Source organism: Conger conger, chromosome 7, assembly GCF_963514075.1.
Source record: "Conger conger chromosome 7, fConCon1.1, whole genome shotgun sequence".
Taxonomy (NCBI): domain Eukaryota; kingdom Metazoa; phylum Chordata; class Actinopteri; order Anguilliformes; family Congridae; genus Conger; species Conger conger.
In genome coordinates, this window is record NC_083766.1 from 38,734,553 (window position 1) to 38,855,518 (window position 120,966).

Consider the following 120,966-nt stretch of genomic DNA (forward strand, 5'->3'; position numbering starts at 1 on the left):
GCCATATTACACATATCTTAACAAATAATAATTTTGTTTATTTTCTTGGATGCCAGTGTATCACATCTGCTGCAAATTTGTTTGTACCAAGGTTATATAATCTTATTTCAGTAGCAACATTAGAACATAATACAGATGGCACAAAACAACATTTTGTGCCATCTGTATTTTTTATTTTTACTAAAGCCCATTGATTGAAGAAATATTCGCAGATATTGTAGGTTATTCATTTAACTATGGACATCGTAAAGATCCCCCCAGTTCATTAGAATGAATTGTTTTTTTATAATATCCTTAGCAGAGGTAATATTTGGATGACATTTTTGGATTTTCTCACACACTTGCTTCTCCTCTTACTTATGAACTATTAGTGAATTCCTACAAATCTTTCAAAAGTAAAAGAAAAACACCAGAATGCCAAAATAATTTTGGAAAGGTTAAAACAAAAAACCTCTGAGGAACTTAACTGTAGGCACAACCTTATTTATGAAAGCACGTCCTTTGGCGAAAGAGACTTATGTGTAACATGCAGAGTCAGAACGCGATGGGAATAAGTACTTAAATAAAAAAACGAACTGATCCTAATCAATACCCTGACCGCTTCGCTGACATGCCGACCCTTTTGAAAGCTGACCTCACTAGTATAGAATAAAGGAAACATTGTTTGTGAACGGCCTTCAAACCCCAGTAGGCGAAACCTGCCATTGATTATGCTAATAGCATTTGTAGTCCAGTTCTGCTGCCTGGATAGGGGAGTGCCTGGGCCTTGTCAGGCACCGAGCTCCTTTTCCTCGCCAACGAATGCGGCGAGACGATACCGACAGGGCCATATGTTTCTCATATTCAGTCTTCGTTTACAACCCACTTAAGATTGCCCACCAGGGGAGTCTTCAGCATAATTCATTGTTATTATTATCTAATCGGTTTGCAAAAGGCTTAATCTTCCAGCAGGAATTAACATGGGGGAAGAAGGTAGAGGATTTGAATAACTAAGGCTGAGGGAAAGACGCGACTCCTGCGCGACTCCCTGCCTGAAACCTGGCAGCACCTCGGGCTTCTCTCTTGGGGTGAGCAGAGCACCCTGGTAATGAGAAATCAGTCATGGCAGCCAACTCATTGTTGTTTATCTGAAACAGACGCCATTCCCGCACACTCTCAAAACCTTTTGATGCCTTAACAGCCTGCTTGAGAAACACAGCGGGCTGCTCCAATGCAGGCGGGAGTGGGGGTGTGGGGATACCTCGAAAGTGAATCATTTGAAAAAATGATATATTATATTGAGCATGGTAGTGTCAGCTTTTCTAGGCATGACAGTAGCTAACCTATAGTTAGGCTTTTAAAAGTAGGCTAGTTTGGGTCTACCTCGCTAGCTAGGTGATTGGCTGATATGGGTTTATGGAAATATCGCACTACATGTTCTCTCATTCCATGTGTAATCTACCTAGCAAGATAATATGCAAATACCGTGTTGATGGCAGTTGATGGCGTCTCCTTAGGATCTGACTGAAGAAATGCGTTCCAGGCAGCAGAATTATCGTCGAAATGGAAAACAATGGCGGAAACCATACTTTTAAATCATGCATCGTTATGCATGCTAGCTATGAAAACAAAACCTTTGGTTCAGAGTGAGAATCAATTCAACCAAACTTTATCATCAATGAATGACAGAAATGGGGAGAATGGGATTTTCTTTAGACTAGTTTAGTTAGCTAGTGGACCGAATAGATAGATTAAGTTCTCAGCCAAGGATTTTAAAAACCAAGGAAATGAATCACAAAAAAACTGTGTTTTAAGTGAGATGTTTTCATGTAATGCTAACATCAGCCTGTTCTCCATCAAGGTATCAGCACAGATATTTGACAACATGCTACAGCCCTGTAGTTTATTCAGTTTGCCAAGACTTTCTCATTTATACATATTGACATTATTATTTACATAAATTCAATAGATACAAAATGAATTGAATATATTACATACAACAGTATAACATTTATCCCTACAGTGAGAATAAAAGTGATTTGTGGGTGACACTATCATTGAGTGACTGTGAATGCACAGTAGTTAGCCAAGACTTTGGTTAATTGGTCAGTTATTAATAATTATGTATAAACCCATATACACTAACCAAGCACTTGAGGTATTTATTAGACTTATTTTTTAGGCTTCTACTGCTGTAGCCTGTCTACTTAGAGTTATAATGCGTTGTTGGTTCAGAGATGCTCTTCTGCATACCACTGTTACAATGTGTGGTTATTTGCCTTACTGTCACCTTCCTGTCAGCTTTGACCAGTCTGGCCATTCTCCTCTGACATCTCTCTGTAACAAGGCATTTCTGTCTGCAGAACTGCTGCTCACTTTTTTGGTTTTTGCACCATTCTTTGCATACTCATAGTGTGTGTGAAAGTCCCAGGAGATCAGCAGTTTCTGAGATACTCAAACCAGCCTGTCTGCCACCAACAATCATTCCAAGTCACTTAGATACATTTTTTCTCCCATTCTGATGGTTGATGTGAACATTAACTGAAGCTCCTGACCTGTATCTACACGATTGTATGCATTGCACTGCTGCCACACAATTGGCTGTGATAATCACATTAATAAGTAGGTGTAATAAAGTAACTTATTATTTTATATAAGTAAATAATAAATAATAAAGTGCTCGGTGAGTGTACATACTGTAGGCTATATCCAGAATTGTACACAGTACGCCTATATGAGTGAGATCATAGCAATATACACTTTATATGCTAAAATATACACTTTAATGCAGGATCTATCAATTCAAACATGGACATGTTGGAAATAAAGCATGCTTTAGAAAAGTGCAAAATAAGTATATTGCCTCTAACTTCAATATACAACAACATTGCCAATACACTTTACAATGTTCTACTTGAAGATTGTTTAAGATTCAAACCTCTAAAAGAATGAACAATCTCCCCAGTGGTGAGCACCTGTTGTCTGACACAGTAGGTATTATACAGTTACAGTTTACTGTTACAGTTGTCAGAGATCTGTGCTGATACCTTGATGGAGAGCAGGGTAATGTTAGTGTTAGAGCTGATCAATTTAAATTGAAACTGAGGTTTTGTGATTAATATATACAGTATATTACATGGGTGTGGTGGTAATCAGTGCAGTCAGACGGTTGAGTTGCATCGGGAACTTTTTCCCCCCACACTTCCTGTCAATAGCACTCAGAGCATGGCTATATGAATAATATATCTTGTGGCATTTGCTGTTTTGGGCTTTAGGAGGGAGGAAGGGAGCGCGGTGTCATCCGGGTGCACAGCGTGACAATTGTTCTTCCTCAGTTGTCATGGGGACTCGTATTTATTTATTCGCTCTTCCATTCTATCGGGGGTTCGTTTGAAGGAGCGGGTCGTCTGAAAAACGGGGTATTAAAACGTACTCATTTCACCCCCCCTCCCTGCCCGCATTCTCCTACTGATCGTCATGCTCTCCTGGATTTACTACTTTCACGCCTCTTACTGTCTAATTCCGTATACACCTGGGCCTCCCTACATCTGAGCCTCTCCATATGCCTCCCACTCTCCTTGCTTCTAGCGTTTCAGTCACACGCAGACACACACACACACACACACACACACACACACACCAGTCATATTTTACACTTTATAATTTGCTGAAGACTATGCTGTCATGATGCTAATGAGTGAGTAGATAAATTATTTCATAGCAATTTACACACATAGCCATGCTTGGGAGAATACATGTAATCAGTACTGCACATTTGCTATGCAAGACGCTAAGGAAACACGAGAGCAGGTTGGCTTCAGCAGGGGTGCTCAGTATTCAGGTTTCTTTCTAAATATGTGAGTGCCATTTTGGTGGCCTTGTTTGTCCGTGGTGTCGCTCTCCTCCAAATTTGTTACAATAAACTTCTCTGGATACTCATAACCTACAGTCAGTGGAAAAGCCTAAATGCAATGACTTTGGGGGAGACATTTTAAAGTAGGAAGGATGCTGTAAAAAAGTGGCCACCGTTCTGTTTGACACGGAAGACGACGGCCCGCCGAACTGTGCAGCTTGCACTTGAGCAGACGGAGGGTGCTTAGGGCCATTGATGGAAAGCAGCGATGTAGCCCCACCCAGTGGTGGGAGAGGGAAGTGTTCCCTCCAAACTGTGAAATTCTCATGGCTCCAGGCTATTATTCAACAATGACATTTCCCAACCAATCAATATCTCATCATTGGTAGTCAACACAGCCTGATCTGAGTCCCTGGAAACAGCATGAGTGCTGCACTGAGGCGTGTATGTGTGCATGTGGGGGTGTGTGTGCATGTGCATTTCTGTCTGTGTGTGCACGTGTATGTGTGGTGTGTGCAGCGTGTGCATGTGTGTAGTGTGTGCGAGTGCATGTGTGTGTGCACATGTGTGCACGCATGTATGCCTGTTTGTGTGGTGTGTGTGTGTTTGTGGATATACACTCACTGAGCACTTCATTAGGAACACCTACTTATTCATGAGATTATCTAATCAGCCAATTGTGTGGCATCAGTGCAATGCATAAAATCATGCAGATACAGGTCAGGAGCTTCAGTTAATGTTCACATCAAACCATCAGAATGGGGGAAAAATATGATCTCAGTGATTTTGACCGTGGCATGATTGTTGGTGCTGGGCTGGGCCAGGGTTGCTTTGAGTATTTCTGTAACTGCTGATCTACTGGGATTTTCATGCACAAGAGTCTCAAGAGTTTACTCATGGTGCGAGTTCTGTGGACGAAAACGCCTCGTAGATGAGAGAGGTCAACGGAGAATGGCCAGACACAAAGCCAACACAAAGGTGACAGCAACGCATTACAACAGAACACACAATGTGTAAAACCTCTAAGTGGATAGGCTACAGTAGCAGAATAGCAATAAGCAAAAAAAAAAAAAAAGTATTAAATACCTAATAAAGTGCTCATTGTGTGGTCATATGTTTATGTACAGACAAGTGCAAACATGTGCATGTCTGTACATGTTTCCATGTCTATACACGCTTATATTACATCAAGCTCAGAGCCAGCTCAGTGTGGCCATTATAAATTGCATACTTACCTCTTTTGTATCCTCTTAATTATCATTCATTTTTGACAGTTATCAGGGATTATTTACAACATTTGCAATTCATATATTGAAATATAAATGATGGGATACAGAGGAGAATAAAATCTTTATCTGTGCCTAAAAACACAGTGGATGCACAATGGATTTTTACAGACAGGCTTATTCTCGGTCTCCTTACAAATAACTCCAAGCAATACATAAACACTGGAAACAAAATGCACATCAGCCTGAAATGGGGAAATGTCAGTCACAGTTCATAAGCTAATCAGTCCTGGGAGCCCGGGAGAGCCGCTATTTTTCATTCCTGCTTCCCCTTATCGGCAGACAAAGCTATTGAAGACAGGAGAAGATGGAGGAAGATGTGGAGATAAAAACAGACTTTATGGTAAATATTAGGAGCAGGATATAAGATGCCAGATGAAACAAGTCTCTCAAAGCCATCTCACTTCTCTTTCTTACGCAGTCATATTTGAAAGCTGTCCGTCAGAATGATGGGCAGGTTATTCCTTATCATGAACAATAGGCAGGCGGTACAATTAAAGATCCAGAACCTTCATGTCTCTTTGTTTCTCATGCTTTGTCGCACATGAGGCGATACAGAAACGCGCAGATTACGACATAAATTAGAATAATATTTGATACTTAAAAAAGGGGGCTTCATATTTTGAAGTGTATACTACCAGCTTGATAAACAGGAAAGGATTAAGATGAAAGTACATGATGTACAGTTATGATGTCAATCTGTCATTTCTCACATCAAATCACCAAAGGTGTGAATTCTGCTCTAATTAATGTATGCTTACTGGTGCTAGAGGACAAATCAGTTTATTAGACACACCTACACACCAGTCACTGGGCTAATATCAATGAGGAATGGCATGCACGACAGCTCCCACCTGTTTCCAAACAGACAAAATGCCAGGTCCAATTTCTTGGTTAGTTTGTTTTCCTTTATCTAAAAAAAAAAGAATTAAACAATGAAGCTATTATAAACAAACAACTGGGGAGGTTCTCTGTATCACAGTGAACCTCCCCTCAACACACACACACAAAATAAAATGCCATCACTGATCATTCTTTGCCAAAGAATGTCAACGCTCAGACAGTTTAAGACCCCTTTGCATATTCAGATGGCTTGATTCTGAGGGTATGATTCAGAAATTCACGGATGAAAAAAAAATGACAGTGGAATATTTTTAAACTGATTCTCAACCTAGCATGGCTAATAAATATGAAAAATGCATGATGGAAATGCAGATACTCACTCCTGACACAGGATGATTAAATGCGCAGTAGCTGCCACGGAAGTCCATATGACATGACAAGGGTGAATAAGCACGCATACATCCCTGTTTTTTTAAGTACGCATGAATTTTTATTATATGCCTTCCTCTTTGTTGTGTTCCGGTTATCAGGAAAGTGCTGCTTGTCAGAGAATTCCCAGTGTTTTCTGGGTGAACCGGGAGAGGCCCAGAGCTCTTCTCATGAGAAGACAACTTCGAATTTGTACCGAGGTAACCCTTACCATGGATACTCGCGCATGTGAGGAAGGTGTGGCTCGGGAGGAGGCGGAGGAGGTCGCAGCAGGGTCGGGACGGCAGGGAGCGGTAACGAGGTCGGCCTTAGGGGCAGTCCCGCGGAATCTCTCGGGTACCTGTCATCTGCCTACTGCATTTCCGAGGCCTTTCCACCCCGCACCGCCTGCCGCTCATGGCAGACTGATGTTTAATGGAGGCATCCCGTCAGCGAGTGAGTAATCTGCCAATTGATCTCGGTGAGGAGGCGGGACTGCATCATTGGAGACACTGTTCGCCAGTCCGACTGCATTATTCGGCAAACGCACAAGTTGGGGTGGGGGGGCTTGAGGCCGCTTGTGATATTAATTGGCGGTTTTAACACGGGGAGCCCATCCACCCTAACATTCTCTGCTGCTTGGCATCGTTTCCTCGGATGCCATGCCAGGCAGTCTAAACTTGCACCCTCAGTCCACTTGAGTGACAGAGTGGATGGCTTATTGATCAATTACATTCAGGTCCATGCTCAATTGAAATCATTTATACCCTGAGATCCTTGCCAGGAGTCAAACCGAAAACTTAATTACCTGCCTGGGAAGACGTTTTTCAAAAGGAAATATTGAGAGAATCCTGGTTTCGAGCCAGGGAGTGATGCAACTGAGCACCACCTCATCATAGCCTGTTGTGCCTGCATTTCCACACTTCCACAGGGTCTTTGACTTTTCTCTTCAGTCACAAATCTTCCACATGGTCTATTATGCTCTTCAGCCAGTGACCTTCTACAGGGCTTCTTACTGTGCTCTTCAGTCACAAATCTTCCACATGGTCTATTCTGCTCTTCAGCCAGTGACCTTCTACAGGGCTTCTTACTGTGCCCTTCAGACACAAACCTTCTACAGGGCCTCTTACTGTGCCCTTCAGTCACAAACATTCTACAGGGCTTCTTACTGTGTCCTTCAGTCACAAACATTCTACAGGGCCTCTTACTGTGCTCTTCAGTCTCAAACATTTTACAGGGCCTCTTACTGTGCTCTTCAGTCACAAACATTCTACAGGGCCTCTTACTGTGCTCTTCAGTCACAAACATTCTACAGGGCCTCTTACTGTGCTCTTCAGTCACAAACCTTCTACAGGGCCTCTTACCGCATCCTTCAGTCACAAACATTCTACAGGGCCTCTTACTGTGCTCTTCAGTCACAAACCTTCTACAGGGCCTCTTACTGCGTCCTTCAGTCACAAACCTTCTACAGGGCCTCTTACTGTTCTCTTCAGTTACAAACCTTCTACAGGGCCTCTTACTGTATTCTTCAGTTACAAACCTTCTACAGGGCCTCTTACTGCGCCCTTCAGTCACAAACCTTCTACCGGGCCTCTTACTGTTCTCTTCAGTCACAAACCTTCTACAGGGCCTCTTACTGTATTCTTCAGTTACAAACCTTCTACAGGGCCTCTTACTGTGTCCTTCAGTCACAAACCTTTTGTGGTTGGTTAATGCTAGTCAAGCAGACCAGTGCCTCAATTTTTCCTATGTAGTTCGTGTGGTTGGCAATATGAAGCCACCTTTCTACTGAATACAATACTATGGGCCTCATTTATCAAACGTGTGACAAACTAATGTGAAATTATTATTCTAATAAGCCAATTGAATATTAAAATAATTCATATAACATAAAAAAACACAACTGGATTCAACATTAAAATGGGGGATGTTTCATTTGGGTAATCCTGATTAATTAATGCTTAATTTGAGTTGAATATAAATTCCATAAAATATGTAAACAAGGGGGCGGCACGGATGGTGCAGTGGGTAGCACTGCCGCCTCACAGCAAGGAGGTCCTGGGTTCGAATCCCCGTCGGCCGGGGCCTCTCTGTGCGGAGTTTGCATGTTCTCCCCGTGTCTGCGTGGGTTTCCTCCGGGTACTCCGGTTTCCTCCCACAGTCCAAAGACATGCACGTTAGGCTGATTGGAGAGTCTAAATTGCCCGTAGGTATGAGTGTGTGAGTGAATGGTGTGTGTGCCCTGCGATAGACTGGCGACCTGTCCAGGGTGTATTCCTGCCTTTCGCCCAATGTATGCTGGGATAGGCTCCAGCCCCCTGCGACCCTGATCAGGATAAGCGGGTTCAGATAATGGATGGATGGATGGATGTAAACAAGGTCTGCTATAAATAGGGCGTACAAGTCATAGCTTAGACCTTCGTTCCTACAGATAACCTCTCTTTAGATTACATTTACATTCATTGTTCTATTAGAAGACTTGGTGCATGGGGTAGCCTACTTCAGAGAGTGTGTATCTTCAAAGACCGAGCTGATTTCTACCACCTGTTCCGACTGCCCAGATACATCCTTCTAAGTTTGTGCAACACACTGGAGCCAGAACTCAGAAGATCCACACACTGTTCCTGTCCAATTCCAGAACATGTTCAGGTGGTTTCCGTCTTGGGGACTGGCACAGGACAGGGAAGACATATCACTGTCGCCCTGTAATATTATAACCTTGCTGTCAATTTTTGTTTTACCTGTTCCATAGTACATGGAAATTGAGGCAGAGTTTACAACAACAGCAATATCTTCCCAGGCTTTAGTCTTCCCTGACCCTGATATTCCACTGCCTACCCCCATTTTACACCACATGCCACACGGTTGCCGTACCACATTTTACACCAACTTTGTTAGTTTCTATTCCAGTGATATGCTGTGTCTTCACAGTATAGTATATATTTACTGACAAGTACATATATAGGGCATAGACTGAGATACATTTATAGTGCTAGAACATGCCAGTAGTGAAGTGCCATTTTGGAGGCTACATTTGGGTTACGAGAGGCAAATCACAATGTTGAGTGTTCCAACAGCTCAGTCCTGAGCCACCTGATGATCATCAAGTCAAGATTCTCAAATCACATTTCCTCTTTATCTTTGGTTGCATATTTGATTTTCTGGTGTACACACGCAAACACACACACACACACACACACACACACACACACACACACACACAAGCATAACATGGTATCATTGATCATTCATTGCCCAAGAAGCTTAAGTAGAGGAACAAGCCTTTATTGGCTTCACAGTGGTTTCAACAGCCAGTGGGTCTGACAGCCGATTGTTTTCTTTTCTTTTCAGTTTTTTTTTGCTGTTTTATATCAATCTTTTTCATCGCTGTGTTTATAACCCATCTCCACAGAAAGCCAGTCCTCTTATCAGCAGGATTGCTTTCCAGTTGATTGTGTGCGAACAATCACGGCTTCCATTATCATGGGGATATTTCTTCCAGTAACGCAGGGTGAGAGAGGGAGAGAAAGAGAAAGAGAGAGAGAGCATCAAGATGAGCATTTTCTTTTTCAGTGTATAAAAAAACAAGGTTAATAATAAGAAACAGCACCAAGGTCATTGCTTTCAAATGACTGTTAACCCAATCTCCAATGTGTCTTTTGTTGGTGGGAAGGAGAGAAAAGGCCATGGTGAAAAGCTCCAGGTTTTTTTTTTATTACTGAGAGCAAACACCACAAAAAGCTCTGTTCATTTAACCCCTCGGCTTTGTAAGCTTTCATTCGATGATTTCTTTTTAAACGGATGCTGAACTGAACTGTAGAGCTGCCTGGTGAAGCACAGGATCAATCTCTCTACAGGTGGCATGACATGAAGGAGCAGGATTGTTCCTGTCGAGATCAGGCGGAGTGGTATCCTAGTAGCTCCAGGCCAATCGCATTGACTTCCATGGATTTCTCGGAGCTGCTTTGATACAGAGGGCTTCTTTTACGGCCTTTCATGAGGGCCAAATTGAGGAGAGCATCCTATATTAATTATTACAGTCAACACATTACATTTAAATTCCTTTTCCTTTTGTGCCAGCTTTATGTGACGTAGCCTATGATGTAGATTAATGAAGCCATTTTACACATCCCATACAAAACTGTCAAAACACATACTTATTTCCACAAATGTTTCCTAGAAAGTGAGAGGCTTTCACATTGTGCTTGCTGTTCAATAAAAGCGTATTCAGGATTGACATTACTGGTTAAGCTTAAAATAACATGCTAGTCTATGCCATACTTGTCCACACAAATGAAATAATGGCTGTATTTAACAGCTGTTATCAGCTTCCCCATGTTCCCATGTTCACAGCATAACAATGACGTAGCATCTGGGCTATTGTTGTCCATTGCAAAAACTCCTAAAGCACAGGGAAGTGCAGTCCCATTATAAAATGGTGCAAATAAAAAAGAGAAATGGGAGTAATAAAACACCTTACCTGCATCGACAGCTGTTGTTTAACTGTAACACATTCCTAATGGGGTCGGAAGCTTCGCGTTCTGGACCAAGGTGGGAGTGAGGGTGGAGGTGATGGAGGTCCCCGGAATTGCTTTCCCTTGTCACACCCTTCGCACGCCCTTCTCTTGTCATAGTCCCCCGTCTTGTCCCCCGTTTGTCACCCTAGCGGCTATAATGGGAGGCGCTGTGACACTCGTCTCAGTCAACAAAAGAGAACAGAAAAGACTGACGATAAAAGCAGCGCGGGACAAGAGATACTGTCAATGCGCTGCTAAGGAGACAGACCTGGGGGTGGAGGGAGGGAAGAGCGACAGACAGGGAGCACTGTAAATGAAAAGAGAAAGGACTGCGTGCACGAGGTGGCGGGGTCCACAAGGCAAAGAAGGTCTTCGATTTGAGCCAAAAGGATCATTTTCATTGCAGATCATTTTCATTGTGAGCAGAGCGCTGTCATTTCATGCACCAGCGTCAATTTAAGCCTAACACTACGCACTTAGAGATGTCAACAGAGGACAAGTGCCAATGCTATTATAATAAGAAAAAAATATGGTGGTTGCTAGGGTGTCCTCCCGTACATGTTGTACGTTTCCAAATTGCTCACACCAAAGAATTGAACTGGGTGTGTTATTAAAAACTCAATGCTATCATGGCATTTTTGATGGGGCTGCCATCTAGCTTCAGCACTTGTCTTTTCTGCTGCTTATTAGTCTGCTCCTGAGGCCGGGAGCTCAACTCCATTTCACTCTGAATCACTAGCATTAGTATCTCCATTTCACCAGAATTGCTCAAGCATTTGAGAAATACTCAGATAAACGTAATGGCTGCACCATATCGACGTTCCCTCCTTGATCGCTCCGCGGCCCTAAAAAATGACTGAGGTATTGGGGAAAACCAAATTAGGCACAGACTGTATGCACATTACTCTATAGACATTTTAGTGCACAGTTCTGGTGGCAAGTGCCACGCATCATTTCAGTTTATGATTGCTGTCAGATGTTTGTTTATATGCTGACTTTGTGACAGTTAAACTCAACACTGACAGTAGTAGGTGATTATTGTTCTTGCAATAAGTAGGGTGGCCTATAGCATAGTGGTTAAGGTACATGACTGGGACCCGCAAGGTTTGGCGGTTTGATCCCCGGTATAGCCACAATAAGATCCGCACAGTCTTTGAGCCCTTGAGCAAGGCCCTTAACCTGGGGAGGATAGTCTCCTGCTTAGTCTAAATCAACTGTAAGTCACTTCGTCCGCCAAATGACATGTAATGTAATATCTACAAGTGACAGCTGTATATTATTCTACAATATAAATTTAACTGTTAATAGAGGAGGTTTGAAAAAAGTGTTCAAACATGGAGTAACATTGATGAAATACCACAAAATGACCTAAGGTAATCAAAGTTTACAAGATGAGCTGAAAATATTTGAGGTCAGTGAAGGCCATCTCCAGGCAACAGATAACCTAGAGCTGTAAAAAAAGAGCTCAACTATAGATACTTACAGAAGCACCCTTCACAAGAGGCATGACAACTTGTGAGGCATACATCTGAAAAATGGATCTGAAGAGATTAAAGGCTTAAGCTGTATTGGAGTCATATGGAATAACCATGTCAATTAGGCTATCCCCAGTGTCTCCAGTTACAATAAAACAATGAAAAATTGGCAACAGAAAATTATGACATGCTTTTTTCAAACTTTTAACATCCATCCATCCATCCATTATCTGAACCCGCTTATCCTGAACAGGGTCGCAGGGGGGCTGGAGCCTATCCCAGCATACATTGGGCGAAAGGCAGGAATACACCCTGGACAGGTCGCCAGTCCATCGCAGGGCACACACACCATTCACTCACACACTCATACCTATGGGCAATTTAGACTCTCCAATCAGCCTAACCTGCATGTCTTTGGACTGTGGGAGGAAACCGGAGTACCCGGAGGAAACCCACGCAGACACGGGGAGAACATGCAAACTCCACACAGAGAGGCCCCGGCCGACGGGGATTCGAACCCAGGACCTCCTTGCTGTGAGGCGGCAGTGCTACAAACTTTTAACAGGTGTAGTCAAATTTGTCTTCATATGAAATTAAATTAAATGAATTCAATTACATTATAAATTGAGTTCATGAATGTACATTCCCACCAAAAATGTATTCAACTGTCAAAAACAAATTTATGAGGATGCATGAGACAGTGGAACTTTTTCTTGGTTATAAATACTGGAATACTTGAATGATAGCACCACCTGCAGGTTATTCAGATGAACTAGATACCTGAATCCATTTTGAATCTCATCATCTTGTCTGCAACCATTGCTCATATTGCTGCTCTCAGTCAACTTGAATGGTTAGTGAACTTTATGGTTAGTCATTACAGATTCATTTTACACCTTGCTCTCATCCAAGTGTGATAGAAACAAAGTTTTATTATTCACATAATATTTTCTGTTCAAACTTGTCAGAACTAATTATGGAATAGTGAACATAACAGTGTTACGAGGAAATTGAGTATTTGTTGGCACAATGCTACATATCATGTTTGTCACAAGTTATAATATGTCATAATATGTAATGTCATGGTAACATACATGTGGAGTCACATGATAATGGTAGCACTGGTACAAAAAATGTAATGGTAGGTGATCCTGCACACTAATATACCTCTAGCAGATGGCAGCCCTGCTGGGAAAAAAAACAACTCAAGCTAGGTTTTGAAACAGCTGGTAGCTCATTGCTCAGTTAGACCAGCTCTATACTAAACATGGTTTGACCAGCTCAGCTGGTAGCTAGTATTTCAAGCTGGTCATAGCTGGATTTTACACCAAGGTGGTCTACCTTTCAACTGAAGAAAATAATAGTTTTAGACTGAAGGAAGCTAGTGTTAAAACAATGTTATGCATTTGCAATATCAACCGTGGTGCAAAGTTTTAGGACAAAGACCACCAATTTCCTTCTGTAATTTTCCTCCAGTGTTTGAATCCAGAGGATATCTCTTATGACCAAATTTAAGAGACAATTCAATTCCAATTTTAAACAGACAATCAAATCTACAGTGTTGAATAGAGGGCAATTTATTCAAACATGATTATGTCAATACTGGGTCGCACAACAGAGGATAAAAAATGAAAGGGCACAAACTTGATAGAATCCCCTGAGCAGGAGATTGTGGGCGTGACCTCTTCTTGATGGGTTTTTCACAGAGGCTTCCTGTTGCAGAGTAAATGCATTGTTTACTTGGTTTAGGCCAGTGCTGAAAATTGCCCACAGAGAAACCATCACCATGATTATCTCCGTATTTGTGGGAACGAGGGGAGTGGGGGAAGGCTCAAGTCTTTCAAGAGCCTCATTGCACTTGCTATTATATCATTACATTACTCTGGGGTAGAAGGCACACCGTCCAGTGAATTTACAGATTAGTTGGACATACACTATATGTATACAGCTCAGAGAGTTGTGGTACCCTTAAAAGGGTTTCCAAAATGTCTCCATGTAAACTGTCCCCGTGTATTTTTCACCTACAAAAATATTGTGTTCAAAGTGTGATGTATTTCCATTGAGCTTTAAACAATAGAAGATTGCTGAAGATGAAGTGCAATCATGTCAAAACTAAGAATTGAACAATCCAAGTTTTTATTAAGTTTGTTTACTTTCAAGAGTAAGAGTTACATACAGTTGGTCTAAATTATTGCATGCTCTGAATCATCCCAACTGAAGGAAAGATATTTTTTCAGACATTATAATTAGAAATATATTGGATGTACAGATCTTTCACTAAAATGTGAGTTCTCTCAGGCATTTCCAGGAGAGAAGAAAGTCTACAGTACAGTACAGTATGGCCAAGGTACAGGCTGGCACACTACACCTGGTAGGATGAAACCAACTGTGTTCTGTCGCTACAGACTCCCAGTCATACCTAGCTGATTCATAGCATGAACCCACATCTACATATACAGCCATGAACCACCGGGCCAATCCTGTGTTCCTCCACCAACTGAGCCACTCAGGAGCCCATCCTTGATTTGTGAATCTTGTTTCTTCACATAAAAGGCCACAACTACTTCAGTGTCACAGTGGCTGAATTAATTACTAAAACACCAACCCCAAACACAAGTATTCTGTGCATCAGTTACATACTGTATGGTAAGATTAAGTCAGTTTAATCTGAAAATGAACTAAATTGAATGCCCTTGGTGAGTGTTTTTAGGCAAAGAATTTATTCTTGAATAGAAGATCCTGGCCCTTCAACAGTTTGTGTGTGTGCTTAATAGCCCAGATACAACATGAGAACTATTATATCGCGTTATTCTTTAGATAATATTTAGCAATTCTCAGCAAATCTTCTGAAAAGTGAAACAAGAAAATTACTATTACTGCTGACCTCTGCTGACTGCTGATAAGCCACAAGCCTATGCTTACTATAATAATATCACTGTATAAATACAAAGATGGAAAATGCCAGTCATCTCACAATAAGATAATAGTTCAGATCTTATTATGAGTGAACAAGCTTCAATTTTATCTGTTAAAATACATGAATTATAATACATTGTTCAGAATAAATGACAAAATTAAATACAGTATTTCCTTTAATTTCATTTGTTGAACTGATGATGTTACTAAGGTGTCCCAGGTGCTTGCTAGGATTTTGCTAGGTGGTTGCTAAGGTGTCCAAGCTTGTTGATAGGGTGTTTCTAAATGGTTGCTAAGGGATCCCAGGTGGTTGCTAGGGGGTTACTTGGTGATTTCTAAGGCGCTACTAGGTGGTTGCTAGGCTCTTAATAGGCAGTTCTAGGTATTCATAACACCAAATCAAAGAGGGGAGGTAAGGTGTGAGCATGCTATAAATGCCTAATGGAACCATTTGAAGCATACAAGCATACATTATACAAATTTTTCATGAAGTATAGCTGTTGCTAGGGCATTACTAGAAAGGGAGAAAAAGTATCAAATGAACATTCTGATGTAAAATATGTGTACATATTCAAAAAATTGAGAGAGTAATGGCAGTTTAAATTAATATAACTTAACCCCTGTAGGGTTTTTTTTTTTGCATTCATTCCTTTTTTGTCACGGTGCAATTTTCAATCAATATGGTTGCAGGAGATACCATTTGAAAATGTTAAAACTCACGGTTCTCTGTATAACTTAGGTTCTTTCCTGAGCAGAAGTGATACTTTATTTTCTTACACATGGATGGGGGGGCAACGCATTTTCTCTGCAACTGCACTATCAATACTGGTCAGAGAAGCTCCAACTTGGACTCGCCATGTTCCAGGGATCCTATACAAAACAAATAAATTACCGGCAATACAGTCATAATAGGGTTCAGTCGGACAAAGACTGTGGAGAGAGCGTCAGCGATACATATTATTATTGCAGCCTGGAATGTGCTCTATCTGCTCAAGCAATGCAATTATTAATTCAGTTAGGCCAGGTTAGGCGTCACACTAAGGGCATGATAATGATCGATCAATCTTTATTAATTATTCCAACTATGGCTTCATTGTCGCAACGGAATAGCCCCACAAAAAGCATGCAACTACTATGGGATGCATTTTTCAGAAAGACAATCGATTTTTGGTTGACAGAAATTCCAACGGAGCTGCATCTATGAACAGCTGATAACAGTCTGCCTAATCTTCTGCATCATTGTTACATCCCAGTGTATTATAGAACACATTATTTATTATTATTACTGTTTTGGGTTTTGGCTGGGTACTGCCGCTTGTTTGTGTTCCCCTATACTAGAGGAGATAAACATGTAACACTTTTGCCGGGTGACCTGACCTGTACGATGCACGGACACGAGGACACCGCTATCGTCGCTTGGAGACAGGACAAGGTGCGGTCGTAGCTGGGGATGCCAGAGACCGTTGCAGAGAAATGCACGTGAAGAAGATGTGGACCTATAAAGCAGCTGGACACCGTCAGCGTGTCAGACCCGTCTTTTCATCTGCGGCTGAAAGCCATGCTTGACATCGCGCTGTTCCGAGAACTCTACCCATCCTTTAAGTTAGCAAATAGGTTTAGCTTAGTCATGCTGTTACCGGCAGTTCAGTTCCTGACCCGCAGAGGACGACAGACATCGTGGGGTCCCTGTTGTTGGACTTCTTGGAAAGGACCGGCTCCACGGAAGACTGTGCTGGCTGCTTGGTGAGGCGCTGATAGGCTAATTAGTCTTGGTGACTCGGACATTTTAGCTAGACAGTCATTGTTTCAGGAAAACATTAAGCTGTACATAATAAATCATTGTTTTCTCTTTAAAAACTTCCGCGTGTTGGTTAAGTCTTTGTATTGTGGTTGTGGTGGTTAAATATTATGATTATTTCCACCATCTTTCTGATTGTTGGGTTTTCGATCCGTAATAGTCATTATAGAAGAATGATATGCCTTTCCAGTGCTTCAAGGGTCGAGAGCCAGAACTGGAGATCCGAATGGCAACCATCATCCAATATAACTCTATCGGAAAGGGATATTACCGTTTTACTTAAATCCAGCAATATAGATATAAAGGACCAAACTTGTTATGCAAAACAAAGCAAAATTGAGCTGTCCCAGTAGTAAAAGTAACTCACGCTTATACTTCACATATGCTTTCACCATTTTAATAATGCGGTCTATGTTATTAACAAGAAGAGAAGCTTCCTAGATTAACACCCAGAAACTCAGTGGAAGTAGCCGGTCTGATAGTTTTCTCATCAGATAGGGCGACGCCTAATTCTCTAATGTGTGCTTTAGAGATTCTAGCATGGGGCTTTGATGGTTAGATGGGAAACCAATCAAACAAAAGGCCAATCAAATAGCCTCTATTAACTCCTTTTTGGATTACACCTTTGACTATGTCAGGTTCAGTTCGCGCTGACTGGAGATTTTTGCTTGCAAGAGTTTTGATTATAGGGGTAAGAACACCCACCTGAAACACTTCTCAAAGACCGGTTAGATAGACTACAACTAGCATATTTATTAGAACCAGGGACATAGCGTGCACATTAACTGGAGTAGAAGGGCACATTATTTGCCTATATGTCTGTAATCTTGCAAACTCCATAAACTTGATATTAAAGGCATGGGCACACTAATTTTGAGTGAGGATCCTTGCATATACTGCAAATATGGGAAAATGTGCAGTCAGGTCATTTCTAAATACCTTCATTGAAATTGTTACGAAGGGGCAAGTGATTCAAATAATTTAACTTCCGCCTGTGTATGTCAGTATGTGAATTCTGCGAGTTAGAAGATGGATACACTTCATTGGTACCAGACACGAGAGGGCGAGAAACTTGAACAAACTTGGGAGTGTGGTAGATACGGTGCAGCCGAATCTTTGATGGAGACAAACGGCTCCAGGCTACTTATAGTGTTAGAACACACACTGCAAACCAACGACTGGCAGTCTCCACTCTAGCAAAGGCTCTCTGGGCTTCTTTCAGTGCATAGAACTGAAATGTCAAAATGTCTGCCGATTCTGAAACAAAAGAACCCCATGCAAAATATTAAAAGAGTGTGCTGATGGAAGGACTTGCAAAATGTTTCTTCTTTTTCTGCACTGACAGATCGGGGGTGGGGCGGCACCCTATGCGCCCCGATTGACCAGTCATGCTACTGGTTGCTATAAAGAGAAGCTGAATCAAAATGTATTTATCCCTTTGTGTATATTACAATATCCTCTATATCTGCCCTCTAAAGCCTGTTGCCATTTTAATTCATTGATCTTTTCACTTGGTCCAATAAACCCTGGCTCCTAAGACTGAAACTTATGTTCCAAGAGGAAATGATGATGACAAATATTGTCATGATATTAAGTAATTTTTGCATGGAAGCATTTACGTACCACTTTAAGGGAGCGGGGTCAGAGGACCAGACGCGACCGAGAGGGGTTCTGAAAGTTACCCACAGTATGTGAGATAACCTCTGATATTTGATATTATGATATCTCATGAAAAACGACCCATAAGTCTAATCCAACTTGAGTGAGGTATTAAACAAATGACTGGGAAATTGAACCTCACGGCCTACTGACGATGGCGATAATGAACCTATGTGAGTAGGATTAGGTATCCATACAGCACCAGGGAGAGAGCAACGCAGTCCCCCAACTATGGTATATTCTACCCAGGATAGTGAAAGACAAAGTGATGACAGAAATACACAAAATACATTATGCCTCTTAATTCAACTGATGAAGCAGGATTACTTAAACTGAGGTGAGATACAAAAGTATTGGAACAGCAAGGTAAATTGTTTTGTTTTTGCTATACACTGAAGACAATTGAGTTTGTCGTCAAAAGATGTACATCAGCTTTTGTTTCCTGGTACTTTTATCATGATAAATCGAGAGAACTTAGAGCATATCACCTTTTGTATCAGACCACCCAATTAAATAATAAAATACAATTAACACCAGCCAAAAAGGGCAGTTTTGACTCTGAGGGCAAAAGGGCAGCCCCCCTTGGGCCCTGTCTGTGCACGTGCCTGCAGGAGCAAGATAAATACGCAAACAGCCATGAGGGCATCAGACATAGATCCTGGGGCTATCGGGAGTTCGCAAAGCTTTGTGAAATACATAATGTGACCTGGCATAACACCACCTGATAATGCCACCTTGGGAATTATGCCCAAAGAAATAGTTTGTAAGATTTGTGATCAATCCCCACATAGGTACGCAGAGACATGGATTCAATAATAAAAACATAGAGTTTATTCGTTACAATCCTAAAAACACAATAGAAAAGCCCACACCAAACCCACAGGATCCCCAAAAATACAAAATTAGCTGGTAGGTCTTCCCCGCCGCTAGGGGCGCTACTGAGTGCATGCGGGTACAGGTCCGTGGAGGGTGGAGGACTTACCGAAGTGGAACCGAAAGGTCACTCACTCGTGAAGGTGCCAGCAGACATATACACACACGCACTGTAAAGCGGTGAGATACGAACACAGTGAATATCAAAATATAAAAATATTCTACTTCTACAGACACGCTATAATGCAGTGACTTCCACGCCAACCCAGATCCCAAACCACGCACTGCAACGTAAACAGTAAGCAGCCCCAAAGCCCCAACTCAATCAACAGTTGGTTTGTCAGTAGTATATTAATATTAAAAATACAAATAAATATGGAACCCCAGGGAAAACGCGGGTACAACACAGTTTAAACCACAAACGGTCGGAGCTCCACATAGCCAGTTATTACTAGAACTGGAGCCCCACTATCCACGTTCCTTAGCTCTTTAATGAGACTACGTGATAAACACGAATTACAAATGTCAGCAAAACAGCAGCAATATCCTATAATGGCAGAAAATATTTGTTAGTGGACATGCAGTGTGGCGTTCTTGTAAACGCAATATTGTAGGGAATTTGAACCAAGACAGTACCTCGGAAGCTAAATGCTTTCCTACTCATACAATTAACAAGATACGGATTAAAAGAAATACCTCAATAGGCTATACACATGCAGAGTCTATGGCGACCTACACTATAAATTCTCATCAGGTTTACATCGAACATTACGTGGCTGCAAGTAACAGAGCTAACTGCAACATACCTTGAAGTCAGACAGGAACAGGGAGGAACAAGAACCCAAAACAGGTAAGGCATTTCCTTGTACCTAGTTACTGCAGCCTATTTATAGGCCTCCAGAAATGATTGATATGTGTGTCAGCAAACCAGATACCTGAATGCCTGTTAACCCAGCCCATTCGCTAGTTAGGGTGTTTTTAGTAATCAGTAACTTGTAACCTGTTACAATAAAATAATAACAGACAATAACAAAAAAACCCTTGCTGAAATAAAACAAACATAAAGGGGCTGTCAACCCTGGAAACAGCACGCCATGGCGAAAACGAGCCACTTCTACTCAACTTTCTTCTTTCTTTTCTAACAACAACCTGCTAGACCCCCATCAGTCTGGCTTCAGATCAGGCCACTCGACAGAGACCGCGCTCCTCTCCATCAGTGAATCACTCCATGCCGCACGAGCAGCCTCCCTCTCCTCTGTCCTCATTCTTCTAGATCTCTCTGCTGCCTTCGACACTGTGGATCACTCCATCCTCCTGTCCACCCTGTCAGCAACAGGCATCTGTGGTACAACCCTGGACTGGATTGAGTACTACCTCTCTGGTCACTCCTTCCAGGTTGCCTGGGCTGGTACGGCATCGACACCTCGGCCCCTTGCCACAGCAGGTAGGTAAGTAGCGCCAGTAGCACACCTAATGTTTGTGCACAAATGAAACTGAAGAGTAAAATGTGAAATGGGGAAATATAGGGGCTGAAATGGTAAATGGTGGGCCCGCTTCTTTTTTTCTCTTTACACTCGTTCCCTTGGCCCTGTGATCACTGCACATGGGCTATCCTACCACTGCTATGCGGACGATACCCAACTCTTCATCTCGTTCCCACCATCTGATACACAGGTTTCAGCCCGAATCTCTGCTTGCCTGAGTGACATCCAGAGCTGGATGGACAACCACCATCTAAAGCTCAACCCAGGTAAGACTGAAATGATATTCATCCCTGCTAATACCTCTCCCCATCTGGATCTCTCCATGTTCCCAGAACATTGCAGCGGTGACCCAGTCATGCAGGTTCTTCTTATACAACATACGGAGAATCCACCCCTTTCTCACCCCCTACTCAACCCAGCTCTTGGTCCAAGCGATGGTTCTGTCCCGCCTGGACTATTGCAATTCCCTCTTGGCTGGCCTCCCAGCGTCCGCCATCAGACCCCTCCAACTTATCCAGAATGTAGCAGCTCGTCTGGTCTTCAACCTTCCCAAATACTCACACGTCACCCCCCTGCTTACTTCCCTCCACTGGCTGCCTGTCATGGCTCGCATCAAATTCAAAACATTGGTGCAAGCCTCCAACTTACCTACAAAAAATCATCAGACCCTACACCCCTGCCAGACCTCTTCGTTCAGCCTCCACAGGCCGCTTGGCACCCCCCCCTCTCCGAAACTCCACCTCACGCTCACGACTACTGTCTGTTCTGGCTCCACGGTGGTGGAACGAACTCCCCGTTGAGGTCAGAGCTGTAGAATCTCTCCCCACCTTCAAGCGCAAACTGAAGACGTACCTCTTCAAGCAGCACCTCTCCCCGTCCCTCCCTACCTCCCTGTGAACCTTAATTGTTGTCTTTGTGATTTACTTTGCGTATCTGTATTTTTAGTTGGCCAGGTAAGCAGTGTTTGGATAGTTAAGTTTGGTCACTTTTGCTTTGTTGTTTGTTTATTTGTTCGTTTAAAAAAAAAAAAAAATTTTAAATAGGCCCTGGTCCTTATCTTTGTTGTACAGGTAGCAGTGAAATTGTACTTATCCCTGGTTATGGGTATGCACTTTGTTGTATGTCGCTCTGGATAAGAGCGTCTGCCAAATGCCATTAATGTAATGTAATGTAATGTAATGGAAAGGGGAGGCTGTCTCCAGTTTGCCTTCATACAGTCAGGTCCATAAATATTGGGACATCGACACAATTCTCATCTTTTTGGCTCTATACACCACCACAATGGATTTGAAATGAAACAAACTTTCAGCTTTAATTTGAGGGTATTTACATCCACATCAGGTGAACGGTGTAGGAATTACAACAGTTTCTATATGTGCCTCCCACCTTTTAAGGGACCAAAAGTAATGGGACTAACAATCTTAAATCAAACTTTCACTTTTTAATACTTGGTTGCAAATCCTTTGCAGTCAATTACAGCCTGAAGTCTGGAACGCATAGACATCACCAGACGCTGGGTTTTATCCATGGTGATGCTCTGCCAGGCCTCTACTGCAACTGTCTTCAGTTCCTGCTTGTTCTTGGGGCATTTTCCCTTCAGTTTTGTCTTCAGCAAGTGAAATGCATGTTCAATCAGATTCAGGTCAGGTGATTGACTTGGCCATTGTATAACATTATACAATTATACTGAAGCAATATATATATACAATCCCCAAAAGTATTAAAACAGCAAGGCCAATTCCTGTGGTAATACACAGGAATAGATAAACATTAGCTAGGACTGTTCTCAACATGAATTAACTGAAAATTGATTTACTGTCAGAAGTCTACGGGTGCAATATGCCATGATACATTAAGTGTAAATTTGCATCCTCCTTAGAACAACAAGGAGGGAATCCAAGCATTCCCTGTCTAACAGTGAGTGTCAGTAAGTGAAACCAAACAGATCAAGTATAACAATTTATTTTACCAGGTAGGTCACTTAGTTATTCACAATTCAGTAAATATAAATACAAGTATTACAAGAGAAACCGTAATCTTAAAATTACCTGGCAAATAAGGTTACATGCACTATGTGCATGGGAGTCTGACAACATTCTCCCAGATTGCTTGGTTTGCTCTCCTTAAAAGCACAAACCAGGCCTTTAATCCGATCATAAAAATGGGTCAACAATGAACCATTTTGCATTCATAACCATTTGGGATTTAGAGCCAGGCCTCCCCAGGTGGTGGGATTTGGTCAGAGGGGTCAAAGCAAATTGCTTTCACTGGGACAGATTTCCACACAGTTTTGCCTAGGTTCCTGGAGGGCTATGATGTCTTAGGTATACTGTTGTGGAAATTACACCAGTCGCACTGAAACAATCAGAATAATACCAAACATTAATATGTTCTGATCTGGGATTGTCATGAAACATATATATATACCTATTATACACTGTCATATACACAATTTCAGTGCTATATACAAACCTTTTCCTGAAAGGAATCTGTGGTGACATTGGCTCAGGCAATAAGAGCAGTTGTCTGGCAGTCGGAGGGTTGCTGGTTCGATCCCCCGGCCAGGGTGTGTTGAAGTGTCCCTGAGCAAGACACCCAAATTCTCCTGATGGTTGGTACCTTAAATAACCTTGCTATTTAATTCACACATAAGCTAAGTTAATCATGTGCAGAAATCCTATCAATTGCCTGTCACTACATTGGAAAAAATAGGTCATATTGGCCTAATTAGCCTACAGTATGTTTGGGCATGTATCACTAACAAATAACATTACACATTTAAATTACATATCATGAGTGCATCATGTCTAATGACATGGAAAGACAAAAACGAATGGTAGATTATGTGTTTTATGCAGGGGTGCACAATTCTGGTCAGCTGGTTTTTGTTACTGTACTGCACTGCAAGCTAATCGGTAAAGCCCAGAAACAACAGTGTTGCAAGCTTGTCCCTGAAGCTTATAGACAAAATTTTTGTAAGCATACCAAAACTCATAATCAAACATTTGTTGAGTTCGCTCGTGAGAAGTCTGTCCTGTTTGATAAGTGGTGTTCAGCTTATGACACTACAACTTTTGAACAGCTGAAACTGTTTGTTGTTACTTGAAAAGTTTAAGAACTGTGCTCTGGAGAAAATAGTTGTACATTTAAATGAGCGAAAGGTTTCCTCATTAAGTCAGGCAGCTGTGGTGGCTGAAAAGTTTGTATTGACTCTTAAAAGCGTTTTCTCACTGCTTGTCTCTGTACAAGATGCAGCAGTGGCAACAAAACCCTTCGGCGTTTCAAACGAGAGATTCAATTGTGAATGTTTTTATTGTCATGAAATCAGACACTAGATTGCTGTATATCCAGCTTTAAGACGTAAAAACCAAGTCTCAAACTGTTATTAGAAGTATTGGAACGATTAATGCTATCAATTTGGATAGAAATTAAATGTTTTCTGTGGACTGTGCATTTGCACCATTTAAGTGTTCCCCCTACCCGAGATCAAAACTAATCTCGTTCAGACATTTCCATCAGTTTGCTCTACACGTGCGGTGATGCTTGCACAGACTAGGAAATGTCAAGATGTTTTCTCGCCTGATGATCCAGTGGCTGAATGTATTGCGGTGCGTTCTGTCTGTTGGCAAAGATCCTGCAGTCTGTGATACTGGCATGCTCTCGTAAGGGTGGGGGTGTAATGACCACTGTTGTAAGCATTTGTATTTGTAGTTGTGCATCTTTGCTGGATGCAGAAGTATCTTAGATTTACTTCTGGTTTGCCAAAGATTGGTAATTTCCGCTTCCTTCATTAAAGGCCACCACTCCTACTGCTCTGGGCAGGCTAGCTCTGTGTTTGGGACTTTGGATTATTGATTGCGTCTTTGACTTGGGTATGACCTTACGACACTCGCCTAGCCCTTTTACTTTCTTTGCTGTTTGGATCTTGTGTATGACCATTGCCTCATTTGTTTTCCACTCTGACTCTCGCCTAGCTCATTTTGATTTGTTTGCTGATTGGATTTCGACCCTTGCATTCCTTATAACTCTGATTCCTGGCCAGCCCTTTTTGATCTGTTCACCCCAGTGCCTCACTCGTGCTCGACCCTGTTCGCCCACCCTGACTGTACTCTTCTCGCTGTATAGTGGCTCCGGTAAATGTAAATTGTTTCCAGCTGGATTGCATCCTTCCAACGGGACACTGTTAATTTGCTTTCCGATCTTCATTGGGGGTTGGCTACACGCCACTTCAAGCCCAGTAAGCTTTCGAAGACTAGCTGTGGTTTATTTTGATTAGTTTAGGCTGACTGGACTGAAGTTACTCGTCGGTCTGCAGAGTTTGTTTTCGTCCCCATTCTACACTCCATCTCCCAATCATTTACCCTGTCATGGCCTGACCCTAGACTGGGTCGTAACACATACCCACAGATGGCCGACTTAGTTAATCTTAGCCTCTGATGGAAGACTGGCAATGTCAGATATTTCGGGTCAAAATCCTGCAATGTGGCAGCTGCCATGACCACAGATAATGAACGTCCAATATGGAGCATCACAATACATGACTGACTGTAAACGGTACATGTTGCATTCTAACCACAATAAAAACATTGTTTTAACATTAATTAGGCCAGGTATGTGTCTACTGTGTGTCATGATACTCAGACTGCTCTGCCTCCTTCCCACAAATCGAGCCCCACCTGCCACACATCACTGGTGTTGGTGTCCTTCTTTCAGTGCAGCCACTGGGCATGATCCGAATAGAGAACAAAGTGTATCCCCAGGAGGTAATACCGGAAAGTACAGGCATTCTTTCTCAATGGTACTGTACTGACTCTCCCTGGGGCTGAGCTTACGGCTGATGTAGAGTACCAGCCGCTCCTCACCCCCCACCTCTTGGGACAACACCGCTACCAGTACTCTATCTGAGGCATTGGTCTGCAGGAGGAAAGGTTTAGAGAAATGAGGGCTAATCAACAGAGGACCGCCACACAAGCATGTTTTAATTCTCTGAAATGCCACCTGGCAGTGCTCCGTCCACTGGAACGGATCTGAGGCTCCCTTTCAAGTGAAATCAGTCAAGGGGCTAGCAAGACTATAAAAATCCAGAATGAACCAGCAAAAGTAGTTCGCTAGCCCAAGGAATGATCTCACTTGTTTTTTTGAGGTGGAGACTGACCAAAATGGTTGCGGTTTTGTCGACCAGGGAACTGACCTGTCCCCGTCCCAAGAGGTACCCTAATTCCCTCCACCCAATTGCACACTGCATCTTTCGGTAATCCATGCAGAATGAAACACCCATAGCCAAATTCTTCCTGAGCTACTTTTTTTCTTGTGCTCAGGTGATCGGTACAGGTGACTTCTAACTACAGTGCCTGGAAGGGTGTGTATGTGGTGCTCTATAGGCTTTGTTTTGTTCTTTTTTTCTTTTGTTACTTTTTTAGCATTATACGCATCGCTTCTATCCTATGAATATAGCTACTATTCAACATCATCGCGGCAGGAAAAACTTAATTTACTCGAGGGAACAACTGCTTTCACTGAGGACAACAGGACACGCCGGTACAGTCCATCATATACCGGAGGAAGTAAAGCGGCTACATTACTGAGGAAGCAGAGCTGGAGCCAAGATCAAGGCTAGGCACATGGAGAGGAGGTGGAGGTTCAAGCCGTCCATTCCTTCATTTGTGATGGGGAACGTAAACTTACTGGCAAACAAGACTGACGAACTGGCTGCCCTGGTGAAGAATGTTAAGTTGTACAAGGAATGTAGCTTGATGTGCTTCACAGAGACCTGGCTTACTAGCAACATTCCGGACACTAACGTGGAGCTAGCTGGCTTTACACACATGAGAGCGGACAGGGACTCAAAACAAAGTGGCAAACGTAAAGGCGGGGGGCTTGCACTTTTCATCAACATCAAATGGTATAACCCAGGACATGTAACGGTGAAGGAGACTGTCTGCTGCCCAGACATTGAACTGTTAGCGGTGAGTCTACATCTGTACTACATGCCTCGGGAGTTTTCACATCCCATCATAGTCTGTGTTTACATTCCACCACGAGCCGTGGCTGATACTGCGTGTGACGCCATCCACTCAACTATCGCGAGGCTTCAGTCTCAGCACCCTGATGCCTTTATTGCAATCACTGGAGACTTCAATCATGTAACACTGGACTCAACACTCTCTGCCTTTCATCAGTTTTGTAAAATGCCCAACACGAAAGAACAGGACAATTGACCTCTTGTATGCTAATGTCAAGGATGCATACACTGCCACCCCACTTCCACCGCTAGGGAGATCAGATCATAACCTGGTCTTCCTTCAACCACAGTACACTCCACTAGTCCGCAGACAGCCAACCACCATGCGTTGCTTCAGGAAATGGTCTTCCGAAGCAGAGGAGACTCTGAGGGACTGCTTTGAGTCGACGGACTGGAGTGTGTTACAGGATTCATATGGTGAAGATTTGGAGGGGGTCACAAACTGCACCACTGACTACCTGAATTTCTGTATGGACATTGTTGTTCCCACTAGAACTGTACGTTGCTTTCCAAACAACAAGCCTTGGATTACCAGCGATGTCAAAGGCCTCCTCAATAGAAAGAAGAGGGCTTTCAAAGAGGGGGACCAGACAGAGCCGAAGAGCGTACAGGGGGAACTTAAGGTCAGGCTGAAAGAGGCAAAGGAGGAATACAGAAAGAAGGTGGAACAGAAGTTGCAGGAGAACAGCATGAAGGAAGTCTGGGATGGCATGAAAACCATCACAGGCTGCAGGAGGAGCAACAGTACAGTGGATGGGGATTTGGATAGAGCCAACAAACTCAACCATTTTTACAACCGTTTTGACTGCTCTGATGTCGTGTCTAGGAAACGACAGAGTCCAAATCTTCAATTTGTCGAAAAACATCTTCGTGAGGGAAAAGACGACACCAGGCAGCAAGATCTTCAGGAAAATCAGACTTTATTAGCACACGTGCATAAAGCCGGATCAGCTCTCCAGAACTGAACCCCGACTGGCATTTGTACACCCATTTTATACACAGTTACTCCACCTACAACTCCTCCTCAAACCTCATTCTGGCAAATCACCCACACTTTTCTTATCGTAACTCCTCCCAACGCTCCTCCCACAACGTCATTGTGGCAAATTGCCAACGGTCCTTATGCTCTGCCAACTCTGTACAAAGTTCAGGGTATTCTGCCAACTACGTGTCCTCACTTCACCCCGTTTGAAACTATACAGGGTACATATCATACTTTAATACAGATATATTGATAAACTTTTAGCACACATCGTCGAGAGTTTTGGAGGAACCAGCCTGTTCACTAAGGCGGAGTCTAATTTTGACTTGTGATTGGTTATCATGCTTTTAGGAGGGAGATCTTTCATTCTGTGAATTTTCCCCTACACTCTGCTACTATCTCCTGTTCACCACATGCCCCCTCCCCCTCACTCTCACCTCCACAATCAACTGCTGATGTACCCCTCCCCCAGGCTGAAGTGGCCACAGAAAGCATGGCTCCGTGCACTACAGGTAACCATGCTCCCACACCCCCACTATCACCTCCTCAGCCAGCTACTGATGTACCCCTCCCCCATGCTGCCGCCACAGACAGTGTGACTTCACCTTCCCCACTGCTCACAGATGCAACCCCTCACCGGACACACAGCGACAGGACCACCCTACCTCCCATCATCACAGCGTATCAGGTCAGTGGAGGGCTAAGGAGACTCCGCTCCTGGAAAGCAGCCGGCCCAGACCGAGTATGTCCGAGACTGCTCAAAGCCTGTGCTGTGGAACTGGGGCAGCCTCTGCAGCATGTCTTCAAGGTACCAGCAATGTGGAAGACATCATGTCTCATCCCAGTCCCAAAGAAACCATACCCCAGCCAGCTCAACGACAGGCCAGGCCAGTCGCTCTAACATCACACATGATGAAGACCATGGAGCGACTGTTACTCAACATCCTCAGACCCCAGGTCCGCCACGCACTCGACCTGCTCCAGTTTGCATACCAGAAGAAGGTGGGAGTGGAAGATGCCATCATCTACCTGCTGCACAGGACCCACTCTCATCTGGACAAGGGGAAAGGTGCTGTGAGAATCATGTTCTTTGACTTCTCCAGCATCTTCAACACCATCCAGCCTGCCAGACTGAGAGACAAGCTTGTGCAGATGGGGGTAGACACTCAACTGGTATCCTGGATTACAGACTACCTGACGGAGAGACCACAGTTCGTCAGGCTGAAGGACTGTTTCTCAGAGCAGGTGGTCAGCAGCACCGGAGCGCCACAGGGGACTGTGCTTTCACCAGTCCTGTTCACCCTGTATACGTCTGACTTCAGGTACAAGTCAGAGTTTTCAGACAACACTGCAATAGTGGGGTGTATCTGGTGGATGACTTTGTGCAGTGGTGCAATCTCAACTATATGCAGCTGAACATTTCCAAAACCAAGGAGATGATGGTGGATTTCAGGAGGACTAAGCCACCTATGCTGCCAGTCTCCATTAAAGGGGTCAATGTGGAGGTGGTCAGCACATACAAATACCTAAGGGTACACCTGGACAATAAACTGGACTGGTCAGACAACACTGATGCACTCTACAGGAAAGGGCAGTGTCGGCTCTACTTCCTCAGGAGGCTGTGGTCTTTCAATGTCTGCAGTAAGCTCCTCTGGATGTTTTACCAGTCTGTCATCGCCAGTGTCCTTTCTTATGCTGTTGTGTGCTGGGGAGGCAGCATTAAGAAGAGGAACGCTGGGCGACTGGAAAGGCTGGTAAGGAAAGCTGGCTCTGTAGTTGGAATGGAGCTGGAGTGCTTAATATCAACAGCAGAGAAAAGGACACTGAACAGGATGCTGGCAATCCTGAACAATAACCGCCACCCACTATATAACACACTTAACAGACAGAAGAGCATCTTCAGCAGCAGACTCCTGTCTCTGACATGCTCAAAAGACAGGTTAAGAAGGTCCTTTGTTCCATGGGCCATTCAGTTACACAACATCACACAAAACGCGGGGAGAGATTTTGACTTTTCAGTATGAGTCTCTTTCTGCTCCTTCCACGACATCACCTTTGTCTACCATCCTCTATCCATTATCTGTCTGACTGTCCTAACAGGCTATATTAGCCCTCTACACAATCTGGACTGTAATCCTCACTTTTACCCCTGTTGACTTTTCTACATGCTGTACCTTTATAATTTTATTTGACCTTCTTTTATGCTTAAATTATATTATTATTCTTTGTTAAGCAATTATTTTATGTTCACACTCATTGTATGCCCATAGTCATACTTAACAACAAGCACAACTTGCACTGAGTAAATCCCTGCACTGTTTACTGTCTACTTTGTACTTTTGCATTACCACCATTGCACACAATCTACCATAGCACCTTATCATGGTCAACAGGGCCAGTCCCTACTAGGCCTTTGTAATCACTTCACATGCTCTTTACTTCTTACTTTTCTGTGAGTGATTTTGATCTTTATGTGTGTGAGATATGTGTGTATATGTGTGTATGTATAAGCTACTGGATGCCTAAAATTTCCCTCGGGATGAATAAAGTATCTATCTATCTATCTATCTATCTATCTATCTATCTAGGGGTGAGAATATGCCAGCTAAATCTTGTTGCAATTGCGCTTCGTCTGCCTGCTGTCAGATGGCTGTCAAGTCTACCTCTCTCCACACTTTTAACAAATTGAGATGGTAGATCTGATGTGCACCTCCCCTATCTGAACAAATAACCTCATAATGTATACTCCCTAATCACTGTGTAACTTCAAAAGGTCCTTGCCACTTGGCAAGTAATTTGGACACTGAAAATGTGAGTAATATCAGGACTTTGTTTCCCGATTTGAATATTTGCAATTGTGCTCCTCTGTCTTCTCTGACTTTCTTGAGCCTGGAGCGAATGTTTGCGTGCAATTTGACCGAGTGAGTGCAGCTTTGCTCGCAGGTCCAATACATACAGAATTAAATTTTTAGTTTGGCTAGGACTCTTCTCCCAAGTTTCCTTTAACAGGTCCAAAATGACACAAAGCTTTCGCCCGTACAGTAATTCAAATGAGGAAAACCCTGTGGAGGCTTGGGGAACCTCTTGCATGGCAAAAAACTTACAAATGATTGTCTCCAGAGTCTTATTGAACAGCTCCACCAGCCAGTCTGTTTGGGGTGGGAGATGCTGGTTCTAACAGACTTGACGTCAAACAATTTGGAAAGCTCCTTTAGTGACCGTGACATAAACGATGTACCTTGATCGGTGAGAATATCTTTTGGGATTCCTACCCAGAAGAAAAATGACCACGTCTGGATACCGGTTCACATAGTCTACTATGACTAATACAAAGCGATATCCTTTTGTGCTCCGCTCTAATGGTCTGATGAGGTCCATTCCAATTCCTTCGAAGGGAACCTCTATTAAGGGTAATGGGTGCAAAGGTGCTTTTGGAATGGCTGCAGGATTTACTTCTTGACACTTGGGGCATGCTCTACACCACCGACTGACAGACGTTTTCCCTTATACCGGGCCAATTAAATCAGAACATTATTCAGTTCAGTGTTCTATCCTGTCCCAAATGACCGGAAGTTGTATGCTTTCGTCCCTGTGTCTTCTCTGAGGGAGAGGTGATTCTCTGCTAGTTAAATGGCCGCCCCCAGGGAGGATGGCCGGTGGCACCAGAGCCAGTCAGAGGTCCCTTTCAGGAGCCCCATCATGAACTGCTTCAGTGCTACCTGCTCCAAGATTTCGTCAAGGTTGTGGCTCTTGGGCAGTAGCCAGCTCTGGCAGGAGCTGCTGGGCGTAGGCAAAGGGCCAACTGACTGCTGTGTACAGTTCCTGAAAGTCTCTTTCAGTGGCCCTCCGACTTCAGTCCCACGTGTTCCCCGATAGTTGCCAGAAGGGTGGTGTAGTCAGCCAGGGCCCCAGCCAGTATGTTCTGGACTGCCAGTTGTACCTCCCCCGACAACAACGGTAGGAGGTGTAACGTCCACTCCTCCACTGGCCAGTTGCAGGCCCTGCCCGTCCGCTCGAACAGTTCAAGGAATGCTTCCGGGTCGTCTTCTTCAGCCTGATGTGGGCCAGGGGTGGGGTTAGGGTGGGACCCGCTGTTCTTTCTCTCAGCAGCTCCATTAGTACAGCTCGATACGCAGCCTGCGTTGCCGCAATAGCCACCTGGTGTTGATTGTCCTGCCGACTGTGGAGGGCTTGATTCTGGGACTGGAGAAGGTCTCTTCTGTCCCGGGTTTCAGCACCAAATTGTCACATGTTGCAACACACCCCTGGGTGGACAGAAGAGATTGAGACAGGGTGGTAGCGAAAGACCGGATTTCATCTGCATTTTATTCAGTCTCCGGGGAGCGGGGAAGGGAGAGAGAGTGCGAATGCAAACTATAAATAAGCAATGAGTTCTTCGCATGTCACCCTTCTGGGATCAGGGACAATAAATAAAATAAAATAATAACAACAAACAAAACCAAATTGTAGCTTTTGCTCTACAGCTTCCGTTCTGTTGTTTGTCAGGTTTTTGGCTTTCCGCACCGGCTATCCTGTACAACCGCTCAGTCATCCGTAGTTCCCCGGACTCAGACATCTACTGTGGGAAAGAGCACACATTTAACAGCCTGGACTAATGTCTGCTTAACCAGTAGGTGTGGTCCTCGAATCGCCCTGCCTCCTTCCCGCAAACTGAGCCCCACCTGCCACATTGTTACTGTAACATAATGAGATGATTAACTTCCGTGGAAATAGTTCTTATTGAGTCTAGTCTTTGTGTTTTCACTTGTACGGTTAAACTGTTAATGTGTTCAGAATGAGAACAACTTGCGATGGTTTGTGATTCTTTGTTTGTCGGGTTATTTAAATACATCTGTTTTGTTGCCTAATATTAGATCTGTTGGTGATAGTTGTATGCTTTTAATTAAGACCATTTTTCACACTGCACACGGTTTAAGGAGAGCATTCGCTATTTGAGTTGCAGACTTTCTGTTTCTCTTATCTTTTGTATTGCTTCCCTCGAGTTGAAATGTATTTATCCTTTTGTATATATTACAATATCCTCTATATCTGCCCTACAAGGCCTCTCGCCTTCAAGGGTAATTTTAATTAATTGATCTTTTTTCTCTTTGTCCAAGAAATGAATCCATTACATAAATAATAATGCCTGTAATTCAGGGTCAGATCACACAATATGGATGTAAATACTAAAATCAAAGCAGTTTGCACTGTAACCTCATATTCATTGTTTAATTTCAAATTCAATGTGTACAGGGTACAGAGACAAAACACACTGTGCCCTGGATGAAGACTGCCCCCCTCCCAAATCAGAGCAGTTTACGTAAGTTCAATTTGAGATTTATATATTACCTCTTCTTGTGAGTGCACCCATTAATAGCCCTTGTCCTTAAACATTTCTTGCACCCTTTTGGCCTAAAATAGAATATAAATTAAATCATGAATTCTCCAAAAAGCCTACAGTACTTCAGGGATTTGCATGCAGCCCCCAAGAAATTAACTAGCCTCTAATATAAACTATGTATAGATATGATCATATCCATGTCAAAGTGGGATTTTATAGATAACCACTTCGTCATTGCTTTTTGCGTAAGCCACTCTCTAAGATAGTTTAATATAAGACAATTTTATCAACAAGGCCCCTGGACTAGGTTACTTTTTAACCTTTTTAAAACATTGTGTAAGGCCCTGTTCCCCAAATCACAGTCACAAAACCACCTTCTCTGTACCTGGGAGTCAGGTATGAAAACAGTCTGGCCATAGCACTGATTATTCAGTCAATTACTAGGAAGGAATTGCATAACTGTAATGCTATGTCCAGACATGCATACTTACCATAATGTTTGTGCATTAAAAAAATTAGCCAATTAAAAATATGAAATAATAATTCCGCTTTTTCTTCTAATCCGCAGTCCAATATGCTCCTGTCACAGACCTAAGAGGTTCTGTTAAGCCAGTGATACTCAAATCAGGCCCTGAAGACCAGTAGTACTGCAGATATCCTGCATCTGGTGATACCTATCACAGGCTTCAGTCATCAAATGCAAAGGATCGGCAACCAAGTACTAAATATGTCAACTATGTCAGATTATGTTAATTTGTTCAATTACTTGTGGTCCCCTAAAACAGGGTAATATGTTTAAAACGACTTGTACATCCAATGTTATGGATGTGATGCTTTGACTTGTGGAAGAACCTATGCACTTGTAAATCGCTTTGGATTAAAAGCGTCTGCCAAATGAAAACAATGCTGGACAATTCAATGTTGAGCAGATTGACCACATGTATTGTGCACACTCTACACTAGATGGCAGCAGAAAACTGTAAATAAAAGTGCTCGAGTGAATACCTTGATTATTTTGGCGACATAAAAAATAAGAACGAGATAAGGCACACATTTTCCTTAAATATCACATTTAATTTGTTTTTTTCACCGTACTTCAAATCTACATATTTTAGAAAGACACCAGCAACAGCAAAATGAATCCAAGGAGTCGTCATTGTTTGCTGTAAAGTGTGGAAAGCAGGACTTCTCTATTTGACAAAATGTACTTAATTACCATTACCTCTGAATATAAACTTCAAATATAAAAATCTTGGAAAGCACTAGTACCAGTTAAGATTCCATCCAAAGGACTTTGCAGAATTCAAGTTAGTTTCACTCAAAACACCATTTTATTTTGGTCTGGTTTTGGTAACTTTATTCAAACGTTACTGCATTTTTGCACTTGTACTCTTGTACAAATTCAGAATTGGTAAAAGTAAATATGCCACAATCTCCACACAGCCACTTTAATCATCAGGTCCCACAGGTTAGAGGGTCATGTATCCCAAAACACAGGTAAGGATTTATGTTAACGTCTAACAGTCCAAAAACCATTTACAAAGGATTTTACTGTAAATACAGAGATTTGTTTTTTCAATCTTATGTTGTCCATACAGGTGAAAAAACTGCTTTTTTGTTTTAAATATAAAAGCTTAAGGGACATTCAAGTTTTACATCTCCACTTTAAAATGAAAAACACGTGGAGGAAAATAACCAAGTCATTAAGCTCAAGAGGTAGAGACCAATAATGTCAACCCATTATATACATATAGACACAATAATTCAGTGGGGGTTTTTTTCTAGAGCCGGAGAATTAAACAAATTAAACAATAATAATGCAATAATAAAGCAAAACAAATATAAAAAGAAATAATTTTTCAGTACTCATTTCCACATCTCAGGAGAACACACAAATACAATTAACATGATTGGTTATGCATTTCCATTTCTGCTTTTTTCTTCTCTCAATAACTTCTTATTTACACTTTCCAGTGCAGGATATTGAATAAATGAAAGAGAAATGGACTGACATTTCGACATATGAAAGGTGAAGGACAAAGTCACTATACAGTTGTACAGAGGTACATAATCGTCACACCAGAAAGGTTTTGAACATTTACGCTGAAGAACAGCAACATGCTCACACATCTGTAGATCACAGCAACATTTTTTAAAAGTTGTTGCAATTGTCTTTGTATACAAGTGTATATTGACTTCTGCTTAATCCCATAAATGCTTCTTAAAAATAAGATTAAATTCACAGCTCTAAAATTGTACAGGCTAATTAACCTTCTATACAGCAGTACTTGAGTTTTCATCGACTTCTGCCACCCCTTCCCTGTAAACTCATCCATTATTAATGTATTTACATAATATTTCATAGGCCATGAGAATGCATTTCATGAAGTTTGAAAAGAACAACAATATTAAAAATACACTGAGTAATTAAGTTCTGAGGGTGTTTCTGAGCAGTTGCAAGCAGAGTAATGGATGTATGTACATAAACGTGAACGTATCGGTCCACGGTCACACAGAGAACAAAAGCAGATGTTACTCCTCTATATAAACGAAGTCTCTCACCCAGAATACACCCAGAATACTGGCAGCATTGTACCCCAACTCCACCCCACCCTGCAGAACAGCACACTGCAGTGGCTCACTTCTGCTTGGTGGGACACAGAAGCAACAATTCGAGCACCAAGAGACACCCCTCTCCAACGGGTGACAGTCGCTGCCAGTCACAGACATCATTGGTCATACATAGAAAACTTTTCAATCCTTCAGTCGAGATCGGGAAAATAATTTACGTACTATGGTCTAGAAATGGTTCACCAACAACCTCTGCTATCTTCAGCAGGTTCTTCCTTTTGAAATTATTTTGGTTTGACTTGCGGTGCCGCTTTTGCATCCTTCTACGACCAGATTTGCGTTTACATACAGATAAGGGGCCCTTGGACTGCTAAAGAGTTGCTTGATGCTACAGAAGGGTGGAACAGTAAACAATTAAAAAAATAAATAAAACCACATGCAGGACTAGGGGTGACCATTTTGTATTAATACACTGCATATGAGTAGAGCTGATAGTGCTGTGGGGACCATGTTCTTTGTTAAGTACAGCTGCAAAAGGGCCTGGAATACAGCCTCAGACTCAGACTGTGTGTTGTACCTACAGGGTTTGAGGAAGGACAGGGAAAAACCACGTTCAAAGCCACTGGACCGGTCTCTGCTGCTCACATGAGGCAGGTGTCTGCACTCAAACCCAACCAGGTCACATGCTGCGTGGCTCCATCTTGTTACCCTCAGCTGTTGCCCCAGACATGCACCGCGCAAGCTGGGAGAGAAGGAACAAAGTGCGACGGAGAAACTAGACTGTACTGTATAACAGTAAACAACATTGAAACGCACCACCGTCCATGGATCATATGCAGGGCCGACAGGGTCACGGAAGGGAACGACGCATCTCTTGGCCAGGCGCGAAGGTGACACGGTCTTCGGACGTGGTCTTCGGACACGGTCTTCTGCCGGCGAGTCACAGGGCCAGTCCTGGCGCTTTCTGGATCTTCGTCGCCCCCTGTGGGTTCGGAGCCTCTCCTTCACATAAATCTGAATGCACAGGCCCCTCGTTACGCCTCACTGGCATCTGCGCGTTAGCGTACGTGTTTACGTGCAGATATGCATCGCACTAATACGCACCCTCAGATTCATGTAAAAGCTCACATACGCATATACCCCCCCACACCCCTCCCTCTCCATCCCTGTCATAAGTGGTTTATTCTTTTATCAACTTCATCAGTAAATATTACAGTACAAACGTGATCGACATTGCTAGTTCTAGACTCCAGTGAAATGCTACGTAGTTCTGCTATGTCTTCAGTAGTCTGCCGTGTGCTAGGGGGTGGGCTTGTGGTGTGTTCAGTTCAGTCTATTCCCACACCAGGGGAGAAGGGGGCATCTCAGATGGCTGGGCTACCGTAGAGCTGAAGCAGGGAAGGGGGAACAGAGAGGAACACAACAATGAGGAAGAGTAACTTTTACACACCTCTTACACACACAGCTCTCTTTTCATCTGCTATGCCTATGATGATACAGCCTGCAGTGCAGATCATAGCTGCATAGTGACATAAGAAGTACTTGCTTGGTAATAATTAAAAAGATGGGCTAGCAACCAAAAAAAAAAAAAAGTTTTATGTTACAATGGAAGGGTGCCGTGGAAACGGCGCAAGTTTCCGCCAAAGCACACCAGGGTTTGGTCGAAGTTGCTGCATTGTTTTGATCTTCAGTGGAAACTTGCATGTGCTTGCATGGACAGTTGACTAGTTCTAGCTTAAATCTGCATTTCTTTGAGCTCTGTTCTGTCCACGAGTACTACGTCAGTATACGTACAAGTTTTTATTATGTAAATTGTTGGCACATTGAAAAGAGCATGAAAGATGACATTATATTATGGTGAACTGTATCCAAAAACTCATCATGAAAATTATTCACATCTCAGCAAAACTATCTGGATGGTTAGATGTTGCTCTGTGTAATATTTCTGGGTGAACTGGGGTGTAGCACAGAACCAGAGGTGTACTGGGGGGTCAACGTACCTGATGAAGCTCTTGAAGGCTGCAGATTGGGGGTTGATGCACAGCGGCACCCGGCTGCCCTTCTGCTGCTCCAGGATGAACTGGTGTATGATCTCTGTGGAGCGTGAACAGCAACAGGAAGGAACGGGTTACTCAGCGCTGACCGCTACTCTGTCACTGAAGCCAGCTGCTTACTGGCCAGCCCAAATGATATTATGACCAGAGGTATGAGGGTGACATTCTCAGATTTTATTGTTATTTTGTTAATGTTATGTACAACCAAATTTGTAATAAAAAAAAATCACATGTGGTAAAAGTGCACATTGTGAGATGTGCCTTTTATTAAAATCTGACAAAGTGCACTTTAACCACGTTTTTTAAAATTTTATTACAAAGCTCAAATTGTGGACTACAGAGGCAACTAAAAAAATGATGGGTATTTGTCCTAAACATTATGGAGGGCACTGTATATAAATATACTCTATACTACTGTAGAGTGCAGTCTAAGAATTTGGACAGTGGTGCAATTTCTGTTGTTTTGGCACTGTACTCCAGCATATTGGATTTGAAATGAAATAATGAATATCATGTTAAAGTGCAGACTGTCACCCTTGTTTTGAGGGTTTTTACATCCATATCAGGTGATGCAGGTTGGAATTACAGCCCTTCTTATATATTGTCCCCAGATTTCAGGGTGCCATAACATTTGGGACAAATGGCTTCACTGGTGTTTCGGATTAGTCAAGTCTGTTCAATTAGTGAAGGTATAAGGAGCTTTCAGTATCTAGTCTTGATTCTTTGATTCTTGATTGCCTTTGGAGTCTGTTATTAGTCTTTGTCAAGATAATTCTGGCTCGATGTCTGTAGCCTTGTTTGTAGCTCCATTGCAGACTACCATGATAGCAATGAGCTAAGAAACCGTGATCAATTCGTAAAGCATCTGCTTTAGTAGTCCACACAAGCCATTTAGCATGTTACTTGTGTTTGTAGTTAGTTATAGCTGCATAGTCATATAAGTTAGTTAGCTAAACATTAGTGGTGATTGAATGAACCAACAATTGCCACTGCTGCTAACACCAGTGGATTTCGGTCTGATATAGCCTGCCTGGAAGGAAGCTTTGCGCAATTCTGTAACATAACCATGCATACTCACAAGCACATGAATTCACTGTCGCTTTTAATTTTCTAGATTTTAAGTCTTGTGAAAGTATGGGAGTCTTTTGGATTTAGGCATGAGGCCCCTGCCCAGGAGAAGAAATACACCGGTAGAATCTCACAAAAATATAGGCAGTAACATTAATACTGTGCAGTGGGACCCATCTATCATGGCCAGCCAGCTGACATATAAAACTGAATTTGGTTAGCTAATAACGTGGCAAATATCTAATGTTACAAAAAGCTGGCCAGCAACTTAGTTGGTTAGCCAACAAGGCTAATCTCTCTCAAACCCAGCTCACCACTGACTGAGTCTCCTCTTGCCCTCCTCCTTCTATTGGACCATGGAGTATATGAGTTTAGTGTATTGAACACATACTTTTCAGATACAGCACAGAAATAAAAAAGGCTCATGCCCAGAGGAGACCTGAGCAATTTTTAGAATAACAAATACAACCAGACAAGCAAAGGTATTGGGCAAAATGAACAAAATTTGTAGTGATAACTGAGCATATTTGTTTTCTAATATTTTCTAATATTTTCCTGCATAGCATGCCTTTTGGAAGAAAGAATGCCCTGGTGAGGCAGTAATGGCAAAGGGACTGGTAGCCCAAGGAAGACCTCTACAGTTGATAACCGAATAATTATCGTCATAATGAAGAAAAACCGCAAACATCTGTCCAGCAGATCAGAAACACTCTTCAGACATGAAGAGCAGATAAGATGCTTCTGTACACTTCAGAATTAATTCTTCTGCTGCTGTCCCATATGTTATATTACTATAGGATACTATAGGATGAAACCAAATACATAAAAATACCCTTTAATAAAAGCTGGGATTCTACACATTAAACACAATTACACATTAATGTTTGCTTACAAATCTAAAAATTGCAGTACAGAGCCAAAACAAGAAAAAAAAATGTTTCTGCCAAACATTATGGAGCTCACTACATATACGTATGTAAAATGTGAAAGCGTTTGTGAAACCAATTCAGTAATTATACACACTTTCCAGGAGAGGTGTTACATTAGCCGGCAGTTTCACAGAGATTTCATGAAAATATAGGAAGTGCTACTTAAAAAAATTAGAAAAGAGAGGAGCTAGTTCTGTGTCTGGTGAGGTTTCCCAGTAAGCATGGCAGCTTTGTGTCCCCATCTGCTCATTCTCTGACCTTTATAGCTGCACAGCCCACTAAGCAGTACAGCACTGCTCTAGCAGCAGGGCATTGTGGGAAGCTTTTATGTCAATGAATGGTTAACTACCTTGAAGTTGGCTAATCCCTCAGTGGAAAAACGTGCAGGGAGGGGAAGGAGCCCAGGTTTATTTTTGGCTACCTCCAGAGTAAAGCCAAGCTTAAGCCAACCGAGTCTCTAATACCTGCTGACAGAATGGGACACGGTGTATCTGGGACCCAACTGTTTAATGAAACTAATTAATAACTGGGGCCAGTGAAGGATTCCATTACCTCACGATGATCTACACATTATTATTTTGACCTCTGCCTTTCTTTAAAAAAAAAACTTTTTCCACTCTTTATTGTTCTTTTCTCCCTGAAGTTGGAATGCGCATTCATTATTGTAGCCCATCACATCGCTGGAACATCCTGCATCAGTTTGGGAAGGTGCACACCAACACAAGGTTCCGTAGGTGTTAGACTGCGGTACACTTGCCACCTGCTGGAACGCTGTACAACTGAACAGCTGGCCCTGGCCGACCATTTTATCATGCAGTATGGAATTTGGCTCTGTTCTGCCTATTGGGACAAGTATCCTGGAAGCTCCTACAGTACCTTGTACTGATCCATTGAGTGAGAGTACAGTGAGGAGAACACCAGGCCACACAGGTTTGTTTCTCTTAGTGCCAGTGTGGGTGCAGGTTTAAGCTAACACAAAGACACTGATTCTACTTATGAAGGTCTTGATTGGAGACCATGTTTAGTTAATTAACAATTAATAATAAGGTGTGCTAGCACTGGGTTAAAGCTAAAATCTGCACTACCCTTTACAATAAGATTGGACACCATATCTTAGGTTGTGCGCCGGAGGAATGTGCCGGAAACACGAGACCAGTCAAACTGACCTTTCACCTGCCGTACGGAGGTCAGGTTCTTCTCAAAGCCATCATCGAACTTGGAGCTGGTGATGGGCTCGAAGTCGCTGGTGTAGACCCGACCGGACGAGGTGGTATAGCAGCACTTGCACATGCAGGTGTGGTACCGCAGCCGTCCCTCGTCCAAGTAAGGGTGGGCCAGTGCATCCTTTGCCGAAATCCGCTTGGACTGCACAGAAACACAGCAGTCACGCACACGGTGGACACACAGCCTGAGCTTGTATCCAATATTAAAAACAGTTTAAACTCAGAGCAATGGTGCTTTACACCAACCAACCTTTCAATATTTCACACCGCTGCAGAGGCTACAAGAGCCTCTCTTAATGCTGCTTCCACTATTCTATACATTGTTACCATCAATGAAAACACTAGCGGGAGCTTTGCCAGACCTTTTCTCTGATGCACCTGCTGATTCAGGGATAATAATGGATTCTCAATGTCCATGTTGCCCTTGGCATAGTTCAGCCTATGTGTCTCATATGTGAGAAATCTATACATCTAATCAGCCACCTAAGATGTAGGTATAATAAATCTCAGCCATCAATTGTAGTTTATTAATCTAGGAAGGGCATTTCCACAGGTCTTCATGGACAGTTTCTCCTTGGAGGGTCTCTGTGTTTATGCTCTTAAGGTCTAGTGACGTGATGTCCATTGTAACAGGGAATGGGCATCGTAAATCTTGGCCATTTTTATTGGCCGGAGCCTGGTCCTCACAGCAAACAATGAACTCATCTCTGAGCAGTCCCCTATATGGATGGTCCCAGACAGAGTATAACTGCTTGCTGCAGGCTAGTGGCTGAAAATGCTTATACAGTGGATGACAGAAAATGGTTTTAGTGTTTGTGAGGTGGGTACACAATGCCACTCTTTCTTTCTTTTACAGCACTTTACATTATTTGGGTGTCTTATTGGATAAATTCTGGTTTTTACATGGTCTTACTTTTTAACCCCTTAAGTCACAGTGGGATTTTTCGCATTCGTTCCTTTTCATGGTACAGTTTTCAATCACTAAGATAACAGGATATGCTGTTTGAAAGTGCTAAAACTCACAGTTCAATCTGTATAAACAATTTTACGATTTAAAGGGTTAAAGTAAATTACTGGAAACCCAGTAAAAAGGCTCTTTGTTGTGGAAGGAACATCATTTCCTGTTGTAACTTCACCACTTGAAAGCGCAGAGTTCAGGTGCTGTTTGTGGCAGAGCAGACCTGTTATAGGGGTGTGGAAAAAAATACATGCATGCTTTGTCACTCATCCTGCCCCAAAACTCACTGGGTCGAACACCAGCATTCTGCACAGGAGGTGAATGGCTTCATGGGTGGCCTGGCTGGACAAGGTGTACAGGACAGGAAGTGATGGCTGTGGAGGCAGGAAGTGACATAGCAGTCAGTTACAAGACCTTCAGCTTTTTCTTTGAAACACCTGACACTAAATTCACACATATAACAATAAACTAAAAGGTCTGGCCAGATATCACTACCAATATAAATTAAATCTTTCTGAGGACTACAAGAATATAGCATTGTCCATTTGATTTAGATAAAGTCACTCCTTTCAGAGGACATTTTTGTTGAAAGCTCGGGAGAGAATGTGAGGTTGGGGCGCAACGTGCAAGCTATTTTTACCCTCTCTAATTACTGCCCCCTCCCTCCTCTACCTCCATCACTGTGATTGAAAAACCCAGCAGAAATCATTTGTTTTCCTTGATTAGGTTCTTGCAAGTGCACAGATGCAGGCCCTAGCTGGTGATTCACTCTTCAGATTACATACTGCCTTCAGACAAGCTATTCTTTGCACCGAGGTTCCTTCCTGTTGTTTGGAGGCAGTAAATGAGGGAGTGAGTTGCAGTATCACTTTTAAGTGGAGAGTGGGAGCCATTCACAGTTTCAATATGGTTAATGGTGGTAGAGAGGGAGCATAACTCAGCATTGTACGGTTAGTCGTGGTAGAGAGGGGGTACATCTCAACTCTTGTACCTTTTTTTTGTTTATTGCTGATCAAACAACCCTCCCCACACCCCACCCTCCGGGCCACGGAACACAATCAAAAGATAACCAAAATGAAAACACCCGAAATCATAATAAAACCCTGACAGCAGCAGCTGCTGAATGCCAGGCATATATTTCTTGTAATTTGCTCCATGAATCCAAGCGACTGATGTTTCCATGTAGATAATTTGGAGCAAGCTATTTCCCCAATGAGAGCAGAACAGGGAGTATGGTGGCTTCCACCTTGTGGTGGTGGTACAGAGGGAGCATTGTATCTCAGCTTTGTATGATTAAGGGCGGTAGAGAGGGAGTATCAGACAGGTGATGTGGTGGACAGTACCATCTAGTCTGGCTGAGGCCTGGATGGCATACCTCACCGCAGTGATTTAATGTGGTCACGGGGCTAATGAAACATTCAAAACCCAGCACGATACTCTGAAAACATACATATCTCACTGAGAGAAGCCACTGCTATCCACAGAGCCCTGTCAGTTCCAGGACTACACATTAACTCATCGACAGGGACAGCCCCCCAAGACTGGCCCCTCAGCACAAATGAGCTCACATCAGCAGTGTACAGTGTCAGAGAAAGGGTGCACTTCTGACAGACAGGCGGGCTAGAGACGAGGCCAGAGACCATCCCCCCCCCCCCTCCCCTATCCCTGGCACTCTGCTGTAGCACCCGCTCCCAGACAGAACACATGACCTCACCCACCGCCGCGCCCCGCGCTTCCCTTCACAAAGGCTGCGCTTGTCCCAGGCTGCTCTGCTGCGTCTCCCTGGTGACGGGGGTCCCAGCTGGGTGGAACGGCAGCAGGGCCCAAAGTGCCAGTGCATGCCCGGGCGTCCGAAAGAGGATGGCCAGTGCTGCGCTTCATGATTTATGATCTACTCCCACAACCGCTGCTTTGAGCGCTCAGACGTGATAAGCAAAGGAACTGATGCAGAGGGAGGCCTAAAGCTGTAGGCGTAACGTTATATAATTTATTAAAATGGTTATTCATCTCCCTGCATGTAATGAAGCATTTTAACTCCTGCTTCCCGCTGCCAAACAGACCTTGTGAAAGTCTTTTTGTTTTGCATTGAAGGGCCTGCCTACAGTTGGGCTTCTTCATAGTATCCAGTATGGACTTGCACACACACACACACACACACACACACACAAACACAAGCACACGTGCACACACATGAAGCACGCACACACATACACAAACACATACACATACAATCAAGCACACACGCACATATACAAACACACACAAGCACGCACACATGCATGCACGCACACACACACACAAACACACATTCACCCACGCACATACACTCAAACGCACACACATACATACAAACACGCACACACATGCACACACACAAACACAGCTGGATGTTAGTGACTGACACGGTCAGGAAAGGCTTTGTTTTTAATCAGTGGAAGGGCCAGGGGCTTCCCGGACACAGGGGCAGTCTTCTTGAAATCCAGCTACCCACTGATCTCACAAACATAACCCACACAGCTGCCTTCAGCAACCTTTCACACAACTGACAACCCCACCTGGGAACATGACAAGCCAAAAAGAATAACATATAAACATAACAAATGCATGAACCTGGAGGTTGGACCCCTCTTGGTTTATAGAAAGACCAGAATAGCTTCAGCAAGCAAATCAATCCACTGGACAGTAATTGCTAAACTACCCTGTAATGCAACTGAAAGTAGATCCGTTTTCAAGGGATAAAATCAGCATGTTTTGAAACCAAAAAAGACTTGATGGTCACACCACATGTCTGAACACATCCATATTTTTCAAGGGAGACCACTTGAAAAAACGCAAAAGACGACAACAGATACTGACTCATGCCTGTAGAATGAACCAGAACAGGCTTTAACAGCAGTTAGGTAAGACCATGCTTGGGACACAAGTCCTTGATCACAGCAGCCTATAAGAACAAAAGACCATATACAGTATCATGTTAAAATCATGTTACAAATTATATGATTAATTCTAGCATAATACCTTGCTTTCATTATTAACATAAAATCTGAAAGACACTAATGTTCTAAATGACTAGAAAATAAGGTTCAATCACATCCATTCAATGAGGTGAGAGAACTGCTGCAGGCTGGCCCCACCCCAAGGGAAGTAATGGCAGGTGTTGGGATTGTCCATGATTGTGCTATCAGGTCATAATGGTAATTTCTATACCATTATTATAGCTATCATAATCATCATTATGTTCAATTGAAGTGGGGCGGCTCACCCGAGAGATGGCCATAGAGGGAAAAATCACCCTTCCGGTAACTACCCGCTGACTCGAAGTAAGAACCTGATGGCTCCCTGTCCGATAGTCCTCATGGCTGTTGTACAGGATTACTCCTGTTGCTTTCTCCAGGGTAGATGGGAAATAGAAAGATAATGACTGGTACTGAGCAGAGCCAGCCCCCTGCGTTCTTTCCTAAATTTCACGGTCCAATCTCAGGTAAAAATGCGCCACTTGACAATGTTATGCCCAGACCTGGGTCAAATACATAATTGTTTTGAATTAAAATAATGTTCTACGCTTTACTGAGCTGGCCTGGTATATCGGAACCTATGAAATACTCTCATAAATTGCAAACCCTGGTCCTGCCTGCAGTCCAGGGCATACGTCCTGTTACCATCTAAGCAAAGGAGACGGGCAAAATATTATTTCATCGAGTCTGGATTTAATAATAAAAAGGGCTCCCACAAACTGAACCTCTTTGCATAAGTGTGGGATTTCATCATGGATACATAAAAAAGAAGTCTAGCAGCACCGGTTGTAAAATGTTGCATGAATTCTGAATTACAAAACATTTGCAAAGATTTGCTAAATGCTGTAGTGGAGGAGGGTGGGGCATTGACATAAGAAAAAGTGAGTAACTTAAAGACGCATGGTGCTTATTCACGAGGAGAGGAGGTGCAGTCCACTTAGGAGAGGTAGGTTGAGGAACAGTCACCTGACTCGTTTGGCCCTGGTGTCTAATCTACAGGATTTTGACTTTTTACCAGAAGCATTACTGTCCAAATTCCTTCTGAATTTCCACAGGATAGTACGTGTTGTCATAAGAACTAAAGCTTACACCACTTGGGGCTACATAGAAATAAAGAGCCACATGCCAGTCTCAATGGTAGAAACTGCATCTATGAGGCAAACTCATATTATCAATAATACATTAAGACCCTACACGTGTGCTACTGTAGCAGGGTTAGTTTGGCTAGTTTGCTAGTAAGCATAGAGAAGTGCAGGAAAGCTAAGGCTTGTAGCAGGTTACCGTGACAATGCTCCCTGATGACATTACCCTCAAATTCAAAAGAACGTTGTTGCCTTTGGCTAGGGGCAATTTCACCTTTAGCTGATGAGCAACACATTTGTCTAACAAATCTTTGGACGAGTGAGAGGCCGGGTTCAAATCCCACCTCGGGCTTTGAAATGGGGGGAACTGAAAGCAAACCAAGATGTACTGTACGGTCTGTCTGAACTGAGATGTGTGTGCAAAAGCAATGGTCAATGTCAGTCATTTTCATTCTGGTAGAAGGGGACCACACTACATTTTAATGGCCAACACCTATTACAAAAACCGATTACAACATACTGTATCTTGATACCCTTATTTGCAAAGTTGAATGTTGGATGAATCATGAGAATGATCGTTCACCAACCTATATTTATCTGGCATTATCACTGATTAAGCCAGTACAGTCCTGCAGCACAGCTAGCTATGAATCACTGTTTGCTTGAATGTTGATGAAGATGTGATCTCAAAATGCACTTGTAATATGTTTAAAGAAAACATGTTTTGGACCAGTTTTGATTGCATTATGTATGGGCATCTCTACTCTGTCACTTCTGTCACATTAAGTAACTTCTGTTTTAAAAGAGCAAAGTATAGTGAATGTAGCGGTCTATAAAACTGTTACAGCTGGTTTCAGCTATACATACTTGACACATCATTTCAGATAATTGACAGTAGTGTCAAATGAAATAAAAATAAAAACTACTCACGATTGTAGTTTGCCTAATTAATGCGATTAGCTTCAATTCTCATATTTCTAGTGCACATTAGGAAGACATTTACTGTATGCTTACGCAACAGTTTGTTGCATTTATCAGACAGTTAGAACAAGCTGCAGATTGTTAGTTATAGGCCAACCTCTCTGACACTTAGCCCCTTCAAGATGATCTTTGTGTGGTACTGGCCAGGAGTTAGGGAGCTGCCCACTCCTCAAAGGTGACAGTCCCATAATTGAACACTGTAACCCGACTACATCACTCTCCTCGGTCCCTAATTCAGGTGATTAAGAGAGCTCACCGATCATCTCCCAAGCAGAGGCCAGCTCTCTCAGACTGCTGCTAACCACGTCTCCGGCTTTAGGTTGAAGACCCCTCTTCAAAGTCAGAACATCTTAGATATTTATTTTCCCATCTCTGCTCCTTTTTTTTCCCGCCCCTCTACCATCCTTTTCTTCTTCTTCTGCCTCACGTTGGCTGGCCTCTCGAGGCCTGATCGGTCTCGGCCAGGCCTTGAACTCCCCCCTCCCTCTCCTGCTCCCATTGTGTGAAGAAGCCCTGACCAGGCTCTACAAATCCCAGCATCTCCCCCAGGAGAATCTGCTATGACCCACCCACTCCCCCACTCTCTCTCCCTCTCATCTCAGAGCACTCGTCACCTCTGCCAGAGAGAAAAGGGAAAAGGGAAAAGAGAGGGAGAGAAGCAGACAGGCACTGTCCGGGCAGCTGTGGTCTTTCATTAGAACTCTTTCATCTCAGGACTCCCCCCACACCCTTCCCGCCCTCCCTACCGGCTCGCCCATCTTTCCGCTGTGCAGCCCTTTGGCACTCTCACAGACCGTGGGACGCCACTGTGAATCACAACAAAACACAAATTTACATTTTCCTGATCCTTATCGCTTTCTCAAGAATGCATTCCAGACTTGGCTGGCGACACAAATAATGCCGGGAACATGCATGCAGTGCCGATCCTAAAGGGGATAAGCTGGCCAGTCTTCTGCAGCGAGCACTCTCCAAGACCATCTTTTGGGGGCGGAAGCACTGTGATCCATTAAATAACTACCGAGTATCTGGCACGCATCCAGCCACACGATGAGACCAGGTGCCGTTTTTCCATTCTTTATGCTGGGAAAGATGAGTGAGGGGGGAGGAGCCACAAGTGGCCATCTCCTCCACTGCATTTGTCCTCTAGCTCTCATTTTCCAGCTAATGGAAAAGTCCCACAAACCCTTTCTTTAACCCATGTTATATAATAGATATAATATTATATAATAGGTTTCTATTATATTCATATATATAAATAAAAAATATAAAGTAAATTATTTTTAAATTAAATGTGTGCACCTAGCGTGAATTTTAGTCATAGTACCATAGGACGAAACATTGGCTCAGGCGGTAAGAGCAGTTGTCTGGCAAGGGTTGCTGGTTCGATTCCGCCCTGGGTGTGTCAAAGTGTCCCTGAGCAAGACACCTAACCCTTAAATTCTTCTGACGAGCTGGTCGGTGCCTTGCATGGAAGCCAATCACCATAGGTGTGTGAGTGCGTATAAATGGGTGAATGAGAAGCATCAATTGTACAGCGCTTTGGATAAAGGTGCTATATAAATGCCAACCATTCATACAATATATTTCTAGTAAAATGAGAGGAATGTTTTTGTTGCTTTTTTGTATTTCTCTTGAATAATAATAATTATTGCTCCTGCTTGTCCCCGCAGGACTCCTGTGACAAGGTCAAGGAAGGCAGGCTGTCATTCACCAGGTGTTGCTGCAAGAAAAAGACCAAGCAAGTCACGGATGGAGGATGGCACAACATCAGCCTCATCAGTTCCCCTTCTGCCCCTGCAGGATCCCAGGGGTCTAACTGGACCTTCAGCAGGAGTATAGCCCCTTGTAGCTGTGCTGTGGCAGCAGTGCAATGCCTAAAATCATGCATATACGGGTCAGGAGCTTCAATGTACCCATCTTCTAATGGCTATTTCCAGTATGATAATGCACCATGTCACAAAGCAAAAGTCATCTCAACTGGTTTCATGAACATGACAATGAGTTCAATGTTCTTCAGTGGCCTTCCCATTCACTGGATCTGAATCCAATAGAACACCTTTGGGATGTGGTAGAACGGGAGATTCACAGCATGAATGTGCAGCTGACAAATACGCAGAAATTACGTGATGCAATCATGTCAACATGGAACATCTAGTGGAATCCATGCTACAAAGAATTGAGGCTGGTTTGAAAGCAAAGGGTGGCCCTACCCAGTTCCGAATAAAGTGCTCAGTGAGTATATATCCAACAATAATTTATTTGTAAAAATATGCCAATTATCTGATGTAATGATGCAAACATGTTCTCTATGAGCGAGAACACAATCTGTAGAAAATAACGGATTATCTCTTGATTTACTGAAATGCATATCTGGAGACACAAGGGACGCCACGATACACTGTTTACAAATTACCTTGTAGAACCTCTCTCAAATTTTGTACACATTTGGGCAGGTGGTGGGTGAACCAGGAAATGTAAAATATGACCTGCTTTACATGTTAGCCGTTCAGAGGTGTACTGTAACCTAAAAATTACCTAAGATTTTGTACAATGTACAGCCCATAGGAAATAGGCACGTAATAACTGGCTGGGACCAAGGGACCTCCAAACTCACCCTCTAGGCCACCACAAACCAGGGTCAAATATGTCATTGTTTTGGATTCAAAAACTTTTATATGCTTTACCGAGCTTGTGTATTGGAGCCTGTGAAATACTCCCAACAAGTGTAAACCCCACCTTCTGCTCCTCTTGGTTGGCTCAATTACACCAGGCAAAATCAATCAAGCACAGAAAAATATTTGAATCCAAAACAATGAAGTATTTGACCCAGGTCTGGGCCACCAGTAATCATCTAAAACTAGAGTGCTGCACACTACTGGAGTTTGACCACAGAGGTCCAGCCATCTACAATAGCTGGCCACCAACCAACATTCTTTCACCAACAGGGACGGGAATTACATGGTACTGTGCACAGCCTCTTACACTGCCTCCTCCTTATGGTGCTGCTAATATGTCTTATTAATGTCTGCTTACGTAGGCAAACTAATTAGGTCCTTCATTAAGACAGAACAGACATGTTCACACAACACAGCTCTGGAGTGTTTCCGTGTAAAGTGCTGAGTAAGTAAATATATAACCACGACTGTAAGGGCAGAATCTTGGACACTTTCCACTTTCCACTTTTGGACCATGCGGCCTGTTAATATTTCCACCCTGCTTGGGTATCCATTCAAACACTTCCATGCTTAACACTGCCTGGATCGACAGAAATAAGATCCATTCTACCATACAAAGGACAAGCTCTCTATTCGCAAATCCCAGATCTGTAGAACCATCATGCAGCCATCACCCAGCTGATAACTGACCATTAATAGCTGGCATTACAGATGCTCTCATCCAGAGCAACATCCAACAAAGTGCATAACCATAACCAGGGACAAGTATGCTGAAAGACCCTAGTGGCAGTACAGTTTCAAGTGGTAGGAATGACCACAGAGATAAGAACTTGGACCTTGTAGATTAATCTTATGAGACAAACGAAAGTAGCAATAAAAAATGCAATACACAACGCTAGTAATTAAATGAGTATGCATTCATGGGGAAACAACAATAACCCACTTACATAGCCAGGTTACAAAAGGCATGGCCTAAAAACACACCTGTTTGTGGGGACCCCTGAGGATATGGGCCCTGGCTCCTTCACACGCAGTCCTCATGGCCTCCAGAGAGGGTGTTCCGAGCAGATCAGTGATCAGATCCAGCTGTGAGACAGAGAGAACAGAGAGACTGGGCTCAGCAACACACCGGCCTAGCCTCCCAGGACACAATTATCACAGTCACGTCCTTTATTCAGTGGGAGATTGTGGGAGAGTGCTGCTGCCACACAAGTCTCACTCAGGAAATGAAATATTGCACAACATTCTGCAAGGCCCTGAAGAATACATTTATATTACATGACAATCAGCCAATATAGCTCAGTGTTACACTGAGAAGCTTGCATTCGACACATAGCTGGAGGCTACCCGCAACATACATTATGCTGCAGTCCACAAGGCAATGAAATCCAATAAGACAATAACAGGACATCCATTTAACTAGTACCACTGCAAGAATACATATATTACCTACTCAGCATCAACTCTACAGAACTTTAAAGGAGAGCATACTGAGGGAATTTCACCTGTAAACAGAAAATGAATTGTTGCTAATAGAGCAATGAGCAGTGGCACCTTCACCGTTGAGCTCCCTGAGGGGGGGAGGCGGGGTTAGGGCAAGACTTCACCAGCACAGAGCAGATATTAATAGAATGTTGGGCTACTTGTCCAAGAAAGCACTTGTATATCAAATAAACTGAAACGGCAGTGTGACAGCAAGACCACCTACCAAGGATCCTGAGGCGAAAACAGGCCCGGTATTCCTGCGAAAACTAGGCAGGTGAGGAAGTTCATGAATTTCAAACATGTACCGCCCTGCAGGGCTATATACAAAATGCAATGGCTACCTAACATTCTGCAGGGGAAACCAACAAAGGGTGGGGAATTCCATTTACAACCCAGATTCGGAGAAGCGGTGGTAAAAGCGCACCAGATCATTCCAAATTTGGTGGGAAAGACCGCATTTAGAAATGATTGGGCTGAAACAAATATTCAGCTGGATGCCAAATGCCAAACGGATAATAAGTATATTATAAGTATATTACTCCCAAAAAGTTAGTCCACGCTTTTGTTACATCCAGATTGCATTACTGTAATGCCCTCTTGTCAGGATGTGTAAATGCCTCCTTAAAGTCCATACAACTTGTTCAAAATGCCGCTGCTCATATTGTAACAAGAACAAAACGATTTGAGCACATTATCCCAGTATTAGCATCTCTCCATTGGCTACCCATACAATTTTGCAAAGTACTCCTCCTTACATTTAAGGCTTCAAATGGGCTTGGCCCTCCCTATCTTAAGGACCTCCTTCACCCTTGCATTCCTGCACAAACTCCGGGCTTTGGCCTGGAGCTGTAGCTCAAGCACACAACCAGACCCGGTTTCAGCTAACATAGCATATAGATTATAATCTGTGTTGCTTATTATATGCAGCCATTTTTTATCAAGGGCGCCAATAATTCTGGAGCTTGCACCGCACTGATGTATTGAGAATTATCTCCATGCTGCACGCAATAGGCGGTAAGAGCAATTGTCAATCAGAGGTGTCGAAGTGTCCCTGAGCAAGACACCTAACCCCAAATTGCTCCTGATGAGCAGGTCGGTGCCTTGCATGGCAGCCAATCGCCGTTGGTGCATGAGTGTGAGTGTGTGTATGAATGGGTGAATGAGAAGCATCAATTGCACAGCGCTTAAAATATAAATACATACCGTTTAAAAATGAGTGCCTTATCACAGTGGTCCTTCCCTTGACAATTTGGATTATATCATTTTTCCTCCACGCAATGAAGTACCTGTGACAGGCTGAGGTAAGGTGGCAGTGCAGAGGCGGGATGTTCTGGGAGGGTGGGAGGTTATTTTCGTACCTGTTGGATGGGGCTCTGTGCCTGAAACAGGATACGTCGGCCCAGGAGCTCGGCGAAGATGCAGCCCACAGACCAGATGTCGATGGCGTTGGAGTAGTGACGGCTTCCCATCAGGATCTCGGGGGCTCTGTAATACTGGGTCACCACCTCCTGGGTCATGTGCCGTGACTCGTCCAGCTCCTCCACTCGAGCCAGGCCAAAGTCACAGATCTGGAATAATGTGAGAGGGGAAGGACAGAGATATACCTCAACTAAATCAGACCTGGCGCAGATATGTAATTGTTTTGGATTCAAATACTTTTTCATGCTTTACTGAGCTTGTCTGGTGTTTTGGAACCTATGAAATACTTTCAAAAAGTACAAACCCCCGCTTTATGTTCTGTTCCTCTTGGTTAGCTGCATTGCACCAGGCAAGAGTAATCAAGCACATTTTTGAATCCAAAATAATTATTTCACCCAGGTCTGGATTGAACATCTCAGTTATAGCACAAAGACAGCTACAGTCATTTTAGAAGGTAAAAATAATATGAACATGAAAATGGAGGAGAGGCATACATTGCAGTTAGAAAACCGATACAGACCACTCTGCAAAAGAAAAGTAAAAAAAACATTTGGAAAAAACGCTTGAATGAACAAAATCTGCCAATGGGATGAGCAGATTTAGTTAAAAAGCTTACACAGACAGTATTTGGTAAGATAATTTATCTTTCAGAAAAATATCAGATGTATAGCCCGAATACAAGATATCATTTTTTGCAGTGCATACAGAAAGCACTGTGCAGCCTGTGTTTGGAAAATCAAGAGTTAACATCTGTTTATTTTTGAACGGCACCCAGCATGACAAAGAAGTGTGAGAAGTTTGCAAATATAGGCACACAATCATTGGCATCACTGGCCTTGCACTCAGCATGTTTCCACCAATACAGTCTTCTTCATTGGTGCCTGAAGAAGAACATATTCATTGAAATGGATCGCTGTGTTCAAATAATTAAACATCATATTCACTGTGAGTGTGTGTATGTGTGTGACCTCATAACCACCAAGCTAAAAGCAGACTCCACCCTTCAACGCGCCGTCAACATTCCACAAGCATTCCGCCAACTAAAAAAAGCTAACAAGCCGAATTTGGACAAAACTCAATTTCTAGCATAGTTGCCTGCACTAAATACCAAATAAAAGCTTGAAAGCTGAAGCTTCACAGCTCCCACGCATTTAATAGATATTAATTAGCACATTAATACAATCCAGTTGACTTTTAGGGTTTCATGCTGCATTCTCCTTTTCTCACAGCTCGAAGCAGTCTAAATCTCTGGCTGGCAGTAGTTCTCTCAGATGAGAAAGGGAGCCATTAGTGGATGCTTGCTACATTGCTGATGACAATCTGCTGGGGCATTAACCTGCAGCCTGGGAAGACCTACCCTACAAAACCTCAAATGCAAAATCTAAAAACCTGAAAACGGCTGAATACCTTTGGCTCATTTCTCGTCAATTATGTTCGACTTCATGCAGGCGAGACAGGTAATGAATCGGAGGAGATAACTGACGCAGCACACTGATAGGGTTTCCAGGCGGCTAGAACTTTTCCGATCGCTCAGAGCACGGCCCTATAGCATTAATGATGCAAAAATTCAAGGAATTCCGGTGGTGAAGCGATATTACGGTTTCAAGGACCTTTTATAATGCAAAATAAATTATGCAGTTTAGTGAGAATGAATATTGACCGGCACGAATGGAAAGCAAACCGCTATTGTGACCAGGACAGAAATTGAACTACTGCAGGCAGCGGCGGGTCTGAAAGCGTAACGAGTGAGACGACAGCTTGGGTTTCTCCTTCTGGAGTAGGAATTAAAGCCTAAGTGACTAAATGAATGCTAAGCACTCCCTCTCCGGCATCAGTGGCCCTGCCTGGTCGCTCTCCCCTCCCCTGCGCCGCTCTGGCTTCAGCCTCCAGCTGGGGCTCTGCAGCCATGGCGCAGCGGACCTGGCCAGGCCTGACATCATTTCAGCGGCGGCACCAAGATTTATGACAGGAGCTGAGCACTTTGGCGAACGCCGGGGGAGCGCGGACCGCTGAGAAGACCCAGCATGTCCGTGAAGGCAGGGCATGATATTGCTCGCTGAGGAGTGGGGAGTGGGGGTGAGAGGCCTAGTGTTTTCCTTCACAGTTTTTTTTTTTTTGCTACAGTGGCAAACCACCATACAACAGACGTGGGTCAAATACGTAATTGTCTTAGATTCTAGGCTTTGCTAAACTTGTCTGGTGTTTTGGAAGCTATGAAATACTCTCAGAAAGTGCAAACCCTACCTTCTGGAATGAAAAACAATGACTTATATCGTATATGACCCAGGTGGGCCACACAATACTAGCAACAGGGCTGCTGAAATGTGAGAATGTTATGAAAGAGTCTCAGGGAAAAAAGGAGTATTGCTGTTTATTACTGATGTGAAGAGCTGGCAGGCCTGTTAAACCTGATGGGGCCTGTGAAGAAGGTGTCTTTCCAGCATACAACACAGTGCTCACTGGCTGAAATAACAGGAGAGCTACACATATTTAGACCAGGACACCAACCTTGAGCACACAGTTGCTGTTGACCAGCAGATTTCCAGGTTTGATGTCTCGATGCAGAATGGCAGCAGAATGGAGGTACTTCAGTCCTGGAAGTGAATAGCACAGCATCAGAGCACGAATCTCCAACTGCTCCTTCATACTGCTGTTTACCCACATGCGACCATCTGAATGTAAAGACGTACGGAATCTATCTTAAACGGTCACAGCCAAATAATGTTTTTCAATATGTTCAGTCTAATATTGAAGATTATTTCGAACAGTGAGCACCATTCACAGTGTTTTTTATTTTTGGTATACTCGTATACCATACGTCACAAGCTTCTTCCCAATTGAATAAATTACAGCCTGAATAGATATATGGGCATATTGCAGTCAACAAGTCAGGTACAACTCCTGCTATGAATCCCATGTCTTTAATCGCAAATTGTACATAAATGTTAGAAAAGTGTGACATTCACAGGTCAGTGTGGGGGCACATGATGCGTTCGAATAATTTCTATACTGTATAAATTAGAGTTAGAAGGAAGGTAGTCCCATAAGAGCAGTGCAGTTTACAGTAAGTACCTTTACATTAATTCAATTTCATTCTTTCCATGAACAATGAAAACAGAGAAATTAACTGGACCATTTTCAAATTATGCTATATATTTACATTTTAATATTCACAATAAAATTAAATATCACTTATTTCAAGAATAAGAACGTTGAGGGGGCAATTTGGGACTAATTTACAGGACTAGTAAATGGTTGTGGCTTGGCTTTCAGCAATTAGGAAAATGGCTTATTAGACCAAGGCTGCATGCCACCATTTCCGAACTGGTTGTGCTACATACAGTAGCTTAAATGTAGCCATTTCAACAGTTGATTTTAAAGTTCATGGTTTCAATACTGTCTGCAGCTGACAAACTACCAGCTCAGACTAGCTACCAGCACTAGCTGGTTGACCAGCTCATACCCAACTAGACCAGCTTTATGACCAGCTTGGCCATGCTGGTTGACCAGCTCGTACCCAGCTAGACCAGCTTATGGCCAGCTCAAATTTCAAACCGCTCAAGCTGGCATAGCTGGATTTTACATAAGGGTCTGCCATCAGTTGTTTGAAACACTTCTCCAATGTCTATGTTAAGCTACCACCAGCGCAACCCAAATGAGAGTGGAAGGCCATTACCTCGCAGTATCTGGTAGAGGAACACCTTGACGTGGTCGGAGCTGAGAGGCTGTGGGGAAACGATGATCTTGTGGAGGTCGCTCTGCATCAGCTCTGTCACCACGTAGCTGAACGGAAGCAGCGGGTCAAGGAAGGAAAAGCAACGGGGCATGAGAGTGGAGGAAAGATAGATCGAATAGAGGGGGATAGAAGAGAGAGATAGAGGACCCTTCAAGAATACATCAACTTACAAACTAGCATACCACGGTTGGCAGCTAGAATACCCCGAGTACAACAATACAATGTAAGCATTGGGCAGAGATGAAAGGAGTGTCCTGATCACCCAGGGCCCAGGGAGGACTCTGATAACACCGTGCCACCGTTATTAACAAGCCCAGGGGGAGATGAGAAGGGGGTGGAGACGATGGAAACTGCACAAGACTATGGGGCTTTCTGATTGGGTCCCTCTGGACCTTACTCTTACTGATAACTGCTTATATATCGGTAGGTGATAGCCTAAAGATTTAAAGAAATTCACTCTAAATGTAGGTGCCAGATTGCCGTAACTAAGCATTAGTTTAAAAAATAATGTATACAAGCATGGTGTTAGATGCAGGCGAGTGTAGCCTTCAGACCTTGGTGCTGTGATGCTTTAGAGGAGACTAGGAGATGAGGCAGGAAGGAAAAATCACGGTTGTGGAGCAGTCATATCCTCTGGATATGGATCATGCTCAGAGGCTGAGCCTCAGATAGACTCTCTGGCGTGAGACTCCATGCTACCACAGTGATAAGTAGATGACTCAAGCAGCAGACCACAGGGGACTGCTCGAGCGTGAGTTACCTCCTTCGCTTTCTCCCCATCTGCACAGCAAACAACACTCATAATTCTACCGGCCAGGCGGTTTCTTTTTTTATTTTGCTTTGTTCTTCCTACACAAATGTTCACTGATCGTCCTTTTCCCCCTCACGTTTGCAAGACCACGCTAAAGTGTGACCTTGCGTTGGGCACCTGATCCCACACCTCATCCGAAGTGTTCCAGTTAGAAGTGCCACGTCTCACACCATCAGCAAATGCCAGCCGTTCCCGGAGAGGGGGGCTTCTGAACCTGAGCCGCGAGCCAAAGGAAGAGATCGGCAGAGCCGGATTAGTGCTGATCTGGCAGCATTACGTCATCTGCCTGTCGCTGTCCAAAGCTAACCCTTCACCCCACCCCTCGCCCAACACCACACTCTGACTAGCACACTGGGCCTATCGAGGTGGAAAGTGCATTCATCCAGGGTTTGGAGAACAGTGGGTTCTTGTACAGTCACTTTTGTCAAAGGGATTTTTGAAGACAATCCTCCCGCTGCCAAAAATGTAAATATAAGGGCCATGGTTGAATGGGGAACATATACCCATATATACACATTCGCGTTCGTGAGGTTCTGCTCCCTTTCATTGATTTCTCAACCTCTCCAACCTGATTCTCTCTGTGCGATGCATCAAGCTGATCTGGATCAAATACCTAATTGTTTTGGACTCAAATACTTTTCTTTGCTTTACTGAGCTTGTCTGGTGTATTGGAACCTATTAAAATACTCTCAAAAAGTGCAAACCCCGTAAAAACAATTATGTATTTGACCCAGGTCTGGTATCAACGGGAACCACGTGCCAGTGAAAAGCAGGTGAACCAAAGTGACCGATGGGATGTGCCAATGCTCCACTTTTTTGTGAGGGTGACTACTCTCTGCCTTCCTGTAATGAGCTGTCCTCATTACTGATATAATGCAGGAATGGGCTCCCCAGGCAATGAGAGCCCAGACTGCTCTCTTCAATCACAGACCAAGATTAGCACAGACATTTACCATTCAGCCATCAGACAAAACCTACTAGGGCTACAAATTTATGTATGCATAATCTATTAAAAAAAACCTGCTATTGTTACCAGACAAAGCAAAAGTACAGAGACATTTGGAGATAACATGCATTACAAAGAAAAAAAATCCATCACAGCTTTGCCTGGTGCTAATTAACCTGCTGCAAGGGGCCTATGAGATACACCAAACCCCCTGTCAGTGAGATTTTATTTTTAATTAAACCCTGTGCACCCTCATTTTACATCCTCTCTGACATCATACACTGTTGAGTGCAAACTAAGAACTTCTAAAACATACTTCTAATTAATCCTTCCAATTAATACACGCAAGGCTGTCTAACGTTGTTCACATCCTTGATGAATGGGGGCATGCACAATATACGATAAACGTCAAGATATTCCAAGTTGTCTATTCAATCTGTGTCAGAAAGTAAAATTAAAATGAATAAATCGGCCAAAAAAGTGACCTGTAATCAGTGTCCCTGCATCTAAAATACTGTAATTGAATTCCTTTCAACTACACATTTGGAATTCTGAATTCATTTCATATTCATTTTCAACATCTGCTAAATAATACATTTCTGCTGTTTCCAGGCAGTACACTGTAATTACATTTCACCAAGTCATCAGGCCTCCTGCCTACTCAACATCACCAGCCTGATGCCACTAATAATGTACCACTGGAGGGAAAAAAAACAGACCATATCGAACTGGCAATTCCCAGGACTGGGAACTAAGTAGAACAGTGGATGATCTACTGGCATGTTGAGGAAATTCCCAGTCTGGAAGTGAATAAATTACCACATTGCCTCCACAATACAAAAATTAGGAGTCAGAAAATGGGATGAGCTGGGACAGGACAAAGCAGCAAAAAAACAAAACAAGCTTAACCTGCTTGATGGGACAGAGGGCATCGCAGCACTGTTTTGGCAGGGGAGTGACCAGGATGGGTTCAGAGGATGGGGAGGGGCCAGAATTGTACTGTTCACCTGGCAAGGTCTCGTGTTGTGCCAGGGGGCACATTGACAGTCATAAGAGGGTGAAGCATGTACCCCTTCCCGGTCACCAGCTCTCCCGGTGCCTGCAGGACATGTTCCTAAACAGCCAGCATCATGTTCCCAGTTAATAATTAATAATAGTTATTTAGCTAATGCTTTCATCCAAAGCAACTTACAGTTGATTAGACTAAACAGGGGGCAGTCACCCCTGAAGCAATGCAGGTGTGTGGATCCTATCATGGCAACACCAGGGCTTCCCAGTCACGGATCCCCTTCCGGATCCCAGTCACGTTCGAGGCTACAGGCTGTGCCAGTTAGCCAAAACTGTTAGCCAAAAAATTGTCTTGATAATGCGCAACACAACGTTCTTGTGAACAGGTGGGCCAGGAATTTGACAAGATTCCCAGGCCTTGCCCACTCCAAACCTAATCTCACAAAGAAAGCAGCATCTAAAACCCCAATAAACATTCTCATGCAGGAAAATAAAACAAACACCTCAAAAAAAGGAAGGGGCGTTGCGATGACTCACAGCCATTTTGTTTGCCGTCTAAATATAGAGATACAGTAGTGAGTGTCATGTCATGACGGTAAGTCAACAGAATGCCGGTTCTTAATAAGAATGGCGAGTAGGAGGAATGTAAAAGAACGTAGGGGCAGAGGAGCACAGGGAACGTATAAATGTTTAATCTGAAATGAGTGGTGAATACTGTGATCCCCTGTGGTGGAAGGGGGGGTTGTGTACCTGCCAGCCGTGAGGGAATTTGGGGGGGGGGTGCTACTTGACAGAGAACCATGGAGGGAGGGGGGAGAGGGCGGTATTCGGCCTGCTGACGGAGGCCCTCTCTCCTGGTGCAGATGGCTGAGCACAGGCCCGGCATGGGAGGACATGAGCGTCACCTCCCCGCGCAATCTCCCCAGGGACGCAACAACCTGCATCAGCTACTGCCTCCTGCACAGAACAGTGTGTATGTGCATGGGGGCGCGGGTGAGCAAACAATCCATTTTGTGTCTTGTGTCTTGTCCTGCGTACCAGTGATCTTGTGAATGAGATCTTGTTGGGGGTACAGTAAACAGAACACATTACATGGAAGACTTCAGTGCTTAGAAAAAAACAACTATTGTAATCCTTGCTTGTGTGAAGAAAATAAGGCTTGCTCTAACTGAGAATCATGGACATCACAAAACCCACTGATTGTGTTTGAAAAGGTCCCCCTTCGGATCACTCAGCTGACACTGCAATGTGCAATGGCCATGTGGGAATACACAGCAGCAAAGCAATACAGAGCGGTCAAACCATCTACTTCTGGCCTGAAACCCCTTTCACACCTCTACGTCTTGTATTTGGAACAATGTCACTTAATGATTGACCCAAGCAATTTAGAATCTCAAACCCAGAGCGGTTGAAAAAAGGTCAATTAAGTCAATTTTTAACCTGTTTTCTTTCTCACTGTTCAACTGTCACACACATTAATGAACAATCCCTGCTGACCTCTGGTGAGAAAGCTGTTGAAAGAACACAGGGAGCAGGACTGACAGAAAAGCTGGCAGATAGACAGAAATTCAATTCTGGAATTCCTCATAATAGAATTTCTACTTTTTACACACAGTGTTGGCTTATGCATGTAACTGCTGTTAGACAAGTTTATTTGTATTGGAAAATTAAAATACCCCACAGCTTTACAAGGACAATTGCCATGAGACATTAGAAAAAGAACACTTGATTTTTCAAAAGATACCTACTAACTGAGGGGCGATGGCTGATTGTAGTGTGTCTCAGAGGCTTATGGGATTTACACAGAGGAAAATTTGATTAAAATGATTAAACTGTGCACCAGCTCAGAATAAATTATTCCCCATCGCGAGATCCTGCTGGTTTGTTTTTGCAATTTCAAACCACTGGGAGAAATCTGAAAAAACATAGCAAATACAAAACCAGGCTTAATGGAGCAGAGTTCTCATAAATCAGCCTTATCTCCTGTCATTGTACTTAGCCTGTTTCAAAGCGATGCAGTTACATAGATAATGCTGGTGGAAACATGTTCCTCTTTTACAAAGGATGACTTGCACCATGCCAACAATACACACAGATTCTGACTGGAAATACCAGGCAGTGGAGCTCTTTCCCAGCATCCAGTGGGAGCACCCTGTCTTCAGCCCTTTTCACACATGGACATTGTCGGTTTAAATGATCTGGATTAGGTGGTGGTTTTCACCATAACACATGACCTAACTGTTACAGCAACCGTCTGAAGCAATGCAGGACAAATGATGATGTTGCATGAGTTTGTCAAAACGGTCACATTTTTTTTTGTCAAAGAAAAAAATAAACATAACACAGTTGAAGAGATAGTTTTAAGAGAAATGTTGATAACATCTTTAGTCAATATATAGTGAGGTCCATAAATATTTGGACAAAGCCACTCTGTACTCCAGCACATTGGATTCAAAAGAAATAAATTAATATGATGTTGAAGTGCAGACTGTGACCTTTAATTTGAGGGTATTTACATCCAAATCAGGTGAACAGTTTCTATATGTGCCTCCCACTTTTTAAGGGACCAAAAGTAATGGGACAAACTAACAATCATAAATCAAACTTTCACTTTTTAATACTTGGTTACAAATCCTGCAGTCAATTACAGCCTGGAGTCTGGAACGCATAGACATCACCAGACGCTGGGTTTCATTCCTGGTGATGCTCTGCCAGGCCTCTACTGCAACTGTCTTCCTGCTTGTTCTTGGGGCATTTGCCCTTCAGTTTTGTCTTCAGCAAGTGAAATGCATGTTCAATCGGATTCAGGTCAGGTGACTGACTTGGCCATTGCATAACATTCCACTTCTTTGCCTTAAAAAACTCTTTGGTTGCTTTCGCAGTATGCTTCGGGTCATTGTCCATCTGCACTGTGAAGCGCCGTCCAATGAGTTCTGAAGCATCTGGCTGAATATGAGCAGATAATATTGCCTGAAACACTTCAGAATTCATCCTGCTGCTTTTGTCAGCAGTCACATCATCAATAAATACAAGGGAACCAGTTCCATTGGCAGCCATACATGCCCACGCCATGACACTACCACCAACATGCTTCACTGATGAGGTGGTATGTTTTGGATCATGAGCAGTTCCTTTCCTTCTCCATACTCTTCTCTTCCCATCATTCTGGTACAAGTTGATCTTTGTCTCATCTGTCCATAAGATGTTGTTCCAGAACTGTAAAGGCTTTTTTAGATGTCGTTTGGCAAACTCTAATCTGGTCTTCCTGTTTTTGAGGCTCACCAATGGTTTACATCTTGTGGTGAACCCTCTGTATTCACTCGTTGGGCATCTTCAAGTCTTCTCTTGATTGTTGACTTTGACACACATACACCTACCTCCTGGAGAGTGTTCTTGATCTGGCCAACTGTTGTGAAGGGGTTTTTCTTCACCAGGGAAGGAATTCTTCTGTCATCCACCACAGTTGTTTTCCGTGGTCTTCCGGGTCTTTTGGTGTTGCTGAGCTCACCGGTGCGTTCTTTCTTTTTAAGAATGTTCCAAACAGTTGATTTGGCCACACCTAATGTTTTTGCTATCTCTCTGATGGGTTTGTTTGATTTTTCAGCCTAATGATGGCTTGCTTCACTGATAGTGACAGCTCTTTGGATCTCATATCGAGAGTTCACACCAACAGATTCCAAATGCAAATAGCACACTTGAAATGAACTCTAGACCTTTTATCTGCTCCTTGTAAATGAGATAATGAGGGACTAACACACACCTGGCCATGGAACAGCTGAGCAGCCAATTGTCCCATTACTTTTGGTCCCTTAAAAAGTGGGAGGCACATATAGAAACTGTTGTAATTCCTACACCGTTCACCTGATTTGGATGTAAATACCCTCAAATTAAAGCTGAAAGTCTGAAAGCTGCAGTTAAAGCATATCTTGTTCGTTTCATTTCAAATCCATTGTGGTGGTGTATAGAGCCAAAAAGAGGAGAATTGTGTCGATGTCCCAATATTTATGGACCTGACTGTATATGCAAATAATTCTGTTAGTCAGGTTAAATAGCTAGCTATGTCTGCCATTGATATGTGGCACCAGTCAGCATGCTACATTGGTTATAAAAGCAACTTAAAACTCGAAGATCAGTTTACCTTATTTTTTTGTCTCCTGTTCTGCACAAGAAGGGGGGTTGGGGTTTTAACTATGGGGCACTGACTTGGTTTAGGTAATGTACAGGGAAAAGAACATTATTTGTGGACCTTTAGTCTCCCAATCTAAACTCAATGAGGCAAGACATAATTGCGTAATTTCTGGTGTGCTCTAGGGCTGGAAGTACTCCTCACCAACCACAGTACCATGAAGCAGCAGCAGCTACAGATCACAGCAGAGGCCAGTGTGCGATCTGCAATTGTAACATTTATCCAAAAGCTATGACCCCGCTTGACCCTGATACTATACGCGTATGGCGCACTTAGCAGCTAGGAAACATGCAACCCTGCCTCATGGAGACAGCCAGATAATCCTTCAGTTGGCAATGCACCCCTCAATGTAATGAATCTCTCCCTCAGCTGCTACTGCACCAAGTGTGATTACTATTAGCTAAAGTGCTTACAGACGTGCCAGGCTGATGGCACTGGGCTGTTTAGGATACATTTCCTCGAAGTAGTCAATGTGCGGCGGCTGCAGGATGTCGATGGCAGAGAGGACCTGTGGAGGGAAAACAATGTCAGGCATATGAGTACCTTGACCAAGTAAGAATATATCACCTTCTGATATCATGGAGGAATGCACATGTAAAGCAACAACGTCAAATGAACAGAAAGCATCCACCCTGCAGTACATTTCACTGTTTGTTTCTGAGATAAAAGTACATGTCCAAAGCTGAAACCCACACACATACTACCTGCTTCAACTTATGGCCAACAACTGATTGGACAGCAGCACACCGGACCACTTTATGAGCCTCTATTCCACAGAGATATCAAGTAATAGTCAAATAGTAAAGCCCAAGAATAGCTCTGGAGCAGAAAGTAGAACGCCAGGTGCAGCATTGGAATTAAAGCTCACAGCTAGGGATTGTGAGGTAGAGGCTCAAAATTGTGTAATGAGAATGGTGAGGCAAGAAAATAATGTCAAGCAGTGTTCATATGGGCATATCATATACAATAGTCCCACAAGGTCAGAATAATTATGCCCAGTCTTTAGAACAAGGAAGCCTAAAACCAGGTTTTGAATTATTACAAAACCACAATTACCTAGCAGGGTATGAATGTGCTCACATTGTATCTGAGCTGGGAGTTTCTGCCCAAAGTAGGCCCACAGGCCTCAAGCTCTTCCCACATCAGTGAGAAAAGGGGCTGAGTCACTGGGACCCTGGTAGGATGGGGGTACTCACATTGTCATGTTTACAGAAACACAACATCTTCAGCTCACGGAAGACCCTCTTGCAGGAGACGAGATTCTGGAAGACGTTGGGCATCTTTTTTAGGGCAACCCGCTTTCCGTCCCTTGGGTCCGTAACTGACCTGCAGGCAGGGTGACAGGCCAAATCACACATAATGAGGCAGTCTCATGGTTAGTTCCTCAGACATTGTTTAACGTTACTTTAATTCAAGTGAACTCCCATTGCCCAGAAGAGATAACACAGCTCAGGAAACAGCAGCAACTACCTTGAAGTCTGGAACTCACTAAACTCTGGTCGAAACCTACAGGAAGCTCAATAAAACAGGATGTGGTGTGGCTGTGCACCATATTGCTGTGTGTGAATGCTGCAGGTTACATTATCAGGTGGGTGTTCAAACAGTAACCATACAGCAAAAGAATCAAGAATCAAGAAATACTCTATAAGCTCTGTCAGTTGCCCTGGCCAGGGACGGTATAATCGTATAATGCTGCTGTAATAGCAGCAGCAGTAGTAGTAGTAGCAGTAAAATAACAACAAAAATAACATCAGCCTGTTGGTGGTTAACTCAGACACCACGAGCAAGGCTCGTCATGTATATGATCATTCATATACATTTCCTCCACACAGCATTGCCATTAAACGGTAAGGTAGGCTAAGGTATGATTTGATGGGATCTCTGGTCGATTCACTAACATTTTTTGTGGCTGTTCTTAAGGACACATTAGCAGGGAAACACACACAATCTGAATGGCCATCTTTTTAATGGAGGCAATATAGGAGCATGTGTGGGTTGGATAAATCACTTTTCAGTATTACCAGTTCTACTGCCATTTAAAAACGAAATGTCCTCGATGCAGAATGTTGTCAAGGCTGTCATACCACTGCCAATATTAACTTAAATGTTTTCATTCTTTATTTATTTATTGCTAAAAACCATTTTGGCTACCATGAACTGACTAGTGGTAGTTCAACTGAGCCTCCATTTTACAAAATAAGCATTGGGCCCTGAAATGGATGACCCATTTATTTAAGCCAGTGAGTCTGCATTGATCGGGTTTAATGATTAACCAGGTGACCACATGGCTAGGGCCACACCAGGGCAAGTGCACAGCATGTGAATCATGAGTTGGATTAAATACCATCATACTAGTGAGAGGGTAATATTTCTCTGGAAAGCGTCTTTGTGACAGTTCTCTTTCTCGATTTGAAAGAGAAAAGGAAATAAGGGGAATAAAGAGTTAAAGGGTGAGAACATATGGCTCACTGCAACCATTGTAGGTCAAAGTGCCTTACAGATGTGATGACTTTCCTTGGCTTCTCGGTTTCTACACCAGCCCGAAGGGAAATCTGACATGAGGACATCACCAGCCCTCCTGGGTGCCAGCGGACACAGTTCTTTTTGGGGGAACCCAGCAAACTCACAGGCCCGCAAACAGCCTGTTTCAGCAGTGCAAAAGAGCCTCTCCTCAATCCATCCACCAATACACACCTGCACTAATGGGTATCTTTAGAGCAAACACAAAACCAGACTGCTGGTGCTCACTGAGAATATGTGAGGAAGATGCACTCGTGCTCGTTTCGCAAAGTACATCAACCTTCGTAATTCAAACAAACCATCCATCCATCCATCCCATCCATCCATTATCTGAACCCGCTTATCCTGATCAGGGTCGCAGGGGGGCTGGAGCCTATCCCAGCATACATTGGGCGAAAGGCAGGAATACACCCTGGACAGGTCGCCAGTCCATCGCAGGGCACACACACCATTCACTCACACACTCATACCTACAGGCAATTTAGACTCTCCAATCAGCCTGACATGCATGTCTTTGGAATGTGGGAGGAAACCAGAGTACCCGGAGGAAACCCACGCAGACACGAGGAGAACATGCAAACTCCGCACAGAGAGGCCCCGGCCGACGGGGATTCAAACCCAGGACCTCCTTGCTGTGAGGCGGCAGTGCTACCCACTGCACCATCCGTGCCGCCTCAAACAAACCAATATAAGCAAATAAAACTGAAGTGAAAACTCAACTTCTTCAGGGTCCATGCTCCAATTCTCTCACCTGAAAGCCCTGCTGCCATTTTGTGAGCAAATGCCACAATTCCATCAGTTGAAGTTGGGCTTTTAAACAACTTTAGCTCTCATTTCTAGTAGTTAACATGCCAACTCCTATTACACCTAAAAATGCCAGCTCGTGGAAGCAAATTCACATTAATTTGGTTTCCAACCTCAACATTCAAATTTGGTGGCAAAGGCAGTGCACTGGTAACAAACAGAACTTTTTTAAAGAGCAAAGAAATGTAGATGAAACATGTTTGATTTTGATGTGAGAGAACTGCAGCTACTTTGAGTTTATTATAAAAGGGAATTTTTGAGGTGAGGTTGTGATTTTACAGGCCAGACATCCCAGTCCCACCTGCTTTGCCAGGAACCACGGAAGAACCAGAAGACAGAGAAGGGGTGTCTTTGATAGATGTGGGGCAGCACCGTCTTATTTGTGTGATTTAATTATCCCTTTCCCCTGACTACTTTTATTTCAGAATTTTTTCAGCACAACTACTGCGTCACACACTCCCCTGACAATCACTGTGGGACAGAGCCTGGCATGAGATGTACGGCTGTCCTACAGAAAAACTGGATTATGTACACTCACAACCCATCATGTGACAGCTGACCCAGGCTTCTCTCATCAATTTCACCACTGAAAAATGACAACTACTAATGCGCAGTTATTAATACACATACACGGCAGAAAGTAAGGCAAGCTTTGCGTTACCCAGAGATTTTCCCATTTTTTCCCAATAGCCAAACGATTGAGGTGCCTTTTTCACCTGTGTGGCAGAGATACAGCGAGCTTGCCGTCATGCCAAGGATTGAACTGGCAATGAAAGGGAGATTAAAGAGGCTTTACAATATATTGGCCAGCTGTGCTTAATCATTTAAAGGCCGCCTGCAGATTTGGGTCAACGGCCTACTTATGCTCAAATATTCCACTACATATACAGTAACTGCAATGATTTGAAGGCACACAGGACAGTGGGAGGGTAAAAAGGGGTGAAGACAAAAAAAACCCTCAAACTGCAGTACCAATTGTTAAGCAGTGAAACAAGTAAAGTAAATGCCTATATATGGCCAGGACTACTATCTATCAGGTCTTTTGTCTATGTGCGTCACGTTTCCGTGTTTTAGTACCCTCCATGCACACCTTAGTCACCCTGTCAGTTCATTCATTCAATGTTATTAGTTTCACCTGCATTTTCACTTCCTGATTGTTTCCCACACCTGATTGCCATTCCCTCTTGTTACCTGTCCTCCGTTTGTATAGTATGTCACCAGATTTTTATGTGTCAATCCATACTCTCCAGTGTTTATTCTTGATTGATTCCTGGTACGACCTGTTTTGTTTTCGACTTTCGTCTTTAGCGCATTCCTCCTGTATGGTATTGATCCGTAGTTTACCAACCTGTTGTTTTTTTTTCCGACTTCTGCCACTGGATTCCGATTATGTCTGAATCGCCTGTTTGTTTTCGATCCTTCGCCTGTGACCACGACTACGATTTGGATGATCCGTATTATACCTGTTTGACCCTGTTTCTGGACTATTGATTACGAACTGCCTATTCCCTGCTGTTCCTGTTTGCTGGCTATCGACCTCCACTTGTTTAACCTGCCGTACTGATAATAAACACTCTCAAAACAACTCCTCGTCTTCGCTACTGGATCCTGGTGTTCTACGTTCCTGATAACTAGCTCAATAGTGAGGCTCTCATCATGGTCAAATATCCCAGAGCAGTCAATTATGGTAAAGAAATGCAGGGAAGAAATTTGCATTTAGAGGAACATAAGACAGCTTGGGATGAAATCTAATTCACAAGGCTCAGTGTGCCTTTGTACAAAGCCAAAAATAAGGTGCAACTGTCATCATCACATGGAGTAGTATTTCAAATAAAAATAGTTAAGTTAAGCATTAGAGGACCCTGGAATAAGCCAGTACCACTGACTGAGTTGGTTGGTTGAGTTGCTGAGGCATCAGCAACCTAGTGCTTGAGACAGGTAAAGCTCTGTATCAGGGATCAGCAACTCAAGGGCTCAAACGGCTGGTTTTCCACCCTCCCTTTACCTGGGTGTAAAGACAGTCTGGCCAATCAATAGCAATAATTACCCTGGATGAGAAAACCAGGGCTGGGTGTGAGTGCCAGAGTTGATGATTCCTGCTCTATATAGAGGCTGCATCTGTAAATTCTGCTTAGGTGAAGGAGGAATTGGCAGCCAAAATTACTTACACAATTAAGACAAGTATTAATTATTGGTATATTCACCCAATGACAAATATCGTTTTCAAAGAGCACTTTGTGGCATACACTCTGACGTTTTCCTTTTTCCTCTGTATCAATCTGCACTGTGTAGCAGAGAGGCATGGAGGGAGTGTGCAATGGTTAGAGATGCTAACCCACAGGCTAAGACGCAGCAGACTTGCGGTTGCAGTTTGCTGCAGTTGCACACCGGGGACCGGGGTTCGATTCTCGGTCCTGCCAAAAGCCAAGTTTGACCGGCTCACGTGGGGCAGCAATAATTGGCTCGCTGCTCCAGAGGGAGGGACTTGGCAGGGTTATTAGATCGCCGCACAATAAGCACCTCGGGCGCCTCGGAATCACAGCAACGGGCACGAGACGAGACGGCTTGAAGAAGGCGCCGGGCCGCCGAGGGATGGGGTACGGGCGGTACATCTAATACGACTACCTCCAATTGAATCAGACGAGGTACAATTGGCTACCAAATTGGGAGAAAAAGGGAAAAATCTGGAAAAAAAAAAAAATTCAAAAAAAAAAAAAAAAAAAGAGATGCTAACCCTAAATATGTTAAAGTTAGAGATGTGTGCCCTGAACATCTCCACCTTGGCAGTCATCACTGAATCCTTGTCTTAACGTTACGTCTGATGTACAACGTGCACAAAGTCAGACTTAAGAAATACACGTGTTGCACCAACTGGCCGTAGCGCTAAGTCAGGGTGTAAACTGTCAATGTGAACGTGCATTGTCTAGGCTGGACGTAGCTGCGCCTAGTCATATTTTTTAATTGTGCAACAGGTGTAAATATTGAACACAATGACAAAGCAATGACCAACTTAACAGTTAAGACCAGCTTATTTACGTCCAGCTGGTGCAACCGGCCCCAGGGATATGAGGAACAGAAACTAAAGAATATACGAGAAAGGTACCCAGCCAACACGGACAACATTACTACAGCAGCATATGGGTACAGAACATTACAGCTAAAGGAAAAGCCATTTTTCCCCCTATATTGTCAGTGCAAACAGAAGTGCATTATGTGTCTCCGGAGAGCATTTTCATAAGCAGTATGAGCAGAAAAGCCCATTTTCTTATGTCAACTGTATGCTGCTTGTTTGCCTTGGATTTTCAATAAAGAGATATGAAATTGTGCAATGTCCTAAGAGGCTGCCTCTGTTTCCTGCAGTAATCCAAGGAACTGAATTTGCTGGTGCTTAGAGGTACACTTGCGGATTTAAATAATACCTCAAACACATGGGTCAAACTTCTTTGGTTTATTTTATGGTTCATTGCGTAGGTTTTGTGTCAAGTGAAACAGACAGCAAAAAGCAATTGGAAATATATTTGTATACAATGGCTTCAAAAAGTATTGGAACAGCAAGGTCAATTCCTTTGTTTCTTGTATATACAAGACATTATATGTATAAGACAATTGAGTTTGAGGTCAAAAGATGTACATAAGATGACATATCTGAATTTCAGCTTTTATTTCCTTGGACCATATCACCATTTGTATCGGACCACCCAATTTTTAGGTGAGCAAAAGTATTGGAACATTCTCAATCCAGGAATGTTTCAGTAAGTCAATTATTCTATAGCTTGATTCTTCCAGCCAGCAATACGATATAGCCCTTAACACAGATGGGTTTTAATGGGAGCTTTTGCAGCTGGTTACAGTTCAAAATCAATAAGCCTGTGCTGGCTCTGTTAGGCCAGCCTTCCACCATCATGGTAAAAACAGTGCAACCTGTGCAGCATGGCTACAGATTTTCTTTTTCTGATGGAAATGTAAGGTAACTGGGGAAGATGCTTTGTGCAGTCACTTTCCAGTTGTCAATATTAGTGAATATGTCACTTCCAGAGACCAGACCCACCAGGGACGATGAAGCATGCAGCTGCCAGGCTGCTAAGCGCTACGAAGCAAGGGGACATTCGGACAGACAGAGGACGAGAGCGACAGGCTCATGCTTGTTCCTTTCCATCGATAATTGAATACTCCCATATGACCGAGGCCTCAGACTGAGGCCCCAGGATTTGTATTATTAATGAGGGGAGAAGGCTCAGTACTGCATGGAATGTAGATACTTTCATGACTGCAGTGGCTGGGGGAGGTTAACATTTAGCACTGTTACACAAACAACAGGGTGATTTAGAGGACATAATGAGGGATCCAGGTCTTAGGCACTGAGGCTTGCCCACTGAATAACCCCAGCCTTCCTTATTCAACGGCCTGTTGTCTGTTTTTGTTTTGCTAAAATTGCGCTTTAGAGAGAAGCCATTTCAGCTGTTTCTCCGTGTTAGTCAATCGTTAGTTGCCATAATTTTCATTAAACTGTTTTGGGTAAGGAATGGCCAAAACTGTTCAGGGGGGTGTGGGTGCTTCTGAATTTGCCACAGTTTACACCAATGATCTACCCACTATAGCCAAGGAGTGCTTTGAAAAACAAAGTTGCAAAAGCAGCCACAGAGGGAACTGAATAAATAATAAAACATTATGGCCTGCATAAGAGTGCAAATCACGGAAAGGAAGCTATATGATGGGTGGTACAGTGTGGACAATTTATAATAATATAATTTGTTATTTAGCTGAAGGTTTTATTTACAGTTGATTACTTCTGCATATCACTGTTGTAATGCTTGGTTATTTGCATTACTGTCACCTTCGACCAGTCTGGCCCTTCTCCTCTGGCCTCTCTCATTAACAACGCATTTCTGCCTGCAGAACTGCTGCTCGCTGGATGTTATTTGCTTTTCACACCATTCTCTGCAAACTCTAGAGAATGTTGTGAGTGAAAATCCCAGGAGATTAGCAGATACTCAAACCACCAACACCATGGTCAAAGGCACTTAGATCACATTTCTTCCCCATTCTGACATTTGGTCTGAAAAACAGGTGAACCTCTTGACCACGTCTACATGCTTTTATGTATTTAGTTGCTGCCACATGACTGGCTGATTAAATATTTGCATTAACAAGCTGGTGTACAGGTCTACCTAATAAAGTGGTGACTGATTGTATACTTGATTTGATTTGATTTTCTAAAATCTGCTCAGTGAGATCGAATGGCACTTTCTCTACCTCTTTGCAAAGCATTTTGAGGAATGCCAGTTTGATTTTTGCCACGTGAGCAAGCAGATCCTACATTATCACTTGAGAGCAAATCAAGGCACCATTTCCCCTGTCCACATCACAACTTCATTCAATTGTAAAAACCGACACCAGATACTGCACTAATACCTTTAAACAGCCTACAACAATAACACAGAGAATAGGACACTGTAAAAGTAAATGGTTATAAATTATTTTAATAACAGATCCCTTCTTTACTAACACTTAAAATGTGTTTAATCGCTTAAAAACATTCCCAAATATTCTGCATTTTTACCAATATTTATTGATCTAGGCTAAAGCCAAGCAACTCTAGCAGAGCAACTGAAGGGTTGCAGGATTCAGAGGATAACAGCTGCTGTCATTTTGAGCAAAGCGTAAAGTAAATATCCCATAGTACAGAAAGACAAAACCAAAAATTCATAATAAAAGTCACTCTTAATAAAGAAGTTTGAGCGTGCTACTCAGGAGTAGTTTATGCAGCGGCAGAAGAGCACTGGTATGGAGAATACGGGGATACATGTGTACATTGTACAATACTGAAATATAGAGGATACCACGTGCTACTTGGATTACTATACTGCTGTAACAATTGATCAGGCTTACACTGGGGTATGGCTGTGGTGGGGGATTCTCAAGCTGTCCAAAATGAAAAACAGACAATTGGAAACCTGATGTGTTCTGTGAACTTTTGAAGACATATTGACAGTGAAGGTGAAAAAAAACCTTGACTGAAATCTTTTCCAGCTGAGGACATTGTACACTCCAGCGAGATGTTAAAAATACAATCCATGTTGAGAGATTTCCCTGAAGACAGTATGCCTCCATTTCTCTTCTGTGTTTGTGTGCGTGCGGGTGTCAATATGCCCCCGTGCTCCCTGCAAGTTTCCTGACTTTGGCTGTGTTATGCCAGAAAGAGGCACAAATGCCCTTCAAGGAGTGAGCAGCTCCACTGATTGGGACTGGTAGTACACCCACCTTTAGTCTAAATTTCTCTCCCCCTCTCACAGATCCTAAGACTGTTATCCCCAAGCTGTGACTGTATGCGATGTACAGATAAAGCCAGAAAGGGTTAAAACAATCTTGGACTCAAGGAGGGGGTAAGCTGAAGTGCAAGTGTCCTTGCTAGATGACATACACCCAAAACCCGCCTATTAATTAATTCCAGTGGTTTCATATTTCATTTGGCGCTTCTGCCTCGGGAGATCTGCCGGGTGGCGGAAAATTTGCATATATGTTTTGCCTTTACTACTTGTTGTTTGCACAACTAACGTTAGGCAACATTTTGTCATCATTCTAGGTCTATAAACGCTCCTATATTCCCAGCACAGCGTGTGGGCCACTTTTAAAATGTGATTAACAGGAGAATATATGCCATGTCAACACTTAAATCGACTACTTTCTTTGGATGAAATACATTCTTTCTGCACATGTTTGTTCGCAGGGTAAGTGACACCACCATGTTTTAACCCAGCCAGGGAAATCGTCGGATTTCTCTGAGACTTGCTTTTTTCTTTTGCAATCAACATAAAAACAAGTAAAAATAGTGAAACACTTCAATATTACATTACATTACATTACGTGGCATTTAGCAGACGCTCTTATCCAGAGCGACGTACAATAAAGTGCAAATCAATCACAAGAACAAGTGCAAAAGTAGACCTGAGAGGACAGTACAGTTCCGAGTCCTAGTGTAAACATACAGAAATTCAGAACCCTTGAAGAGTACAATCAACAATAGTGGAAAGGCTCTTATGAACTTACAGGTGAACTTATTGGAGACTGCAGTAAAGCTGCTCTTGCACTTGCCTTCTCATTTAGTTGCAAGATAATTATATTCAGAAGATGCTGCTGCCTGAAAAGTGACAGGAGAAATGCAATTATTGTACCAAATACACAACGCATCTTTGGAGATGTGCAAGAAAAGTGTATTGTGTAGCTGCGCAAGGTCATTCTGTGAATGTGAAAATGTTTTATTCTGATTAAATGCTTGGCATGTAAACGCACACCTTAATCGGATCAAATTTATTCAGCATGCATGTAAACATTCAATTTTGGTCTCATCGGACCATAGCACTCTCTTCCAGTCATAATTCCAATGACGTTTGGCAAACTCCAGCTGTCTTCATGCCACCCTTCAAAAGAGTTTGTTGGTATGGAGGTGCCATTTTATGGATCTTTTTGAGACTTGGTGAGCCCAAGATGCAACCAATATCTTTCTTGCAATCCGTGGGGATAATATGCATTTTTGTCCTCTTCCTGGTGAGTTTCCATATGTTTTACACCTTTTTATTAATGCCCATGAAGTGCTAAATGGTATGTTTAACCACTAGCTACAAGAATGTTCATGTGAATCAATATGGCCTTCAAAGTAGCAACAATAGCAAGTGATCTCAATCTGGTAATGCTCTGCAATTCTCAATAGTTGATCTTTTGTATACAACTCAAGTAATTCCTCTGAAGGATCATCAATGCATTTCTCTATTTTACCAGCAGACATCATTTTACATTACATTAATGGCATTTGGCAGACGCTCTTATCCAGAGCAATGTACAACAAAGTGCATACCCATAACCAGGGATAAGACCCTAGAGGGAAGTACAATTTCAACTGCTACCTGCACAACAACGATAACGATGAATTATTATTATTTTATTTATTTTTAAATAAAAAACAACTTAACTAGCCAAACACTGCTTACCTAGCCAAACTAAAAATACCGATACACAAAAAAGTCAATCACAGAAAGACAACAATTATCGTTCACAGGGAGGTAGGGAGGGACAGGGAGAGGTGCTGCTTGAAGAGGTGTGTCTTCAGTTTGCGCTTGAATGTGGGAAGAGATTCTACAGTTCTGGCACCTGTGGTTTTCCGAAAAAATATGATTACTATATAAAAAACATTGAAACATGCATGTAAATGTATTTAAATGAAAGTATATGGTTTTCCCATATGTCTGAACCTGACATATAAGATCATCATCCATGTTGGTGGATGATGATCTTTTTCTCCATTTTTGACAATAATTCCACTATAATAATTCCACTATATGTAAAAACAACTGCAATTTCTACAGGCAGAAACCTAAATGAATAAAAATACCATCTCAGAATCTGCACTTTAACCACAGGTGAATCTACACTTTATGTCTGAAATTGTGGGGTACAGATCCGAAATCAATTTAAAAAAAAAAGATTTGTCCCAAACATTATGGAACCCACCATTCATTTGCTATTTTATTTCCTTTGATGTGGATACTTAGTGTCGATAGATGATTCTAGCTATTGTGAATTATAACAAAAATGTAAAAATTTAAAAAAGCAAACAAACTCAGTAGTGTGCATACAACAAAAAACAGCTGACCTGCTTGATTGCCGCTACTCAAAATAAAGTCACTTTCCAACACAGCAAACCATCAATTTTGTCACGTTATCAGTTGAACCAGACCAAAGCCACACTAAGAGTGGAAGAGTTCAGAGCAGCCTGGGACATGAGACTAGATGTCCCTCCCATCCCCCACAAGACCCCTACATACAGTAATCCTACTCAAGACTGATTAAGGAGGGGAGAGGAAGGGCGGCAGCCACGTATTGGCTAAACACTGGTAATTCCGGCGATGATTTTCGCAATGCCGCTTGCAGGAGTCCAGAAAGTGCACCGTGCAACAGTAATAGCAGCCACAACATACCAATGACAGCCGCGCCGTGAAAGCTGATTCAGTTGCGGCAAGCACATTTCTGTGACGACGTTGGCTGACAGCACCAGGAAAAGTGTTTGACCATTCACTGCTCAGATCTTTTGAGTGGCCAGTAAAGAGCAGTGGCTGCTGCTTGCCCTCCACCCATCGATTGTACTCTCTGGGCGGGGGGGGGGGGGGGGGGGGGTCATCCGTTGGCAAGAGAGCTGTCAGAGAGTCATGTTATCTGTGTGCTCCAGGCAGGACATGACACAGTTGGAGCGTCCAGAGAAGAGAGACCTGGTAACTCTGCCACAGACAACTGCACTGGCAGAGTCCCACCCTGCCTCTCTGCTCCTGTCTCATAATGGCTACATCTCACCATCATTGTTTCAGCCTCCTCCCATTGACCTTTCCAAACTGTGTACATTAAGAGATAAGAACATATAAAAACTGCAAGAAGGAATTTAAATTTAAATTTTAATCATTTTTCTACTATAAAATTTTATCTGAACAATGAAATTCAGTGACCTTTCCTTTTTTGCAAACTGTTAGTTCTTTATTTTTCATAGCATTTCCTTTTTTTAATTAAAAATATTAACAAAATAACAATAATGATAAATTAACAATAATAATAGTAACACACTGACCAAAAGATCATATTAGGCATACCATATCACAGTAATAAACCCAGAGAATGTGCATAACACCCCAGGCCCCCCCTCCCCAGTGCGATAATATTTACACACAGTATCCCCTATTTACCTTTTAAGTTTTATCCTAACTTTAGGTATTCCAACAATATTTACAGATTTTGTGCTTTTGTTAATGCAATTTCATGCTTTTTGAATCAGTGATAATGACCAGGTGTAAATGCCTATGCCAGTTCTGGAATCATATCCCATTTGGATGAGTGGTCATGTTGTACTCTGGCTCTGAGTCTCTACTGTAGTCAGATCTGCACCTGCACTCGCAGGCACACAGGCCAAATGGCATTGGACTCAATCTGAAAATACCATTTAGATGTACGTACTGTTGGGGCCAACGTAAGAAGTTTTTGAAACAGGGAAACGCCTTTGTCTACGCCATTGATGACGTAATCAACGCCGCCTCCCACTGTAATTTTAATGGAAATTTAGCCAATACAGTAACAGCCGGAAATACGCAACTGCTGGACCTCACAAAAGCCTCAGGCGCGAATTTCACAGCCCCTTTCTAACCTACGGCTATCCCATGCTGTTCGTTCCAAAAGAGACTCCCATCTAATTAATTTTAAGAACACTCCCTTTGTGTCTGAACCCTTGATCACGGTTCTATTCATTGGGCCTGCTAGTTCTGAAATTATACACATCCGAATACTTGCAAGGACCCGATATTTTATCGGAGATCGCACATACATTGTGCGGTTTGAATCAACTTTGGAGCTAGAAGACGACCGGCTTCTCTTCCTCCTCCACCCACGCGTGAGACGACGACGCCTTCCCCTGGTCAGGCCAGAGACGGATTTCCCTGGTCCCGCCAGAGATGCCCTTCCCCTGGGACAACGGTACCTGGGCAGCGTTAATTCCCTGGAGCATCACAGATTCTCCAAGCAAGAAACTTTGCCTGCTGGCGACGGTCAGCTGTTTGAGACTGGTCGAATATCATCAGATATTCGCCCCCAAGTAAGGCTGCGCATCTGGGCATTAGTTTTGTTAATGTTATAATACATTGTATCTTTAGATTAACTTTGTGTAACTTTGTTAAATTGTTTTTCTCGTTTACAACTTCCACATTATCATCCAATTACATTGTTCTCTCTCTCTCTCTCTCCTCCGTACAAATAACCCTCCGGGCTTATAGTCAGTGGATTGTAAGTTTATAAATTAATTTAATCAAGCACCGCAAACTCGCGGAAACGCTTCCCAAAGCGCAAGTACTCTTGTTGCGGTGATTTCATTAATTTGTCTCCTGACCACCCAAATTTTAGCTAGGTGTACGCGCCATTACGCGCTAGAACCATAGGTCCACCATTATAAGGCCCTACCTACATTCTCCACCAATTCCTTCCCCCATCCTCTTCGCCCGCTACGTGTACTCACGTGCATGCGCTCTTTCCCTCTTCCTTTGTCTCCTCCCTCGCTTTCTCAACGCGGGCATACGTGTACGCGCATTCCTTTGTCCTCCATCTTTCTTCCCAATTCAATGCGTTACTTTTCCGTCACGCCCTTCTTATTTAGCTGTGTTTATATGTTTCTTGTGTTCAATAAATACCCTTTATTGTAACCGGTTGTCCGTCAATGTTTTTCCAACACTAAATCAAGCCAACTAGCTATTTAAGAACTACTTATAAGGCTACTTATAAAATTCGAACTCATATAAGTGGTTGTTGAATTCATAGTATTGATTCAACGGTATGATTTCGTTATTAATAACGTAGCTAAATTAAAATAATTAAATGAGACTGATTTTAAAATACGATATTACCCTTCGGAACCTACAGTACAAAGAAAAATACTTTTCACATACAAGACACGTGTGTCCAGAATTCAGTAGTTCAATTAGTACAGCACAGAGCTTATCGGGTGAATTTGTACTTGTACTGACTCAATGTTTTCTCATTAACCTAACTAAAATGCTGTAAAAAAAAATTTCATATACCAGTGAACATTCATGTGGTAAAAGGTCAGTGAAACACCGTCTTGGCATTCAGGTGAAAACCCAGCGGCATTTGGTTGAGAATTGAACGTTTCCTCGCCGACTAGGATGTAGCTAGGCTCTATCCGGATGAAACCGGAACTGTACCTGCCTTCCTTCTTTGGTTCGATATGGACGGCATGTGGTATAGGGCTGTGTCGTCTACTGCGGCGACCTGAAAATCCATCTTTGCCAGGTCTGACTTCTTATAACAGCATTGAGGGAACAGGCTTGCTGGTATCAGCTGAAGAGGATGGCGCGGGTAATTAAGGCACGAGGCCTTGGACACTTCTAATCAATGGTCTCATCAGGCACATTTCCTCTGGAGTTTCTAATCAGCACCAGCCCTCTCTCCACTCCCACGCAACCAGGGTTGGGGAGTTAACTGCTTCTGCCAGACACGCTACAGAAAAGAGCCAAAATTCACTTCTGGTATTCGGCCAGGGGATCCACTAATGGGTTACATCAACATTGTACGTGTTCTTTTTTAAACAGATTATTTTATGGTCCCTCATCAATTTTTAAGAAGGAAAGAAAGGGAAGGAACCCAGTCAATAAAATAACAGATAACTCTTCCTGCCTGCCTGAAAGTGTGACCACATCCACAGAAACATAGCGAGTCACCATTTACACAAAGAGCTGAAGAGATCCATCGAGGGCAAGCAGAGAGAAGAGGAGTTTGTGTATTCAATTTTGCCAGTCATAGGATATTTGAATACCAAATCAACTCAAAATGCATACCTCTGATGCATCATGTAGCCCTACCAATATTCCAGCCTGGACAGAGAAGGGCTAGGAGCTGAGGCCTGCAGTGTGAAAAAGGAAAAGTGGAGCCCAACACCAGTGGGAGCAGACCACAGAATGGAATACAATGGTTTGCATGTACTGTATACAGCAGCCAGATGGCAATATCCTACACAGTCAAATCTGAAATATGCCTGATAACATTTCAAGCTGAGTAGCATTCCTTATCAAAGATGAATGCAGCAGAGTTCCCATTGGCCAATACAATAATGCCACATCTGTGGAGCTTCCTGTATATAGTGGTCATTAAGCAGCATTCACAGGAGCTTTTATTTAGCTCAGCGAGCTAATGGGCATCCTGCTTTCTCTCTGAGCAACCCCATCACACCGGGGGTGAGTCGCATGGTAATCTTGGCTGATGACGGACAGGCAGTTTCAAACAGGGAGGGGACTTCCCAGTGGGAGCCGGGGAAAATGTTGCTTTGTTAAAAGAGTCTGTCAAATGTTTAAAAAGGTCAGCAAACCTGCCCCTTCCACTGCATTTGGCTCAGGGTCTGTGGACTGCAGCTACCGCGGTTTGCTGGCTGAGAATTCTTCCTGGCTCTCTAAACCATTCAGAATAGGACAAGGCTTGCTACAGACACTTGTGTGTATGTATGCCAGAGGTTGGCTTTGCATAGAAGACATCGGACAGGCCAGTATGTGATCTGGAGTAGAGGTCAATCACATTTCTGTTCCAGTGCAAACAAATTCCTGTCCGTGGATGCTGAAGTTGACTTTAAATTACACTGTCTTCCTGAGGAAATAATTTTGCCTTTCACCCATTAAATAACATTTTTGGGATTTCTGAGGGTACACTTTCAAGAGTCAAGAGTATTTTCTAATGATAATTTTACCCATTAGACATTAAACATAATTTTTTTTTATGTATTTAATTTTCTGAATGATTCTTTCTGAAAATGTTCTCTAAGCACCTACACATGAATGAATAAACAGAAAGTATTCAGACCTGTTCACTTTTCACACACTTTATTGAGTTATAGATTTAATTTTAAATGGGTAAAATTGCCAATTGTGTCCATAAATCTACTCTCAATAACCCATCATGACAAAGTAAAAACTTTTTAGAAATGTTTGCAAATGTATTAAAAATCAAATACTGAAATCTCTCATTTACATAAGTAGTCAGTTCTGTGGCACTTCTGTGGCAAATTGTAGTTAGGTGCATTCCGTTTGCTTTAATTATCCTTGAGATGTGTCTAGAACTTGATTGGAGTCCACAAGGCACACACTTGTGTACAGTGGTTTGATGTTTCATTTGGCACTTCTGCCTTGGGAGATCTGCCGGGTGGCGGAAAATTAGCATATGTTTTTTGTTTTTCCACAGTAACTTCTTGTTCGAACAACCAGGTGGCAAATGTGAGCACTTTAATCCAGAGCTGTCTGAAATACTTGCAATGTTCCGACAGTTGGGACAGCAGTGTTGCATATAGGCCAACATTTCAAAAACAGTCCACAAACTCAAAACTATAAAGATACAGTAAACTTCATTCTGTGCGATCACTGTTCATTTCACAAATAATTATATTCAGGATCAGCTTAGCATTATATTGTAGGCTGCAATGGTTAAAGTTTATATTGGGGTTTGGAAATCTGATGCTAGATCTGCACATGAGGGCAACATCACCCTGGAGCTGTGTATCAAGGCGCACCCAAAGTCATTTTTAAAAATACATTTAATCTCTCCAGCTAAACACTAGAATGCTAGAACGCTATAATGATAGATGTGATAGATGTGATTGGAGAGCAAAATGTATTTTTCCTCTGAGTGTGCAGCTAATATTTGTTCATTGATTCATTGATTGACAAGCGTGCCAACGTGAGTAATCAATCAGAAATTAATATGGCACTTCTTCGTGTTAAATGATAAATACAATTTAGAAAAATCTGTTTTAATCACAAAGCAGTGATGGAGACTTTCTGCTTTTCCTTGAGTATCAATAAAAAAAATGTATTCTAAATACTCCGTACGATCAGATATAGCCAGTTCTCCCCAATTAGGAAGTTTAGTATATGTGCCTCATGTATTTATTTTCATACATTTTAGCAACATTTGCGGACATGTTGACTTTTTTCTCAGCACACTCGGAAATTAGACTGCAGTGAAAAAGATCTGTAGATAATAGAGTGGTGAATCTTTTGAGATAACTTAATACATTTAATTAATGATTTAATATGAAGAAGCTGTGTGTTACTTTCAAATTTATTAGTCCTGCACGCTTTTCTTTCAAGAGAAATTAATGTAAAAGAGTTGAGATCAAGGATTAGTTTGAAAGAAAGTTTTCAGTTCCAGCCCATACACTGAAATTCAGAAATGTGGCCTCTCGAGGATAAGCCTGTGAATACAAATCATTTTCCCACTGTTTTGGTGTGTTTTTGCATTATGGTGATTATTATTATTAAATTAATTAAAGTCACAGACATTGCTTTATTACTGTACTGTAAGGATAAAAGGGGAGTTAGTTGCCTGTTGGTAGCTAGGCAATTGGTATTTGTTATGATTATGAGACGGAGCAATTGCTTATTTGTAATATGAACATAGACTAGACGTTCTGACAGAATGAACTTTGTATAAAACTTTGCATTGTAATGTTCCCATTAATGGATTGAAAACATTAATGTCATTAACATGTCAAGAACAGAGATAACAAAGCTGGCAAACATATTGGGCTGTTCCGTGGTCACTGAAATTTCAGAATAGGTGAGCTGTTTTTTGTAAGAATTTATTTATTTAGTTTGCTGGCTGACTGTGGGCAGATTAAGTGCATTAATCTGGCAATGGCCTGATTGGTACAGTGAGCTCTTGGGTTTCGGTCCACCTTTATCGTTTAACACTGTGGTGAAAATAATAATGAAGATTATTTTCCGGTCTGAAAATTTCAAAGTTTCAAAGTTCCAGTTCCTGCAGACATGAGTGTAGATGCAAGGGTTGGGCATCACATATACCATTATCTTAACAATAATGGGGAAAACTGTTTAAGGAATATACACCATAGTGACAGGCTTTAAATGCGGATGTGCTATTCATTTCATAGAACTTGGAAAACAGTCTAACAGTAGTCAGATTTTCAGCATAGTCTATAATGCCACGCGTTCCTTTCATTTAGCACATGCATATATGTCTGCAGTAGGTATACATTGAAATTGAATACATTTTGCATTTATTCTTCCAAGTGATTTGGGTCCCTTATTTGCGCATTTTGCTCAATCTTGGGATACAATCAAGGAAATGGATGAAAAGAGTAGGTTAGAAGCTATAGCGTACTATTGTTCTACTAATGAGCTGCAAATGTGATAATTGTCCTCCAAATGGGACTCATTTGTTACCTACAATTCTCCTTTCCTCCACTCATCTCGTCTCTTCCTATCTTGAAGTATGGGGTGGAGTGAACGATTGGAGGAAAGGAAAATAAAACAATTTCCGAGTAGTCTATTGGGACAGGCACTAATTTGTGTGCTGCCGGGTGAAGGGGAGTCGGGTAGAGGATGGGGGATTTGCTTCAGCGTTTTTGCCCTGCTGTTCTAGATATACACTGAGAAATTTACAGTGTGTTAATCCAAGGGTCAGTTCAAACAGACAGCGGTCATAACAGGGAATCCACAATCCTGCAGTCAAAAATCAAAGACGATCCAAAGTCACTATTCATGAGTGCTCTGAGCGCTCCTACCACTACTAGGGTCTGCAGTTCACTCCCTGAACCTAAAACTCCTCACATCAATCTTCACAATAATTCATATGAACATATTTTAGACACACTTGACACACAGACAAACACATTTCACAGCCGCCATTGATGTCATTTACAATGAGCAACAAGTACTTATAGTACAATAGTACGGTTATTATTTTAGTTGAATTACTTATTTTATACTGGATGGAGATATGTTGTTCCGTTTGGTCATGGGACCGAAGCTCTTTGTGTGGGCTAGTCCCAAAAACGCTTTCCCAAGCAGTAACAAGTTTGGCCGCCCTGGGTACCCATACCCAAGAGACACGGACAAAAGAGCGCACTGAACAATGACAAAGATACAACACACAAACAGCAAATTCAATGGATAAGTATCGGCAGGCACAGGGAGACTGGTCAGAATTGAGGGAATACAGCCAAATACAGAGAGGTCCTTAAAGAAAACATGCTCCAGAGTGCACCTCTGAGCACAACGATGACCTGAAGCATAGAGCCAAGACAACACAAGACAGTGCCACAGAGCCGAGCCCGGGTTCACATCGAGGTTCAAACAGTAAATATACATTCACTGAGCACTTTATTGGGGTAGGGCCTTTGCTCTCAAAACAGCCTCAATTCTTTGTGTCATGTATTCCAGAAGACGTTAAAAACATTCCTTTGAGATTCTGTTACATGTTAACATGATTGCCTCACACAATTTCTGCAGATTTGTCAGCTGCAAATTCCTGCTGTGAATCTCCCATTCTACCACATTATATTAAATTACATTACATTACATTACAGGCATTTAGCAGACACACATCCCAAACGTTTTCTATTGGATTCGGATTCAGTGACTGGGAAGACCACTGAAGAACATTGAACTCATTGTCATGCTCATGAAACCAGTTTGAGACGACTGTTGCCTTGTAACATGGTGCATTATCATGCTGGAAATAACCATTAGAAGATGGGTACATTGTGGCCATGAAGGATGCACGTGATCAAAAACAATACTCAAATAGGCTGCATTTAAATGACGATCAATTGGTATTAAGGGGCCCAAAGTGAGAAAACATTTGCCACACCAATACACCACCGTGACATTATTTGGCTGACGCTTTTATCCAAAGTGACTTACAGTTGATAAGACTAAGCAGGAGACAATCCTCCTCAGATCACGCAGTATCTACCCAGAAGTCTCTTCACACAGAATCTGGAGCAATGCAGGGTTAAGGGCCTTGCTCAAGGGGAAGCCCAACGGTTGTGCGGATCTTATTGTGGCTACACTGGGGATCGAACCACTGACCTTGCGTGTCCCAGTCATGTACCTTAACCACTACGCTACAGGCCACCATTCTGATCCTACCATCTGTATGCCTCAGCAGAAATTGAGATGAATAAGACCAGGCTACATTTTTCCAGTATTCATATGTCTAGTTTTGGTGAGCCTGTGCCCACTGCAGCCTCAGCTTTCTGTTCTTGGCTGACAGAAGTGGAACCCAACATGGTCTTCTGCTGTTGTAGCCCATCTGCCTCATGGTTCGACATGTTGTGCATTCTGAGATGCTTTTCTGCTCACTACAATTGTACAGAGTCGTTATCAGAGTAGAGTTATCATAGCCTTTCTGACAGCTGTCTGGTCATTCTCTGTTGAGCATGAAAATCCAAGGAGATCAGCAGTTACAGAACTACTCAAACCAGCCAGGTCTGGCACCAACAATCATGCCATGGTCAAAATCACTGAGATCATATTTTTTCCCCCATTCTGATGGTTGATGTGAACATTAACTGAAGCACCTGACCTGTATCTGTGTAATTATTGCACTGCTACCACACGATTGGCTGATTAGATAATCACATGAATAAGTAGGTGTTTCTAATAAAGTGCTCAGTGAGTGTACATAACAACATATTATTATTATTAAGCTTTTTTTATATAAGGTAGATTGAGCACACATGCTTTTTACAGCAACACCCCGTTAACGCCCCTCACAATTAGCCAAACCTGCATGTATTTAGACTTGACATGGTGAACTAGAAATAACCACCTTGCGATTGTATGCCTCCACCAACCAGTCAAGTTGCAGTTTACAGCACTGTCTGTCCAGCAATAACTATCTTCTAAACTTCATGAATCCAAGTACATTAAGTAGAGCTTAATGTATTTTTATAATTTTTCTACATATCATTACATAATTAATGTGCCGTTTCTTTGTGTTACCTAGAATGTAAACATTAAATGTTGAATTAAATATTTCTCATTACAAGCTGAACGCTTAGTTAAAGTAGTGGAATGATAAGACCAAGAAAAATATTTGATTATCTTTAATACGATAGCACATGTTCATTGTATGAATTCATTTGATTTGCACCATAATTATTTTCTGTCAAATCAACAACAATTGAAGAATATTCAAACAAAGGTGTTTGATACAAACTCTGAAATATAAACTTATGATTACATTCCATTATTGGCATTTGGCAGATGCTCTTATCCAGAGCGATGTACAGTTGATTAGACTAAGCAGGATACAATCCACCCCTTAAGCAATGCAGGGTTAAGGGCCTTGCTCAAGGGCCCAACGGCTGTGCGGATGTTTTTGTGGATTAGAACCACCGACCTTGCGTGTCCCAGCCATGTACCTTAACCACTACGCTACAGGCCGCCCCAACATCACCAATCAACAAACAAAATAACCCAAGATTGTGGTGAGCAAAACAACATGATGTGACAGTGAAGTTGACCTTTGGGATATAAAATGTCATCAAGTCATAATTTTATTCTATTAGACATTTGTGTGAAATTTAGTTATAATTAGCGTATGAATTCTGAAGTTGTAGCCAAAACGCCTTTTGTGAGGTCACAGCGACCTTGACCTTAGACCACCAAAATCTAATCTGTTCATCCCTGAATCCAGTGGACGTTTGAAGAAATTCCCTCAATGTGTTCCTGACATATTGCGTTCACAAGAGTTGGACCAACAGACAACTGACAGATGGGCAGACAGATGGATGGACAACCCAAAAACATAATGCCTCCAGCCATGGCTGTCGCGGAGACGTAAAAACACTACTGGTTCAGCAGGTCTCCCTGAAAACGAGGTCCTGAAAAGTGCTGTTAGTGGCAGTTGGTGAAGGGTTAATAAGACAGCTTTGGCAGTGCTCTCTCTCCTCCACTTCAAAGGTAAGTCAGGCTCCCATCTTGGGCTGTGCATCTGCCAAATACAGCCCTCTCAAAAATGTGCTTTTGAGTGCTGTGAAAGCCAGGGCTGTCTGTCTGCCTTTCATGCTAAAGGTCCAAAAAGCCCTGGAGTGCTGCTTCATTTATATTACCCTGGAAAACAAAGAGATAATAATGCACAGAACTGGGTAGTGAAGCCATTCTTTGCCTCTGTGTGTGTGTGTGCACATATGTATACAGCTTGCACATAGACATCAGCAATTCCTTTACACATAAACACTATTCAGTATCCTCAAATGTTAATACATTCTGCATTTATAAACCACAAGTCTTCAATATGTCAGCTTTTCCAAACATTTTTGCACCACTACTAAAAGGATAATGGTCCTGTAAATGGCAACTGAACTACATCCATATTACCTCGAAGGCAACAAGCAGTCAGAAAGAACCTGCTTAAACGGGACGTTTTTTCTAGAGAAAACAAAAACCCCAGGGAAAGTGCATTTATAGAATAAATAATGGATTGCGAGGCTTCCCTGGATGCCTACATTATCTTATACATTATTTTCACCTGCAGAATGTAGCTAAATTGAGATCAATCTTGTCTGAAGATAATGCTGATGTGTTGGTGCATGTCCTTGTCATTTCTGCTTAGGGAAATGCTTTGTTCTTTAATTTAGCAGACTACTCCGCTACTACTGCAGAGGCTTCAGTTGGGCCAGAATGCAGCTGGCTAAAACGCTTCCCCACACATGCAATACGGCACATAGGCCTAATTCCTGTTTTTAGTACTTGGCACTGGCGCCCAGTTACTGTATATATTCAGTTGAGCGCAAGATATGCTCACTACTAATGAAGCCGCACATCGACTTGGGCTTTTGTACTTTGTAGGATGAGACTGAACCTTATGCTCCAAGCCACACTCATTCATTTCCTGGAAATCTGTCACTTGCTTAAAACAGGTGGGGGAAGATCTCTTCGCTGCTCTACACTTTGTGTTTGGACTTCAGTTTCAAGCTATATCCAAGGTTGTGGTTCCATTCAAATCTGGTATACATACTTAGTTGTTATTGTGACTTTTCCTCTTAGTCTGGACTGGAGTTTATTTAGAGTTTACCTCTGATCCTATTGAAAAAGTGTTTTGGGTGTCTGTCAGCTCCCACAAGAAGTAGCTGAAGTGTGCACACTCCTTGCATCACCCATGAGCCACTAACTTACACACTACAGTCCACACAGGAATGCTGTCATTGATTGGAAGACAGGAGGGTCACTATGTGATGACCGCTTCCTGGCATGTCAATTCAGAGGAGCCAATGCAGCAGTGACTGAGGAACCCTGGCCAATTTAAACTTCTGATGGACCAAAGCCAACTGTATCCTGCCACTGTAGACCCCTATCCTGGCCATAATCAGCTGGCATAATCAGCTAGGTTTTTATTAAAAACTTACACTCTCTGAGCACTTTATTAGGAACATGCTGCTCTTTCTTTCCTTGATGATTTGAAGTAGCTTACAGTGTGAGTTATATGGGCCTAAGCATGTTAGCCATATCACTTCTGAACCACTTGTGGCATTGTCTAATTAACATGTAGCCTACATTTAGAAGTTTACAGTACTATGCAATGGGGATGAATGTACAGATAACTTAGTCACCAGTCAAGTTAATTTGAAGAGAAATGCAAAAAGCATGCTCTTTCTTTCCTTGATGATTTGAAGAAATTCAATACAATTCAATGACACGTTAGACAAAATAATAAAATAATTTTCAAAAACGAGGGCCATTTTTTGTCCCCTCCCTCCTTATGAAGAATTATGAAGCCATTTTTGCTCATTGCCCTCATATACACTCACCGAGCACTTTATTAGGAACATTTTTACTTTATTACACCTACTTATTCATGCAATTATCTAATCAGCCAATTGTGTGGCAGCAGTGCAATGCATACAATCATGTAGATACGGATCAGAAGCTTCAGTTAATGTCAACCATCAGAATGGAGAAAAAATTTCAGCAACTGCTGAGCTCCTGAGATCCAGTGAGCAGCAGTTCTGCAGACAGAAACGCCTTGTTAATGAGACATCAGAGGAGAATGGCCAGACTGATCAAAGCTGACAGGAAGGTGTCAGTAAAGCAAATAATCACACATTACAACAGTGCAGAGGAGCATATCTGAACACACAATGCATCATTACTAGGCAGTAGGCAGTAGAAGTCTAAAAAAAAAGTCTAATGAATACCTAATAAAGTGCTCGGTGAGTATATAGAAAGCAGCTGTTAAAAAAATTAAGTATGCAGTTCTAAGTTGCACTTATTGCAGGTTATTGTCTCTGTTTCATATTTGTGTGTGCATATTAGTTTGAAATCGGTTTTTAAAGAAAATGCATTAGATATTTTTTTATTTCTTTTGAATCGGAAATGCGATGCCAGATTATTAAAAAGACTCTCCCCCAGCGAGAAAAGCAGTTTAGATTCTTATCAGTTTCTTATTTGCAATGCAGGGCAATAAAACAACTGGGTGCCCCATGCTAGCTAACGGTTTACAACCCTGACCTAGTCACAGACTCAGATAATAAAAGGCAAACAATCCTTGATACCACTTCTCTACGTCTTGCATGAATAAACAGTTTTGTTTTTTTCTTAGCTCACTTATATTGATGCCTGTCGATACCGTTCCACATTTTGTACACAAGTTGACATCAAGTTTGTGCACACATATAGTTTTGGGTTGGTCCTTGACTTAGAAATTGAGATATTGTATGCTAAACTATAAAAACATAAGGCATTTTGTAATTTGTTTGTATTTCAGTGTAACATTTTTGTGCACTGTGTACACTGTATGCACATGCTCTGACATAAATTTGTTCTGTTTTCTAAATGGTACAAGCCTCTTCTTTCATTGAAGTCTTCAACCATGTGTGCGCAGTATATAGTTTGTGAGATATTTTTATAGGACTAGTACAAAATAGGTAGAGATGTTCCGATACTGGTCTACCTAATAAAGTGCTTAGTGATTGTATATTTAAAATGATGGACTTAAGTCTCCTATGACTCATGATTACAAAAATAATAAGCATGTTCTTGACTAATTATCAAGGTTGTACAGTACAGCTTAACTTGCAAAATTTAGGATGAAACTTTTTTTCTTGGAAAGAAGTAAACATTTTTATCAATTTTACCAATTAAACACAGTTCTTTCACAGTTCTCTGCCCAGTCTTTGACACTCATATTTTTTATTCTTGCTCTCACTATAATGAGAACAATCTGCCTTGAATATTGAGTACTGGGAATGAAACCAGGAGTATTACTGGATCAGCAGCAGAGCTCATACATCCCACTTCCCAGCAAAGATGGGAAGGCTCACTAACCAGCATATGCTAGCCCTGGAAAAGGCCTGAGCATGGAGTTCAAGGAAGGGGGAGATCAAATAGATATTCACAAGGGAATTCACTTTTTTTAGGTGCAATTTTGGCCCCCACTAACTAAAATCCAGAGACATTTTCAAAAATAAATGAGGGCAATTTACAAAATAGAACTACAAGCAGAAGATTCTGGTCTCACAAGATTTCTGATCACAAAGCGATCCATAATAGCCATGAGGTGGGTGGCATCTCAGTTCAGAACAAGCACGTGGCGGGAAATGTAATGATCACAGAATTCTTGTCCTATGAGTGTCATGATGTTGAGGCTCTGACATACTTACAAGTGTATTTCCAGCTTTGACTCAAAATATTTCTTTATTAATAATAAAATAAAATATCAATATAGTATAATATACTAATAGTACAATTATATTATACCGTGTGTTGTCACATAAGTCCGTGATTTCATTTTTTGGCAGTTCCGTGACTTTTTTTGCCAGTGTCCAATTCAGCACACTTGCCTCCTATTGAGGATACAACAATGTGTTTGGTAACTTTTTTTTTGTATGGCCAACCTTAAAGTAGCTTACAGTGTGAGTTATATGGGCCTAAGCATGTTAGCCTTATCACTTCTGAACCACTTATGGCATTGTCTAATTAACATGTAGCCTACATTTAGAAGTTTACAGTACTATGCAATGGGGATGAATGTACAGATAACTTAGTCACCAGTCAAGTTAATTTGAAGAGAAATGCAAAAAGCATGCTTTCTTTCCTTGATGATTTGAAGAAATTCAATACAATTCAATGACCCTTTGATAAATAATTTTCAAAAACGAGGGCCATTTTTTGTCGCCTCCCTCCCTCATGAAGAATTATGAAGCCATTTTTGCTCATTGCCCTCATATACACTCACCGAGCACTTTATTAGGAACATTTTTACTTTATTGCACCTACTTATTCATGCAATTATCTAATCAGCCTATTGCGTGGCAGCAGTGCAATGCGTACAATCATGTGGATACGGGTCAGGAGCTTCAGTTAATGCTCACACCAACCATCAGAATGGAGAAATAATTTGATCGAAGTGACTTTGACCGTGGAATGATTGTTAGTGGCAGATTATCAAGTATCAAGCAAGTTTGATACTCAGACACTGCTGATCTTCTGGGATTTTCACACACACAAGTCTCTGGAGTTTGAAAAGAATGGTGCAAAAAACTAAAAGAAATCCAGTGAACAGCAGTTCTGCAGACAGAAATGCCTTGTTAATGAGAGACGTCAGAGGAGAATGGCCGACTGATCAAAGCTGACAGGAAGGTGAAAGTAACACAAATATCCACACACTACAACAGTGGTATGCAAAAGAGCATCTCTGAACACACAATGAATCATAACTCTAAGTGGATAGGCTACAGCAGTAGAAGTAAAAAAAGTCAAATAAATTCCAAATAAAGTTCTTGGTGAGTGTATTTCCGATTCTGACCCTGTTCACAATGCATTTCCAAATTCGCAGCTCTGTAGGAATGGCCCAGCCCCACCAGCAGCCCAGAAAAAAAGCCATATGATGTTATTCATAACCATGCTGGTGTATTGACTTCAGATATAAAAAGCATGGTGTGTCAATTGCAAAACGCAGGCATGAACACCATGGTTTTTAAGGGCAAAAACAACCATGATTCAAGCTGGTATGCAATAGGATGCACCGCCACTCAACTGGTACTTCTCCCTGTAAAGTCAAGGGTCAGGCCCTAGCAGTTCTCCAAAAAATGTTCCTTACTGTAAGTGTTTGTAGAAGGTATTTCGCACTGGGGCAATTTCATATGCTGAGTGTGTGTTAAAATGCCATCACATGGGTTTGCCTCCAGCATTATTACTGAAGCCTCTTCAGCATGGTCAGGGAACTAGCCAGCTTCGGCTCGGACCCACCGTTAGATGCAATACTAGGGCCCTCGCAGTGCCTACAGTGACACATCACTAACTCCACAAAAATCCACATTGCCTAAATGCTCATTTAATTTCAGGCCTTCTGGTTTTTCAGTAGTTCTGTGGGAGATTTTCCATTTCACATTAGCGTACGCTTCCAGTCAACACCCCAATGGCAAACAGGGGCCCAAGAGGGCAAGGGAGGGCAGTGGAAAACAAACAACCAAGGGAGGAGAACCTCCCAAAAGTACATCAGACACCCAGAACCCACAAGGTAACGCTGGGACACAGCCAGGAATCTGCAGGCACAGCAAATAGGGAGGGTCGTAGTTAATCGATTAACCGGTTAACCGAAATGGACACTTGACCCAAAACGGCCAACGTCTTAACTGGTTAACGTTTTAACGTTTTGAAATTTATATATATATATATATATATATATATATATATATATATATATATATATATATATATATATATATAAACATTGATAAAAACATTTTTTAAGACTGTTCTATACTTTGATTGGAGTTGTGGGTAGCCTACAGCAGTGTGGTCTTAAAATTTCAGAGTAGCCAAATTAACATGACTTTGGCACCACCGACTCAGGAACGCGGAAGAGTACGCTATGGCAAGCAACATTTTGAAGAGGATAATCTGTAAGTGTAAATCAGTGTAAATATGTTGCATCAAGCAGGTTCAACAACTATGTGATGATAAATCTCCACATGAAGGAAAACGCAATCCTCTAGATCCTCTAAACACAAGTTAAACGTGAGTGTGATTCAACCAGAAAGGAGTATATTGCACAGCATGTCACTTGTATAATTATTATGGTCATGTTGCCTCTTAATTTGGTTAAACTAAAATTACAATGAAAATTTCTTGATCCCATGGATCCACATTTTAAAAATGTAAAAATTTTAAAAGTTAGAGCCACAATATACCATCACGCAAAATCTTTACAGTGCAGGCTGTGAAGGAACAGACTACAGCGAAGATAGTTGGGAAGATAATATCTGACCTTCTTGTTGTCTGTAACTTTTTCCACCAATGGCTGACCTCCCTTACAATGGCGGCATAGGGTGTGACTGTAATATGTTGATGGATGGGCAATTAAAACAGGTGTGCTGCAAGCTTACATCATAGATGAAAGGCACACAGCCAAAAATACCGCAGCTCATCTTAGATCTGATTAAATTCAGAAATGCCACTTGTATTTTTATTACCTTTGAAACAAAATTAAACAAAAAAAACTGCAAGAGATAGTTTTTTTCTGGGGAAAATGAAAAGAAACGACACTTCAAGTTCAGTTCGACAAGTGCTATCGCCAGACTTCTCGAGACAAATAAAGGACTTCATCATTAAAGTCCAAACAACTGCAGACCGTGGCTGGGAGTTGAATACCTAAATCAACTGCAAAATTAAAAGGCAATCTAGTGTCCTTGAACAATAGTAGACGAGCCATAAATATGGAAAAACTGGTTGCTTGCTACACTTCCATGCAAACGAGCAACCAGCTTTCTTAAAACCAGCCAAAATAAAGTCCTGTATTAGCGGGCAACATTCCTCAGGTAGTGTCATATATTGCAATATCTGTTTCTCAGCTAGTAGCCTATTGCTGAATGTCTTGGGACTGATGTTGAGTAGCCATTTCCATGCAATCACCCCTTGTCAGTGTCATGCCTTCAAAATATTTGGAGTTTGGAAATATTAGTGGTGATACACCACTATTAGTGGTGAAAGACGTTGTCTTTCGTGCAACCATAAATTAATCAAGTCATTTTTTGCCCAAGTTTTTTTCCTGAAATTATGCAGTTGTACAGTAACATATCTAATTAATGTGCTAATACTGACTTTTATTGTTTTGGCTGTGGTCCAGCCTATTGGAGCATGCTTGTACAGCCTATTATGGGAATTTCTAAAAATAGATTGGTTAATCGATTAAATCGATTAAATTGATTAACCAATGTCGCCAGTTAACCGAACCAGGAAAATACAGAAAATGCCCATCCCTAGAAACTTGTCTCATCATGCACCTTCCTTCTGCTGCATTCAAAACAACATGCATCACAGGTTCGTACACACACACACACACGGACAATCACAAAAAGGCACGCATGCCTATGTTCCTTTAGTCCCACATACAAGCCTGCATGCACATGCAAGACCTATACCCTCCAACCTGAGAAGATACACACAAGAATGCACATACACACACACACACACACAGAGTACATAAAGCTTTGATCATTAATGAAATGATACATTCATGTTTGTCTGCCAACTCATTATAAATGCTTATCATGCCCCATAGCACAGTACCATCATTTCCTTGATTTAATTTTGGTTTGTATACACACACACAAGCATCACACATGCAGGCCTATAGTTTTCTCATACTTAGTTTTAAACAACGCTATTACTCCCTGCGTAAGTTTATGTTCCCCAGAACTCAGTCTAATATTTGTTCAGGAAACAAAACATTTGATGCTGGCTCTCTTTCTGCTGACAGCCCCATTCATAGAGTCATTGCTATGTGTGAAATCAATATGCTAGATCTTATGTTTCAAGTGAACAAAATATGACAGAGTAGATTTATTTCCTTCTTTCAGTGTGGGTAACGACAGACCACCTGCTGGCATTGTGCTGACAGATATATTTAGCAATACACTGCTGACCTACACAGAATGCAAGATTGATATAAGAATGAAATTTTAACCTGGAAAGCTCAGTCCCACCCGGGCAGCTAAGCAAAGGACACAGTGATCTTCAAGTAAGGACAAAGTTAGTTTTCTCCCAAATTTTACAGATACTGGCATCGACAAATAGTGTCTATGCAACAGTGAACACTACGAGACCTAGCTAGATACATAACACATAGCCCAAGCATTATCCACATCAATAGATTTTTGTCCCTAATTTGTACAGCCTCACAACTTCTCCGACCTTTCATGTCTTTCACTGAGACTACAGCCCCTAGGACTCAGTCAAAGGCCTTAATAAGGGCTGACACCATTCCTACCAGAGACGAAGCCCTCTCTGTTGTGGTGCTGAGGGGGCACTGTAGGACTGAGAGAATTCTCAAAGTGCATTTCCTGACTTGCTTTCAGCAGTGGCTATAAATACGCTGGCCAGCCCTAGAGATCACTGCAAACAATGCACAACAGGAAGAGGATTTTTGAACATCTTCAGGTCAGGCTACGACTGCAGCAGCAGTGGCTGCATGCAGGAAAATGTTATCAGGGCCCTGCCCCCACAACAGCAGCAGCTCTCAACCACAGGCCCCCAAAGCACTGAAGCCACAAGGACCAGCAGTCTCTCAGTTCTCACAAAGATAATGGGCCTCATGCAAAAACATTTTTATATTCTTACCATAAATTTCTCGTACGAAGGGCTTGTACAAGTGTGCCACAACGGATTCAGAAAACACTTATAATTTCAGAAAAATGTCCTAAATGAAGATGTCCATTATAATACAGTATATATGGTACAGCAGGTGGTTTCCGTTGGATAGATGGCAAATGGGATTAACAAGAACTAGAGAAGTCTCACGTAGTAGGTACATGATTGGGTAGACTGCAGGTCATTGTTTTTTGGCAAAGCATAATATGGTAGAAATTTCGGATTTTCCACAATCAAACAATTACATTTGTGATGCCGTACCTGCCCCTAAAGCTTATAACAAGAAAATAATTGGCTCAAACCACTCTCCTGGATATGGAATAAAGGTTTGCAAAGATTCATAAGGATAGGATAGTATGACTATGTAATATTTTCCAAAATCAGGTTTTGAGAAAATTGAAATGGCGTAATCATTAAAAAGGTGGTATTATCCTTAAAGTTGAATAGTTGAGGGATGTTTTGCAGCAGTAAACAGAAAAGGGTACATTCTACAGAAATTTATTTTTTCAGTGACACAGAACCTTAACAGGGACCCCTCTACCAGAAAGACTTGCACACTCAAAGCTAACATTTGCAGTGTTCAATCCAGGATATGAAATTAATAGGATTCTGACGAAATTAATATGCATGTTTCTTAACACAAGCTTGAATATGACATACCAAAAATGAAATGGTTACTATATTTGAACCCTTTTGACAACAGGCATAATCCTGGCCTCTTCTGAAAGGTAACACTTTGTTTTCCAACAATTAAAATTACAAAAACAAAGTTACAGAAGCTCAAACACAGTGGAAGCGGTAGATTTTTTCTCACTCAAAATATGTTCTGTTTTTCAGTGGATATTGCCTTTAGTTCGCTGGACCCTTGCCATGAAAAGGACGCTGACATTCCCTTGATTTGTGTACTCTGTGGATTTCCAAAATGCAGAGAAGGTGAGGTCCCCCCACGCTTGTTTTGCCACCCACATTAAAAAATAAGGAACTGTTGTCGCTAATGCAATGGCATCTTAAAATAGATTATGGGCATGGAACCATGAGCTTTAACACTTCCAAGCGGTATATCATGCTACCATAGTGATGGAAAAAAATAATAATGCAAAAAATAAATAAATAAATAAATAAAACCCACACCAGCCACACCAGTGAGACTTAAGCAGTTAACTAGGCCAGTCATTAATTAAATGTTGCTGAATGTATATGTTGACATACAGTGCCCATCAACCAGGAACAGGCAGTATATTAAGAATCTTACTTAAAATAGGCAGTCACCTCGCCATACTCAAAGTTGCAGTGTAGTAGACTCTTTGCTAACTTTGTGGATGTTGTGGACTTTGTGTGAAAGTGTAAAATACAATGTAGACAGAGTTTGTCATATTTTGGCCGGTGGTCAAATCATGGCAAGATGGTGAGAAATGCAGCCTTGACTGACAGTCAGAGAACTTCCTTGAATTTGTGGAGCTCTTGGGAAACCTGCCATTCGCATGATCTGCTAAGTGAGTACCCAACTATTACAGATACAAAGGTTTACTAGTGAACAATCATTCAGAGCAGGTCGAATTCTGTCCATGTTATTACACCAAACCTCCAACAATTTCTGAAATAAGACAGCACATTATTGACACTAACTTAAGTGTTGTGTTTCAACTTGTGCATTAACTGCTGAAAACCCAAAATCTCATGAGTTTTTAAAGTATACTCTTCAGGCTAAATCCAAATCTTTTTAGATTTTCCTAAAATAAAATTAAAAAAGTAAAGGTCCTCCTCAGTCAACATCTCAACAGCCAACTATATAAACCCTCAGGCCCTGGCCAGCTGACATTGCAGTAATGTAAAGCTCCTTATGATATTAAAATGGAAATGAAAACTCAAAAAAGCCACAGGAGAAAGCATGGAAAGGAAGAGCGAGAAAAAAGTAAAAACAAGGATGTAAACAAAGGAAGGAAAAAGGAAAACTGGAAAGCTGAAAACATGGAGTGTGTGAGGGGAAAATGAAAAAATCTCCAGGAAAACTGATAATTATGCTTGGAAGTTATTCAGTATTGGTGCTCTTAATCATAATCCCTCTGACCATAAACAGTTCACGGGAATGTCCCAATATCTTCTATAAGGAACAACAGTTTTTTCCCCTTTGCCTGGGTTTAGGTGTTATTAAGAACAATGCACTACCAGTAGCCGATACAAAGTTGTCATAATAACTGTCGTTTGGCTAAGAAACGTTCAAAGCAACAAGAAGTGAAAATATGTATACACTTAATATGCTGATACACTCACTCACCATACTACTCCAAATGCTCCGTATCCAATTGGTCTGTCGGGCTCGATATCCAGAGGCTGTTGTAAGAGGTGTGAATGTTGGTGATGGTGATGAGCTTTGACCGCTGCGGCCTGAACTTGGGCCGGTGCCGCAGCCGCGGCGGGACCGGGGGCCTGTCCAGGAGCTGGCGAAGGAAAGTACGGTTGTTGCTGGCTCGGGTTCAGCATTACCGCCGCAGCGGCAGCAGCTGCTGCAGCAGCTGTAGAGGCGTGCTGCTGGACTGGATGGACTGCAGCGGCTGAACCGGGGTGTAGGTGATGCTGCCCCGGGTGATGATGATGGTGTTGGAGATGGTGTGGTGGCACATGCGATAGTTGGTGGTGATGATGTGGGTGATGTGCTGCCACCGCCGACGCGCCACCGTTGTATGCAGCCATCATTTTTGCGGCGTTGGAAGCCGTGGTTCCACACAAAGCCATTCACTCAACAGCAGCACTCGAAAGGCGGAATAAAGGAAGGGAGAAATGGAAATAAAAATATAGGGAACTCTAGCCTATCAAAGGTCTTAGCAGCTAAACGGTAAAGACGAGTTGGGGGGAATGGAAGCAGGGCAGCTGGGAGCCAAACGGTCAAATACGTCAACACTAAACCGGATAAATTCTAAAATTAAGATGAAATATATTTATGAAATAAATGTAAGCCCGTTAGTTGTCAATTGTATATGAAGGTAACCCTAATTCCTACACGGCTTCATTCTAATTACAATGATCTGACCTACTTCGTTTGATTTAGCTATAGGCCTAGATAGATCTGCATGGATGAACTTAACATTTAAATGCTATTTTACGCACAAATGAAGATCATTGGTTAAAATAATTAAAATGGTAATAATGTTAATGCGACACAAAACCCCTCTCCCCCCACAATAAATAAATATTCCACGGCCTTAGATCTCCCACATGTTGGAAGTGGCTATCCCCTCTCCACTCACAAAACCAGGACAATTTCCCATTTTTGCAGTAAAAGAGGGTAATCTGCGCGTATCACATAGGAACCAGGCGGTCATCTGTCAGATTCTCCCATCTTTGCCTTTTCATGATAAATCCATCGTCACTGCAGGCACCGCCAACTGCAGCATGTACTGTAGGTTACTCCACAGAAGTTGTTATGGTCTCAGTTGGGCTACTTGTTTTCGGCTATGCAAGATACAAGAATGTTCGTGTACAACAAACTCGAAACTGTAGGTTAGCTCTAAATGTAGTCAAGTGGTGGAAATATTAGGTTTATCGGGCCATGTGACCCGCAAATGCGATAATTAAGGTGATGCTGGTCTGTATTTGTTGATTTCCCGATGCCGTTGTCGATGAGGTGTTTGGGGAAATCTGTGCTCCAGGCTCCCTTTTAAAAATATCGTGATTCTCGCTGAAGCCCATATCCAGAAATCCAGATCATTTCGTAAAAAAAAATTTCCTTTATCCTGCAGTTAGAATAGCAGCCTTCCAGGAGAGATCAGTCAACTTATTTTTTCCATCAGATCCGGTGTTTGCTAGCTTGCTTGCTGCACTGTCTCCTTGTGTTCGTAGACTCAGAAATTAAATAAAGGAAATATAAAATGAAAATAAAATATCGAGACCGCCCCCTTCGCAGTGACAAAACAGACGGCCACAGTCGATTCTCCTTGGCCGGATGGTGCTGCCTGGAAAGTGACACGCGCAGCCAGAGCAAAGCTACCAGTCCGTTCCTCCTGTGATTGAAGGTCTTCCAGCCAATCAGAGTACAGACACAGCCGCCTCTGATGTGCTGATGTCATTCCACTAATCGGATAAAGGAGAAGAACCGTCCATCAGATAGGCTGTAAGGGTAGTAACTTGCGACTTACGCCATTGTGCTTCAAAAATATATTCTGTGGTTACTATTATAAAACGGAGACTTAACAGTGGAGGAAAAGACGCTCGGCTGCATTGTAGAAATGTATGTGTACTGCAAACAAACCGTTCGCTTCTGAAGAGCGCTGCTAGTCTGAAATGATTGCCATGAAATACTAACCAATGACGGACGTAGCTGAGTCTTGGGCTATGGTTACGACAAGGCCGGAGCTCTGATTACCGATACGAATATTTTTGGAGCAATCCCCTTGCAAATAGCTAGTGCTTTTAATCTCCAGATTATACAGGCGTATATAATATATATCGTATATAATTCTGGAGTATTATGAAAAAGAACGCACATTTCTTAAACCCCTATAAATTCAAGTTGGCGTGCGATCCGCCCCATGCGGGCACCAGAAGGGGCAGGACTAGAGTAGCCTATAGCCTACGCCCCCTAATGCTTCACTGTCATCTGTCACCTAGAAAACAGCGACTTGTGTCTAAAATATACACTCAGTGAGCACTTTATTAGGTATTTATTAGACTTATTTCTTAGACTTAATGGTGTTCTGCTACTGTAAACTATCCACTGAGAGGTTGACGTGTTGTGTGTTCAGAGACGCTCTGCATACCACTGTTTTAATCCTTGGTTAATTGCGTTACTGTCACCTTCCTCTTAGCTTTGACCAGTCTGGCCCTTCTCTACTAATCTCTCTAATTAAAAAGGCATTTGCAGAAATAAAATATGTATATAAAATGTAGGGAACTCTAGCCTATCAAAGGTCTTAGCAGCTAAACGGTAAAGACGAGTTGGGGGGAATGGAAGCAGGGCAGCTGGGAGCCAAACGGTCAAATACGTCAACACTAAACCGGATAAATTCTAAAATTAAGATGAAATATATTTATGAAATAAATGTAAGCCCGTTAGTTGTCAATTGTATATGAAGGTACTGAACTGCTGTTCACTGGATGATTTTTGTTTTTCATACTACGTCACTAAGATCACATTTCTTCCCCATTCTGACATTTGGTCTGAAAAACAGCTGAACTTCTTGATCAGGCCTGCATGCTTTTGGTAAATGGTAAATGGTTGGCATTTATATAGCGCCTTTATCCAAAGCACTGTACAATTGATGCTTCTCATTCACCCATTCATACGCACACTCACACACCAACGGCGATTGGCTGCCATGCAAGGCACCGACCAGCTCGTCAGGAGCATTTGGGGGTTAGGTGTCTTGCTCAGGGACACTTCGACACAGCCCAGGCGGGGGATCGAACCGGCAGCCCTCCGACTGCCAGACGACTGCTCTTACTGCCTGAGCCATGTCGCCCCCGCTTTTATGCATTTAGTTGCTGCCACATGATTGGCTGATTAAATATTTGCATTAACAAGCTGGTTTACCGGTCTGCCCAATAAAGTGGGCACTGAGTGTATATTTTAATCAGAGGATGATTAATGATTTATACACCAGGTTTGTGTATCTATAGGCTATTAATTCATATTGTAGGCTTATCTTTGAAATAGAAAAGTAAATATCTTTTAGTCAAATATTAGTAACTACTACCACCATATTAGCCTGATACTGAGAACCTCTGAAATAATAAGAGAAAACTTTATGTAAGAGTACTTTTTATGCCCCCATCTGGTCCCTGATTTCTGTAAAGGTGACTGGTCATGCTTTAACATACCCACAGAGCGGCATTCCTCTCGTCAGCAGTTTTGAGGTAACTTGAACAGACTGACAGCAACTGTGAATTCCAAACAACTGCAACTAAGTTCATCATCATGGTTACATATCTCATGACCAGCTCAGTGTCCACTATTGAATCATGTTTCATGTTGGACACCCACACATACATAACATGTGAGGCAAAAATCAGAAAGGGTCCTAAAAATACAGAGCTGGTGAGACTGAGGAAACGGACTTGGATAATTATGCATTAACTGAAGTGGTTAACAATTAATTAAACATAATATATAATATAAATAGAATTCCAAGTGAGTTTGTGGGAAATGCATTTTTTTATTTCCCTTTTTCTAAATTCCAGATCACCTACGTAATACAGTAGGTGTGTGCACCCTCCTAACCTTCCCCCAGCCCCTCAGCCTTTATGTACTAATTAGTTCCTAAGTAAGCATTTCTGTGCATCACATATGGATACATAAAATACCTTAGTAAAAGATCTTTGTAGCCTCAGCATAGCTTGTACAATTTTAATATTTAAAGTATTAGATTAAGGTGGGGATGGATGACATTGGCTGCTGGAACAGAAGTTGGAAAACATTTTTCCATTGAGCCTTGACTGGTCACATAGAACATTCAGGATGCACCCTCACCCTGTTATTGACAGTTCGCTGAGAAGAATGGGAGTTTATTAAAAGGTTAGAAGTTAGTAATTGCTAGACCATTGGAAAGTGGGAAGTCTTCTTCAACCTGAACCTCAACTGTAACAAACAAAAGAGTATGTGGAAAAACAAACACAAAAAAAGCACATTTCTAATTTGCAGTGGCGGCCCTGTCTCTCCTTCTCCACTGCACTCAAGAGCATTGTAGTCAGCCATAAACTTACGTCCCATCAATTCAATCATTGATTATGATTATAACTCTTCTGAAAATACTTCGATTTTTACCCTCCTACAGAGCTGAAATACAGTAATATAATAATAATAATAATAATAATAATAATAATAATAATAATAATAATAATAATAATATCACTACTGCAAAGCATATACTTGTCAAATGTTTTTGTGTTGAACAGTAGTGGTTTGCTGTCAGTGGGAAAATATGAATCTAATTATACTTAAGGTTTAATCCCCAGTATTAGAAGTACAATTATGAATTTAAAACCTTTGAAAATAGACCAGCACTGGTCCATATGTTTTTCTGTTGTTTCAGATTATTGTGGATTATCACACAATGACTGTGTCATTGAGCAACTGGATAAATATAAACCAGAGATATCACCCACACAATGGAATGTCAGTAGCCTGTGTCAATAAATTGCTGCAGTACTATTGACCACCCACCCATAATACATTTTAGATGATAAATAGCCAAGAATGATTAAATTCCATGTCCATCCATGTGGGCAGCCTGTAGCCTTGTCACTGAGGTAGATGAAATTTGCATTGTTTGTCTGTCTGGGAGATATGGGCTCACAAAGCTTGCACTAATTTGCATGACTCCATGACTTTGACTTGCCCAATCTCCATTACTGTACAATAGGTCAGAAAAATGGTTCTTACATCACTGTATAGGACTTCACCCCAAAATGAAAGGTAACAGAGTTATGAGTGATTATAATTTAGAAATCTGATTTGCGGAATTTCTTTTTAAATGGATTACATTTTCACCAAAGTTGAATGTCAACACCATCTCCAGAAAATGTCTTATCTGAAGTTTCTGCAAAAAACAGTTTATAAATATGTAAATGCACTAATGCTTCTGCTATATTGTAAGCCACGCTCTATAAAAGTGCCTGCTAAATGAATATATTATTATTTCTAATGGTGTATATTAATATGTTTATTTGTCTTATACCATTTACTGTATTATTTGGCCAATTTACAGTAGGATTATAGCCCATAACTGCAGGAATCCCACATAGCTGATTGGATTAACACATTAACACATATCAGTCTGCTTTAAAGTCCTCCATTTTCATCTTTTTTCGTCAAACAACTAATCATGTTCAGTGTTTCACCAATGGGATCTCAAAGCAAAACCAAGGAAATAATAATTTTAACTCAGTCTCAGAGGTAAATCCAACTAGGTATAAGAACTGTGAGAAACTCTCAGGCATTAAAATGATGAAAGTTCCTCAGTTACAGTACATTACATTACAGGCATTTAGCAGACGCTCTTATCCAGAGCGACGTACAACACAAAGTGCATAAGCAGGTACTAGTGCTCAGAAAATTCTAGAAGGAACTACAGCTCCAATTGCAAGAGCAAGAACAAAAACTTTGAACCTGTAGACTAACCTGTTCAGAAAAAAAACAAATTAAACAAACAAAAGCAGCAAGTCCTGAAAAAAAAAATTAAACAAATAATTGAAAGTTCTTCAGTATTGTGTTTTTGGAGTGACAAAAGATGGCCATTAACATTAGACTTTAACTGCCAGTTCCTTCTTTCATGAATTAACTAAGCACGAAAGTATTTTTCTAAATAATATCAGGCTATTGTAAAACCAGATACATTGGTATGCAAATTATGGAAATGTAAGAAGTGGTGTCTAGAACAGTATGTGACATGCTGTATCACTGATTCCCTATCATTTTCTGAAAACTCAATCTCTATAAAAATGATATTTATATTTAAGAACATACGAGAAACTGTTGCAAAAGCACAACACGTCATGCTTGAATCATCCCTCATCTGTTACATTATGCAATTTATAGAATGTTAATCCTAGTGAAAAGGGCATAAAAGTAATATACAAAACAGACTGTATTTTAATTTATTATGAATCATTATTTTTGTATTTCCTACATAGAGTTTTTCCCATGGCATGTTATATGGTGAACTCCTTATATTTAGTGAATATATTCAACTACTGTATTTATTTCCTTCTATTTTTAATAATCGACTAAAACAAATTTTCACATCCATTTATAGCACAATGACTCAGAATCCCCCCCACCCCCTTAGAATGCAAAGAACAAATAGTTGTCCTTATAGCTAAATGACTCAGCTGTACCTGTAGCAATAGCCTTCTTGGTCCAAGGCTTAGACTGCAGCTTGGTGGTCAAACCTGACACCTTTATGTTTCTCAAGCAAAGCTGTAGATCAAAGGTCATCAGGCTTGTTTGTGCTATTTTAAGATTCTGGAAGCTGGTCCAGAAAACCAACACCTAAACATGAACAACCAATTTTCAACCAATTGTAAATGCCAACTTTTCCAATAATTCAAATTGCAAAATGGATACAGTGATTTTTATGGGGCTCAGATAGAGCAGCAAGGTGAAAGGTCCTGGCAATCACCCATGTAACACTGAACTGAATTCTTGGTCAGCCCAGCTGAGTGGTGAACATGTCAGCATTTAATATTGCTCAGGCAATCCAGCTGAAGCAATCAGGTGGCTAATTTAGTGTATCTTTTGATGGGGCATGGGCCATGCCCTGCCTCTCTGTTCAGTAGTTTTCAAGAACATCTGGATTGAGTTAACTGCTTTCATATTGAACACAATCTTAATACTTTGACCAAAAAATAGAAACACTGAAGTCAATGTAGTTGCTCTTACAAGAGGTCACTGGTAGTTTCAGTTGGAAGGAGTTATAGAATCCTGAGGTCAATGTTAGCAAGACACAAGTGCAAATGACATTGAAGTTACAGACATACAAATAATGTAGCACACAGTTATGCAGGTACAAATACATAGATTTCCGACCAATGTGCAATTTCTGAGGTTAGGTTGGGAAATAGGCCATGGTAGTGTGGCATCCAGGATGAGTGTGTATAGCATGTATCACTTAATAGATTTGCCTGAACTGTTTTCAAGAGAGACAAATTCTTCTTGACACAATGAGGTGGCCAAGTCCAGACCTCTGAGACAAACAGGCTGTTCTTTTTAGAGCATCAGAGGCATTATCACATCTGTTTTTAGAAATAGTGTTGTCTTGAATCACTTTTATCTGCAGGGAAATAAGATGCGGAAGGGGCCAAATATAACAGCCATTTAGCATTATAAAATAAGCTCTGTTCTGTTGATTTGAGGCCTTTTTTTCAGTTGTGTCAGATAGCCACCATTGCAACTGCATTGCATTTTAATGTGAAGTAGACAAAGGGATGATGTCTATGAAGGGTCGAGGCTCACTGTATGAGCAAACAGATAAATTATGGTTATGTGCAGTCATAGAAGGGCAGTCACGTCTTCCATCAGACTTCATAGAAGAGATTAAGTGAGAAAATAAGAAGTGTGCTGCTGCCCAAGCTATTGAACTCAAAAGAACTGCTCTCCTCGAAGCAGTTTTGCATGGTGAAAATGTTGATGGTGCAGTTGGTACTGATAGCTCTTCTCCCTTTGTTATTAAACTCACTCTGCTGCAGATCAACCACTTCTACAAGAAACCTGCGTGCAAGCAAAACAAAATGGACCAATATTTCCATATCCAGATTAATAATAAAATACCTCAGATAAGTGGCACCCTTCCATTATGATTCCAGCAATTTCCAGAGGCTACATATATCATTGTGAACATGATAAGAGGCTGAAATCATTGACTGTCAAGGTGCAGAAATATTCAATAGTACATATTTTTTGTCTGTGTATATTTGCATGCTTTATGGGAGAACAGCATAATCAGTCAAGATGTGCCACCCAAAACACAATATGCATTGACTATTGAACATTGAACATTACAGGCTGTTCAATCTAAACAACTTAAGTTGTGTTGACAGTATTCAACTTTATAAAGGAGATTATGGCAATGAATATGGTTGCATGTACTAATACATTATACTAATTTGAATAACAAAACACCTGAACTAATTTCCAATACTAGTTGGTTTTGAATGTGAGATGAAAGGCATTTTCTCTTAAATGTATAAATTTATTCATTGAAATTAGTGCTGAACCATTGGAACCATCGATGGCCCAAGGTATTATATATCACCCCTGGGGTTCCCTCTAGTGGCTGATTTTTTATATTACATATAACCTCTTAAAATGATAGTTCAATTTCTGAGTAATACTGTATAAATATATTATTTACATATATATTACTGTCTGATATATACTGTGCAGCCTGTAATTTTCTTTAAAATGTTGGTTCTTTTGGCTCTGTATTCCAGCACATTGAATTTGAAATGAAACAATGAATATGAGGTTTTAAGTGCAGATTGTTACCTTTAATTTAAGGATATTTACATCCATATTGGGTGATCCATGAAGGAATTACATCCCTTTTTATCCAGAGCCCCCAATTTTAGGGGACCAAAAGTAAGTTAACTTATTTGCTGTTTATGATTGGTCAGGTGTATTTAATTACTTCCAAGGATCTAGTCTTGATTCTAGGCTTTTGAGTCTTGCCTTGGGAGTCTGTAATTGCCATTTGGTGATTGGTGCCAAGGACTGTGAAGGAAGCCATTATGAGGCTGAGAAATAATAATTTTAAAAAAGCAGTAAAAACTTAGGCCAAACAATAGGTTTACTAAAAAGAAATATTTAGAACCAGAGGTGTTACTAGGATGCCATCTTTGGTTCGGCATTTGAACTATTTAGGTGGGCAACAACAAAAATGTTGCTTTTCCTAAATAGGGTATGTAAACAAGGGCATAGTTTAATTTTAAGAACCGGGCGGGGGGAGGGGGGACAAAAGGAATACAATTACAGCATCCAATTTTTGTTGGGAGGTCCGGGGCTATTACCCCGTGAAATAGAAAAAAATAATTGATTTAAGAAAAAAAACAATTTGGTTTGGATCTTCAGTAGGCTACAATAGAATAGAATGCTCAGGGTCAGGTAGCAGTCCCTGTATGATGAACATTTGTATGATGAACTAGAATAGTTCTGCCCAGGATAGAACGATGTCTAGTCCCAACCTCAGTGAAGTTGCCACCCCATGTGATCAGAACATGAATACAAATATTGTAATTTGTTTCTGCTGCGTTTGTGCCGTAAAAATCTCAATTTGTGCCAGAATGGCACAAATTAGCACAAATGTAGAACAAATGACCGAGACTACTTTGTAGCGATTTGGAGTTACTTGGGGTGTAAAGTGACATCACAGCTCAGAAAATATAATGTGAAATATATCAAAAGCCATACTGGCACAAATTATTTTTTTGTAATTTATTCCAGCACAAACGAATGAAAATATTTTTATTAATGTTCTGATCACATGGGGTGGCAACTTCACAGAGGTGTAGGCCTAATATGATTAGCAGATGCGATTACTTTTTTTCAATTATTTTTCATTTTTATATATATAATTTTATATATATTTATTTTTTGTGTGTGTAAAGGAATGTAGAACTCCTAGAATACTATTTACTCCGAGAATGGAGACAGTATAAAGAAATGTTCTGTTTGCCTAATGAGTGGAATTAGATCACAGAGGCTACTTGCTGAACACTGCGCTTAGCTTTAAGATGATGTTAAGTAAATGATATAACACATATAACATATGATGACAATAGGGGAGCTAGTAACAGTAAAAATATAGCTCACTGCAGTAATTTCTATGGAACATATAGAAATGAATTACAAGACCAGTCTGCGGTTAGTCTTGGCAAATTCTGAAACAAATTGATTCATGTCCATATTTATTGTGATGGTTTTCTCATGTGCCAAAATGACTAAATCTCTTTTCCTTGAATGCAGCATTGATCTGCATTCCCAAATCTGCATTAACCTCAAAAGGCAAAAGGCTCTGTGCAAAAGTTCCGGAACCCTGTCAGTTAGTAGTTTGTGACTTGTGTGGCAGAACACCTCTAGCTCAGAAATATTCTTTGGCCTCCTTGCATGTACGGCATTTTTGTGATCACTCCACAGATGTTCAATAATATTCAAGTCTGGGGACTGTAGTAGCCAAAACTTTCATCTGTCTTTCCTGGAATCACTTCATGGTTTATTTTAAGGTATAGCAGAAAAATACATGCTCAAATTACGGGTGCTGTAGCCCAGGGATTATACAATGTAAAAAAGAAACGCCCAGCACTCACAATGTTGCTTTTGTATTCTGAAATTCAGTTTTTAAGATTATCTTATAGATTTCCAAATGTAACACAATCCGCAAGGACATTTCAGCAAATAAACAATACATTTGGTCTTGCACGCAATTCTCACTTTAACATTAAATGTTTGTCCCGTATGGGAATGGGAGACAGTATTACCTTTAAACTTGGCACATGGCAGTGTACACAATAAGTACAAAGGAAATGTCCATTAAAAATATAAGAGAGACAATGTTGCGGGGGTCTATATGTGTCAGATCTGACTAGATGATCCCTTAAATTCTTTGCACTCTTAGATGCAAACCATGGATGGTTCTGGAATTTGTGTCCCACAGGTGGATCACTAGATAATATGTGCCAATGGCGACTAACATTTCGAGGTATGCTTCGGATCATTGTCTTGCTGGAATACCCAACCTCTCTTCAACTTCAATTTCTGAACTGACCTTTGAATATAAGGGTGGTGGACAGATGAGATGAAGCTAAAAATAACAGTTGGTATACTGCCAACTTAGAACAAAGCCTTCTTTAAATCAAAACAGGGAACAAATTATGCCCTCAAAGCCACATAACCACACAAACAATCACAAATGTCTTCCTTCCCCTCAGCTCTGAAAAACAGTTCTCGTATAGCCCAATAACAAGATAATGGGCCACAGCTATGATGATTACAATCAATCACGGCCGTGACCATACTTGTCTGCAGGGCCGGTGCTGCCACCTGGTGGACAGCACTTTAATATTCCTCTCCTGGCGCCAAAATTAGCCTCTTGAATTTCTTGATATTTGGTGGAATCCATTATTCCTTCCACTCACAAGGTGTTTTTCTCTACAAAGGCTAGGGCTGTGCACAAACATTTTGGAGGGCTGGGGCTCAAGCAAAAAAAAAGCGCACTCACCCTACCGATACACACTATTCCCACCCCAATATCACCACACCGCTGCCATCCATAATCACACACTATGTTCATAACATGGGACCTGTTTAAGTTCTACTGAAACACATTATTCAATGAAAAAACCATTTAATGTCGTAATGCATGTCAGTCAGTGTTCAGTTGTTTAGACCAATTCATTAACATAAGATCAGTGGTTTCATGGTTCATGCTCTAGAAATTGTATCACCCTCTCTGCAACAGCAATTCACGTATACACACTGCACCATGCCCAAACAATAATAGTTTGAAACATCAGGTTTTTAGAAAACTGGCTGTAAAAAAGAGGGGGTGACTAATCACTAATCTACCAAAGCTATGCAAAAGGTAACTACCTGCTTTAGAAATTAATTGCATATTTGTTGTGCATGAAGGAGATTAATGATAATTAGACTAGCTTGCGTGCTTGCGAGTACCAAGGCTAGTAGCTAATGACGAAATTACAGTGTGAAGATGGCAGCTGGCCTACTGACCTACTGCATAGTTTTTTGACGGATATATAAAATAAAAAGTAAGTAAGTGTTATTTATTCATGGTTTCATAATTAAAACAGTGCCTACGGGAGTGATATCACCAACCAGGGGGGTTGGAGAGTGGAGTACTTTTGTCTGTGTTGGAGTGTCAACCCCTCGCCCTCTTGTTACAGGAGTCCCCGAGGGCTCAGTCCTCGGCCCAGCCCAGGCAGTAACCTGATGAACTAGACTGGGGATCGAACCACTGACCTTGCAGGTCCCAGTCATGTACCTTAACCACTACGCTACAGGCTGCCCTAGCAGAGACATATGTCTCACAAAAAACATTCATGCATTTTGCTTCTTTTATGAATTTACTATTGGTCTTCTGGAAATATGTCAGAATCTGCTGGGTCAAATATACAGTTGTGTTCAAGAAAATAGCAGTACAACATGATGAACCACTGTTATTAGTAGTAGTGATATTTCTGCACGGCAAATACTTTACTTAGATGTAGTAGTGTAATAGAAAAACAACAGACCCAACTGTCATGACATAATTGTTCTGAGTAATTGACTCATTCATCATATAAGTTCTCAATGTTTCAGCGATCCCTGGTGCCATCACTTTTAATGCAAAGTCCAGGAGAGTCAGCTTCCTCATATTTGGCCGTAATATCTTTTAAAACCATTTGGCATTTTGAATGACATTTCATGTGTATTTTGCATTTTCGGGGATGAATTTTGCGATTTCTGTGAGTTTGGGATCTTTTTGAATGGTGTAATCAAACAGCCTAATTAAAAGACCTGCCTCATCTCCATCCCCCTGACAGTGCCCACAGAGAGCTAGTTCATTTACAGTGAGATTTCGCACTGAACCTCCTCAAGAGGTCCTTCCACATAGTTGTACATTTTCAGGTAAGGTTTTTGCTGAACCAGCTGGGCCTTTCATTTGTGGAGCATCTGTGTCTGGTAGAGTTGAGAACGAGTTCTTGCACATTGCTATGGAGGCACCGAAAGTTAATGCGTGCTTGAAAGCAGTCAGTACCCTGGGAATTGCCATGAGAGATGTGTGGTACTGTGATAGAATGTACTTCGTGGTCCAAATGCCTTCCTCATGTCACATCCCGTGTTGCTCCCTATTTAGCATTTTCTGTTTCATGTCATGCACTTCTACGTTTCTACATATTTGTGTTTATTGTGCTTTTCCGTTTAGGGGTTTCCGTTTGTCTCAGTAATGCACTGACAGCCATGGCCATGTCCCACACCTTTACTCCATTACAACTTAGTTTTTGTACACATTCTTTTGAACGAGCCACAACACTCAAACCTGTCAATATGTCAGCATCCTCTCTTTGTAGAATTTTGTTTGATGGGTCAAGCACTGTGTGCACTACGTTTGCTATGAATGGAAAGCTGGGCTCAGTCATCTCTCGCAGCAAGCCGACAGCTTCCATTTGTAGCTCTGCGCCATGAGCATCTAGCTTCCCTCGTAAAGGCAACTGGTTTTCTACCACAAACCCAACGACATCCATGAGAGATCCTGTTCCTTTGTAGCTGGTCTGTGTTGAAAAGTTTTGAAATCTCCTTTCTGGTATTGACACGTCTCTGTCGCTCCTTCCACATGGTGTACCTAGCGAGATGTTCCGTTGATGTTTCATCTTTATGAAATCCCCTGTCTCTGTCCCTGGCATTTTTCTAGTTACAGTATCCAACGCTCATAAAAACATCCAGTTTCCAGGTGGGGCTAATGCTAAAATTCCAACAGCAAAAACTAAATGTTGAATCAGCCTTTGCACTGTACTCCAGCCGGTCTCTGTTGTGAAACCAAGTGACTACAGATGAGCATTTCCTAACACTAGAAATGGCAGGGTATGATTGCAAAACAATTTGTTTGGGTTTTTCAATCCCAAGATCGTCAAATGTTATGGGTGGTGGATGGCTAACCATGTTAGCTTCTGTTTGCCTAACATTACTATCACTGATAACATTACCAGCATGAATAGATGCAATGGCTCCTTGGCTCCTCGCCGAAAGCTCTTCAGAGTTGTTGGATTTGGATTTGTTTCTCCAACATTAGATGTTGGAGGAGGCTGTGAACAAGGTGCCCCACCATGCAACCATTTTCTTATGTCCATTTTAGTGTCTCCTTGCGTTTTACCGTCCCTGAGCATCTTTGTTTATCGCTTTCACTCATGCTCTGACTACCCATCAATTCAACTGTGACGCAATTACCTAATAACAAATTCAAACACACCTATTAGCAATCACACACACACACTTCTTGCTTTTTTTTTGTTTCATTTTGTTTAAAAGTCTATATAGCCTATTTATAAAGGAAAACATCTGATGTGTACTATAATAAAAATGATGAATTAGTACAACACGGGCATGACTTGGGGGGCACAATAAGCTGTTTAGGGGACATGGCCCGGGAATGCCACCCCATAGTGCAGGGATATCCCTATTTAAGTCAGGAGCAGACACGGTAGACCTGGAGGATGGTGTGTCTGGATTTTGTGGGGGACAGAACTTTGCTGCTCTCGACACCAAGGCTGTAATGCTTTGCTCACTGTTGATAGATGTGCTGTCGACAGTACAGGCAGCATGCACTGGGGTTGAGGGTGCCTGTTTTTTAATGAGCCACCTATTCATATTGAAAGATTTACCTAGCTAGCTAAAAAAAAATAACTGTGTTAGCCTTCTGTAAAAATATTTTAAACCCAACAAGCCAACTCCAGTGACTAGCAACAAATCAGCTATAGCTAACTTGGAGCTGGCTAGCTAGCTGGCTAATCACTAAATCAAAGGCCACCAAATGAGCTGGTAATGTAAAAGAAACACGCAGCTTGCAAAACTGTGAAACTACACACAACTAGTAATACCCGCCCACCCCAGCCCACCCTTAGACCCTTTAATTTAAATATCATTAAGAAGAAAGAGAACACTGGTGAGCTCCTTAATTGCAAATGGGCTAGTAGGGCAAGGAAGGCCTCTACAGTTGATGACCACAATGAAGAAAAACCCAAAACCACCTGACTCTTCAGGAGGCAGGCGTGGATGTGTCAGTGACTACTCTCTGTAGAATACTTCACAAACATATCGAAAGAGGCTACACTGCAAGATGCAGTTCAAACCACTAGTTAGCTGCAAAAACCGGATGGGCTGCTTACAGCTTGCTAAGTAGCACCTAAAAGAGCCTGCAGAGTTGTGGACAGATGAGACCAAGATTGACTTGTAACAGAGTGATGGCAAGAGCAAAGTGTGGAGGCTAAAAGGAACTGCTATGTATTTATTCAACTTCATGGTCCAGTTCAAGGCTTGACATATTGTGTGTTCAGAGATGCTCTTCTGCATACCACTGTTGTAACACATGGTTGTTTCAGCTACAGGTGCTTCCACTCACTGGATGTTTTTTAAATTTTTGCACCATTCTCTGTAATCTCTAGAGACAATCCCAGGAGATCAGCAGTTTCTGAGATACTCAAACCACTGCATCTTGCACTAACAATCATTCCACAGTTAAAGTCACTTATATCAGGGTAGTGCAAGTATGAAGGGATGCAATAGAATGGATCTAGTAGTAAGTTTGGAGACTGAAATTAGGAAAGCTAGAACCAATAAAGAGGGGGTGATATGGAAAATGATTATGATATGCTGTGGAAGGAAGGTTTGTTGATTAAGTTGGGTTATTTTGGTGTTTAACAGGGAAAACATACAACTGGATCAAATATTTTAATATATTGAAGTTTGCGTTAGAAATAATGTCCACTATCAAACAAATGTCTAGTAGAAAACAGAACTCCCCAAGGTAGTGTCATCAGTCCATTAATGTTTTCTATAACAATTAATGATATTTATGATCAAATAAATCCAGACATTGGTAGATCACTGTTTGCAGATGATGGAGCTATCTGGAAAAGGGGGAAGAATATTAAGTGTGTAGTTTGTAAACAATTAAAACAGTGGAAGGGTGGTCACTAATGTGAGGCCTTAAGTTCTCAGTGGTAAAATCCAAAAACAGCTTTCTTTTCCAGGAAAAGGATCCAAGATCACGTTTCATGTTTGTCACGTCATGTTTTATGTTTAGGTATTGTCTTAGTTACGTTAGACATTTAGCATTTAGTTTTCTTTTGAGCACTTTTTGGTTAGGTTTTAGTCCAGAGTATGTATCCTCCACAAGACTCACCATTTTTGTTTCTTTGGAAGTAAGAATAATAATTTGTATTATATCAGGGGTTGTAGTCTTCTGTGAATCCTACTTCAGCCTGTTCAACACCTGTGATTGCTTGTATGCATTATGGTTTTGTTTTTGTACATGTTAATAAATTATTTTTTATTAAGGATGGGGGATGTTTCTTTTGAACTTTGTTTTGGGCACATGGGACAACATTGTTGCCCATGTTATTGTAATGTGTACAGATTTTGGGATAGACATACACCATACAAAAAATAAAATACCAAAGCTACAAAAGTCGATCAGTGTAGGGTCCAGCCACAAAAGTCTGCACTACATCGCATTCTCCTCTGCTTCAGCTATAGCAGGACTTATATAGTGACAGGCAGGTGGAGGCCATCAGCTGCTATTTAGGTCAGCGTTTCTAAACTCCATGTCCTGCGGGCCGCAGTGTCTGCGTGCATTTACCACCTGATTTCACTATGTAGCTTATTATCTGAACTAAGCAAGTAAAATAATTTGTGAAATCAGGTGGTGTAGCGCACGGTAGGAACAAATACTTTTCAACCCGAGGAGTTGAGTAGCCCTGATTTAGGTGCAGTTCAAAATCACAGGGAGAGAAAGACAGCATCTCCAGCTCGTAACACCAGGCCACTCACCTAACTATGTTTATTTTCCACCACTTGGATGTTCCATCTTTTACTTATCTCTCCACAGAACATTATCCCAAATGGCTTGAGGATCATTCAGCTGTTTTCTTTTTTGTAAATGTGAGAGGATCATTGTTGTTTCTCCACTCACATGCAGTGGTTTCCTCCTTGCTACTCTCCCATGAATCCCTTTTTTGCCCAGTATCTTTCTTATTGTGGTGTCATGAACTTGGCTGGGTTCGATTCCACTTTAACACATTCCTTTCTTTTTGAAGAAAGAAGATTGAAATGTTCATGAATAATTGACAACCACTCTAGCTTATTTTGAGTGATAATAAAAACACACTAACCGATCTCATAAAATACTATTGACAGTTTCTTAATCCTCACTCAAAAACACAAACAAAAAAGAACATGTAGGTTAAAGCATCTGTCGTTAAATTCTCAGTTCTGATTCGCTCCTCTTCTTCATGCATGGAATATTGCATTATTGGATTTCCCTTCTTGCTGGAAAGTTGCATCTTATACCTTTGGTGGGAGGGAGGAAAAACAAGGAAGCAATTGGAATTGGAAACGGAACCTCCATATTTCATCCTGCCATTTTAGGGATCCCCCTTGAAGCAAGGGAAGGGAACATCAAGAAGAAAGCATACAATTTGGGACAGAACCCAGCCCATGACTGACACTAGAGATGCCTGTGGTTCTTTGGATGTTCTTCTGGGATCATTCCTGACTGCCTGGATGAGTTCTCGCTGCACCACTATTCCCCATTTGGGGGATAATGGCTCTCAATGGGGTTCGGAGTCCCAGAGCCTTGGCTTTGTAAGCCTTACCAGACATTTCAAGAACTTTTTTTCCACATCTCTTCTGGAAACCGTGGCATAGTGTCCTTATAGAAACTTTGTGGTGACTACTTGATGGTAAGGATCAATATGAATGATGCTTAGATTCATCAGGGCTGGCTGGAATCAAGCCTGGCTGTCTTCAATCAGCTTAATCCATTTATCGATGGAATTTATTTTATTGGTTGACTTACTAAATGGGCAATTCCTTTTCACATGGGTGATATAGGCGTTTCTTTTTAATTATCAAACAAACAAATTGATGCCTTGCCTTGGGCTGTCACAGTATACATTTTTAACCAAATAGTTACAGTTGTGGTCAAAGGTTTACATACACTTGTAAAGAACATATCATGGCAGTCTTGATTTACAAGTTTGAGTTTGAGTTTGAGTTTCGACAAGGATTGGAACACATTACATTAATGGCATTTGGCAGACGCTCTTATCCAGAGTGATTTACAGATTATTAGACTAAGCAGGAGACAATCCTCCCCTGGAGCAATGCAGGGTTAAGGGCCTTGCTCAAGGGCCCAACGGCTGTGCGGATTCTTATTGTGGCTAGACAGGGGATCGAACCACTGACCACTCCCTGTCATGTACCTTAACTACTACGCTACAGGCTGCCCAAGCAGAGGCATATGTCTCACAAAAAACATTCATACATTTTGCTTCTTTTATAAATTATAAATTAATTAATTTATAAATTAATTAAATTTGCTAATGCTTTGATTTAGAATTGAATGTGTAATGTTCCACTACATTTGAAATATTGAACTAAAAGCTATTAAAACATATTTGCACTTTATTCACTTTTAACGCACTGCTATTTATTTGAACACAACTGTACATACAACAACTTGAATGATCCATTTTGATGAGGTAGAAATTGTGTCAATCAAATTTGCTTTGTGGCATGGCCTCTTAACTTCTTGTTAGTGATTTGATTAACTACAGCTGGTGACTTTGCTGAGCCCTTTTAAATAGGGCTCATTTGATACACTCATTAGACTCAGCCACAAACGCAACAATGGGAAAGTCTCAGCAAGGAGCTGAAAAAGCAGATCATTGACTTGAACAAGTCAGGAAAGTCACTTGGAGCCATTTCAAAGCAGCTACAGGTCCCAAGATCAACTGTGCAAACAATTGTTTGTAAGTATAAAGTGCATGGCATAGTTCACTGCCACGATCAGGAAGAAAACGCAAGCTATCACCTGCTGCTGAGAGAAGATTGGTTAGGATGGTCAAAATTAAACCAAGAACCACCAAAAAGCAAGTCTGCAATGAATTAGAAGCTGATGGAACACAGGTGTCAGTATCTATAGTCAAGTGTGTCTTACATCGCCAAGGGCTGAGATAAAGTAAGGCCTTTAACCCCAAGAACACCATACCTACCATCAAGCATGGTGGTGGTACTATTATGCTCTAGGCCAGTTTTGCTGCCATGGAACTGGTGCTTTACAGAAAGTAAAGGGTGGCCTGTAGCGTAGTGGTTAAGGTAAAGGATTAGGACATGCGAGGTTGATTGTTCTAATCCCGGTGTAGCCACAATAATATCCGCACAGCTGTTGGGCCCTTGAGCAAGGCCCTTAACCCTGCATTGCACCAGGGGAGGATTGTCTCCTGCATAGTCTAATCAACTGTACGTCGCTCTGGATAAGAGCGTCTGCCAAATGCCAATAATGTAATGTAATGAGTGATGAAGGAGGATTACTAAAATTACCAAATTCTTTAGGAAAACCTAAAATCTTTTAGGTTTCTTTTAGTTTGGGTATTGGATGCTGTTGGGTGTTCCACAGGAACAATGACCCCAAACACACATCAAAAATGGTAAAGCAATGGTTAACTGAGGCTAGAATTAAGGTTTTAGAATGGCCTGACTTAAACCCCATTGAGACTGTGCCGAAGAAACAAGTCCATGCCAGAAAGCCAACAAATTTAGTTGAACTGCACCAATTCTGTGAAGAGGAGTGGTCAAAGATTCAACCAGAAGCCTGCGAATGGCTACCAAAAGCACCTAATTGAGGTGAAAATGGCTAAGGGACATTTAACCAAATATCAGTATTGCTGTATTAGTCCTTGGGCCAAACCATTTTTCAGTACCATCTGGGTGGGCAAATTCTAGATGTTATTTTTTTAGTCCTATACATCCCTAGATTATGTTTTGATATGATAGACCTTTTGGTTTGGCAGCTTATTAGTGGTTATCACCTCCTAAAGGTATGGACTGCTTTTGTTCAAAACCGGAGTTTTGCCAAAAAAAGTCCCCTGCCATATTTTGCTCCCCTTCGCATGATTCGCTTGTAGGTCGGGCTGTGGGGGTGCTAGAGACATGAGCCTGTGGTTCTTGTTATGCGCCTGAGTCTCCTGAACATGTAGAGATCAACCCCGAGTCGATCAGACCTTCCTAGGCCAAGCTTTTGGTCACTTTTCCACACCTACCCCCTACCGGTGAATGCCTCATTTTTGCGGTTTTCCGGAGGTATTGTGCGGTAGGTGCGGGAAAGTTACCATAGCTCAGCGTAAGAAGCTCTGATCGACTCGGGGTTGGTCTCTACGTGTTCAGGAGACTCAGGCGCATAAAGAACATGTCTCTGCCAACCACAGCCCAACCACAGCCCGAGCTACGAGCAAATAACGCGAAGGGGAGCAAAATATAGCAGGGGACTTTTTTGGCTCCACCAGAAAAGTTAAAAAGGGTAAAACATTTTACCTAATAGATATCACCATGAAACTTCCTCAGTTGGTTACTTACATAAAGACTATTATTTTTTGTATTAAAAGTTTTCTGAATTTTTATGTTTAAATATGCAAATGATGCATTATCTACTTAAAATATGTGTTAATTTGCATAACTTTCCAGAATAGAAATCTAATCTGTAAAAAAAAATCTAAAAGTTATCTAAGCAAGCCCCCCTGTACAAACCTTTAGAATATGGATAATAACACATACAATACATAAACCCTTTTTGAAGGTTTTGTTTATGTCCAGGTTTCAGTTCAGTGAGAGTCTAGTGGCTGGTGACCACTAGGACCATGATGCCTTGTTGGTAAATAATTTGTTCAAAGTACTTAAAACAAATAAAGTGTGTGTTTACCCCCTCAAATGAATTAATTTATCTCCAGCCAGATCCATATTTAGAGGTAAGTTACCTTAGGTAACTTTAGCTAGCAAGCTAGTTTAGAGTTAGCGGTAATGTATAGCTAGCTAGTTAGCTGGCTAGTTCATAACGGGGTCATTCCTATGTTCCCCGGGTCCTATGTTCCCCTGTTTCCCGAAAAAGGGTCCTATGTTCCCTGGTTTCCTGAAAAAGGGTCCTATGTTCCCCTGTTTCCCCGAGAAAGACTGCCATCCTAGGTTTGGGAAATTTGCACGCAGCTGAACCGCTGGATTTCCTAATCCTAGGATGGCAGGGGAAAGACTGCCGCCGTGGACTACCATGTATGTCGTGATAAAATCATCCAGTCTGATAAAGTTCTTGGTTGAGGAATGGAAAGGACCCAATCACAGAAATAAACTACAAGACAAGACCCTATATGTTACCTGTGAAGAAGTCTGCTTCAAAATCAGCAAGACCCAGTGGAAGGAGGTAACACAGCTCAAATCCTCTCGGGAAGAAGCTCACACCTGCATGCAATTGCATGCTCTCCATGCAGCAGAGTCTGGCTACAAGGCGGTGATCATCACGGCTGACGACACAGATGTTCTGGTGTTGACTCTGGGTTTGAGCAAGGACATCCCATGCAGAGTGTACCAAAAATTCGCTTGGCCAATCGCTTGGCGATAGTGTTGCTGGTGCCTTGATTGGCATGCACGCATTCACTGGCTGTGACACTGTCAGCGCGTTTGCAGGACGTGGGAAAGTGGGCACCCTCAAACAGTTGAAGTCAGACAGGACATACCAAGACGCCTTCTTCGGTACCAACTTTTCTGCACCAGACGTGGAGAGGTCGAGTCCAGCCAGCTTCCATGTCTCTGTCAACCACAGCCCAACCACAGCCCGAGCTACGAGCAAATAACGCGAAGGGGAGCAAAATATAGCAGGGGACTTTTTTTGGCTCCACCAGAAAAGTTAAAAAGGGTAAAACATTTTACCTAATAGATATCACCATGAAACTTCCTCAGCTGGTTACTTACATAAAGACTATTATTTTTTTGAATTAAAAGTTTTCTGAATTTTTATGTTTAAATATGCAAATGATGCATTATCTACTTAAAATATGTGTTAATTTGCATATCTTTCCAGAACATTGGATAAAGCCAGTAATTAATTACTATACATCCCTAGATTATCTTTTGATGTGATAGACCTTGTTGGTTTATCCACGGACCACAGATACATTTATTTAGCCCACAAGGCAGTGAAACCTGTAGGTGTATGGAGTCCCAACAGTCAACCTATATAATGTTTGAAAATATATTTTTCATTTACATCTTAAGAACATTTATGATACCTCCTCTTGTATAGCCTGCCCTGTACCTGGGATAATGGTTCAGTCCAACCAATGTAGGGCTGAGGAAGATGTATATAAGCTGGTCATTCTGACCTTGGTGAGAGAACAGCGTCCTGTGTGGCTGTGGAAGTGGTTTTGATTTAAATTATATTTGTAGCATCCCAGGGCTGCAAATTTATGTTTCCTGATTTTTGTTGGTTATTTTTGGTTAATAAAACCACTATCTCATTTGCCTCATGACTCCCTTCTTCAGCACACCAACATCTTCTTAATGAAGTTTTTCCAGTGCCAGTCACTCACACTAGCATCTCTTTAAGTAGTACTATTATATTGTGTATAAGACAGGCCCCTACTGTATAACTTATCAATTGTTACTTGTAGCCTCCAGGCCACTATAGGTGTCACTGTTACCTCTTCATTCACATCTTGACCTGTTGGATGCCAGAAACTATTTGTACTTTTTACTGTATTAAAAGTGATTTTTCTTCTGTCCTGATATTTGCAGGAATAGGCTAACAATAGATTACTTGAAAAGTCCAATCCCATTTAATTTCTCACATAATATATTATAAACCAATCGATTGCTATTGCTACACAATCTGAGTCTGTCAGATGTGCAGCAGGCTCTTCCTCACTGTGTTGGTTGGCACAGGTTTGTGCACTTCAGGCCATTGTTGATACATGTGCACTGTGGTGGTTTGCACGACCTCACACACTTGCAGGAGAGAAACTGCAAGACACCATCTGGTGCTGGGGAACCGCGCATCCACTGGATTTCCAGCTGCCCTTGATCATCTGTGGTCCACCCGTGGTCCTTGGGGCTTGGTACAGATGGCTCGGTTTGAAGAGACCGTCTCCAGATTGCAGCCTGATAGTTGGCCCGAATGGAATGCATAAATAGGCAATCCTCACAAGGTGGAAGCTGGCTGGACTCGACCTCTCCACGTCTGGTGCAGAAAAGTTGGTACCGAAGAAGGTTGAAGAAGGCGTCTTGGTATGTCCTGTCTGACTTCAACTGTTTGAGGGTGCCCACTTTCCCACGTCCTGCAAACGCGCTGACAGTGTCACAGCCAGTGAATGCGTGCATGCCAATCAAGGCACCAGCAACACTATCGCCAAGCGATTGGCATAGTTTTGTGATGTCCAGGAATTTTGTCCTGTTCTGTGTGCCACATTTTTGGTACACTCTGCATGGGATGTCCTTGCTCAAACCCAGAGTCAACACCAGAACATCTGTGTCGTCAGCCGTGATGATCACCGCCTTGTAGCCAGACTCTGCTGCATGGAGAGCATGCAATTGCATGCAGGTGTGAGCTTCTTCCTGAGAGGATTTGAGCTGTGTTACCTCCTTCCACTGGGTCTTGCTGATTTTGAAGCAGACTTCTTCACAGGTAACATATAGGGTCTTGTCTTGTAGTTTATTTCTGTGATTGGGTCCTTTCCATTCCTCAACCAAGAACTTTATCAGACTGGATGATTTTATCACAACATACATGGTAGTCCATGGCGGCAGTCTTTCCCCTGCCATCCTAGGATTAGGAAATCCAGCGGTTCAGCTGCGTGCAAATTTCCCAAACCTAGGATGGCAGTCTTTCCCGGGGAAACAGGGGAACATAGGACCCTTTTTCAGGAAACCAGGGAACATAGGACCCTTTTTCGGGAAACAGGGGAACATAGGACCCGGGGAACATAGGAATGACCCCGTTATGAACTAGCCAGCTAACTAGCTAGCTATACATTACCGCTAACTCTAAACTAGCTT

The 120,966-nt window shown here is 41.9% G+C and overlaps 1 protein-coding gene across 1 annotated transcript; it reads right to left on the reverse strand.

The window, feature by feature from the left end:
* Positions 1-34,489: 34,489 nt before the first annotated feature.
* LOC133133805 (serine/threonine-protein kinase NLK-like) lies at positions 34,490-98,829 on the reverse strand. The gene is made up of 11 exons (XM_061250032.1): positions 97,165-98,829; positions 64,779-64,908; positions 64,035-64,090; positions 56,572-56,678; positions 55,404-55,489; positions 52,835-53,044; positions 50,976-51,077; positions 42,527-42,613; positions 41,225-41,423; positions 38,008-38,101; positions 34,490-37,395 (listed from the first exon to the last, which is right to left on the reverse strand). Exons 1-11 carry the CDS (start codon positions 97,620-97,622, stop codon positions 37,341-37,343), a joined length of 1,584 nt encoding a protein of 527 aa, XP_061106016.1. The 5' UTR covers positions 97,623-98,829; the 3' UTR covers positions 34,490-37,340.
* Positions 98,830-120,966: the final 22,137 nt, after the last annotated feature.

Bases quoted from the DNA above. Each gene is read 5' to 3' on its own strand.
- LOC133133805 (XM_061250032.1), bottom strand. From the start codon at position 97,622: ATGGCTTTGTGTGGAACCACGGCTTCCAACGCCGCAAAAATGATGGCT. The intron at 56,679-64,034 runs GTATCCTAAACA...GCTTCCGTTCAG, and splicing joins ATTGACTACTTCGAGGAAAT to CTACGTGGTGACAGAGCTGA. The intron at 38,102-41,224 runs GTCAGTTTGACT...CACGCTCCACAG, and splicing joins CTCCGTACGGCAGGTGAAAG to AGATCATACACCAGTTCATC.